This window comes from Sebastes fasciatus, chromosome 18 (genome assembly GCF_043250625.1).
Source record: "Sebastes fasciatus isolate fSebFas1 chromosome 18, fSebFas1.pri, whole genome shotgun sequence".
NCBI lineage: Eukaryota > Metazoa > Chordata > Actinopteri > Perciformes > Sebastidae > Sebastes > Sebastes fasciatus.
Window position 1 is genome coordinate 24,739,997 of NC_133812.1, and position 144,179 is coordinate 24,884,175.

General features: G+C 41.5%; 2 protein-coding genes across 3 annotated transcripts; one reads left to right on the top strand and one right to left on the bottom strand.

The window, feature by feature from the left end:
- Positions 1–241: 241 nt before the first annotated feature.
- slc24a4b (solute carrier family 24 member 4b) lies at positions 242–43,916 on the top strand. 2 transcript variants are annotated; one of them, XM_074615201.1, is made up of 18 exons: positions 243–455; positions 552–1,063; positions 10,212–10,319; positions 22,836–22,912; positions 26,463–26,537; positions 26,636–26,720; positions 26,840–26,943; positions 27,284–27,358; positions 27,450–27,475; positions 27,845–27,898; positions 30,878–30,975; positions 34,870–35,039; positions 36,058–36,199; positions 36,768–36,934; positions 37,416–37,530; positions 38,139–38,251; positions 38,393–38,458; positions 40,584–43,916. In XM_074615201.1, the coding sequence occupies exons 2-18, from the start codon at positions 907–909 to the stop codon at positions 40,731–40,733; spliced, it is 1,782 nt and encodes a 593-aa protein (XP_074471302.1). In that variant the 5' UTR covers positions 243–455; positions 552–906; the 3' UTR covers positions 40,734–43,916. The 2 variants fall into 2 exon arrangements, with proteins under 2 accessions (XP_074471303.1, XP_074471302.1); XM_074615202.1 differs by having other exon boundaries at positions 242–1,063; positions 36,064–36,199.
- A 12,040-nt stretch (positions 43,917–55,956) lies between these two features.
- On the bottom strand, positions 55,957–106,134 carry tmem121ab (transmembrane protein 121Ab). Its single transcript, XM_074616047.1, has 2 exons — positions 105,613–106,134; positions 55,957–59,426 (listed from the first exon to the last, which is right to left on the bottom strand). Exon 2 carries the CDS (start codon positions 58,568–58,570, stop codon positions 57,632–57,634), a length of 939 nt encoding a protein of 312 aa, XP_074472148.1. The 5' UTR covers positions 58,571–59,426; positions 105,613–106,134; the 3' UTR covers positions 55,957–57,631.
- Between the last annotated feature and the right edge of the window lie 38,045 nt (positions 106,135–144,179).

Genomic DNA, 144,179 nt, shown 5'->3' on the forward strand with positions numbered 1-144,179 from the left:
TTTTTTAAGGTGGTCAGTGGAGAGAGATAGCAGATTTTTTTAAGAAAGCAGATTTGTTTAAAGTGGACAGTGGAGAGATAGCAGATTTTTTTTAAGATAGCAGATTTGTTTAAGGTGGACAGTGGAGAGATAGCAGATTTTTCTAAAGTGGAATTTTTTTTAAGGTGGACAGTGGAGAGAGATTTTTTTTGTGCACATGCAGTCCTGCATGGAAAGTTAAAGGAGCCCTGTCTCGTATAGGTAGAGGAGGGCATGCTGGAAGCAAAAGGGAGCTCTCTCTCCTCTCCTCTCTCTCATCTCCTCTGCACTGAGCTGAGCTGAGCTGAGGAGGATCCATGTGAAGTGGGAGGCGCCCGAGCAGAGCTGAGCTGAGCTGAGCTGCTGCACGACTGCTGCCGGTCGAATCCAACAATTAACCTTGATGAGCACAGATTGTTTGCACTTAACAGTTGCAGGTGCGTGCAGAGCTGTTTCCACGGTTTTATATGGCTGACGCATTTTTATGCCAAACACAAAAACTACACGGATATTTTTTCTCTCTCTCGGGACAGGATTTTGCAATGGGAGGGTCTGATGTTCATCCTCTTGAATTCAGGAGCTGAATTGATTTGATTTGGAGACCCTTTATATGGGGATTTGACCACCTGCATCTCTACAAGAAGAGGGAGGGAGGAAAAAAACGGTTCCCTGCTTCATTACCACCACTCTCCAATCTGTGCACCCTGGAGGACGGCTGGCTTGACATGATGAGGAGCACATCATCCCGGCTGTGAAGAGGCTCAAGCAGCAGCAGCAGCAGCAGAAGGGTGCAGGTTGCAGGTGCAGTTTCTTCAGCTCTTCAAGGACGCAACATCACACCAAACCAAAAAGTGGCCGCCGAGCTGAGCTGAGCTGCGGAGGAGGAGCATGGAGCGGGACGACACCGACACCGTGTCCAAAAAGACAATAATGGACAAGATATTTAAAGTTCGCAAGAGGAGGGAGATGCTTTTCGTGCAGGTGTGCTTCATCTGCAGTGCCCTGTTCGTGGCGTGGAGCATGTCGGCGCTGCTGACCAAGACAGGTGAGTGAGAGGTGGTGGTGATATGGAGAGGCTGCAGGGAGCAGAGGATGGAGAGCAAATCTGCAGTGAAATCCTGCACAACACTTCTGCTTAATTGTTATAATAAAGCATCAAACAGAAACCGAGGATGTAGAGGAAATCTGCAGTGAAATCATGCACAATCATGCTTTATTGTTATAATAAAGCATCAAACAGAAACACTAAAACAGGCCTGTGCTTTAATGTCAAGGGCAGGAGATGTGAGCAGTATATTGGTGTGCATTCTCAAATAGGACCAGGTCCAAAAATGCGATTGCGATGCCTCTTGATCTTGATTGCATTTACATGGAAGTTTGTATTAAAACGCAGTAGCATCACTCTGAGAGGATAAAGTCAGCCGCACATGTTCTATTCTGAGGTGACAGTGTTTCTCTGGTGTCTCAGTCTGTTTGTCCGTGTATATGCCGCAGTGTGCGCGCCGTGGCAGCGAGCTGCACGTTTTTTTAATTTGAGAGGAAGGATCATCATCACATGCACACCTCCAATGCTCCACATGCACACAGAAAGAACCGATTCCAGAACCGAACGGCACCGTTCGGTTCTGGAATGTTTGCGCTTTTTTTTCTTTTTCCTTTTTTTTGTTTCGGTCACACTACACACCGGAGCTCAGGATGCTGGTTAATGCCGGCATCATCACACACCACCACACACACACACACACACCTCCATCACGCTCGAGCATCCTCATCATCATCATCATCATCATCACGCTTCCAGGTTCCGCATGGCCATCGAGGGATTGTGATTTTTACGCAGAGGCCACTGACGATCATTTAAAGGGGGGGATACACACATACACGCACACACAGACACACACACTGACACACAGACACACACACGCACACAGCCGTGTACTTCTATCTTTGTGAGGACCCTCATTGACATAATGCATTCCCTAGCCCCTTACCTTAACCTTAACCATCACAGATAAATCCCTTACACTAACACTAACCCTAACCTAAACCTAATTCTAACCTGGACCTTAAAACCAAGTTTGAACCCCCAAACAGGCCTTTGAAGGTCCGTCCCAAAGAGAGGACCGGCCAAAATGTCCTCACTTTTCCAAAAATGTCACTCTGAAGGTCTAAAACTCATATTGGTCCTCACAAAGATAGGTGTACAAGAACACACGCACGCACACACACACACACTGCTGGGATGCGCACTGAACGTTACAATATTCATAGATGCTCGAGGTGTGCAAACGGCTCAGATGCCTGATCATGCGTAATGATTCCCCCCCCTCATGCAGACACACACACACACACACACACACACTCCGAACAACATACTCCCTCCCCATGCACACATGTCAAAACTCTTCATACCTTCAGGCCCGTGCAAACACTGACACGCAGAGCATCCCACACACAGTTATGTAACGAGCAACCTTGACATTTTGCTGGTGATGGTGGTATCTTGACACTCCACTGGGATCAGAGGTTAACTAGACAAACAACACCCCTGGAGCAGTGATGTTCATGTTAAAGCAGCAGTAAGTGGAATTGGAGCAAATATGATTTTTAAAAAAAAGTTATTTTTTATAATATAAATATTCTGACTGTAGTGCATGAGACAGGTAATCTGGAAAAAAAAATCGTGTGTCCTCCGGTGCAAGATAAATCAACCAATCAGAGCCGAGCTGGAGCCTTGCTGTCTCTGAGCAGCTGTCAATCACTCGCAAACTCCGACCAAAACGGTCAAACTAGGCAGCGCTGATCAAATATGAATCAATATTCTGTTACGTTAATGCCTTTCTCTCCTCAAATGTTTTCAGAAACATCTTGTAGTGCACGGTTTAGCTGTAAAATGAGAAAGTTTGTGACCCGGCAGACATGTTGAGAAATACTAAGCACCAGCCGGAGCACAGCCAATAGGAATGCTTCTCTCTCTGAAATGACCTGTGATTGGTTAAAGTCTGCCGTCACGGAGCTAGATTATTTAAAGCCTGAAAACGGAGCCATGATGAGGTGCAGAAGTCTCTCTCAGAACACTTGAATATAATATTTTTGCCCAATGATGCCAAAAAATGTCTACCTTCTGAAGCTTTAAGGGAACAACTAAACTGCGCAGTGCCAACATAGTGTGTTTAAGTCATGAATTATTGCCTGTGGGCACGAAAGAAGAGGGTTCGGTGTGTTTTCTCCCCCGTCAAAGTGCTTCTAACCCTCAGCCCCTATCCTGTCGTGGTGATGTGTCCATCTGCAACCACTTAGGCCCCGGGAGCTGAAAGCAGCTGTAAAACTCACCACAAAACTACTGCCCGACTATCTCTAACTGATGTATCGGGAGTTTTATTAATTACATTAAAAACAACAAGAGGCTTAAAAGATTATTCTGGAATGATATCATACAGGCGAGTGCAAATCTCTTATCTCCAAAGGCAGGCACTGGGAGCCAAAGTAAGCCCCCCTCTGTCGCTAATGGCTCGCCTTTTATTTATTTATTTTTTTTCATTTTAATCAAGTTTGTCCGACCCACACGGTGATTGTCATGTGGGGGTATTTGACAGTGAATTTCAGCCTGCTTGACCAGCGGCGGCGGTGTTGGGATTTCAAGGTGACATGCAAGAGGAAGTGTTTCAGAGAGAGAGAGAAGAACAAATCCCCTCTGAACCCACCGAGACCCAAAAAGCTCACCATAATGAGATCTGTGTAATTGAATAGCTGTGGCCTTCTCATCTTTCATCCATCACAACAGGAGCACGCATTTGTCATGTCACAGTAAAACCTGTGCCATGTGTTTGCCACCCATTTGATTGATAGTAGTATAAAGGGGGGGGGGGGGGGGCAGTGTTGATGTGCTGAATGGTCCAGATGGATGGGATTTGATGTACTACTCCTGGGTTACATCTCCATAAAGAGGGGTGGGGCGCGACATGCTGTCGTGCATGCTGATGCTGTTGCTGCGTGTGATGGAGCTGCGTCTGCGTGTGGGAGAAACTAGAACAGGTGTTTTATGTGAGCAGCGGGGCCGGGCTCGGCTCTGACAGGTAGCCGCAGCAGACTGGTCGTCGGGGGCAACAGGAAGGTGAATACTCGTATAAGGAGAGTGTCTTTTTAGAGAGATTGATGGATGGGTGTCCTTGGTTTCAATCGCCCTGCTGAGCTGATTGGACAGAGCTGGATGATGACGACATTACTGCTGCTGTGCCATTGTTGCTCGAACACTCTTCGTCTCCCCTCTTGCGACTCAATATAGTCTGATAGAAGTGTGCTCGCAGCCTTTTTTTTTTTTTTTATCCCATTCTTGAGTTCATTTCTTTGTTTCCGCTCCAAAGTAGCGAGTAGATTTAGTGCCTCTTTAATGTGACTGTCAGAATTTCAGGTTGGCCTCATTGCCGTGTATGCCAAGCAGAGTAGCACGCATACGATGTGCTCATCTTTAAAGTCCCTTTCAGGCCGTTAACCTTCACCAACGCTGAGCAAGTTTAAAGGAACAGTGTGTTACATTTCAGGCTGTTCTCATACACTGCTCGTAGCTATACCTACTAAAAGTAATGCACTGTAATTTGTATATATTCCATGAAATCGTGAACCAGGAAGTAGCGACAAACGCCGCGTAGGGAGAAGGTCCAGTGTTCGTTTCAAATTTCAAACCAGAAGTCAACGTAGATTTGTCATATAACTTCCGTACTTAAGTAACGCCACTTCCAGAGTTATTTTAACCCAAACCACGATTTTTTCCCTAAACCTAACCAAGTTGTTTCCTGTGAAGAAGGAGCTTAGAATGAGTTGTTTATATCTACATACGGAGAAAGTTTCAGTTTGTTGCAATCTACAACTTCACCGCTAGATGTCGCCAGATCTGCAACTAATGATTTCCGTTATTGATTTAATCTGGCGATTCTGTTTTTAAAAACAGTGGAAAATGTTCATTGTGATGTCTTATGGTGTCTCTTATGGTGATATTTTCAAATGTTTTTGTCTCTTTTGGACCAACAGTCCAAAAGCCAAAGATAGAAGACTTAAGAAAAGAAGCAAATATTCACATTTAAGAGGCTAGAACGAGACAATATTTGGCATTTTCGCTTGGAAAATGGCTCAAATCAAAATAGTACACCTCTACTGTTGTACTCCATCAGCCACTAAAGATGCACTGACCTCTTGACCCCAGCAAACATAGAAAGATGTTAATTTACTGTAGCGCTAAAACTAACCACTATTTTCACCACTGATATTTTAAATTTACACTGTCAAAATGAACAGAGGTTTATCTCAACTTCTTAGACTCCAAAGTGACCTCCATTTATTTAAATTTATTAGTATGACCGGCAGCCAAAGTATTAAATGTATAAAACTAAAGATAGGGAGGGGTGTCTTTGTATTTTTTAAACTCAAGAGTCACTTTATTATCCCACAACTTTGGATTGGGCTTCCACCAATAATACTGCATCCATAAAACACATTCTACATAAAAGACCAGGGTAAAACAAGAACCATATCCAAGGACGTAGTAATAAAACATACACTGTCGCTAAAATACATAAAAGCGCTGCCACTGGAAAATAATCAATCAATAAATAAGTAAAAATAAAGTTCTGTGGGTTTCTATCTTGACTTCATCCTTATTTATTTGATCTGCGTCGTATTAAATGTTTTTATTGAAGTAGGGATAAAAGAGACAACGTGGTACCTCGTCCCAGGTGGTAGTATCTGGTACTTGGTGTGTTATTTTGCTGCTCGTAGGTCGACTGCAGGGATGAATGCCGTCTTACACCGTTTTATCTTCCATGCAGTTTTGCATTTGGTTTGTACTTGAATTGCACAGAGAGGTTACCAAAGCCTCGTCTGTACCTCCGCTACACCTGTAAACAAACTGAAAAGGATGTAGTAAACAGTTGACCTCTAGTTTAAAGGTGTTCTAAAACATTTCATAATTACAGAAACCAAAGCAGCTGGTCGATAGTTGTTATTTTCCTTACAAGATGCTTTTTTTTTGAGGAACAGGAATAATCACAATAAGAGAAACGGTATGCAGGTTCAAAGACTTCTGGTAGATTTCTGCCATCTCTTCACTGCATGAGTTCAGCAGGAGCCCAGAGACGCCGTCGGGTCCAGAGGCCTTCTCAGGGCAGCGCCATGAAAACAGTCTCTGTACTACATGATCAGTCAGAGAAATCAGCTGTTTCAAACGTTGCATAACGTTGCGGCCTTCTCATCCTTGTTTAGAACACTTAGAGACATTTTAGCTGATACCATGTTCATCATAAAATACCACAGTTTTTTGTTGTTCATCGATGAGCAGTGAGTTTCAAATGCCTCCTCCTCTTTCCTCCTGACCTTCTTTAAATGATTAAGTTCCACACTCTTAAATGCATTTTTTTCCCTTGAACTATACACTTTTTAATTTCTTTGGAAATAGTTATAATACAGGGTTTGTTGTTTGGGTACATGGTCATCTTCTTCTGAGTTAGCACATTACAGAATTTAATGTAGTCTGTGGTGGTGTCTGTTGCCACTTCTAAGTCCAAACTGTGAGCAGGTCTCTTTTAAAAACCACTATACTTGAGGCCTTTACACACCGGCAGCGTTTCATCATATTTTTTCGAACTACTTTCACTTTCACACCGAATGCAGGTGGAAAAAAGCAACATACAAGGTACATTTTTCAGAGCTTTCGCACCACGAATAAAGACATCGACCAATCACGCTGTGCGGAACCAGTTGAGATGCGCCAACAAACTTTATTACTCCTTTCAACCTTGACAAAGTTGGCACATTCCAGATCCACTCCTTCCGTTCTTACCTTTTACACAATAAAAGCCCTTTAGAAATATAATATTCACAGGCGAGTATTTCACATCTTTGTGTCATTTATTCTTCACGCCCCCGGTGCGTAAAGGCCTTTTATACTGGTCAAATCTGGACCAGATTATCCCAGCGAAGCCAGAGACTCTTTAAGACACGGTTTCAGATTTGTAAAGCCTTTATTCTATTTGAGAAAATGCAAAAACCAAAAGGGGAGATTTAACTTCTTATTTCACATCTGGACCACACAAGGTCTCTTTGAAAAAACACAATCCTTAGACTAGATTATCCCAGAGAGGCTAAAGATTCTTTAAAAAAGTTTGAGATTTGTGAAAATACAAAGAGGGTTTCAGACAGCATTACGGCTTTATCTTAAATGTCTAACACGCTTTCACAACAGCAAGTTCAATTTCCCTTAACGTTCCCCTTAACTGCTGAATCGGAAGCTAACTTCAGCGTTGTGAATGGAAGGTAGAGGTGGGCTGTTTGATCTTCGACGTAGTCGCTGTCCGTGGTTGTACCTGTTTGTCAGGTGTAGTTGGTGATCGGTTGGGGCGGAGCAGAAGGAGTTGGTTTCGGGTCTAGCGTAGAAGAAGTTCCCAACAGGCTGGAGTCAAGTGGCATTGTGTTTTAAGTTCCCAGACAATTAAGCTAAAACGGTACTTTTAAGAATCACGTCATCGGATAAACATCGAAGAATCTGTCTTTGTGTAGTTGTGGTCAAGTGATTCTGCAGATAACAGCCGGGAGAAATTGCATTTAGACGGACCGTCATGCAAAATTTCCCCCCAAAAATGAACAGTCCACCGTGTCCGGGTGTAAATGTGAAACAGCCCACGCTCTACACATAGCTCTTATTGTTATATGTGACAACGTGATCATCTCTTGGGACACATGTTCCCGTGCCCTCCCCCGGCCTTAACACTGGACAGGGTTTTATTGTGAGCGTTGCTAGAGACCAGAGAGGAGTGAAACTGAGCTGGTTGGTGAGGAGGAACAGGTTGGAGCGATGACTGGAGGGTTTTGGTCTTTTGGATTGGAGAGCTGTGGGAAGCAGCTGCAGTCGCCTCGTGTCCAGTCTGTTTGTCCAGCGCCTGCTGATTGTCAGGCTGTCCAACTGTACTGGATTGAAAGCCATTTAATGAAGACATTTCTGTGTCAGTGCACCAAACATACTATTGGGTCCAGGTAGATGACTTTAGAGAAACACTAGCTGGAAGGTTGGAGAGGAGAAAATGAGTAGCGGTGCCGAAAAATTTAATTTGAATTTGTCGGCAGATTCACCAACGTCTTTTAAAGGTGATAACATGTTGTTGTGTTTACAGCTTGTTTGCCGTCATCAAACAACAACAAAGATCAGTTTACAAAACTCTGTCATTTCAACTTTGAAAGATATGTACTGATACGGCACTAGGCATGTCAGGAGAACCGATATTTCGGGACCAAGTGGATGCCAAAATTCTCAAAAGGTGACGGTACTTGTTTTTCTACAGTACTGCAGGTACCATAAGTACCGTCAGGGCTCGAGGCAAACGGCGGCTAACATCCAAGATTGGCACTTTGCAGTTTCTAATTAACTTCAAACTAGGGCAGAAACTTAGTCAATTAATTGATAAGTTAATCAACCAAAAATTAATCTGCATTATTTTAATAATCTATTAATCGTTTAAGTCAGTTTTAAGCAGAAATTTAACACATTCTAGAGTTTAAACTTCTAAAATGTGAGGATTTTCTTTGTCTTCTGTGATATTAAACTGAATATCTTTTGTGTTTTGAACAAAGTTTATATCATAATTTTGTTATTACAACTCTGACAATCCACTGCACAAATATATTTGGACTGATAGATATCACAACCACCCCCTCACCCATGACAACACCCAGAGGGCACACAACTAAAACCACGCAAGGAAAACAAGTGTACAAAAATAATTAAAAAAATACATACAAACAAATATACAAATAAAAGAAAATAAACATAGTTAAAAGAAAGAAAATAAATAAATAATGATACATTGTTAGGGGTCTAGAACTCTTTTGTGTTTTGTACAGAAAAAACAAGCAATTTGATTACGTCACCTTTGGCCTTTTAATAAGTTGTCTTGGCATTTCTAACAATTTTCTGATAATTTCTAGACCATATGATTAATCAATGGATGTTCCTTTGTGTAAAATCACCATGAGTTCCACAGGCACAGTGCACCAGGGATAAACCTTTGTGTGTTCAGGAAAATAATTTTACGTACACATAGATGTTCAAAAGTAGGACATTGGAATATAAGGTATTAAGTAGATAGTAGGGCTGTCAATCATGTTAGTCGCATGGTTGTATAGGTAATCGTGATTAATCACACATTTTTTATCTGTTCAAAATCGACTTTTAAAGGGAGATTTGCCAAGTATTTAATATGTTTATGAACATGGGAGTGGGCAAATATGGTTGTTTAATACATTGTCAATGCATTGCTTTTATGTCTGTGTTCTTCAAATTTGTTACCCTTAAAATAGTCTCCTTTGTCTTAACCATGACTTCCAGGAAGTCAGTGCTAGAAGGGGAATTAGTGTGTGAGTGATCATACGGACACGTTCACATGGTCAGGGTGACAATTACAGACACCGATCATGTGAGTCCTCTGCTACAAAGTCTTTCCCCAGTCATTGTGTAACCTACAACGAAAAGCCAGACAGAGGTAGTCTGAACAAGTTGTACATGAATTAAACACAGACCATCTGTCCTCAGGGTGTTCCCTTGTTACCGTTTAATCATCCTGCAGTCAGTTACCGCTTTGTCAATTCAACATTGCGTTCGTGCGGTGACATTTTATGAAAATTTGCGACTTCAAAACGCCGCTCAGCTCACTGCGTATGATTTTTTTTTACATAATAGATTTGGGACAGCAGTTTTTTATGTCCTCATTACGGCGGCTTAAGAGCAGTTTAATGAAAAATGAAACTTGTACTTGCTCCTCCTCCCACTCTCCCACCCGAAAACCATAATGGCACAGCAGCTGCATGTTGATGTGTTATTGCTGCTGCCGCCGGATGAAAATGTCATATCTACATGAATGAAAACTTTTAAGGGATTAAAGAAAAAGCCACCTTGTTTGGATTAATGATCATGGATGTTTTAGGTCATGAAACATACTTTGTGTTAGAGCAGCCATGTTAGTTTTGCTGTTTGTTTTTTTACAATGTGCAAAATGGAGTTTCAAGGTTTCCCTGCAGCAAAAGAAAAAAGCTTTTAGAAGCGTTCCAATAGATCTTTAGCATCAGGGCTGGGAACTTGCATACTTGGCTACAAGCGTAGACACTTTTATTCATGTTGAATGTATAATAAGTTGTTTTTGTTTCTGTTGCAGGCCATGGGATGATCGTGGAGGGACATCCGGACATCGACCACTGGGGGAGACGGCTAATGGCGTCAGAACCGGACAACGAAACGGAGCAGAAGAACTGTTCAGCGCCAGGTATGCTGTGAGATTAAAGATGCACTAACCACCTTTTTATATTAACAATGGATTAAATGATGTGTAATGTGAAAGAGGACGCTCACAGTGATGGACCAACCAGAGAAATATCACAAAGCGTTTTAGTGTCCTTTAGTGCATTGTTTTGTTTCACGCCACACAACGTTTTCCCCAAAAACACCCTGAATAGCCCACTACGCTATACCTGCCCAGCACCAAACGGCAGACAGATCAAGTTAATGACTATCTGGTGAACGCAGCGGAGCATTTAGAAGCTAAAAAGACAGACGTTTGCCTCAGGATATACTCTATATGTCTTGTTAGGTGCCAGCCAGCAGCACTGCTGTCAGTCCGTCTTGTGTTTGTCAATTTTACTAGTCTCCCCAGGAAATCTGCCCTCCCATGCATGAACAAAACTTTGCACGTAGGTCCAGTCCTATGCCAAACTTCATCAACTGGCTTTGTGCTTTGCAACTTCCACCAAAATGTAGTTCAAATGTTCAGATGCTTCAACCTGGCAGGAATTACGAAGTCCATCACTCCTATTAAAACTTATTAAACCTATTTCCTCCCACATTTTTTGCTCAATTGACACCAAACTTGCTGCATCTTCAGTCTGTCCTCCATTAACCATTTAGACAGATTTTTGATTTATTTCAAATTGAGCCCACAGTGCATCAAAATGTTTTAGTGTAAACAGTACAATCTCCAATATTCATGTAAATAAATGAGAACATTGAGGTCATGTGAGATGTAATGTGGTACATTTCAGAATTTTTTTATTAAAAAACTGCATTTTTTACAGTATTTTGAATTCTACCCTCATGTAAACCATCGCAGTCAATGGAAATCAGGGATTTTTAAACATCAGTTTGTTTCACAATCAACCTTCATATAAAAATAAATGACAGACATCTCTGTGTTGTCTAGACGAAGTACGCAAATTCTCAGAATTTTGTCTCAAAAACAGAATTTGTGACGCACAGTCATATGGTGATGTCATCGTGTGAAGTAGTAGTTTCCGCTTGGCGCTCACCAAGATAGTGACCTGCCCTTGGTGTCTGAGGTTGTAAGTTTGAGTCCCGATTTAGGCAGGACGAACATGCTAATGATAATGGACCCTTCTGTATTTCTCATGGCCCCGACTCAAAGTTGCACGGCAGCTATAATATTCATACAAGTTTTGATGATGTTGATCTTTGTGCAGCATCTCAGGGCCTGACGAATACAGTCTTGAGATCATTAGAGACACAGAAAACTCTGGGTGAACTCTATTTAATGGGGTGTGTTGTTCCAATCCATCAATAAAATTGTAGGAAAAACTCATAATCGTTGTGGAGTTTTTGAGATGATGTGCTGCTTTAATTGAGCCTCTATTGTTCTGACTCAGTTTAGAATACTTGCGCTGCAATAAGCACTGAAAGGGCTATTAAAAGGGTCAGCTATTGATTATGTTACAGCATCGTTGGTACACTTAAAGGAAGCAGCATTCTCTATAATTAGTTCTACTGGACTCGATTGCTGACAGTTCCACTGACACTGCTGACATCTGCATCAGGCTACGAAAAACATTAAAGTTTCTCGTGGTTTTGTTGATTGAAATGCACCGGCAGGAACGACAAGATGTCATTTGAATTTGCCTTTTTGTGTTTTATATCAATGGTGCATTTGAGCTCTCTGTGATCCTGCATGACTCAGAGAGATATCATTAAATTAAAGCAGCGAGGGTTACAGGTTTAGTCTCATTAGTATCATCTCATGGAAAAATATCAGGTACTGTGATTTTAATTGGCTGTACAGGATGTAGGAACTACCTGCTCTTACTATTACAAAAACCTCCTAAATATAAGGTCATAAAGTGGAAATGTATATGTAAAGGAGACCTGTTGAAGGAGGATTATTAAAGGAGAACACCACCTAAATTGAGAAATCCAATATGTTATTTCCATAGCCTAGGAGAGTTCGATCAATATTTGTGAACCCAGGAACCTGAAGTAAAGGCTGTTACACACCGGCGGGTGCAGGATTAATTTGCACGTCAATATATTTTTTTGAACTGTCGCTTTCGTCATGAGTTCTTTTACACAGAACGTGAATATTGCGCGCCAAATAAGCAATGTACTTTTTGGCTGGACTGCAGAGGCCCAGCACTACGTACAAAAGTCTGTCACTGAGTGAGTGAAGTTACACGATTGGTCGGCCGAGGGGTGGAGTTTCCTCATTGGCTGTTGCTCTTTTATGCCCCCGGTGTGTAAAGTCTCAAACTTGAGTAAGTAGACGATGAATGGGAGACTGATTTTGTGGACCCACAGGATGTTTGTTTTCTATTTTATACCCATATAAACTTTATTTTATTGTATGGTGTCAGTTGTGAAACAGAAAATGTACTCATATACTCAGATCATTCCCCTGGGTGCTCTCGGTGTCATCTATAATATATCTTTCCCCATTCAGAGTCATCATCACAAATTTGAGTATTGGGGTCTAGTTTTTGGATTTAGGAGAGAGTTGTTCATGTTTACTAATATTTTTGGGACTTTCTTAGACTATAGGAATAACATGTATACATTTTGAAAACCGGCGTAGTTCCCCTTTAAGCCCTGAGAATAATTATTTTGGTGCAACTCAATATTGGGATTTGTGTTTAGAGAGGATGACACCAGGGCACAGACAATTTAGGAAGTAATTTAAAAATGTACAGGTTTTATTTGTGGCATCACAGAGTGACCCAGCGAGGACTAACTGGCTATTACTTCATTACTGGTCACAGCAGGCGGAACCCCTCAGGGATGAGTGAATCACTGGTGCTGTAATCTGCTATTTTTATATATATATATATATATATACATATATAAACAAGCACAACAAACATTTTTTACACCCCTGACTTTGAACTACTCAGTGTTGTGACCGTTTGAATGTGAATTTAGTCAGTCACAGTGGGGTCCTATTGAAATGAGCGCCAAATGACAAGATTATGTGCTTGAAGTTTTCCTCCTAATCCTCCAGGATTACCCTTTTTTTTTTTTCCATTCAAATGTCTCCCGCACCGGAGGCACCAGACTGTACTTCACATTCCACACATTTCTCATCGGCTCCTTCCTCCGATCCAACCGCCGCTCTGCCTCGTCACTGTGAGCTGATCATATGACTCTTTGTTCTCGGGTCTTGGGTCTTGGGTATCGTGAGTAATCCTGTCATGGATGCAGATCTCAGGCACCTCAGCTGACCGGTTGTTGCTCAGTTTTGGTCAGTTGAGGGCAGTTATGAGTTGATTGTAGCTGAATACTACCATGTACTGTAGATGCTACTTTGATGTTGCCTTTACAGTAGAGCTGCAAACATTAATCGATTAGTTGTCAACTATTAAATTAATCACCAACTCTTAAATTGATGATCAATTAATTGGTTTGAGGAGTTTTTTTAAGAAGAAAAACCCCTCAAAATTCTCTGAGTCCAGCTTCTTAAATGTGAATATTTTCTGGTTTCTTTACTCCTCTATGACAGTAAACTGAATATCTTTGAGTTGTGGACAAAACGAGACATTTGAGGACGTCATCTTTGGCTTTGGGAAACACTGATTGACGTTTTTCACCGTTTTCTGACATTTTATAGACAGAACAACTAATCGATTAGTTTCGCTTTCACTTTTACAACGTAGTAGGCGTAGTAGGCCCCTAATGACCCACATCTATGGTGCTTATAGTGACCGATAACGCCTGTTTAATGGCCTGATAACAGTCGAATCGGTCAGCTTTTCACTCACCAACTCCGTATGTAGAGATTCAGAAAACGCAACACAAACCTTTCTAAAGCTTTCAAAAGAAAAGTAATGTTACATAAATCATTTGAAACACTTGTCTCTCAGTCTGACTGACTACAATTAACTTATTGTTCATGTTGCACTTGTCACGACAAATTATTGCTCACGAAACATCAAGTCCCATCAGGGAAGACAAGGAAGCGTGAATCAGAATGGATGTTCATGCCCTGTCAAAAATCTTTCCAGCATGACAAACTTGTTTACCATCCACACAATTTCTAGGAACAGAATAGACGTCTTTTGGTTCCCAACTCTCACAATAGCTGAGGAAATTGTTTATGTATCACAGATTGTCCTGACTCCCCCATGCAGCAGTTGTTTGTCCAGAACTGATGATCCAGCAGCGGACCAGTGACGGCACTGGTGTGCACCCCTCCGGGGGGAGAGCAGCACTAACCGCGGATGGACTCCGGCTCGATTTGGATGAGAATTATTATTGGAGGCTTTTGGTTTTATGCTGAGTGTGTGCAACATCTGAAGCTCAGTTTAATTAAGCCGCTGTTTGTGGGCTGCATAGATTACACTCCGCCAGCTTTGGTCTCTCTGCCTTTTCCTCATCATTATTTCTGTGATCAGCGAGGGAGCCCTTTTTCTTGGTTCACGGGGTGCTAATGTTGTTTTGCTTGTCCTGAGACTTGTGCTGCTACAGGCAGCCATTCATCATAAGTCCCTGTTTTTATTGGCCGTTCAGTAATAACTCAAGGTGCTGTCCAAACAATTTTTTGCTCCCGCTTGATTGCAACGCATGCTTGTAATCTACAAAAGGCTAATTCACACAGCAAAGGGCTGATACAACCTCTGGTTACTCTTTATTTAACCGTCACATGCGGAGCTTGAGTCATACCAGCCCTTGAGATCCATTTCCTCTGTCCCATGACGAAGGGAACAAATGCACTTTTTAACAAGTTGCCATAACTGCTTGGAACAAAAGTAATTGCTGTTTTTATTTTTTTTAAGATTATATTTAGGACTTTTTCTGCCTTATTAGATACTGATGAATATAGGCAGGAAAGGGGGAGGGAGGGGACGACCTGCAGCAAAGGACCGCGGGTCGGATTAGAACCCGGGCCGCTACGGTAAGGACTCAGCCTAGGGATGCACCGATCCGACTTTTTCAGTCCCGATAGCGATACCTGGGCTTTGGGTATCAGCCGATACGAGTACCGATCCGATACCAGTGTAAAATTAATAAGCTGTGTGCCTCACTGTCTGGAAGTGACTGGGATCAACACCAGGCTTAACTCAAACATTATTTTCTTAACTTTGGGAAACAAAATGTAACAGATGAACACAGAGATATAAATGTACTGAATTGCATTTTCACAGACAAAACCAACAATACACCAACTCATAGTGACCACAAGAACTAAACATCAGACTTACTGTAGATCCCTGACACATGATATATATATAGCACATAATACACTCAAAGAGATGATTCTACACAACCACATAAATATGTAGTGGAAAATGTCATAGCATCTATTTATGTATACGGATAAGGAGGCGCTCAGTCCATTACAGCTGATTACAATCGACAGTGATGCAACATCAAAACATTTTATGAAAAAACTGAAAACAAAGCACAATAAATAAGTCAGTGAATAATTACCTCGCATTACAACCCAGAAATGTAACTGACAATTTTTATTTCAAAAATGTATTTCGAACATGTAAAATAAAAAATTTTAAAAAGAGAATGACAGGAATTAAAACTCCAGTATATAATATATATAGTATATAAACAAAGAATTGAATTGAATAGAGGCCGTATCGGCCCAATATCGCTATCGGTACATCCCTAACTCGACCTCAGTGCTGTACATGAGGCGCCCGCTCTCGAGGCTTATTGAATGAAGGCTGGGACGCGGTCTTCAGCTCTGGGGTATGACACATGCGTTGCTGTTTGCTCAATTTCAGCAAGTGCAGACCAGATTTTACTGCGCTTGTGTTGTACCCCAAAGTACGTTATGGCGCCGTGACATCTCCTCTTTCAACCGCTCTGTGAGCTACAAGGCGCCCAAATAATCGCCGTTTTTATTTCCGAATTCAAATGTTTTGATGGCTCTTCCCCGGCTGTGTGAGGAGCGTGATCAGAGATGTGTGTTTGCTGCTTGACTTGAGATTTACTCGGGGACAGAGAGTATTAGATTATATTCCCCCATGTGGGAACCGACTGACTGTGGAGCAAAGAAAATTGGAGAGGGGGCAGAGCACCGTGGCTAATGTTCTGTGGGAGGAATAATTTGCTTTTAATAAAGATGCTGCTAATGCCATATATTGAAAAACTCCCACTTGAGTGGCATAATTAGCCGGGTAGAAGTAGACGACGTGGCGCAACAACAAAGTAGAACTGAACAACAAAGCAAAGGTTTTAGTATGGGCTGGGTTTGTACTATGAATTAATCCGACGGGATTTGATTGTAGTGGTTTTAGATATGGCTCTAATCTGCTCACGGGCACACGGTGCACATGTTGCGTGTTAGGCTTGAAAAGTGGCGTGGGTGAGGTGGAAGTGTGGCCCAAAGCAGAAGCGTCATCACCTTGCAAAAGCTTGAAAGTGTTGAAATGTGTGTTGGTGAGTAGAGAGTGAGTTCTGCTGTTGGATTTGAGGCAAACATGGCCATGGAGTAGCCTATTCTGAGTTATTTTTGGGGGTGGAGGGTGGAGAGTAGGCAGGACATTTGGCGGCAGCACGAGGGGTAAATCTGCCAACGGGTGGCGGCCAGTCCACGTTGGAATGCAGGTTCGTCAACTCCAGGGAAACACCAGAAGGAGGCTTTTTAAAAGGGAATTACACAAGCGGGGATTATGCTGCTGTGCATAATGGAAACTGACCTCGCTCTGCTTCTCGCTCGCATGCCCACGGTGGTGGAACAATGCAGCGGACGGAGGGGGGAAGCGCAGGCACGAGCACCTGCACAAAGCGCGCTGCGCAGTTCAAACGCGCCTGACCTCTTTATGTATTCACTCATTCACAGTCTGTTCCGCTTCAGCCCGTTTGTTGCTCGTAAATTTCCATTCTGTTCTGCTTTTGGCGAGTACTTTTTAATTAAAAACTGAGGCGACATTTCACCAGGTTTTAACGGCGTGAAGTCACAGTAGCGAGGGAAGCTCTGCTCTCTCTTTGTTGTTGCGGATCCATACCTCACCCTGAGGGAGCTGTTTACCTATTTTCTCCTGAACACAGCTGAATGCATACGTCTCACAGCGGCGTCCCCCTTTAGGTTATTGAACCAGGAGTCTTCTGGTCCACCAGCTCGGCCTCTTTCAACAGCTCCCTCTCATACGCACACTCCTACGTAAAGGCTAAAAGTAGTCATAGGTATACGAGTGTGCTCATGCAGGTGAAATTGCATGTGTTTAAAGTGCTCACATGAGCATGTGAGAGCAGTTGTACATGTGATGTTCGAGCATGTGAGAGTATCGACCGAACAAAGAGGATAATCGTGTGTGTTTTGTGTGTGTTAACCAAAGCTCCTCTCAGAACTTTCTGTGTAACGTAGAGATCTTCCAGCGAGGCGACTCGCGATGTCGTCATGTTTACAAGAATGTCTGACGGCAGTCGAGTCATGATGTCTCGCTGATGTCTGCTGGAGCGAGCTAATTATCTGATAGACTAATAATGACCCAGAGGAGCCATTCTCCTCTGAAGAGTCTCTTGACTACTGTACTGGAGTGTCAACTGTATTCTGTTAATGACCTGGCTGGTGTGTGGGTCGGTGACAGAAGGTAGCGCCGGGCGCTCCGCCAGAACACCTTGCTCACATCATAATCATTTTATTCAGGTACTATGTGATGGAATTGTGTTTTTTACTCTAAAAAACAGACTCTTTCCATGTCCGTCTCTTTTTTGTGTGTTGGGTGGAGACTGTCCTGCCCGTCCTCCTGTCTCTGGGACAACAGACGGCACCCGATACTGATCTCCGTTATGTAACGGCACCATAATATCTAGAATATTACCAGATTATGGAATAATAATTGCACAAATGTAAAGAATGGCTGGCATGCTCTGGCTTTATAAATTAAGGTTATCTGAGCCGATTTTTTTCTACATTCAGAGAGACTTGTGTAGAGGCAATATATGCAAGACTTGACATTTTTTGATTTATTCAGTGTTTTAAATAACTGACCTTAGAATTAATTTGATTTTACTTATTGTGTAGCAGTGTCACAACAAATCCAAGGAAGTATACGTTTTTTTTATAGTACACAGGATAAAAGCAGGAATCTGATGAATTGGGTCTTAAGGACTGTGTGAAAATGATTTGGGTGGGGAACATTGAATTTGTGCAACTTATATTATCATTAGTAACTAAAAGAGTCAAAGCACATCAGCACAAATAATAAACTGTAATGTTTTAATGGAATAATTGTCACATTACTGCCAATCGTAGTAAGCAACTTGATTGGATGATGTCGGATTGGTTCAAACAAAGTGGATTAGGGAATTAAGTGTCGACTTGCTGGGAATGAATAGCGTTAATGTTAGTTGAATTATATTATGGGCTAACTTTACTTATGAAAATTTGCTCCTGTCCTGTGCATATGGCAAAGTGTTTCTTTATGACAATCTGTGCACATTAAAGCCACCATTATTAACTATTTGATCCTTTTTTATCTTGCAAGGGACGGCTGAAATAAAATAACACATCTGGGGTGAGAAAAAAAAAAAAAAAATGGCCTTCCCTGGTCTCCCAGAAAAAAAAGTCAGACCACTCTTTTCTGACCCCTAATAATTTTCATACTGTCCCTAACTGTCCACACTTACAGAAGTGATAGCAGCGCTGTATCTCATAAAACCCTCCGAATACTTGTTGTGAGGACTCAGTGTAGAGTTGTAATTACGTTCTGGGGTTGATAAGATGAGGAGGAGAGGTTGGGGGTTGGGGAGACAGATGAACAAATGTGTTGCCAGTAATTTCTTGCCCAAGCGCCACAGTCAGGTGTCCAAACAGAGAATCCAAACAGGGTTTATTTATAGATTTTTAGCTCGGCTTCTGAAGAGGCCTTGTTTTCTGCCTCCGTCACGATCCAGACGTCCCTCGTTCACACTCTCGCTCCCTTGGTGCCTCCAAAAAAAGACGGTTTAGTTGTTTTTTTCCAGATTTGTACTATCACAAAACCTTTTGTTCAGCAGAACACATTTTATTCTTACAGCAGCTTTTACTCTGCACCATCTTAAACATATTTACCTGATGATTTAGAATTTCTGGCATAATTCATAATAAACTGGCACATGTCTTTTGTTTCAAGATGCCAAATAGGCTATTTATATATTTATTATACAAGTCTGTACCTCAACGCTGTATTTTATGATAAATTTAGGCTGCAACTTATCCATTAAAAAAATGATGTACTCTTAAGTGTCAGAGTTATGTCTAAAGCAAAGCAATGTCTGACCAAGACACAACAATATAATTATATAAAATGGTGAAAAGCAAGCAAACTCTCTTTAGAGCTGAAACAATTGATTGATCAACCGACAGAAAATTAATCTACAATTATTTTTGCTAATCTTTTTTCTTTTTTTTTTTTTTTCTTTTTTGGTAAGGCAAAACAAGCAATTAAGTATGCCACTTTGAGCCTTAGGGAATTGGGAATGGCAATTTTCATTTTCTTTTTTTGACAGACCAAACAATCATCAATCAAGAATATAATCAACAGATTAAAGGAACAGTGTGTAGGATTTACCAGCATCTAGTGGAGTGGTTGCAGATTGCAACCAACTCAATACCCCACCGCTCACTCCTCCCTTTCCAAGACTGAGCTAACGTGAGCCGCCAAGTGCTAAACCGTGGTAACGCCGTTCTCCTCGCTCAGAGGTCATCCTTACCATAATAACACTACTTTTATCACAGTTTCACAAGCATGTCAGAACTACGGTGGCCTTCAGGTAACATAAAAACGTGAAAGTCTCTCACTAGAGCCAGTGTTTCGTTTGTCCGTTCTGGGCTACTGTAGAAACATGACGGACGCTCCCTATGTAGATATGAAGGGCTCATTCTAAGATGACGAAAATACGATTCTCAGGTGATAATACACTAATGAAAACATAGTTATGAATATTATATTCCATTTCTGCTAATAGATCCCCCGAAATGCTACACACTGGCCCTTTAAGTCGATAATGAAAATCATGAGTTGCAACCCTAAAGTCTTTGCATTCTGAAGATGTAACCTGCAAATATTTGGTCATTTTTGGTTGATAGATTATTTTAATTGATCATTTCTGCAACAACCTCCACAACGCATCATAACGATGCACCGTCACCAATTTTATTTCTTGAATTTCTGTGAAAAAATACATCTAATTCAAGTGAGCTACTTATTATTTATGGTTCTATATTTATGGGCCTCATTTGCGATGCATCACTTAACCAATGTGTCTGTTGTTGTCCCGCTCCTGGGTGAACGTCCTGTCCTGTCCTTGTGTGGGGAAACGGCTATGGAAGCATGTTCATGTCCGGTTTGACCTCTACAGCGAGGAGACACAGACGAACCCCGGCGTAGACGCTGTCTGCCTGAATGTTTACAGGGACTCGGAGGTGACCCCTGCCTGCCTGTCAGCTCTCTGCTGGCGCCCTTTAAACACCTTTTGTGATGCCCTATTTTTAACTCACTCTCAGCCAGACCTGATTGTATATGGGGGCCTGTAACCAAAGAACACGGATGGCAGTGGCATTTAATTATTGATTAATGGCGGTACCTGCAGGTTTGGCGGCTGAACATTGAAGCAGGAGGTGAAAAGGCTCGGACAGCAGGATACTTTTCCCATGGTTTCATGATTTTCAGACGCTTAACAGGCAACCTTCAGCAGCTAGAATAATGTATGGTTGTTGCTGTTTGTCTATGAGGTATCAGTAGGAGTTTAGCCTAATGTATTGGCATCAGTTTGTTTTCGGTCACCTCTGAGGGCACAGCTGACAAATCCTGTAATTGATTGCACCTTCGCTTGAGGCCGTCAGCTTTCCGACACGTTTCGTTCAGCACATAAACCTGTCAGAAATGCAACGAGATAAAGCCGCCACAGTCAGTGTTGCTGTAAGATTCCAATGTCAGCCAGGTGTTCTCCAGTTTTCTCATTATATTTAAAGCCATGAAGCCATTACTCATACTTTTTTTATTATTATTTTGTCCTCTAATCAGTTGCATTTACTGTCATGAAGGCAGTTAATGCTGCAGTGAGACACCAAACTCGTGCAAATCAAGGGCACGACAATGCTATTTCTGGCAAAGATAATGTGTTAGATGACATATGGAGATACAAAATGTACCACATTACCATATATGTGATGTAATTGAGTGAAATAAAGGAGGCACGCAGTTGATTAAGTGGGGCTTGGACTACATACGTGGAGTGTTTGATTTGCATGTGCACTGTTCCAAATGCTGCGCCGCTGATTCAGTCATGTGTGCACACGGCACGCTATCGAGTATCATGAAAACGGGCAACGGTGAGGTTGGGACAGATGCGGTGAGAAGTCTCAGGTGAGCACTGTTCCACTTCACGAGTCCATATGTGACAAGGGCCCAAATCTTTCCTTTGTTATTCTGCTGGCTCAGACTACAGCGTTTTGTTCTCACATCATTTATGTATTTGTATTTTTCAAACAGTACTATGCCTAGGTACAGCCCAGCCAACACGGTTATGTGGGCCCCACATGGGTTATGCTGGGGGTACTTGGGTACCAAGTGGGTATGGGCCCAAAATAGGCATCTTATCTGGGGCCCACTTGGGTCAACTAATGTGGGTTCTAGGTGGGTCACTAATGGGATGCTAGTTATGTTGTTGGATAGATTGTTGCCTGCAGCAATATGCTAGTTATGTTATTGGATAGATTGTTGCCTGCAGCAATATGCTAGTTGTGTTATTGGATAGATTATTGCCTGCAGCAATATGCTAGTTATGTTGCAGGCTTGTTACAAGGAGAGGCGAGGTGTGAGCCTGCAGCTCGGGCCCAACAGGAACAGGTCGGACACGAGGCCGTTCGCCACAGATGCCGGGTCCTGTCAGGGAGACGGCCAGCTTCTGTCTCCAGCCAGGTGCACCGTGGAGCGGTTGTGCTCCCAGAGATGTGGGCCGTATGGTGGTACCATGATCACACTGTGCTCCAGCTGGAGCTCTGGATGATGGATGATGAGTCCTCAGCATGGGAGTTGTTTTTTTTTCTCTGCCTGCTTGCTTTAATTCTGTATGACTTCAGGCTCTTAATATAGCCCAAGCTTTTACATCAGTCTTTGAGGAGGAGATGTGATGGTTGACTGTTCTCTTTTTCTTCTTCCATGAATAGGTATGAAGTCATTGGTTGCCGAGTGGTGTGACATATTGCAGGCTGCAAAAAGTCTTTAGAGCCATTTCAGTCCTTTGAAAATTCAAAGCCCTTGATGTTGTCTGAGTTTCCAGGTTTTTTTTTTGGATGATGATCACAGGCTGCTATCTAATTTGCATTTGACCCTTTCTGGCTGTGGTGCCTTGTTTTTCGGTATACAAGACATTTTTGCTCTATTAGATAATCCAGTAGGAAGAGAGAAAGAATGACACTCCGATAGGTACCATGACCAAACTAATGCCTTCTGAACCAACTGACTGACAGCCATCACGAACGGTCCTCTCTAGGTGGGTTGGTGGACGTGTATCTCGCTGTCATGCTGCTGATGTGTGGTGACTGTGACATTTCCTCTCTCCTCAGCAATACACGAGTTCCCCCATGACTTTTTCACCCCCAGTGAACGTAGGAGCGGCGCCGTTCTGCTCCACATTACGGCGGTAAGAGGACTTTTTTTTTTTTTTTTTTTTATACTTAAGCTGCTACACCTACATCTCCCATCACATCGGTCCCCAGTCAACACTCTCAGTAGAGCTCAGCTGGTTGCAGGTGGATTTAGAAGCTTTTCACTTAACAGCCTAACTGCTTGTTTTTGGCTTTTAAAGCCTGGAGGGTAAGGTTGGAGGCACAGCCACATTTAATATGGCTTATAATATAGTAAACAAAAAGCAGCCTAGTAGCAAATCAGTACCAAGAATGTAGCACTAGATTAAAACCAGCGGATCTAAGATAGGAGCCTTACAGACTTTTGAATGTGTTGAATGCACATCAGAACAGCTGGGAAACTATACGAGACGTCATTAATTTCATTTTACGGTTCTGAGTGTTGTAAAGCGATGATGTCTCTCAAAGGAGAGCTTCAACTCCGGTGTGTGTGTGTGTGTAGAAAGCTTCATGAATATGATAGTGCTACTCTGAGGTTGGAGTATTTTTAGTCGGAGTTTAAATTTAAGAATGATTCATTAGAACAATGCCAAGGCGCTTGATAAATACCATAGACTGTATCTATAGATGGACGACGCGTCTCCGCCTCCTCCCACTGTACAAAAGTGAAGCCAAAATATCCAGGATACGGGAACTGCCATCTTGAGATATTGACGTAATTTGGAGCCAGAGTCTACGCAGTAGTGAACGGGGGCTGGAGTCAAGGTCTCTCCCACACACCCGCCCGAGCCAATCACAAGCTGAGCACGGCCACAGCTTGCTAGCGCGAGCCACCTAGCTGCTACTTTAGCACCACGCGAGCTGTTTGGCTAGAAAGACAGAACAACTAACCGTAATATCTCTACATTTATGATCAAACTGACACGTTAAGTGGAAGTGCAACATCGAAAGTTAAAGTTACATCTCGTCTCTCGTACATTTCCTGAGCATCCGGCTCCACGACTACTTCACTCAGAGCACCTGTCAATCACAACTGTTAATCATGACTTGTCACCCCGTTTTTATAGCATCAAATAACTAATTAAAACCAAACTAACAGAAAAAAAATTAACCCTTGAACATACATCAGCGTGATAAGAACTACCTAAAATGACAGAAACCATCTTTGGGAAAAATGTATTCGACGTGTACTTTGGGTTTTTAGTTTGGCCCATGCCCCATCTACTAACATGGAGGAGGCGGGACTTATAACCTATACTGCAGCCAGCCACCAGGGGGCGATCCAGATGTTTTGGCTTCACTTTTGGAGAGCTGTCATGTCGTCCATCTTTATATACAGTCTATGATAAATACAGGTCCAGGACAGGAAATAAGGACAGGCAGATGTCCATTATTTATATTGTATGAGCTGCTTTTCCTCATGAAAAAACATTGTTTACATTCAATCATGCTAAACTCCACTGACTTGACATAAAGCCACTTGTGGAGTTCAGTGCAGTTCGTCAGTATTGTTCAGCAGCTCTTCATGCCGGATTCAACTGGCTTTAAAAAAGTTTTCTCTCAGTCAAATGCAACTCGGGGCTGTTGCCAGGATTATAGAAATACTGAGGTCATGAGGCACTAACACATTCCCCATCCCGCTCAGAAAATGTTGAACAACCTAAATGAATTGGACATGAATGGAAATTTGATTTTCAAGCATGAAATGTTGTTTCAAAGCGTTTTTCCACGCTGGGGTAGAAATGCTGAAACTTTTAATAATGTATTATTTTGCCGAATTAAAGGACAGGTTCACAAATCTCCAAGTCTGTCTTAAAGTGATTGTCTTTTTAGTCAATAATTCCCTTTTTTTGTTACTATGCCTCTGCTGCTGCTCAGCATGAGAACACAGGGAATTTTATACTAAAAAGACTGCAACAAGATTTGAAGATACTCACATGAGTTGTCTAACGCTGACTGCTGCATATTAGATATAGATGACATTTTGAATATACTTTTGGCTGTGGATTTAGTCCCCCATCATCTACATTGGAAGCACATTAGGAAAAAATTGGCATCCAATTTTTACAAGGACAAATAAATAAATCTACAGAGGATGTGACCTCATTGTCATCAATGGTAGCTCCGGCCCTGAACACACCCTGTGTCTTTTGACCTTTCTATTGACTCGACAAGTTTACCGACATGATGAATGAGAGCCAGTTTGAACAGAGGTGTGAGAACTGCAGTATTCTGCCTTCACGTTAGGGCTGCACAATTAATCGAATATTAATCGCGATCACGATTTTGGCTTCCCACAATTAAATGAACATGATCGCCTGAGATATTGACGTTTAAAATGTGCGTTCTGCTCACAGAAAACTCTGCAGCATATCAAATCAAGCGCTTCTTAAACTAACACCAGCCGGTGATCGAGTAGTTTTGGCTTCACTTTTGGGTATACAGTAGATATTATCTGTACAACCAGTGTGTTTATGATTAAATTAAGAGCATATAATTGTTTATCTAACTCTTATGTTGCTAATTTTGCTCTTGAATTGCACCAGATTGAAGCATTTAACTTTAAAATGTAGTTAACAAAGGGGTAGGGTGAATATTCCTGTATTTTTCATATTGCAATATATATATATAGCAGAAGAAAATATTGCAATGTCAGTTTTTTCCAACATCGTGCAGCCCTAATTTGTACATTAACAGGGATTTAGCACAGCATAGAAGTGAAAACAGTGCTCTGTTTATTTCAATATGAAAGTGCAGTAAAATACGTTGTCGCTAAAACCAGTGAATAATTGTGATAAATAATCGTGATTATCATTTTGACCATAATCATAAATGTTTAATGGTTAAACACTTCTCACCACAGAGATTACATCAGCACAGAGATCCCCAACCGGAGATACTTTAGAGAGAAGCAGCTCATATCTTATTCTTTCTAGACCTTAATGAAAGCTGAAATGCACCAACATTATATCATGGTTGGTCAAGTTCGGTTTAACTTGTACAGACGTGTAAAGAAATATTCATGATGAAGTCTTTTTTTTCAGATTATGATTTGTATACTGCGCTTACACTTTTAAGTGTCTCCGGCTTTTTGTTCCACACTGAAATAGGATTTATTATTCACTGCTGAGAGGAGTAAAAATCTAATCTGTGGGGGGGTCTGACCATACTGCAGTCCTGCACTGCCCCCTGTGGATAGCATAGAGCAGAGCACCGCTGCCGGGGCTGCCGGGCCATGATGATGTCACAGCTGATCTATAATTTATAGATCTTGCCTCAGCTACTGAAATAGGCTGCCTCCCACCCCTCACACCCCTCCTCTCTCACATCCATCCTGACAGATCCTGTAGATTTTTCCAAATTGTCAGAGAAAACTGCTTGTCGCTGAATTGACATTTGAATTTAATGCAGGTCCTATTTTAATTGAGTGCTGTGCTTTGCGATTCCCCTTCACCCGCCCTTTAGCAGGAGAATATTTTACTCTGCCAAGGCTCTATTAACTCAGCTAATTTCTGCTGATTAAGGATGTTTTTATACACACACACACACTCTATCTTGCCCTTGACACAAACTTCAAACTTCAAACTCTGCTGTTTCTGTCTCTAGGCGCTCTACATGTTTCTGGCCCTCGCCATAACGTGCGACGAATACTTTGTGACAGCGCTGGAGAAGATCTGTGAGGTACTTGGGTAGTTGTAGTCTTTCATCTTCAAGTGTTGACAGTCACACCATGTTGATTTTGTTTGTCTGAACCACACATCTTTGCTTTATTTCTGCAGAAACTAGATCTGAGTGAAGATGTTGCAGGAGCCACCTTCATGGCAGCTGGCAGCTCTGCACCAGAGCTTTTTGCATCCGTCATTGGTAGAGACACTTACACACACACACACACACATATATACATATACATGCATTATGTGCATACACTCCCAGATGGTTGGCGTCACCGCTTATTCTGATTGGCTGCCTCTCCCTGCTTGCAGGTGTCTTCATCACACACGGAGATGTGGGGGTGGGCACCATCGTTGGCTCAGCGGTCTTCAACATCCTTTGCATCATTGGTGTCTGCGGGATCTTCGCTGGACAGGTGTGTGTGTGTTAGAGGGAGTGACTTACTGCTCCGGCTGCATCATTCTGTTTATTTATAGACTGCAGAGCAGCACATGTGTGGCAGAAGTTTTTTTTTGCTGAGGGGAAACAAAGCCATCTGCCTCACTTAGCTTTCTCAGAACTGGTTTTAGTAGACATGGAGAACGTTAATGTATCATAAATCTGTGTTTCTTATCCAGGCTCTTTCTGTCAAATAAAGTTTACGTATTAAGTTTGATATTACCATATGTATGAACCACAATGCTTCACAGAACTCTAATACACATAGATGAAGATCTAAAATATGACTTTTGATCACTTTTTCCCTGTGAAATCAGGTGGTGATGTTGACCTGGTGGGCCGTTTTCAGGGATTCCTTCTACTACATCCTGTCTGTTTTGGCTTTAATTGCAGTAAGTTGGACCGCTTGCATTAACTGTATTAATCTTCTTTAAACGTTGTTTTTTTCTAATCTAAGAGAAAATGTTTCTCTTCATTTTTCAGTTCATCTACGACGGGAAGATTGTTTGGTAAGTTATTCTTCCAGTTAAACTGTAAATGAGTGAGACTATGTAACTTTTGGAAGAAGACATCATTTTTTTTCTCCCTCTTATGATTGAAAAGCTAAATTCATAAGCGATAGTGATTCTACAGTAGCTGGGAGTGGACAAACCAAACACCGGCTCCAGAGAGAGCCTTTCATGTTTTTTACGTCACCTGAAGGCCACCGTAGTTCTCCTACACGCTTGTGAGACACAGAGTGCAAAACCGTGGCAATGCCAGTCGACGTCTGAATTATGTTGCTCCTAAAGTAGGCGAGGCGAAGGTCCTGGAAGATACCACAGTCTTGCAATTCATCTGTCATTTTATAAATAATGCTGTATTTTTGTCCTCATCAGGTGGGAGAGTTTGATACTGGTGCTCATGTATGCTGGATACATCCTCGTCATGAAGTGAGTTCTGCACATTTTTAACTTGTTTCATGTTCGATTAGATTGATGACACATTCCCACCGCAACAACCTGAGTGAGTGTGTGCGTGGGCAGAGTTGCACTAATACCTGTGGGCTGATGAGTATGACCATGATGAGAGCACTCTGTAGTTTCACAGGAGAAGAGCTGGTTTCCAGCTGCAGGAGAGTGTCTCATTCATTCATGTCCCCCCGTTACCCAGATGTTAGCTGAAGACTCGGCTCAGGAGCCTTCTGGTGGAAAGAATTTTATGACGCTATTTCACACAGTTAGGGCAGAATTTTCTCATTTGTGGGTATTTGACAATTATGCTACATAAAAATAAATGTAAAATATAAATAAATAAATAAAAATAGAATTTATATAAATTTGAAACATCAATGATATATAGATTAAAAATAAAGCTAGATAAAAATAAATTAAAAATATAAATAAATACATTATTTATAAATAAATAAAATAAATAAAAATACAATTTATATTCATTTTAAATAACACTGATATATAGATTAAAAAAAATGCTGCACATAAAATCTTCCAGGTAATTCCAGAAAATTCTTTTTTCAGATGTATTTTATTTAATAAAACTACAGCCCCATGACTCATACTTAAATCTACTGTATTTCAGCCTTTCTTTTGAACCTCAGATTATTATAATTGGATCAGAGTTTCTTTGTAGTCATTTTGTCTGGAGGGTACGTATCATTTGATCACAATTTTCAGTTACAATCTGCCCCGCAATCAATTCCTGCCTCATTTAATCTGTCACCTTTCGGCTTTTACGTTCATACCGTTTGCATAAAATACAGACTCCGTCTATTACGCCATGTTTGTGTCTCTATAGTCCAATTTTCATAATGCCAACCCACGTCGTCTCTGTCCAGCTGGTAATCTGTGTTACAGTCCGCAGCAGCCTGCTCTCTCCCTGCCATAAGAGTTTAATCTTTCTCCCTCTGCAGTGGCTAAGAGCACAGGCTTAACCGGATCACTCCTCTCCTTTCTCATTTGGAGGAAAGAAGTGCTTACTGTAGGATGTGCTGTCATATGTCTCCCCTCTCCCAAAAATATCCGCTGACCATTTTGGGCCGTTCCAGTCAAAATGGAGTAGAGTGGGTTTTATATAGCACTGGTTATAGAGCCCCGAGGTCACCTTCCAGGGCTCAACGGTCCTCAAATAGCAACACATGCTGCCCATTGTTCAAACAAATAACAGCATTTGGAAAAAACGTACATGACACAAAATGTAAAAATAAAAATCGCTATAAATGCTTTTGAATCTTAAATAATTAGTTTTTTGATGCCATTAGTCAAATATAGGTGTGCCCAAAACTGACAAAAAGTAATTAGAAACAGACAACCTGCTTCTATTTTCACAACATTATTTCCATCTTGTCTGTGGTCTTAAAGTATCACGATGTAAATAACATACTCAAATCTCCAAAATAACATTGGCTTACTTTGTTGGCATTTGCTTGACAGTTAAATTGCTATAGCCACTGTTACAAAAGTTCTGATGCTATAGAACAGTATGAATTCTTAACATTACATGCAATGGCTGATGTAGATTTATGATGAAAGTTACAGCTTCAGCGAGGTAGCATGTATTTCAGGCGGAAAGAAACATTTCACACGAGTCACAGGATCTGTGATTGGCTGCAGGCCATCTCGGGAGCGACCACCGCAGTGCATAGACATTGCATGACAGCTTGTCACGTGTGAATTCGGCGTAACCAGTATACAACAGAACATTTTCAAATATGATTATGATTGTGCACCAGCTAGTGAGCCTTTCGGGAATTGCGAACCAGTGTTTTACCCCCATGAAATGACGTGATATAAAGCTGCGACATCTCCTCTTTCAACCGTCCTTGGTTTACTTCTAGGGTTTGTGGCCCACTGATTATGCGCAGTAGTGTTTCAGTAGGGATTTTTTAAATAGATTTTCTCAGCTTGAGGAAAGTTTTATAAATATAAAACCTCCATGGATCAAAGATTCATAATAGAAAGAGTCATAATCGACCTTGTTTGCAATTCAAGGTGTCCTGTCAAGTGGCCTTTGGGCAAATATAGAAGCAAGGCTGAGCAGCGGCGCCGTATCCAGGTCTTATTATACATCCATGGTGTGTTTTAGTAAAGTGTTTTTAGCTATTTAGCTTTTTTTCTCTTTATAACATGGAGTTTGAAGGAAAAACATGAAGCTCTGTATTTGATTTTAATCTCAATTTCACATATTTAACTAACCATATTATTTATCTTTTACAGCCTGTAGTCTGTTCTGGACTCTCTACTTTACAATCTGTACAAAATCTAACAACCACTGTTATTAAACCCTCAATTAAGATAAAGAAAAACTTAACATAATCTAAGATAAAATGTGGAATTAAGATGTTAAAATGATAGCACTGAATTATTTCTTGCAAACCGCTCTGCAAAGAGACATTTGTAGTTGTAACGTCAGCTTTTGATGGCGTAACCTCTGAAAGGAATAGAGCAGCTCTTGTGAAGTTGCCATTGGTGCTTTCAGATGCAGCAGCGGTGACTGTGTTCAGTATTTGTGATCCATTTTTATGTAATGGCACTCAAATGGTCTCATTGAAGGCCTGCGTGGCTTATAAAAGCCTTGTGATTGGCCTCTGGGAACACTTTTCGCCTTCATTTTCTGTAATGCAGAACAGCATAAATCAGCCATTTTTTATATAGTGTAACGCTGATGCTGGTTTTTAGAAAGTAGGCCACCTTAACTGTAAATTTATTGTATAGAAGTATGAGGAGTAAATAGATTATTTTGGCTAATTAAGACATACTATATTTCAAACAAGTTTGGAGCCTTTCATCTGTGTATTTGCAACTGTGAATCTTGACACCGAATGCCCCGTCTTGTTTATTTCTTTCCCGTTTGGACTCCGGGCTGAATAATTTCAGTATATCTAATTTGGGGATTATGTTCCATCTGGTTACTAGATTCAACTCCAGCATGCAGAGATTTTTCATGGGGTCCAAGTCGAAGAAGAAGAACGTGGCCAACGGTAACGCTGCGGCCAGCAGCGAGATGGAGGACGGTAATACTAGTTATCACTATGTTTGGGATGACGACCCGTCATTGCCTTTACTCCTACCAGGTAAGGTTAATCAGACAGGCTGGGTACCAAAGACTATTCTCTGCCAGGAAATGAATCCGATGTTGAAATAGATGATTTGACTTTGATTCTCTGGAAGACTGTGGTTGTTTCCTTCTGTTAAGAGGGTCTGTGGCTTCAACCTTTGCTCCTTTCTGCTGAACTAACTTTAAATTCTTCATCTTATACTGTATTCTGCTGAAATGTACTTAAAGCAATAGTTCGACATTTTGGGAAATATGCTAATTTAGTTCCTTGCTGACCGTTAGATGAGAAGATCAATACCACTCTCATATCTGCCTGATAAAAATGAAGCTGCAGACGGTTAGCTCGGTTAACATACAGACTGGAAATGGGGAAACACGGTAACAGAAAAAATATAACACAAGTTATCGCTGTGGTAGCGACCTGTCAATCACAAGGTAGCCCCGCCCTAAAGCATCCCCTGCTTTATGGTCTATTTGACTCTAAATGGGACCATCATTTACTAAATGAACATCATGCTGTATTGAAGAAGACTTGAAACTAGCGATTGAGACCATAAACTCATGTTTACAATGTTTACTGAGGTAATAAATCAAGAGAGAAGTAGGCTCATTTTCTCATAGATTTAGCCCATGGGTGGAAACCTGCCCAATCTGGCAACACTGATGCTAAGCTAACTGGCTGCAGGGTGTAGCTTTTTGTTTAGTGAAAGCAAATACTGTTCATGCATTTCCCGAAATGTCTAACTATTTCTTTTATATGATTCAGCACTTTGCTAAATTTTCCAAAGATCAAGAAAACTTCAGTCCTTTGACATCATGAACTGCACTACCTGAAGAGAGACGGTTTGTCAGATTCCCCCCTTTCACTTTTTTCTTTTTCCTGTGGAAAGCTCTGTATGTTCCTGCATTAATTTTCTCTCCCCGCTGAGTCCTTTTCCTGTGTGATAAGCAACTGAAGCTTATCTGAGGATACAGGGGGCACGAAATGAAATGCTCTTGTTTAAAAAATGGGAACAGCATAATAAAGATATTCTTTAATCTTCCTTCGGTAATGCAGTTTAATGTCGGGGGACTTTGTTGTCTTGGGTTTCAAACTTATTAAATTTTTTTTTTGCCTTTTCTAAATAACCTCTTTTTTAATGTTGTATTTGGGTGATATTTCCTCGTAGCCACAGTTCTCCACTTCTTCCTGTCCTGCCTTTTGACCTTTTGAGAAGCATCTAATCGGTGACATTTAACCCTTCCCACTTTGGCTGCATTAGTGTTAACATGCCTGTCTGTTTAGCCTTACTAAACTTATTCTTGCTTACTGTCAACAGTGTTGTGCTGCTGCTGTGTGCCAATTCTTTCTGCTTGCATACTACTTTTCCTCTGCCGGTCTCTGGGGCGTAGACCCACTCACTCCTGAAGTGGTAATGAATTTCACAAGAGGAAATGTTTATGCCGGCTCTGTTTACACAGCTAATTTATGTGCATTCTTGCATGCATAATAAGTCAAATTAAGGCTGAGTTAAACTAATAAGTGTACTGTAGAACTTTTTTTTTATTCCCCACACACGGCATCTTATAGCTGTAGTGAGCACAGAGCAAATGAGAAGTTATCGGGTGCCAATAAAACATTTAAAGATGTGCATTATTGTCAGCACAAATTGACTGACCATATGTTTAATGTGTCAGACACCTGCATAACAGTTTGATATCGTCAGCCCAAAGATGCCAGAGGTTACATCTTTCATGTCATTTTGAAATCAATCATAAATATTCACAACTGGTAGGAAAACTTCAAAGCTGCACCAGGCAATTTGGGGAAAGCTATTTGAAGTTCAGTACCCAGAAATCATGTTAACTCAGCTGCTCTGTGATGTTTTATACCAAAGGGATGTGAAGGGTTGAACGTTGGTGAGTCCAAGGGGGAATCCCAAAGATTTTAAACTCCTCTTTTTCTTCCATGATACGAGGATAGAGTGAAGCGAAAGAAGGAAGAACTCATTTGGGAGCGTTAATCTGCTCCTCTGTCATTTCTTATTAAATAGTCTCATCATAACTGAATTTGCTCAAACCCAAAAGATGTATTTTAGCCAAGAAAGCTTTTACTGCAGATCTGTGCGAGACTTATTCATATTTACATACGTACCTGTGCTAATATATGCAGGTTGATGTAGTCTTAAAATGTTCACGCGTGAATCTTTTTCCGCATGGCCACTGCAAAAAACGTGTAATATTTCATATCAACTGGATGTTTAAGTGCTCGTTTATGGTTTTGTTCTACATCTTAGCTCATTAAACTACTTGCAAACCCATTAGATTATCTAAAAGATGCATTGTCACAACCAACTCACCCATGAAAGTCAATGTTTTAGAGATGCATGGTTTTTACAAGACAGTGATATGTTCTTATGCATAGCATGAATAAACATACTGTAACACTGACTGATCTACGTAGGGGAAATAGTAAAGACGCATGGAAACGGCAACATCAACAAGCATGACGATGCCTGTGTCACTTATCGCATGATTTTATTTGACAAAACATAGTTTGGAGACATCATCCGGGATTTCTACCGGTGAAAGAACTTGTAGAGTTTGACGCCGGTCAATCACGGGGTGTGAAAACCACAACGACTTAAAAGGGAAAAACACCTAAATTATGAATTCTAATGTTATTTCCATGGTTTAGTAAAGGTAAATCAATATTTGTGAACATGAGCTCCTCTCTCTCAAAGCCAGTAACCAGAGAAGCAAGACTCAAACTTGTGATGGCATAGGATATAAAGTAATGTTTGTTTTCTTTTTATACCCAAATGAGTTTTATTCTATTGTAGTGTTGTCAGTTGTGAAACAGAAAATGTTCCCATATAGGCTACTATCATCTCATCTCTCCCCATTCATTGTCTGTGGAGCAGCTCCTGACTTTATACCCTATGACATCACAAGTTTCACTTTTAGCACTCTAGTTTTTGGATATGGGAGAGAGTTGCTCATGTTTACCAATATTTCTGGTCCGTCTTGGACCGTAGGAAGAACATAGATGAATTTTGGATGGGTGAAAGACAGCAAATTGTGTAGTGTGAACAGAGATCTGACGACTTTCAAAGTCTTGTAGTGTGAAATTGGCTGTAGTCGGCCGCCCGTTTAAAACAAATTTGACTGAACTCACTATTTTACGAGATGGAGTAGACTGGAATTATAATGATCCAAACCTACATTTAAATCACTTCCCTCATCTCTTTGACAACTAACAACATGAAGGCACTAACATTAATTTCCAGGTCACTTTGGAAATGATGAGGGAGTGGAGCGATGGGAGGAATGATTTTCAGAGCTTTGGAAAACACCCAAAACTTGTCCAGACGAGACGTTCACACCGTAGATTAGGGGACGTTGTTGCTCTGAAGCTTTGATTTGTGTCGGCACTGAACTGCCCACGTAGTGATTTAGGATAATGGGAATGGTGCGTGTTGACATAAAATCTTGCCTGGTGCAGCTTTAACTCTGACATGGTGACAAAGTAGCTCTGGTTGAGCGTCCATTAATATTCCTTAGTAACTTGGCCCGGGACACTGTAGTGCTACAGACAGAATGACACTACAGATGTTTATAGGACAGTACGTATCTCTTGATGGCTCTTAAGTTTTAATTAGTCTTAATTTGCACTTTAGGATGCTCCAATGGGGAGTAATATTTCAAAACTGTTAGGCATTAAGTGCATGCACTTGAATGAAATCTATAAAATGGATATAAATGAATGGAAACACAGTTCTATGTGTGTCTGATCTGGTTGGTTGATGCACAGTTAATTCATTCATTCATTATTTTATTTATATTTGTATCGTATCCCTGCACCTCTCAGTCAAGCCCACCAAGGCTTACCACCGTGGATCGGTAGTGATGGTGGACGAGATCATGAACGACAGCCCGTCAAAGTTCAGGTTTCCAGAAGCTGGCCTCCGTGTCATGGTCACCAGCCATTTTGGACCCAAGACCCGTCTGCGCATGGCCAGTCGCCTCATCATAACAGAGGTACAGCGGGGCGTTGTTGCCCCAGTGAGAGGATCTAGCTGCTACTGCCATATTTTAAAGGGATAGTTCGGGTGTTTTTGAAGTGAGGTTGTATGAGGTACTAATCCATAGTCGGTGTATTACCTACAGTAGATGAAAGTAGAGAGAAGCAGACAGGAGTTACCGGAACCAAAGTAATGTACTGCTGTGGACGGGGCCGGCAGCAAAACGTATTTTAGCCACCTTAAAGAAAGGCCCTATATGAGTTTAGGTGTACATTTGTTTAGAATATTTTCGCCCGTTTACCTTGCCGTGAGGCAGCTATACAGTCTATGTTTCCAACGGGGAACTGAAGCTGTTATTTATGCTCTCGCCAAAGCAACCAGACTCCATCGAAAAAAACCCTGTAATTTTACCTCGCAGAACACAGGCTGGTCTACCGCTGCCTCGATCGTTTAGTTTGTTTGTGTTATTGTGTGACTTTGGTTAGTTCAGATTCACCAAAGCCACACAATAACACACACAAACTAACTGATCGAAGCAGCGGTAGACCAGAAACCCTCTCGTGTTCTACGAAGTAAAATTACAGTTTTTTTTCAATGGAGTCTGGTGGCTTTGGCGAGAGCATGGATGGATACAACGGCTTCAGTTCCCTGTTGGAAAGGGCTGTCTGATGGCAAGGTAAAGCTAAAATAAACTTGTTTTACACTGCTTTGGTTCACTTAATTGTAGTTAATACACTGACTATGGATAAGTACCTCATACAACCCCACGTCAAAACACCCAAACTATCCCTTAAGAGGTTCTTTTGAGTGTATACTATTTTAAGCTTTGTGTTTCTGAGTTTAGTTCCAAAGCCATTTTTTATAAGCCCCAAAGAGTCTCCTTATCTCACTGGAACAGTATACATGTATTTATGTTTTTAATTTATGACTGCAGAAACAAAAAAATGTGTGAAAAATATGGCGGTAGCGCATCAGTACAACGTAGCAACCCGTCTGCTCATGTGCTCTTTGACTTAGTTTCTTTTTTCTGAAAGCGTCAGAAGTTGGTCCAAGCTGCTAACGGAGTGGAGACACAAGTGATTGACGGGAAGGTTGAAATCGAGAATGGAAACGTGCCGGAGGACAAACCCGCCGAGACGCAGGAGAACATAACCATCTCGCCGTTTCATATTCCAAGTATGTGATTCATGCATTTACTCCATGAATGTGGTGTAATCTGGCAGACATGGATGGATTCTTTTAAGGGGTGAAAATGATATAGGAATAATATAATTTTTTATAACATCTTTAACATTTATAAATCTATTTCATGTCCTCCTGTATTGCTAATTTAAGAACATGAAATAAGCAGAATATATCTTTCTGCTTCAGTAGCTATTGATGTCCTCGCTCAAATATCAGTGGCTTCATATCAAATAAATAAAATGTAAGAAAAATGCATATATTGTTGGCACTTAGAGGACAGTTTGCTTAGAATTACATTAGCAATCCAGTCGCTGGAAAGAAGGGGGAAACCAGATTTAATTATACATTTTAAAGTGAAAAGATTTGTGGGAAATTTGGTCTGAACAGTGCTACTGACATGAGAAAGAGGCTACAGGTCATCTTGATCATAATAACATTTAATTCTGAAAATAAATAGCATTTCATACTTGTCATTAGGGCAATAAACATTCTTTCCACCATATTACCATATTACTTTCCACCATATTACTAAAGAGGCTAATCTCTCTTCCTGTCGTAGGGGGTATTGGCAGCAAGTTTAAGTGGCTGATCTCGTGGCCTCTGCTCCTGTTGCTCTTCCTAACCGTCCCGAACTGTGCCAAACCTCGCTGGGAGAAATTCTTCATGGTCTCCTTCATCCTCTCCACCGTCTGGATCGCCATCTTCTCCTACTTTATGGTCTGGATGGTGAGTGTAACGTTTGTGTGGAAAATAGATATTCAGAGTGAGGCATTTGTAGTGCAGTGGTGCTGAAATTGGCATTTTTGCTTGAGAAATTACTCTCTGATTCCAGCTCTCTGTTTTATATTATTGTAAAATGAATATCTTTGGGAGATTGGTGTGTTGGTTGGACAAAACAAGAAATATAGAAACTTCATTAAGGGCTTCTGACAATTTATTCCAAAGGTTGACACTGTAAATGCCTTCTGTAAAATTGTATCAGTAAATAAATTCAATGCTAATAATTTAAAATCTACGGAAGCCCAGAGAGGCAAGTGAGAAATAAAAATATTCTGGTGATCCATTTTCTGGAACTGTGATGTTTAAAAGATTTGCAGCTAAGTAAGGGAGCGTTAATGGGTATTTGGTGTTAAAGGTCGAACTGCTTTTTCCTCATACAAACAGAGAATGCTATTTCTGAGCTCTGACACTGTACATTTTCTCTCAGGTGACTATAATCGGGTACACTCTGGGGATCCCTGATGTCATCATGGGCATCACTTTCCTGGCAGCAGGCACCAGCGTCCCAGACTGCATAGCCAGTCTCATTGTGGCTCGGCAAGGTATTCCTCTCCCTCTGAGACACTTTTAGATTGTAATATTGTTGATTTATTATACGATAAAGAGCCAGACGTTGATGTTGCGTGGTGGTGCACATTTTATATCATTAGTCCTCCAGGACCTTTGTGGTGAAAGTGCTTTCTGGGATGTTCCTTTTCTTAAGTGGATAGACGGAAGAATGTGGATAGAGAAATGTATCAAGATGTCTCAGTATACATTGTAAGCAACTTCCATGCAGATAGAGTTAACATGCATGTGTGCATTTTAGCTGTAATTGATAAAACTTGCAGACTTTTAGCATTTACAAATCTAGTGTAACATACTTAGAGTTGTGTCCAGAAATTAGTTCTCTGCTATGTGCATATAAGAGTTGAACAAGTAGGAATGAAGCACAGGAACAGGAGGAAATAGTGCAGAGCTGTTTATAGACATTACGTCGTAGCTCTGCGTCACTACCTGCAGCTGAATAAGGTTAGGGCCCTTGTGAATATCAGAAAGTACAGAACAGCAAAACTGGAAAATTGGAAATACGTTTATTTGACCTGAAAGTCTCGATGAAAAACGTTCACATCCTTGCTTAAAGCTATATTTGCTTTTGGTTTTCTTGCAGGTTTGGGAGACATGGCGGTGTCCAACACTATCGGCAGTAATGTGTTTGATATTCTCGTGGGACTCGGGGTTCCCTGGGCGATACAGACCATGTGTGTCAGCTATGGATCGGTGGTAAGCAGCTTGTTTACTTCACAAACACTCAGATCTTGTTGTTTCTGTGTTATTGTGAAGGTAGGAAATCCAGTTCCTCCTTATCTCTGATGTTTGAATGAAAAGTGAACTGTTGTTCTCTCTCCGTCTTGTGTGTTGCAGGTGATGATTAACAGTCGGGGTCTGGTGTACTCGGTGGTGCTGCTGCTGGGCTCTGTGGCCCTCACGGTGAGCAGTAGTTAATGATGTCACCAGTGGCGGCTGGTGGATTTTTTTTTGGGTAGGGCCAATCAATTTCAACAAACATCCTAGTACGATTCAATGCAAAAAAAGGTATCAAAAACGCATTACTACTTTGCAGTTACATTTTTATCATTTATTCCAACACTGACATAAAGACATCTTATTCATACAATTCAGTATGTTAATATAACATACGACAGATCATTTATAAAGGAAATGGGCTGTGAGAGAAGAGAAGTGGAGAGAAGCGAGAGACGAGAAGACAAGATCACGCGAGAACTGACATGAGCCCTGACGAGAACAGAGAGAGACACACGTGAACGTGCGCGCGCACACCATGGGCCAAATCAGTTTGGCCCTCCCGGAAGTCTTTTTTACGGCGCTGATTGGATGAATTGTATGTCATTCATGCTTGTAATCATATATCTTTAATCAGTGATTGGCTGTACTGCTTATTAGACCCGCCTTCCTTGGGCCAAATCCATTTGGCCCCAGAAAGTGCACGTGCAGCAGAGCAGCTGAGAGGTGCACTAGCAGAGAGTTCAAGGAGGAAAGCAGATATTTGGCGCAGTTATCCTATTTTACAAATATTACGGGTATATTCCATAGGTCAAAAACACACATATTGACAATTTTTAGAATTTTTATAATTTTTATAATTAATAATTTTATAATTTTTTTTTTTTTTTTTTGGTGGCTCAAGGTGGGTGGGGCCAGGCCCCGTGGCCCTCTATTGGCCGGCCGCCACTGGATGTCACACATGTTGACCACTTCCAGGAAGATAACCTGGTTACTGTATGTGTCTAAAGTCAAAATCCACAGGACTTTAATATAGATAAATAACATCCCCGTTTGGCTCCTCTCATCACTGACTGATGCACTGCTGTTATGCAATAGTGACTGAACGGAATTATGTAATTGGTTCATCAAAAATGTTAAAATTCAGTGTTGTAGTGTTGTCTTTCCTGTGAAAGATCCTCTGATGTGAAGGAGGTAATGCATTTTTCTTTTTGGAATAAACAGAACAAGATTCGGGTAGTTATACAGCATTCAATAATGAATAAGACCTTGGTGTCTCAAACTCACACAGATCAGTAATGTGGAAGCTACAGAAACTCTTAACTTCAACAGAAAGATGAACACACTGCTGGAGTGTAATCACTGATCAAAGAAGGACACAAAAATGCTTCTTTTGGATTACAGTTAGAATGAGATTTGCATATTATGTGTATACGCTTCGTTGTTTAAGTTACCGTAAAACTGCAATTAATATCCCAGACATTTACTATATTACTTGCATAAAAATTAGGCTGTCGTATAACATATCAATTATGAATCATTAATTTTGATCGAGCTCCGAGACAGTTAACAATGCTTATTTTATGACACCGGCATAGCAACACAATGCCTCTCTTTATCCTCGAGTGACGAGCCTATTTAGTATACCGAGAAGGAAAAGGGGTGAAAACTAGACAGAGAAAGGTGGGGATGCTTTTATATTGTAGCCAGCAAGGTAACAAAAACAAGCATACCCAACAACACAGTGCAGGAAGAAGAGAAAATATTGTCCATGTCAGTTAAAGTGCGGTCTTCGTTTGACGAATAAAGTTAGCAGACAGTGAGCAAAGGACTCCACATGACAATATTCACAACTTGGATTCATTTTTATGGAACATATTCCGACGTTATGACCGCTTCACTAGGGAGTCACCACTTTCTTTTTGTCTCTCTTGTTTACCATGCTGTTAAATCTGAATGAATTATACTTTGGTGCTCGTGGTTTCCATAAAATGAACTAAATGATTGAATTGTGGAAAATCCAACCGATCTAACGATGTGCAGCACATCCATAATGACTAAACTTACCCGGCGTCTACTTGAGACCTGCGTTTGTCAAAACGAGTAGCCACACCTGGGGAGTAAAAGGGACTCTGCGTCTAATTGAAGTTTTACGGTATGTGATATGTCAGTTCAGGGTGCAGCCTTTTAATTCTGCTTTGTTTTGGTACATTTTATCACCGTTTTTAACTCAAACCACTGCACATTAAGATTTAATTTTGGAGCATACCAGAGCCTGCCTAGCCACCCTGATGTTTTTGTATATGTACAGGTGCTGGGGATCCACCTGAATGGCTGGAGGCTGGACGTGAAGCTGGGCATTTACGTCCTGGTGTTGTACGCCATCTTCCTCTGCTTCTCCGTCATGATCGAGTACAACGTCTTCACATTCGTCAACCTGCCCATGTGCATGGATGATTAGAGCACAGCAGCATGCCTCGGATACCAAAACCTCAACGCTCCCATAGCAAACCCCCAAATCTTTTTCTTTTCTTTCAATAATACTGGACCTATCTGCAGACTTTTTTTCCCCCCTCTCTTGCGCTCTTTTCTTGTAATCCCTTTTTGTCCCAAATTATGAATCTCATTTTCCTCGAGAGGCAGTACACGCTGTGAGAGTGGACTCCATTCTATGTCTCTAATTTGTCCTCTTTGTCACACAGTGCCGGTCCTTAATGCCCATTATTTCGGGCATTGCCTGTTATTGCAGTGAAGTCTTTAGTTCCTCTGTGCGCCTGTTACCTTTCTAACCCATCTAGCATGCCTTTTAGATGTCGGGGACCTCCAGAATCATAAGTGCCCCTGTTGATTGTCGGTGTGTGTTTTCACTGTTTCCACATTGTAGATTTCCACACACCATTTCCAAAGCCTTTCCACAAACCAAACCAAGAGTCTGTGAAGAAGAAAAAAATCCCAACCAAAACCCCCACATAGAGATAACTCTCCTTCCTAAAAGAATTACCCTAGCACCCAAAGAAAAAAACTCCTTCTCCCCTGTCGACCCCCGTGGAGGAGGGCTTTGTCCTCGGCAGCTCCCCTCCTCCAGCCTGGACCCGACTCCCCTGGCATGGCCTTTGGCATCAGGGAGCAGATACTGTTAGCGCTTCTTCACCCTCCGCAACTCCTCCCAACCTTCATCTGCTTGATCAAATCTGCTTTTTCTTTAACAAAAAAAAAAAAAAAGACGTTTTGTCAGGACACTTGTGTGTCGAGATGTATCACAGTCCAGGATCAGACGACTGTGAGGGTGTTATGCATATGCAGCACTGCACAATGTAAACTTGTAAACACTTCTTTTTTTTTGTATTTATTTTTTCAAACCAAGGTTTTTTGTCTAGTATGAAATACGGAGGAGAGCTTGTTGCAAATATAGGACATTGCCTGTTTTTCACTGAAACAAAATTGCACATGGAAAATGCTTTTTTTTTGCTTTGTGCTGTAAGGAGATTTGACCACTCAGAGGGGGAATCTGGCATGTGGTGGTGGTAGCGGTGACTCCACTCCAGCGTCATTCAGCGATGGTCAGTCCACTTTTCCCTCTGCACAACTTCAGAAAACAAAGCTCCAGATCTGTGGGATGCAGCAGCCGATTTTTTGTCATCATCAGGTGACCTTTTGCAGAATGGAGGTCGTTGTTTTAAAGAAAATGCAAAAGAAACCAGACGGCTCTCAACACTTGACTGTCTGCTCTAACACCCTCTGGCCAGTAGGGGGTACCGCAGCCCCTCTACCCAGGGCGGGGGGGGTGCCAACCACAGCCGGCGGTTATCAGGGAAACTCGGAGATGGACAACTCCAGCAGATGGTGGTGGCGATGGTCTCTTGATTTTGAGTTACATGTAGATATTGCACTTTAACAGCCGTCCTCTCATTCTGAATCAACTAGTGCTTCCTTCTGTACGTTTGTATTTTCAGTGTATATGTGACTGTGTGTGTGTGTGAGGGAGAATAAGTGTGTGTGTGTGTGTGTGTGTGCGTGCGTGCGAGAGAGAATAAGTGTGTGTGTGTGTGTGTGTGCGTGCGTGCTCAGTATGGGCCCACGCTATGTTTTCCCACGCCGGGCTCTCAACTCTCGGAACAGACTGGAACCTCGTTAAACAACCATGAGCACACCCCGCCTCTGTCTGCAGTGCATGCTGGGACATTAAAAAAAACAACGCAGCTCCTCCACACACAGCACAGCAAAAACGGCTGAGGGGCTTCCGGGCGTCTCCATGGAAACCCACTTTACAAAAATCGGCAGCTACGAGCACTGCAATCCAGACATTTTGACATCATGCAAAAACGGCCCTGCGAGGAGTCCACTGAGTGGAGGTGCAGAGACTTTTAAAACAAAAGCGTGGTGGGGAAGTGTTTTGTGAGAATATTCCTGTTGTCCACGCCGTTGGCAGCAGGCTCTTGTATATGCAATCTCAATTTAAAGAATTCTATGTGACAGAAGGCCCCCCCCCCCTGCGAGGTTTGCCATATTACGACGGGGGACCCCGTGGAGATGTGACGTCGGTTTGTCTAGTAGTACTTGATGTGTGAGCTCACAGGTGTGTGTGTGTGTGTGTGTGTGTTAGTGAGGAATTGAAAAGGGTGGACGTTTTCTGGAACAGTGAGGGCAAGTCCTCCACACACTCTTCTTTTTTCCGTCCCCTCTTGCACAAGGGCATTAACTCTCCACCAACCCTGGCTGACGGAGCAGCAGGGGATGGATGAATGAATGGCTTTCCTCCACCGCCCTGGGGACGTTTTTCAAAAAGGACATGGATGAGAGTAGACTTTTAAGAATTTAAGAAAAAAAAAAAGAGAACAAGTTGGACCCCCTTAAGCTGCTACTCCATCAGGGTTCAAACTGGAAGGAGGTGACCACACAGGGCCTCCACACACCCACTGACATCCTTGTACACCTCCCCCTCAACCCTTTCAGTGGGTCTTCTGTACATACAGGACCTATTTTTGGATGCTTTTTTTGTGGGGGAAAGCACGTCTGTACTGTACTCGAGTTGATCCAGAATGTGCAGTGTTCATTTTTGTGTGTGTGTATTTTTTGCTCTGTGTGGTCATGTCCCGGGTTGCCAGGTTTGAGTGGTAACACACACACACAGCAGGGGGAAAAAAACTCTTCTTTTTGTCCTCATCTTGACACACAGCGTACGTTCTCACCGGTTGTCTGACTCGCATCTTTGTTACCACTTTTTTTGGAAGAGGAAGGAAAAAAAAAAAAACATCAGATGCCATACTTGTCATAGCTCTGCATAAATTAACAGATTGTATGGAGAATCCTGTGTACAAAATAAAGCGCACATTACTTTAGATAAACACACACACGTTAGAAATGGCAAGCGAACACACAAAGAGGACCGGTATGTATTTCTTGATTGAATGCGACCTGATGCACTGTGAGCTCAATGTGACGTGGGAGTTGTTTGTCAAGAATAATAAATGATTACAAAATATATTTAATGTAAAGTTAGTTACTATAAAAACATTACTGAGGACATCTGTATAACTTATATGAATGTATTGTCTTGCTATACTGGACATATCCAACCAATGCATTTTACTGTAAAGCAATAATGTGAAGAAAAAAAAATAAAATGGCAAAAATAATTCCTGTACATTTGTCTCATAAGTTCTTGGATTGTTTGTGAAACGCATAAATTAAATGAAGCCATTTGTACATGTATCTGCTGCTTGGGCTGTTTTGTTTTTCACAGCATGTACTGATGATTTTAAATGATTTAAAGGGCACTTTGACTCTTTTTACCTCATATTTTGGATAAAATAAATGGTGGAAGTGCAGTACTTGAGTATAATTTTAAAGTACTTAAGTGAGTATTTCCATTTGATGCTACTTTATACTATACACCATTACAACTCAGGAATATAATGTACTTTTTACTCCACTAAATGTATTTCACAGTTGAAATCACTAGTTACTTTTCAGATTAAGATTTCACATAAAAAAAAAACAAGATTCTTTTTGCAAAATTAATACTTTCACTTTTGATATTTAAAGTCTGCTGACAATACATCTAACCTTAAGAGACCCATATATACCAGTTTTTGTATTTTTTTTAGGGGGGTACAGGGACTTTAGGGGCAGATAGCAGGTCAACAGTAGATGTCACATAGAAGTGGTGTACATCATCTGAAAGCTGGAACCTGAAGATTAATTTGAGATGCAGCTCTGCACTGTGTCAAGTTGTTCTAGTCTTAAATCAGAAATAAACTTTAATTAATTAATTGAAATAAACTGTGTATAAGGGTTTAGAACATTATAATGTGAGGACCATTCCCCATGCTCTATTATGTCTCGTAAATTGTTGAAGCAAGTTTTAGGTTACTATTTCTTACACAGATTTTGGTGCTAAATTTAACCACTCAAATTGATAAAAATGATTAATAATCCCTCCAGAATATCACATTAAGACTCCAAGACCTTGAGGAACACCATAGAAAAAGCCATGCTGTGATTTGGTGTCAAAAACGTTTGACATTTTGAGATCGCTGCAAGAATTTTATTTATCTGCGATTAGATGGCGAGCGCTTCTGTTGTGTAAACCCCCTTATTGTCAATCTAGTTAGGAAAGCCATCCATCCTCTGAATGCTCTAGATCTGTAGTTTGTGGCTGTAAAGTTTCATGAGGCTGTGATTATCCTAGAGGTCACCACAGGTAATTTTATACAGTGAAGTCACGTTTAAAAAAAATGGTCTCAATAATACAATGAAATGGCTACTATGGGGACTAACATCATCACACATGAATACAGTTGGGCTCATTGGATCCACAAGAGTCTCAGCTTTACAGTGATACCCAATTTATGCAAATCCAAGACAGTTTAGGGACCCCAGTATGCAGAAATATTCAAACACATCATTTTTAGAATTGAATTAAAGCATAAAGTGGGCATGCCGGAAAAGGGGAGACTCGTCGGTACCCATAGAACCCCTTTTCATTCACATATCTTGAGGTCAGAGGTCAAGGGACTTGTGTGAATATGGCCATGCCAGTCCAACAACACTGGAGTCTGCACTTCCCATAATGCACCTTTCTAATTTAAGACTTTAGAAAGCTCCTTCCAGAGCCACAGAAGACCTCATATAACTGTTTGGACAGACTGTATAGTACTCCACATGACTTTTACATTGTTGTATTGGTAATGATCTTTCCTCTCACTGATTCCTGAAGATATACAGAACAATATGGTGCACAAAAAAATGGTCTTTTCTGTAATTTATTCTAATTCATGACTATAAGATTTAATTAACAGCAAGTAGCAACACTGGAGGAAAACTTTAAACTTGCTGACTCAAAAGTTTCCAGAAGCCAAATGACACGATGCAGCTTTCTCAGTTTTAAGATAATGTTTCTTGGTGAAAATGACCCGTAAGGTAAAGTTAATGAGTTCCATGTACTCGTTAAGGCTACTCCGTTGCAGCAGCAGCAGCAGCAAAGCACTTTTCAAGAAAAAAATAGTTTATGTCGCCTCAAAAACTATTTAATATATTCCGGCCATATCACCCCGGATTGATTGCATCCTTTCTTTTTTTCATCCTGCTGGCCGTGCAGCATAAATATTCACTGATTTTTAATTAAAGTCTTTTCCAATCACATCATCATCATCACGCTCAAAGTAATACAATGCAACAATACTTTTAATTTTTGGGAACATGTTTGAGATTAGATGACAAATAAATCACCAGCTATTGAGTTGAAGCATCCCTGAAAAGAATATCTAAATGAATGAGCCCCACTTTATGATTTAGACGTCGCTGCAACAGCTTGTATTTCCCCCTGAGTGAGTGAGTGATGAATGAATAATGATTTATTGGTCCTTACTGGAAACTTGTGCGATAATCAAGCTGAAGAGCACTGTGCTTAGCCAAGACACGGTGATTGCAAACAATTTGTTATTTATGGTGACAGGCTGGCAACATGTGAAGAGTCCGTTGAGAGGCGAGTGATGGGGAAAAATTCATGTTTTGATTGCATCTTGCCTGCATCAATCTGGATTTTATTTTTATTAAAGCACCAGTAGGGGGCAATGTTGCAACAGGATTCACAGTGTCACAGATTGTTGCAGCTAAAATGGAGCTCCTTTACACAAGTGAATAAGACTCTGGCAGTTTTGTGATAAAGTTTCAAATATCAAACTGTGACAAAGTCAAACCATGACTTGAATGCTTTCTATATGATTCCCCTTGCACATAAAAACATACTGCACATGATCTGTTAATGACGGATGTCCATATTCTCCATCAGCCAGCAGACAGGGAACCATCTGGTGAGACCAATGTGGCCCGTGCATGCTACTGGTGCTTTCCCCCTAATGAGCCACCCTCTTGGCTACAGTGCCGCAGCTAACAAGCTCCTCTGTCAGCCGTGATCTTGTGCACTGATGAGTTCCCTCTTTCTGCCCCCCTAACAAGCCCGTTTGGGCAGCTATACTGCGCGTCTCCCGTGAACGCCGGCTTAGCTCCCCTCCACCATTTGTTGTGCCACATTTAGAGAGACAAGTCCCACGCATCCTGGCCTCCACATATACAGCAGCACCGTAATCCTGCTTTGGAAAGTTGTTTATCTGTTCACCCACCGCCCCCGCTGTTACAGTTTGGGGACATTTTCTTTCCTTGTTTGTGCCTTGCCAGTATTTTTTTTGACTCCACTCTGCTGTTTGGGTAAATTGCTGCTGCAGTGATGGATGGTGAACAAACTGGGTTGCTGCTGCTTGCTGCAGTTCCTCATAAGGGCATCCTGTGCTGCTGAACACAAGGTGTTGTGGGTCGCCCCTGTTTTCTTTAACTGCTGTGTTGTTTTGCTGTCTCTGTAGTGTATAATAGCATTAGTTAGTGAACTCTGACTGTGCTTTTTTTTATTTAAAAGTTAGTTCAAATGACAAAACAAATCTACCTCTAGTGGTGGGCTATTTATCCACGTGGATAGTTTTGAGATATCATCTCATATATTTTCTGCCTCCCACACTCAACAGAAGTAAATTGAATTTTGTTGTGAAAAAAAAAAAACACATTGGAAAAATTTAACAGCAACATCTCATCCCAGAAACAATGTCCCGGTTACTCGAGATAATCCACAGACCTCGCTGTGAATAGTTTTCACTTGAACGACTTTTTACTAAAAAAAACTGTCCTGATAAAAACTGTTGACAGAAAGTAATTTGGATTTTCCAGAATAGCTCTAATCTCTCGTCTGAAGAAATGTGTTCTATCTCCCTTTTTGGCCTCAGTCTGTCGAGCTGGTGACATGCACTGCACCCTCCAAGGTCTGGGGCTTGTTGGAAATGGTCTGTGCGTTCCAATACTCATACTGCCATACTATTTACTATGTGCATACTAATGCAGTATGCCAAAAGTACCAGGATGTCCTAATACATCCGGTTGCATTTTGCAGTATACAAGCCAGCATGCTTTTCTGGCTATCCTGACCCACAATCCAATATGAGCAAGAGGGTCAAAGTTCAAGACACAATGTTATGACTAAGTAGTATGTCCCATTTGTATGCGTACTGCACGCAACAGTACGTACTTTGTAAGGGCAGCTGCAGTACGTACTAAAAGTAAAAAGAAAAAGCATGCGATTTGGAACGTAGACAATGTTTATTAAAGCAGTGGTTCTCAATGCTTTTTGGCTTGTAGCTCCTTTAAAAACAAAGCAATGTCTTCTTGTCACAGATCTTATCACAGATTGCAAATGTCACTGGGTGGTGGTCAGTTCAACCAAACAGTGATTTTGCCCGTTCAGATTGTTTTATTCAGAATTTATTTAGATAGAAAGTGTGTTCATTTCCTGAAACAACAAACATTAACGCTATTCATTCCCAGCAAGTCGACACTTATTTCCCTAGATCCACTTTGTTTGAACCAATCCGATAGCAATTTGCAGGAGAGAACCGTGAAGAGCGTTACATTACTGAGTGCCAGTTGGAAAAAATTCTGCTAAACATAATTTTGTTCACGTACAAAAACTATGCTGTGGTCAACAAATAACAAACTGCAGTATGCAAAACGTGCAGGTCAAAAATTACAGACTGAGAAGCAAATGGCATTACAGTTGGCGAAGAGTGCATTACGACTTGTTTAGAACTCAAAACTCAAAGTTTAGGACTTCACTTGGGACTTGTCAGTCTTGACTTGAGGCTTGACTTGGGACTTCATTTGGGACTTGTCAGTCTTGACTTGGGGCTGGACTCGGGATTTGTCAGTCTTGACTTGGGGCTGGACTCGGGATTTGTCAGTCTTGACTTGGGACTTGAGACTTGGTCCAACCTCTGGTATGTTGTGGGGCTGGATTTTTAGTAGTTTGTTACAAATGTCAATGTGATTTTGAATCAGGTAGTTCCTCTATAAGAGAACCTACAACTATAGAGGCTGAAGAGAAATCAGTTTTTCTTTTGAGATTGTTGTGAACTAAACCTTTAGTTCATGATGCTTTTCAAAGTATCGTACAGCATTCAAAGTGAAACATTTCAACACAGCATATAAACAACATTTTAAAAGCAATTTTGTGATCTTTACTCTCAACGCTGGTCTTGTCATGTTGCTTCTTTTTATTGAATTTCATAGCATCGACACCCAGGTACACTTTGTGAATCTGTGTCTCACCTGTCTTTTTAGATCAGCAGTCAAAAAAACACCGGCTGAGTCTATTTAAAGTCTGTAAGCTTTACAGTCCACAATCCTAAATGGTACATTGCTATTGTACTCCATTACCACCATGTGACCTTTCCCTGGTATTTAAACCCTCTGCAAACTTTATAACTAGATTAGAATTAAAATAACGTGAATAATGATGAGGACAGTGACATTATCAGAGCTGTAACCCCTGGTCGCCCGCTGCTTTAGGAATCTTTTTTTTTAGCAGCCATGGTGATGAAGACACTTTTAAAAATAGCACAGAAATCAAGTCATAAACTCAGAGGACAGTCAGCTGTTTTCTCAACTAACAGCAGGACTTTCTACCACGATGCACGCTCAGCTTTCATTTATGCTTATCTGTTTATGGCAGCCCCCACACTCTGTTCCCTCGTGCATTGTGGCTCAGTGATTAATCCATTCTGCACACGCTGTACAGTTCATGAAGGCAACACAATACCTTCTTATCTATGTATGTATGAATATTAAGCAGTCGGCCCTGTTGAAGGCAACAGTGTGCAATGGAGACTGATAGTTTTGATAAGACCATCTGGAAAAAAATCAACTAATGGTGAGTCATGCACCGGGCCCTTAAATCAAGGTTATAGTTATGGTGTAGTGTACCATAGATCAATAAGCACTGTGGGCTTTTGTTAGGCTAATCCACAGACATCCATCATTACAAGAACACATTAGTGTTGGACACAGTCCAAGGTTTGCATTTATTGTAGCCTGAAATATAGATTCACTACTAAATCTAATTTTAAATTAAAACAGTAAAAACTGACTCGGATACATTGCTTGGTTTTCTGGTCATAATTCAGTGTATTGTTATCCATAATTACTACCACTAATACTTCTAAAAACTGCACAGCTCTTTCATTTTTAATCCAGATATTGTACATATTTTATAGTGTTTGTTTTTTAATATTTTCATTGTATTTTTCCTCTATCCAGCTTTTGTTTGAAGTCAGATATACTGTACATATTTTTATAGTATCTTTTTGTATTTTTATTGTAATTTTCTTCAATTCCATATTTCTGTGTCTGGATTTTTTTGTGCTTACTTTTATTTTTATTTAAATTTTATCTTATTATGTTATGCACCAACACACCAGAGCACATTCCCTGCATGTGAAAACTACTTGGCAATAAACCGGATTCTGATTTTGATTAAAATGTGATGCTTCCTCCTCTATTAGTGAATTTCATTTTGTCAAAGTTGGAGAATATTTAAATATTAAATCATTACTATTTTCAGTATTTGTGTGTGTGTTTTTTTTCTTTATTTTTTTCTTTCTCGACATTAAAATTGTTGATAGCATTTCGATTTTTTGTGGTGACCATTGGAGTATTTCTGTGTGGCAAACAATCAGTATTTATTTAATTATATTTTCAAATTTTTGTTGTTTTTCTACTTTTTTCTTGAGTTTTTCTTTCACTGTTACATCTCTTACACATTTTATTTATTTATTTCATGTATGTGTGAACTAGTTTGCTTCAACTTTTACTTTAAAGGGGACATATCATGCTCATTTCCAGGTTCATACTTTTATTTGGGGTTTCTTCTAGAACATGTTTACATGCTTTAATGTTAAAAAAAACACTTCATTTTTCTCATACTGTCTGTCTGAATATACCTGTATTCACCCTCTGTCTGAAACGCTCCGTTTTAGCGCATTTCAATGGAATGGCAACGGAATTGCGTTGCTAGGCAACAGTTTGGGTCCATGTTTACTTCCTGTCAGCTGATGTCATTCACATCCACTGCAACAGGAAATAAACTGGGACACATTTAGAATGTTTACATTTAAAACTGTGTAATGGTATAAATATTGTATATTTGTGACATCACAAATGGACAGAAGTCCTAACAGCTTGTTTCAAACGCACAGTTTCTGAATACGGGCTGTGTGTATTTCTCCATGGATTGAGTGTTTTGATACTTTCACAGTATTTATACATCACTTAAACCTGCTTTATAATATAAAAGACATGGAAATAGAATTTGTTACAATATGGGACCTTTAAAGTAAGAAAGATACATGACTAGTAGTGTTACACACAGAAAATGTAATTATAAAGGTCTATAAACCTGCTTGGAAATCATAAAAAGACGCTCCTATAGTAGCCTGAGAATCATGACGTTTTTAAGTTTTCTTCAGTGTCAAACTAATCCAGTGATAGTTGTCCGTACATGCATGGAACATTGCAATCAGAAAGTGCTAATAACTAATTCGGCATACTTTTAATGACGCCTATTCGACCAAATGTAAACAAATTATACTGCTCAAGTTGTTGCCAGCTAACTCACTGACTCTAATGGCATCATTATACTTCCTGTTTGATGTTGGGTCTTCTTGACCCACAGTATCAGACTTTGAAAAATCCCCGGTCTCCGGAGTAAAAACTCCACTAATTGTCATGGTGAGCTGTGAATATGCAAATATATCTGGCTGCAGAAATGTCATCATCCAAAACACTCTTTTGTCTCACTAACTTTTGGCAAGAAGGTTATTGTTTGTTGATCAAGCATCCAATGGACAATAAATGTGTTGCAGATTTATGATAGAAGACTGATTTCCATATAGATGACTGTGCACAGTGGGTAGTACAGCTGAAGGCGTGTGTAGCTAATAAACTGATTATGGCGTGAAAACAGAGACATTTAGAAAGAAACCGATGAAGCAGCTGAATGGTCAAGTCAGCAAATCCAAATGTGGTCAAGAGAGAGTCTGTAATACTGGAGACGGCACCCTCTTCTGATTGTTTCTGATTTAATTTAGCTGAGACTAAGTGCTACAGGAAGTCATGGATGCACAGTAAATCAGAGGCAGAGAGAGAGAAAGCCTTTACCGAGTTATTACATATGGAGAGAGCACAATTACATTCCTGATGTGCATTGCCTGGTGATTTATGGATGAATCCCTCGCTCAGAGGGTCTCGGATAAAAGGTGATCTGTTGCAGAAGCAGCCACAGGTAATTTATTCTATTTCCCAAGTTTGCCATTTACTTTCTCCCCTCCAACCACTTGCGCTGACAAGATTTATTCAAACAATAGCGGCGTTATGCTACAAGCCTGACAATGAGCTGTGATCCGGACCACAGTAAAGATTTGGTCACAGACATAAAGGTTCTAAATAGTACCACGGACTGGTTCTGTGGCTCTTATTCATACTGGGAGACATTTTAATTAAATGCTGGATCTCCATTTCCATTCTCTGAAGAAACATTTTTGCTGAGTCTACTGTTTAGACGGCATAAGAGAGATTTAATAATGCCAGTTGCAGCAGGGAGCCAACCAGGCCATCACCTGCCCACTTAGGCTCCACAATCTCATGACATTTTTGTCACCTCACAATGCAGCATCTTTAGCTCTGTGACCGTTAAAAGATAATACCGCTGTCATTTCAACATTTAGACTTATAGCCTGTTTACATTTAACAAATCACTTTGTGGTGCACGAGGTGTGTAATTAGATTTTTTTTCACGTGTTTATGTTGCACAGTGTCAAAACGAGATTAACTTGCTGTCCTCGCTAACAAGGCTGCTCTAAATATAGAGACCTGCGTATGACAATAAGGTGTGCAAGCCAAGGTGACAAGAATTTGAGGGATTATTTATTGGGGTAGAGTTGATAATATCTCTTCCTGCATGGATGACGGATGATTGACAGTAAACAGTGTAATGCAATATCAATGTTTATTAATATGAAAACAGCGAAGTTAAGCACAATGAAAAGACATTAACCGGAACTGATTGCACCCTTTTGCTTATATTATATTAGCATATTATGTAATGATGCAACAGCGGTGTCCTCGGTTTGAGTCTGACCGATCTTATTTTGTAGTTTCGTCCATTGCTTCTCTCGGTTATAACAAATAATCACTTAAATAATTCCTGGTATCTGGTAACATTTCTACAACAAAAGAAAACATAGACCTTCAGATGATCAAACCTGTTGTATCTGAACCACTTTATTTAGAGGTAAAACTGAAAAGGGAGTGCAACCAAAATGTCAGAAATAATCCCTCATTGCACAGGAAAACCATGCACCTGTGCTGAGGTTAATATGGTTGGTCAAGGTTGAACCAGTGGTCTGTAAACTGTGATGGATGTTTACTTCAATGGGCTGTTTGGTTTTGGGCAATGCTGGTTTCACATTAAATGTGCAACAGGGCAATAGTTTGCATGAGATATATAGAATGAAGTGCAGCACATAATCCTATAAAGCTGCTTTAGCATGCTACAGACTACAGCAGAATGTAAACAATCATAATATTACATTTTTTTTCAGGTATCCCCTAGCCTTGCACGGCAGCTGGATTCCCACAATGTCATGAGAATCGCGGGATCAAATGTTGAACGAAAATCCATCTCGTCAGGCTTCAAGTGATGCGTTTGTGTCCGGCTCGCCAGACGACGGACCAAACAGTGTCCTGTGAGGAGATACTGGAGCTACGGCCGTGGCCTTGGTGTGTGTTAGGTGACAGGGAGAGGCGACTGTTCGCTTTAAACAACAATGGCAGCTACTGAAAAGGTTAGTGTTGATGCCCAGAACTGGAGAGTGTTATTTGACAGATGGTTCATCCAATCACCTGCCAAGTATTTTTTGAAAGTGCCTGCCCTTTTCCAAAGAGTTTCCAATGACGGCTTCTCAGATGGTTCTGTGTAACAAACCACCTAACAGGGTCAGGTTTGGTATCCCCAACCTTTGTAAGATCAGAGAGTTGAGTTAAATTACTGTTAATGTTCAATTCTTCTCTACAGTAAAATGATTACTGTCATAACTTCCATAAATGAATTTCACAGGACACGCAGGTCAGCGCATTTGAGGTAAAAGTTTAATTAAGTTGAACTTTTGCCTCAAAACCTGGCACAAACTCAGGGCAGTACAAGCTTAGAAATAATGTCAGTACTCTGCTCATTGTTTCACTTCTGGCAACACATAATCATTTTACTGCTCATCCTTGTTTTCTCTTCCAAATAAGCTTGTCTGTGGCTTTTGTCTGTGAATTGGTTTGAAACCTGTATGATTGTCTGACTACTTGTTTTTTGCTCTGATCTCTTTTTAGTGATGTGGCCATGTTTCCAGATCTCAGCAATTCACTTGGTGAGTACAATCTTATATATCTGATAAGAATCATGGCCAAAACTATGAACTGATATGATCCAGAATAACCAGAATTCAGGAATTATCAGGAATTAATGCTCTAAATCGTAATCTTTTTTATTATGTTGTGATGTCACTTTCAATTTTTTACTTAACAGTAATGGCAGCCAATGTACTAATGAATAAATAAAGTAAAATAAAATATAGATGAGGTATAACATATACAACACGCCATATAAACAACTTCCCAAAGCCATGAAAAATTCAACAGTAGGAAATCCCCTGCAAATAGAATCAAAGCTTCTCTGTCAAAGTAACTTCATATTTTTGTGTTTCATATGTCAGTCATTAGGCGTCATGGTGCAGAGTTACTGTAAGACAGGAGCTGGACTGAAAACAGACAACCAGAATGAACTGGATGTGTCCGGAGAGATATGCTTCAGAAATACTTAATACTCCAGCAGCAAGAACGATCAATATCTCTCTACAATAGATATTCCAAGAGAAGAGACTGGCAGTTTGTACAGATACTGTAAGCCCCCCACACGGATCCCGATGCTGCCACACCAGTTAAACGATCGCTTGTTTGATGAGCTTGAAGCAACAATATGGTGGGCGTGAGGAATGAAAGCACCACTTCATTGTGCATACTTAGTTGTAACTTCGTAAACAAGGAGTTATTCTCTCTGTGTATTTTGCATATTTTGCAAAAAAACTTCCTAGTTTGTGAGCAAGCAGATATACTGTAACTTGGGTCTTGTAGCAATTTGCCAACCAAGCACAATTTTACCTGAATATAGCTAAATATATAATTAAGCTGTTGCAATAGCTGTCTTTGCTTTGCAGAGGATATTTGGCAGGAGACTGAGCAAACCTAATTACGTCATTCCTCTGTAATGTAGTTTTACCCCTGCAAAACGAGGAGACGAGAGAGATTAATAATAGCTTACCTTTGTAAATTATAATAACTTTTGTTCTAGTTTTTGCAGTCCAGTCGTTCTGGTTTAGCTCCAGTGGTTCAAATAAACAGCTTAGAACTATTTTGAGAGCCTTGAATGAAATCAGAATAATCTTTTTTATAAATGTCCTACATTATGCTTAAAAAGGGAAAAAAAACCCTTACTCATCCAGTCTCTTTGTCGCTGTGCAGGGGACCGTTATCGCTAATGGAGTGTGTCTCTGTGAGCTGAGTTAACCTTAGTTAACCTGACGACAATTAAGAGACTGTTCTCATGTGGCTGACCTCTCCATCTCCCTCCACAAACACTTAGTCAGTTACGGTCAGTTAATAAAATCCTCTATGGAGATATGGAGGCAATTCACCAGCTGTAAAAGTTCTATTTGATAACTGATAACGGGTCGGTGCAGAGAAGATTCGTGTTAACGGAACAAAAAAAGCAAATGAAAAGGTGATAAAGAGAACTGTGAGGAAACAATTTGAGAAAAGTTTTCATACATTTTTATCACATTTCAAAGATAAATTCAGTGCTTCTTTCCCCAAACGTGGTAGCCTGAGGAGGAGAATATTAATGCCAAGAGGAGGCTGCTCAGCCTAAATATTTATGTGCCAAGTGTGGCTTTTCCTGTTATGTAGCTGCTCCTTTCAAGTACAACAAGAGCACCAAATACGCTTTAAAGGTGCTAAATTCGAAACTCAAAGCATATTTAGTGCCTCCACACCAGTGTTGGGCAGTAACTCAGTAATATTACTGTAATTTTATTACCCTCCCCAGTAACGAGTACTGTAAGGGATTACAATTTCCAAAACAGTAATTATATTACAGTTATTCCAAGTAATGCTGCGTTACTTTGTTACCCGAACACAATCTGTTTTTTTGTGCTAGGTAGGACTTGAACATGTGGCAGATCAATGTGAATCTTCACATCGCGTTGTGTTTTTTAGACCAATATCGCCTCGGGCGCATATGTGACTGTGTCCTGAGGAAGAGAAAGTGACAGTTCCGGTTCTACGAGGGTGCACAAGCATGTATTGCACCCTCAGTTTAATATTCAGTTGAAATTTTAATAATAAATGCAAAGCGCAAGGTGGTAGGTTTTGTAGGCTTACATGTGTGGGCGTCTCCATGCACACCTTCTAATTTGGTTCATATCTGCAGCAGCGCAATGTGCAAAACGGCTGGGTGAATATAGATCAGCAGGTGTGGTGATCATTACTCTCAGCCAGTCACATCACTGGTTTCATAGTGGCTTCATTCTCTGCTCAGGTAGACATTACTCCTCCATATCTTTACATTGCAAATATTTGTTTGATGATTTATTGATGCTCTGCATATCGTAATGTGAACCTTTAATTTAGCTAAAGCTAATATATATTTAATCATAATGATCTATTTGGAAAAATAAACCATGCTCTCATTGTTATTCTTTTATTCATACTTTTATTAAAACATCATTGGCCTCCAACAAGTAAAGAATATACATAATAATAATAATAATAATAATCATAATAATAATAATAATAAACTGAAGAACATCAGAAAAAAAGTATTTTCTGTTTGTATGTTTTAGTATTTATGCTTTATCTTTTGTCAATTCTTCAGTGAGGCGCTCTCTGGACTCTGTGTTCTGTGACTTCAAGGCTTCAGCTAGTTTTCGAGGAATGTACAGTACAGGAAACAAAAAGCATCTTACCCCCATCGTATTAGTTTTTTTTTTTTCTGACATCACTACATATTTTGTCTCATTTGCAATTCATCACACACATCAACCACTCACATCTGTTCCAAAACAATTTGAAGTAACCCAAACCTCCTGTGGTGATCACGTATACGCTTGCAGGCACACATACTCTACAGACTAGTGTGCGTGCACATAGACACACGCACACACACACAGTAAAACACACGCTTGGATGCCTGCAGTGGATGGTATAGTGCTGAGCTCCGGTGCTTTAATCAGACCTTTGGTCGTAAAGCGTCACACTGACCGAGGCAGCAGCTTCCACAGAGCTCATTTCTCAGCAGAACCAAACAGAAGGAAAAGCATTCGTCTGCCACCAACCTTGCTCTAGCACAGCACAGATAGCCCCCCATGACTGACCCTTGTCGCTCTCCGCTCCTCCTCTCCTCCTCTCCTGTCAGTGCTTCACGCTGAGTGGTACGTCCTTTGGTGCTGGATTTCACAGGAAATGCCACAAATGCACTGTTGAAAAAGTGACCTTTAAAAAACACAAGATACTCACCGAGCGGGGACCAACTGTCCATTTTACACAACATAATGTCACTGGGCTGCGCGTTGTGGAGATTGTCTCTAATAAAAGTTTGAACTTTTAAAACATTTGAAACAATTAAAAACACAATAGCACGATAAAAACCTTTGATTTCAAAGTCTGCACGCTGCACTCAGAGTCAAGTGTAGGTTTACAATATGTTCTGACAGGCAGGTGATGCTGAAAATCTCTTTTATGGTTTCACAGCAGTTCGTGTGGGCTTGACAAGAGCAGAATATTATCCTGTCATGCAGCTGATTTCTCTATCTACCTCCACTCCCGGAGCTTTCATAAAAAGCAGTCAGTTTCTAATGGTGCTCAGTCCGTCGCTGGCGGTCATGTGTCGATGACGTCCTGCGCCGGCGAAGGTTCATGTGGCAAACTGGTGGCGTTGGGCAGCGGCTGCGTGTGGCTGTTCTGCTGCAGCTCCAGTGCCATGGCGTTCTGCGGGTGGGGGAACTCCTTCACCTGTCTGCGGTACTCCAGGAAAGTGGACGCCTTCGTGGCGATGGCCACCACGTTCTTTCCGACAAAGATGGTGGAAACGCGGCTGTCCTGAAACAGAACCATGTTCACGCCTCGTATGAGGATGGTGACCACGTTTATGGTGACCAGGCTCAGAACCGGGTACAGCATCATCTTCTGGGGCGACATGTGCTCGCCCTGCATGCTGATTTCGCTGAGCGACACGCAGGGCAGGATGAGCAGCAGGATGTAGCAGTAGAAGAACATCAGGCCCTCGGCCCAGATGGGCAGGCCTGTCCGCTGGGGCTCCCACAGGTTGGCTTGGATATCCAGCAGGTCCAGCAGGTCCAGAGCCACCCAGAATAGACGACTCCTCATGTCCTCCTTCTTCCGGAAAGTTCTCACATATTCCATACTATCCAGAGCCACTAGAACCAAGTACAAACCCGGCACACAGACGGATAATAATAACGTCAAAGCCTTCCGGGCCACCGTCTCCAAACTCTTTTTGTCTGCCTTGCAATTCTGGAAGACAAAGTAGAGTTTTATCTCCAGGACAAAGATGTACAGAAACCAGAGGATCATGGCGTATCCTCGCCGGGCGGTGCGCACCTCGGCACCGACCCACACCGCCACGTATCGCAGCACTATGAGGAAGCAAACGTCCCCCACCAGCACTATAATACACACCCCAATCTTCCTGGGACCCTGGTTCTGCTCCACCAGGTAGGCGTCCATGAAGGCCATGCTGGTCATGATGACGATGGTGGTCAGGCACACGTGACGTTTGTCTGGGGGCGGCAACACCATGGCGAGGGCACCTGCAGGCTCTCACTCTCAGTCCCCAGCTTTCAGAAGCAAAAAATAGTCCAGAAGGTAAACACGGCACTGTGTCCACTCCAAACCTTTACGGTCGGAGAGAGAAAAATAGTATTTAAGGTGCTCTGACAGCTGTGGCGTGCACAGGAGCAAATGTCCAGCTAGTGTGTCTAATATTAGAATAATACTATAAGTCACTGCATTAATAGTCCGTAGAGGAGGACGGTTATTGCAATGTAGAAGCAGAGCAGTGCGTGGAGGCTGCTGATTGCTCTCAGACCATGTGAAAACAGGAACATCACCTCGTTACTCAACGCACTTCCATTGATCCGCCTCTGCCCCTGAGCAGCAGCTACAACCAACGGCTTTACAGCTGACACACCATGACTGATAGTAATCCACACACAGTCAAACGGAGGATACTGTGAGAGCAGGCTCCGTCTATTGAACATGTGATGGGATTGCGGGACACGGTGCTGCAGTGAACCAATGTTTATGGAGGTGTTTATTTTTGTATGATGCCGTGTAGGAAGCAGGAGTTGTATGCGTGCCCGTGCCGCAGCTCAGCATGCGCGAGGAATTCCTCTTTGGATACTCCTGCAGACGGTGGTGCAGTGTGTGTGGCTCCTTGCAATCCTGCAGTGTGTGTGAAGGGAAACGGAGGAGAGAGAGGAGAGGAGTCTGCAGTGGCCAGAGGCCCCCAGCCGCCATAAATCACAGAGACAGCAGGTCAACGGCCCATGAGGCCTTGCGTCCGACGCCGGCTTCCCTGGGGGGAGGCTCTTACACCGGGCTGAAGATCCATCCTTCCCCCCCGCCTCTTGCCACGTGCCAGCCTCTCCACAGCCTGGAAGAGAGAAGAGGGGGAGGGCAGAAGAGAAGGAGAAAGAAACCTGTCAGCACTACTGGGCCATATAACACAGTTTTCATTGCCAACGGCTCTCCACATATGAGGAGCCAAGCAATGTGTCAGCTTGTCAAATAAGGCCTGTTTTACTATTGATAGCGTAGATCATTTTGCACATGTTACAGTGAGATCGCTTCAGGATGTCATTACCTCTCTATTGTCTGTGATGTGTCACAAGACATCTGGATGCATAGCTTAATATGCTTCGATGGTAATGTTATTATAGTCAGCATATTTGGGGGCATAATACCCGGTAGTTTAATTTTGGGAGTTGATTTAATAGAGGATTTATTACCAGAATTTCTAGAAACCAATTTGAAAGTCTCATATAGTAGCTTTCTTTTTTCTCCATTAGTAGGCACTACATTTTCTTCTTAGGAGGAGGTAAATGGGAAAAACAATGGCAAAGAGTTCATTTCCTGCACGTTTTGAGTCAGTCTGGTGTACCGTAGTTTAGGGATGTAAGAAAATATCAAAAGATGAGTATTGCAATATTATCTTTTGCGATACTGTGTCTCCAAAAAACTGCATTGATATGTAATTAACCTCTTAAAAACGGCGACGGACATGGCCGCTATTCTGTCTTTTGGAGGTTGTAGCGGGCTCACTTTTAAAGCTAGAGTGAAGGTACTGGCATCAAATGAAACTAGATAACCTAAGGAAACCACGTGATACTTGCATGTCGCGAAGGATGCTAAACAACGCTCCAAATTTATGCTATATTATTTTGTTGAGGAAAAGCTGGCATGGCCATTTTCAAAAGGGTACCTTGACCTCTGACCTCAACATACGTGAATGACAATGGGTTCAATATGGGTAGTCACGAGTCTCCCCTTGGCAAAAACCATGCAGTTGTTTGCATGCAGTACAAAAGTGTTATTTTCACCTATTCTAAAATGGTGTATTTGAATATTTCTTCACACAGAGGTCCCTAAACAGATTTGGAATTGCATGAATTGGGTATGACTGGAAAGCTGAGACTCTTGTGGATCCAATGAGCCCAACTGTATTCATGTGTAATGATGTTAGTCCCCATAGTGGTCGTTTCAGATAGACTTTTTGTACCCAGATTTTATGCATGTAGTGGTGTGTCTTTATGCTATAAGATTGAAACAAATTGCAATATATCAGAATATATTGAATCATTACCCCTGTATAAATTATATGTATTGTATCGCCAATACACAGCCCTACTGTATTATCTAAACTGAATGACATTATGATTGCAGTATAATTTTTACTGGAGGATTAGTGTTTTTCATGGAGTGTCAGAATTCATCACACAGAAAACAAACCCCCATTTCAACTGTCTCCTTCGTGCGTGCTCAGTGTCTAAAACGTGTCAAACTGCATATTGATAATAACACTTCTCGCCTTTTTATTTTACCTTCAGTTCAAGTACCATTTACACTCTCCATTTACAGTCTATTTTTGTTGGATGGTGTTTCAAGGTGTTTCTTTTTTGACCTGCTTAATATTCCAGCTGATGTGTGTGTTGAAGCGTGTGACGGGTTGGGTCGGGGAGGGCCTCTCATCAACAGTCCAGTCGGACGTTTACAGCTCTTTCTAAAAAAGAAACTGTACAGATGCCGAGCGCTTAACTCGCCAGCAGGAGCCCACCTTGTGCACTGGCCTCGTCCATAAATAACACAGCGTGTCTGATATATTAGCATAGCGAGTGAACAAGGCTGAGTAAAAGAAAGTGAGATGTGTTAATTGAGCAGAAACGTCTCCCTCGGTTTGTGTTTGGTGAGCTTCAGGAGAAATTAGAATTTATCTGTTCGTCTGCTCCTCCTGTCACTGGATCGTTGAGGCAGAACACAAATAAATCACAGTAGTGTTTCTGTCAGCTCAGGTACCTTTCAAATCAAGATATGACTCTAATAACCAAACTTGTTTGGCAAAAGCAAGTGACCATGAAACTTCTGTCTCTTAGGGCTGTACCGTAATTTTTTTGACATTCAAAGTTTCTATTGAGGTTTTCAAGTGAAGCTTGATTATTACCCTAAATAAAATTGTTATTGTGGTTATATAAATGTAATTTATGGTGCTTTTAGATTGCTGCTACAAGTGCGTGCTTCCCTTTGTGTGCAGCAAGCGGGAAGGCAATTTTTTGACTCCAGTGAAAATGTTGTTTTTGAAAGGCTAAACGCCAACAAATATAGTTTGAGATTATTTTGTGAGATAAAAACATTTTTGGAAATGATAACATCTATCTTTTTTCAATAAGTTCTGTCTTTTGGACTTTACAACGCTCTGGAGTTATTGGAAGTGTTTTGATCACACGAGCCGGTAACAATCCTAGGCAGCCACCACTGAGATCTAATTCTACAAACAGTATGATACTAATAACATTAGTGTAGCCTGATCTTTATCTGCAGAAAATGCAGAAATACCAGGTTTAAACAGAATAATAGACATGCAGAAAAAAGGAGAAATGCTGTCCAGCATTTGAATGTTGATTTAGAATTTGAATATCAACATTATTAGGGCTGCAGGATATGAGGAAAGTATGAAATAACATTGTTGAATATTGTAAAAACGATATTACTTGTGATAGATAAACAGATATTAAAGTGTACTCAGTTCTGCCTTTCTGCTGCTTTCAGTATTCTGTTAAAATACAATAAATTGCTTGTTGAATTAAAAAAGTGAGAAGAAATTATTTCCAATATTCTTTTATTGAACAAACAAGTGCAATGTCATATCTTTCGCAAAAAAACCCAATATATTGTGCAGCCCTAAACGTGAATGAAGCTTCGAACTATTCGGTACAGCCCTCGTCTCTATAGTATGCGCCCAAAATATTCCACCATTCTCACAAAAAGTGCATTGAGGGTAGTTTTAGATGGCATACAGACCCAGATATTGATAATGTTTACTCTAACGCTCTGCAAAGCAAAGAACAGGTTAACCCTGACCTGTTGGTTTGCCACAGATTAGTTCAGTATTTCTCACCATATCTCAATGTGATAAAAAAACTGACAATTTCAAAAGCCTTCAGTGTGTATAAACATTAAATATTGATCTTAAAAGAGGTGCTCCAGCATTGCTTTTCCATAAAGATAGGAGACAGACTTAAAGAAGGTCAAAGTCAAAGCAACAGGGAGCTCCCCAGCGCTATCAACTACAACATACCTGTTTTGATTCTGGCTCTGGTCAGTTGATTCATGTTATTTCTTATCTCTCTCCCTCTCCCTCGTCTCTTTTCTATCGCTATCTAATAAAGGTATAAGATAATGATTATCAGGGGGTATTTATCCTTTCTATTTGGTAATAAGGCAGTTCTAAATGTTAATAATCCATTGATGCTCATCGGTTTCACTCTAATAAGCCATCAAGCAGTTGTAAATGTCAATGTGGTATCGACCTGTCAATCACAAGGTAGCCACGCCCTAAAGCATCCCCTGCTTTATGGTCTATTTGACTCTAAATGGGACCATAATTCACTAAATGAACATCATGCTGTATTGAAGAAGACTTGAAACTAGTGATTGAGACCATAAACTCATGTTTACAATGTTTACTGAGTTAACAAATCAAGTGAGAAGTAGGCTCATTCTCTCATAGACTTCTATACAATCAGACTTCTTTTTGCAACCAGAGGAGTCGCCCCCTGCTGGCTATTAGAAAGAATGCAAGATTAATGCACTTCAGCATTGGCTGGAAACAAGGGGAAAACATCTAGCCTGGCTCTGTCCAAAGATATATGGAAATATGGCATATTTCCCAAAATGTTAAACTATTCCTTCAAAATCAATAAAATACGAAATGCTACGACCTTAATTAAATGTGTCGTCAACAGTATTTCTAACAGAAGCTGAAGGCCAAAGCTTAAACTTGCGCTCTTGCCATTTACAGATCAGCTTAGAAAAACAATTGCTAACCTTTTAGTGATATTGATCGGATTCATTTTCAAAAGCCAATTCAGAAATGCATTACAAATTGTTCCACCACTGTGTTTACTTTTCTAAATCAAAGGCTTCTATTTCACTCCCCCTTTTTTTGACTAACTGAGCTCTCGATATGAGAGATTTAAGTATGCGATAAATAAACATGAGTTGGTTTTCAGCTGTGCTGTCTGTGGGAAATCACCAAAGCAAACTGGGCGTTTGAGGTTTTTCAATGAGACCCAGAGATTGTGGAGAGGTTATTTCTCATCATAAAATACCCCCCTTGAAGAACGTGAACTCTATGCACACCCATAAAGGATATACAGGAAAAACAACCATAGAGCTTTAATAGATCCTTGTCGAAATTTCAATTGATGCATTGTGCTGTGTCACTGCGACATAACCTTGTGTGCTGAAGAAGAAAAATGACACGATACATCTAATAACATCTAAAATCAAAGTCTGTCAGGCCCAGCTTAAGAAGAGCATGACACCAGAACGAGCCTCATTTGTAATCCGAGCATGAATTTGAATGTTTAAAACCCATTATGTAGAACATTGCCTAAGTAAGAGATTAAATTCATAGGATGGTGATTAATTGACTGATTAGCAGAATGCTGTGGATCATTAACATGCTATAAGGAAGGCTGCTCCCACATATACGGAACATCACATCATCATTTAAATGCCATTAATTATCAAAAAATTACTTTAAGATTGTTTCCCTAATGAACGGATTACAGCCGGCGCGATAATATGAGAGTGCTAAATTGGATGGTTTGAACCTCCCAGGAGTTATGACTCCAGCTGCGAAACATGGCTCCCGAGATGTCACCGGCGTGATTCGGCGCTACATGCGCGCCCTACGAAACAGGAAGCTGATGAACTTTGGCAGTAATAGATGATTATTAATCCTCTTCTGTCATATACTGTAGAAGAGCGCCTTTGTCTTTTGTGAGATGATGACAGAAAAAGAGCTCTGCTGTGTTTAGCATATTCTGTCCAGCATTTATAATGCAAAACTTGTGTCGGAAGATTAGAATAGAATAAAGACGGAAATAATGTGCGTTGATATGTGATTTGACAGCTGTGACGACTATCATTTCACATCTTTGCTTGATTTTTTTCCCCCAGTGAGAGCAAGAGGTCTCTGTGTATCGCCCGCTGTACATTTCAGCTTTGCTTATATGCTTCAATTACAGCGTATTAATTATGGTGTACTATAAAAAGGCAACATGGAGGGCTGTGAACTGGCAGCGCAACATTTCTTCGCAGAGGGAAGGCTATTACTGTGTCCGTGGTCAAGGCCATTATCTCTCTAAACAGCCCGAGTTTCCTTGTCAGGCAGTTATATTAACAGTTAGCCTCCCTGACTGGCCGCAGGCTTCCACACGGATCACAACAAGAACAAAGGTTGGGGCAGCAAGTGGCATTGCTGCTACTTTTTTTTGGGTTTCTTTTCCGGTTGTTATAAAAAACATGGAGGAGGTCTGTTTGGGTCAAAGAACAAGACAGTCAGTAGAGCTGGAAGAACAGTATTTTGGCACAGGATATATCCACTCTACCATGTGGAAAAGAAATCAAATCAGAAGCGGTATAGGTTGTTTAAACGGCGCCGTTTCCAGGTGCTGCTTTTGAATATGCTCGAAAACAGTTTCCTTTCAAGCTCTGACTTATCTTAATTACCTGTGTTCTCGCTATTGATGTTTGTCTTTTCTGACACGGGCTCGGAGCCTAAGGATAGTAAAGTCTTCCAAGCTTCAAGAAGCTTTTCTTCCAGCGCTGACACTTCATACACCTTGTGAGGGCTGTGAGCTTGTTTACAGCAGCAAAATCATTTCATCCTGCAACTGCGGATGGTATGCTGTGTTACCTGTGAGCTTCAAAGAAGACGGAGATGTTTATGCTTTTGGGAAAGCCGCATTGTTATGCATTAAATGTATCGTATTACATCCCCCCCAACTCTGCTTTCACTCCGCGCTTCCCGCTCTCCTTTCTAATACCTCGACACCCCACGGATGATCAAATGTTTGAGTCAATGTCAGCAACACTGTGGTGGGACAGCTCAGGTCTCAAGAGCGGTCCGTTTTGTTCGATATTTATGTCAGGTTGTCTTCATTAGGGCCGAAATGAGACCCATATGTCGTCTTGGCTGCCAGCCATCTACATCATCTCAGCAGGTGTTCCGCGCCGTCCTTTGTGTTACAGTCGGCGCTCGGCTAGTTTTGGGAGAGGTGGCAGATTGCTTTGAATTCGCCCAGTACACAGAGTACAGCTCAGCACAGCTCAGCTGAACAAACGCCTGTTTACACACAGAAACAGTATAGACACATGGACGCACATGTGCATGTCTGAAGGCTCGTACACACGCACACTTTCCCTGCCTGAAAGGTTGCTGACAGGATAACGTAAGGGCTGCACGATTATGGTCAAAATGACGATCACGATTATTTGGATCAATATCAAAGAACGTATATTGATAAGAGGTGAAAGACAATTGGTTGTACCATTGCAACATCAGCGCCAGCAGCAGTATGCTTCTGCCATTTTGGACTGAAAATGACTACCGCATGCCAGGAAAACCTCCGCCTACAAAGTGACGTACAAAAAAAACTTAAATTATTTTATTCTATTGTCATATATTTAATGTCTCTCTCAAATAGCCTACAACTACATTAAATTCTGTTTATGTCATGCTAGTAGTGCTACTAGCTACTGGCCGATAGCCGGTTGTTTGGGAACAGAGACGTTAATACATCCACCACGGTACAGGCTTACAGCATACAGCCCATGGATGTATTATAAGATAATAAAAGTGATGAATTACAGCCAATATATCCATTATTACAGCCACATACAGCTAGCAGGAAGCCGGCAGAACCGGCTATATCATATGAGCGTGCAGGGCGGTTCAGTCCCGTGGGTCTGATGTACGTAAATTATGCAGAGGAAAAGAACTCTGGACTTGGTTATTAGTTAATTTTAAAACTTTTAGGACATAATGATTTAAATGAGGGATCAAAAATCAATTAACAACACAAAATAATGACAAATATTGTCCAGAAACCCAAACAGGAACTGCATTTAGCATAAAAAATATGATCAAATCAAAACTGCAGACAAATGGGCAACAACAGCTGTCAGTGTGCCAGTTTGCTGACTTGACTATGACTTGCCCCAAACTGCATGTGATTATCATAAAGTGGGCATGTCTGTAAAGGGGAGACTCGTGGGTACCCATAGAACCCATTTACATTCACATATCTTGAGGTCAGAGGTCATGAAAATGACCATGCCAGCTTTTCCTCGCCAAAATTTTGCGTACTTTTGGAGCTTTATTTAGCCTCCTTTACAACAAGCTAGTATGACATAGTTAGTACCAATGGATTCCTCAGGTTTTTTAGTTTCATTGATACCAGTATCTACACTCTAGCTTTAAAACTGAGCCTGCTACTACCTAAAATTGCAAGTTGCTTTAATGCATTAAAGAAATCAGTGGCGTTAAAACAAATTATTTATTTTAATTATCACCTTAACTTTGACAGCCCTAATTTTAAATGTCAATATTGGAGTCAATCCAAGTTCATTTATTTATGGAAAGCCTTAATTGCGATTAATAAATTATTTGATTTATTGTGCAGCCTTAGGTCACGTCTTTATCCCATCTTTTACATCCTGACTCTGTAACCACACACTGATTGCTTACATCCCGTACTGGTATTATATCCCCAAATCCCTGAATACATGTTAAGACGTGTCTCCGATAACCGATGTCAGCCTGATTCCCCCAGTCGCACTGACGAATGTGTGTGACATCTCTCAGGCGCTCAGCACATTTCCTTAACGTAATAAAAGCACCAAACTCAGCTGCCCTTATAGGGCTTAGCCTCGTCTGTGATGCATTATTCACAGAGTGTATCTACTGCATCTAATGGATCAGTCTGCTGCTCTGTTGGAATTCTAAACACGCCTGTTTTGCATTTTGTTGTCAATATTTTTGGCAGTCCTTTCCACCTATTTTGTGCACACCTCACTTAATCAAAACACAATACACACGTTTTGTATGTTGCTTGCTGCTCTTAGATTCCCATTCTCTTGTTTTCTTGTTTTCCCTGCATAATATGCTTGTAATTGCTTATGAGGTTGCACTGGGTTAGAATACCGAGGAGGATCTGAAACGAAGAAGAGGGCCGTGTTTTGTAGCAGTGGCTAAGCTCACTTTATCACCCATTATGCTTGATTAAGGCTGATCCTCACTCTACTTTGCCATGTCACATTGTGTGTGTGTGATAAGCACTGAACGTTCATTTCAGCACATAACTGCAACTAACTCAATCTGTATTCGGGCTGTCGGTGCTTTTAAATAGCCGTGGGTGTTGATCAAACGCTGCCGAAATCAAACACGCTGCACATGACAAAGGATAGATAGCTGCTGTGCAGGGTAGGCTCCCATAATAGGCTTTGTATATAGGTTTAGACGTAAAAAAAGCAGCTCAAAAGTGCTTTCCTCCAACTTGGCCCAGAGCGGCGTAGACGGGGCTTTTCAACATGACAGACGTGTCTTTTTCTCCCCTGCCAACTCTCAAACGGTCATAATGTGCGCAGCGTCAATCAAAGTGTATTCTTTATTCACAAAGCTGCGGAGAGGATCAAAGGCACCGTGCCACAGTGAGTCACCATCAAAGTGAAGAGCAGCCCTCTGACATCCCACCCAGCAGTTAGTCACTGACACGAGGGGCAAAGATGACTAGTTGCTCCAACGTATACACGAGACAAGAGGCGCTCCAAAAAGGATGCTGCTTAAGTGGCTGCGGCTGTGAAATGTTTAACCTTTTTGTTTAAAGTTTCAATCTTGAAGATCTCCGTTTTGTTCTCTTTGGCGGCACCTATGGCGATAAGCGGTAATTGTAGTTTTTAGATCTCACTTCCCAGAGCAACGTATCCTCAAACAATGCTTTGTATGATAGTTTACGATAAGTTAGTCCTCATTTTCCTGTGTTTTCCTACGAATGTCCAGCAACACGTGTCATTTTCCGCTCGTTACATAACATACATAAACTTCCGTCTTCACAGGAAACAACTTGGTTAGGTTTAGGCAACAAAACTACTTAGTTAGGTTTAGGTAAAGATCGTGGTTTGGGTTAAAATAACTCCGGAAGAAGCATAACTTAAGTACGGTAGTTACGTGACAAATAAATCAACATTGACCTCTGGTTTCACTCGGGATACGAACACCGGTCTCCTGGGCCAAAGTCTGGTGTTTCTTGATCCACACTAGGCTCAATCACCATTGTGTTACCTCATTCAGAATCAGATTTATTTTCCAAGTACATGTGCACATACAAGGAATTTGACTCTGTTTTTAATGTACTTGCACACAAATAGAAATGACAGATATGTGATGATAGATAGTGACTCAACAGACATTTATTTAAATAAAAATCTTTGAGATTATAACTTTTAGAAGCAACAAGCAGTTTAAATTAAGAAATACATAAATAAATACATACAATTTATTAATGAATAAAAACATTTAGAAATATATTTAAAATGAATGCAAAAATAAATAAATAAAAAACTTAATGAAATAAATAAATGGGGAAATTAAATAGAAGAGTAGATAGGGGAATTAATACAAAGATAAATAAATGAAGTAAATTAAAACAGAAATATCAATTTTTGTCACATTTATCAATTAATTAATTAATGCCTACATTTATTTGAAATATTATGTATTTATATTTTATATATTTATTATGTAATATATATATATGTATTATTATTATAATAATAATATTATATATTTTAATATTATTTTATTTATAGTAATTTATTCATTGATTTTTCTCATTTTTGATTTTGGCACATTCCGTCCTCCATTATTTGGAATATCAAAAGTTTCAAGCTTATTTATTGCCTTACTGTATAGTACAGAAAGTCCTGATGCCACTGAAAGCCCCTTACAACTGTTCCAGCTTCTGTAACTTCTGTAAATGTAATCTCTCATTGAATCTTGGGGCTTACCACCCATGTTCTTCGATCAATGAGTGTGTTCTACAGCAGGGTTTATCAATCTGAGACTGTGGGCCTCCCCTCAGACAAAGCTTGGAAGAAGGCACCCCCTCACCCCCCTTTAGTTGACTTGCTCAGTTTCGCTCGATGCCCGGATGCCTATGGGATCATGATTATGTTATTTGAATCCATAGACACTCAACAACTGAGCCAAGCTTGCTTTATATCGCTGTTATATATGTTATATAACTTCAGACTACAGTAAATACATAAAGGGTCTGTCCTGAGGCATTTATTAGTTTCTGACTCTGGGAAAGTGGGACAGTAAAATCCCCCAAAACTACTGAACTCTTTAAATCACACACATTTAGGCTATTCTATGTGATCTCCTCTTGATATCTAATATAATGTAATAGCCTCCCCTGGAACTGTTGAAGCCCCCCTGGAGAGGCCCGCCTCCCACTTTCAAAACTTCTGTTCTACAGAACTCGCTATTAGATTTTGAACATTTTATGATTTTATCAAAGTTGAACTATGATTTATTTGTTAGTATTCATAAACTATAGTCCCCATTAGAGTTCCACCCACTTCTCTCTAACTTTAAAGCTGTGTTAGGCCATTCCTGTCAAAATATTCCATTACTTTCTAGACAAACAGAGTGAATCGCACGACATAAACTCCCTTTACACCTGGCATTAAAATGCATCTCGTATCCAGATTGTATCCAGACATGATTTAACCTGATTACATTTGCACCTGGTATTAATATGTGTCTCCAGTGTCCACATTGAGATCTGATTGAGATCTGATTGCTCCGTCTGAAAGGGCTGAGAGGAAGCCTCCGGAGGCTGCACTACGCACAGGCTTGCAGCCGGGCACTGCCGGAGAGGCGGTGTGTAATGTGTGGACACATCAGCCTCAAACGCCGCCGTTTAGGGGGAGAGAGGGCCTTCAAATGTGACTTTGAGGTACGTCTGTGCACACACAGAGGGATAAGGAGAGGAGACGCTGAGCTGAGCCCAAAACATGGTAATCGGTAGTCGGGACTACCCTAGCATTACGTATTTCCGCCCACGTAGTTGTTGTATGTGAATTGAAAACGCAATTGCATTTACACTTGTGTTCAATGTGGTCACAAAGCATCGCTGACAGGGTGGTTTGGCCGATTGGATCACAATCCGTCCTCAATGCGTTTTGGGTGAATTTAAACCTTTACTTTCATGAGGTCAGGCACTATCCGACTGCAATCCGATCTCCCAAAATGCATTTGCGGCCAAGTGTGGCTCGCCGCAATAATACAATTTTTCTGTGGCCGAGAGGTGTGTTCATGTGTTTCAGGCGGGTAGAGATTCTTTGTAATATAGGTCAACATGTCACTGCAGTCACAGGACTTGTTTTACTGATCTGGCCACACTTCGCCGCAGAATCTTAATGCCCGCAGCTCACACATTGCATGGCATCTCGCCTCAGGCCGCACTTCGCCGCTGCTCTGGTGTGTTTTCAGCGATAAGGAAGGTTACATTGCCGGGCTGGATTTATTGTTAATTTGTGTTATTACAACTGTCAGTGTGATTTTGAATGAGGTTTTTATTCTTCAAAAATCTGAAAGTTGTGGTTTCACATCAGCTCTCTGTATAGCACTGTGTGTCTGTAAATATAAATAATCATTTGAAAGCATCAATCAAAGCTTAGTGTTATTACAAAACAAAAGTATAGGGACAAGAAATGAAGGGAAGAAGTTCGCCTGAAAAGAATAAAACTATAAATTGTTTCTGAAGACTTAAAAACAGCAATTACAGTTTTTTTTTGCCACATGTAGGCGGCAGAACAAGCTGTAAACACAACACTGACATATTGTGACATTTTAACGTTGATATGACAAAAGTGCCATTTTCCACATCCAGCAGACGCCAGCGAGCAACATTAGCATTCATTTTAAAATTGTTTCTGGCCACCTGCAAAATTGAAGTCCAATATTCTCTCTCCTTTTACCTCTTTTTGTTTTGGTTTCCACCAACTCCAGAGGGAAATATCTGGCTCTTCAGCAGCTACAGTGAATACTCCACTATGTTCTAGTTGCTAACTGTGTGTGTCTGCTGTTGGGTGTTGGACAATTAGCATACATTGGGCTTTTCTTGTTAAAATCATCTGCCTGCTGAGGCTGGAAACAAGGTTGAGGTGACTGGTGAGAGTGAACAAAAACCAGTAAAGTCGCAGGTCATAAAACTAAAACAATGAGCTGAAATCGGCTAAAACGCTAGAGCTGAGGGGAACTGCAGAGTTGCTGATATTCCTCTGTGGATTTCACATTATATTTGAGCCATTGTTCTATAAAAGTATTGATTAGCTTTAAGGATAAAAAACATAATGTTCTGCCAATACTACATGTCGTTTAATTTGATTGATGCTTCAGCAAAAAGCCTATGAAGATCCCTTTTGTCATTGTTTAAGAGGACTAAATGAAATAAACCCAGTGAGAAATGGGGGAAACGCTACCACTACTGCTATCAGTGTAAACCCGATACTATAAAAGGGAAACCCCACTCAGTCTAAGAATTATTACAGGTTACACCTCTGGTCTTGGACATTTCCGCTGACCTATAAATACACTTTAATACCCAAAAGTGCTTTAGCCTCTAATGCTTCTGTCAGCTCTGATCAACGAAGCAACCCTGGAAATAACCTCTCATTTTCTCTCACTTTTATCAAAATTCCCAGATTGCAGTCAGTGAAGCGGGACCACATATAAATCCCAGCTGCTTTGTCCCCGGCTCTTGGTTTTGCGACTTAAACTCAAGTAATAACAATTAGGAATTGGCTGAATAATTAAGTCTAGCTTCCTTTTAATCCCTTCTGTTGAAAAAAAAACAACACACCTTCAAGCGCGTACATACTGTAACTACCCCTCGCACTGATAATTGGATTGTCCCTTCAAGTGATTGTTGGACACCCCTTTTAATTTTTTAAATTGAAGGGCCACAAAAAGAGCATAAAGTGCCGCAGTGATTACCATTAGCCCTCATCTTCACACACACACACACACATGCTCTGACAAATATCTCTGGCATGGCTCTACCGTGGTAACACACTATTACGCACTCCTCTAGCTTTTAATTCACCCATGCAAGAGTTTAACAAGCATATTGATTTTTCCATGCGATACCAGCTCTCATATTCATTTCTCTAATGATAATTTGGGTGTGTGATCACCCAGGGACAGAAGTGATTTTTATCCAGCGGTTTTACAGGGAGATCCATTTAATCTTTGTGTCAATAGTCTCCCCCCCTCCGCCCATCCTCCCCCGCTTTCTCCTCTCCAAAGCCTGCTCTTTTGCCATGCCTTGCAATTCCTCCTCCAGTGTTCACTGTCGCCATTTCTAATCTGGCCCCCCTAAGGGAGGAGGCATCCGTACCTCATTCCGGTCACGCTTCCTTTCTGTTTGCTTTCCATCCCACTTGAGGGCAAAATGACTTCCCAAAGACATCAAAACCTCACCGGTCCTATTCAGTATTTTTCATTTCTGTGTTGGATTAATGCAGCAAAATAGCATCTGAAAATGCAGAGTTGCAGAGAAGAATCCTGCAGTTCTATTGGGTGGTGTTTAAAGCTTCAGTAGGCAGAAAGGTTTTTGGCATCATTGAGCAATCAATCCATAATAACCTTTCAGCATATTATAATTCAAGTGTTCTGAGAGAAAACGAGACTTCTGCACCTCCTCTTGGCTCTGTTTTCAGGCTTTTAAAAAATCTAGCCTGTGACGGGAGACTTTGACCAATCACAGGTCATTTCAGAGAGAGAGAGAGCGTTCCTATTGGCTGTGCTCTGGCTGGTGGGCGGTGCTTGGTATTTCCTCAACAGATCTCTGCCGGGTCACAAACTTTCTCATTTTACAGCTAAACAGTACACTACAAGATGTTTCTGAAAACATTTGACGCAAGAAATATGCATTACAGTAACATAATAATTATTCATATTTGATCAGCGCTGCCTAGTTTGACCGTTTGGTAGGAGTTCCCGAGTGACTGACAGCTGCTCAGAGACGGCAGACTCCAACTCGGCTCTGATTGGTTGTTTTCCTCCGGTCGGTGAAATCTTGCAGATGCCATGAAGACACCAGAGGACACAGAGGCACAAGATTTTTTTTTCAGATTACCTATCTCATGCACTACGGTTTTCTAAGAATAACTTTTTTTAAATTATACTTTCTCCATTTCTACCCATTGCTGTTTTAACCACTAAAACTCACTGTTGTTTTCTATCTCAATGAAACACCCACTCTCCCCGCTGCTGCTCCCACAGGTTTGCATGAAACAGATGTGCACTAAAGGGCAACACCAGTCACCTTCATACTCCGTCCTCAGAGGGAAAAGTAACCAGAGGAAAAGAGGAAGGAGATGAGATGGAGGGAGAGGGATTTGATGCAAGAGAGCAAGGGGTTGCTGTTCCACGTGATTGAATAAAAGGCAGAAGAGATGCGATGCAGGGAGGCTTTGAAGTGCTGCTAATGAGCTGGGAGTTAAAATGGATAGCTTTGCAGAGGAAACAGATTTAAATATTACTAGTCAGGGACTCGGGGATGAGAGTGAAAACCAGGCAGAAAGAAGCAAAAAAAATTGTCCCTTTCAACAAGCCATTTAATCTTACATTCAGTCTTAAAAAGGTAGCTTTCCATGAGAAAGGGGAGAGAAATGTTCCCCATTTCAAGGATGATGGGTTTTAAAGACCAAATTTAAGATCATTTACCTCGAGTGGAGATGTTTGGCAGCGAACTAGGATTATTATAATTTCTTTTAAAGATGATTTTTTTATTTGATTTTGAGAGAGAGACAGGAAAGGCAGGGGAGAGAGGGGACGACATGCAGCAAGGTGGTGCACGCTCTACCCAGCGAGCTTATAGGGCGACCCTCAAAATGAGCATTCACAGATTACTGTGAAGTGAGACCAGTTATTGGACAAAACGTTGCAAAACTTTGAATGTGTCTCACAGGCATGGTGTTTGCTGAAGGCGACACCTGCTTTGTATGATAATGAAATGGAAAACAATTTTATTCTCAGGATTAGACAATTGTTTGCCGTGCGACTCGCCGAGGGGTGTCGAATTTTCTTGGCAACTGCTTCCGCTGAGGTGTGTTTGAGTACGACTCTAAAGTTTAGAAGTGCTGTTGAAGGAGTCATGCAATTTATATTCACTCAGTGGAACCAAATCCGAGATAATTGTACAACTGTGATAATTTTTACTACTGTTGTCAACTGGATGTGGCTCATACTTCGCATACGACCAGTCATTTCCCTCAGGCCTCATTATAAATGTTGTCTACGTACAAGCAAATATGGCCTGCCTCGTTGTGAACAGACTGTGGTAGTTTTTTGGCATGTGGTGGATCTGCTCAGCGGTGTGCAGTTCTTGATGGTTAATTGATATTGATGGCATAATTTGGCTGTATGTTTCAATTGTGAGGCAGTAGCTGTTCTGCTCTTACACATGCAGTAGTGGAGTTACAGCAGTGTTGGGCAAGTTAATTGAAAAATCAAATATTGATTACTTATTACTCCCATGTGACTGCACAAAGCACTCCAATGTAAACCTTGGAGTTACCCATAGACTGTATATAAGAAGTGGACATTGTCACTGTGATGTGACCCATTGGTTTGTGAACTGCTGTTTTGAATTCTCAAGTTCGGCATTTTCTCATAGACTTCTATACAATCAGACTTATTATTGCAACCAGAGGAGTAGCCCCCTGCTGGCTATTAGAAAGGCACTTCTGCATTGGCTTCACTTTTCAGACCCGGAAGTTGCTCACTGGAGTTACCAAAAGATATATTCCTCCTCTTTTGGTGGACGTTAACTGCCTCCCTCCATCTCCAGCTCCCACACCCCGTTAACATGCACCAGACCTGTCACCACTGAACCCACAGAGAGGAAACTGATAACAACTCTCCCATGAAATTCAGACAGCAAACAAACCAACCTCCCTAAAGTGTAAAGACGTATTTCTGTGATTAGTAGCTGTAATGTAACTAGTGATTTAAGTCCTGTTTTTCAGTAAAGCACAGTGTTACTGCCCAACACTGATCTATAGACAAACATGACACATACTGTGTGAGTAAGGCCTAAAGCCCCTACACACCTATTATACACCCACACAGGTGTTCTTACTTCTTCTTAGAACTGTGTGGGCACATATAAACTGTGTGTGATTGACATCTCTGATAGTTTTGTTGCAGCTGTGAGGGAGGGACAACATGTGCAGTTCATTAGGATATGGACTGTGTCACAAATCACTTCCTATTTACTACAGTGCACTGTGCAAGTGGGACATTTGTGAACTATATAGTGAAATCAATGGAACGAAAAAGCAGCGTTCATGGGATGGACTTTGCTAACAATCCCACAATGCAATGCATCACATTTTATATATGCAAAGTGTTGCAGTGATGCAGCACTTAGTAGTGATGACACGTAACGATGATGAAACGATTATACGCCATAGCAGTGGTATGTGTTTATTACATCACGGCTATGAACCAGTCAGATTACTTGATTTGAGCTACCTCAAGTTACTATTAAGAACTAAACCAATTAAGAAATTAAATTAAATGAAAAAAAATAGTGCACGCTAGCAAGCAAACATCTATTATTTTACATCTACTTAGCTCATGCCATCCATGATAACTGAGTGTTACCCTTTGTCTCTGAACATCAGCAGAACTTTGTGCAACATACCGAACCAAAAGCCAAAAAGCAAAAAGGTGACTCAAGAATTTGGCAGACTTGTAATCTTTGATACTTCAGTAGGTTTCCTGGCAGCAGTCCTGCAAGATAGTTGTCAGTGATGGAGGTACTCAAAGTATTAGCATCAAAAGTAAAAGTGCTCTTTATGCAGAATGACCCATTTCAGAATAATGTATATTATATTATTGGATTATAGTTATTGATGCATTAATGTGTACATCACTTTAATGTTACAGCTGGTAAAGGTGGGGCTAATTTTAATTACTTTATATATAATTGATATGCTGGGTAGTTTGTGAATTTCCCACCAGGGATCAATGAAGTCAAATTTTAATCTATACCATTATATCATAATTTATTTGTTGATTATATTTTGGATTATTAATCTGAACATGCAAATAACTAAATTATCAAATAAATGTAGTGGAGGAAAAAATGCAATATTTGCCTCTGAAATGTAGTGTGTCAAGATCCATAATATGCATTTAGTCTCAATTATAGGTCATCAGTTAGTTCATTATGTGCACATGAAAGAAAATAATCACGTCACATCTAAAATGGATTAATTATGGAACTATTATGGACTTTATAGAATCAATAAAATAGCTTACTTGCACATGAATTCATTATCATGGTGCAAGTAATTCATTAAACAATTTGCACCGTTAGACCTTTCTACACAGTGGGCTTTGTCAAGTACATCAAGCACTATTGACGTCCACTTAAAACTAATGGCATATTCTGTTGTCGTCCCATCAATTAGGGAGATCTGAAACCACGCATCAAACAATGACACGAACATCAGGTTGTCTGACGTAAACAGCCCTAAAGAGGCCCCCAAGCAGATGGGGCACACTAATAAACTTCTGGTATGTCATGCTCTTCAAACAATGCTAGGCACTAATTTACAAACAACAATGCAGCCGAGCCATTAAGACAAGCAATTAAAATCTGAGGTATTAATTATGTTACTGTCAACACTTGAACAGTGAAATACAGCTTTCATGAAAGCCTGTCGAATGAAATGTATGTTACATGTCAACAGTTTATAGGGATGTGCTGGTGTGTGTTTATTCAATCAAGGGGCTGAAAAACACCCAGCAGTACCTAAAGGGTAGCTTATTGCACCTTGTTGTGTAGTAAAGTAGTAGTGTGATAGAATAATCATAAACAACCAGTAGCTACGCCTACGCCTCCACCACCCTTGTTGACACAGTTTGCAGCATCGGGAGCAATCAACAGGCCACCCAGTTTATCTGTTTAAATCATGAATGCATCCAGCTCCCAGGTTACATTACAGTCAGATGACTAAAACACAGAGCTCTAGTTTCTATAGGAGTAACCGGTAAACAAACGTGCACGTGCATAGCACTGGCGGGCAAAAGCATCATTCTTGTCACACAAAATGTAGCGTTAGCAAAGCTGGTCATGGCGAGCTGCCATGCTCCACAGATTGATAAAAATGAACTGATCAACAACAAGGTGATCGACCCACACTTCAAGTAAATATGTATTTATATTTAGCAACTATGCCTTAAAACTAAATTGTGGTACGAGACAATGGCGTGGGGAAAAGCTCACTCGAGTATGCCGTACATTTTGAAGGGAAAGCATCTGGTAGCCGAACGGGGTGCGTTCGTTTAAATTTGAATCAGACATATCTGCAATATTGTATTGACCTTTGGCGTTACGTTTCAGACTGAGGGCTATGCGATGTTAGCGTGTTGCTTGTTGCTAGCTAACTATTTAATGGAGAGTTGTCAGGGGACTAATGTTAACCTGCCCGACATACAAAAAGCTGCTTTGTGACTGCTTGTCCTAATAACAACACCAAAAAATCCAAAAGTCTCCAGTTTTATATTATAACAAATGAGGTATTGCAAAGGAAAAAGTGTCTGGTGTTGGCGATCAAGAGGGCTCATGTAACTTATACTCAGACGGGAGTGTTAACCAAAACAGACCGTGGTCAAATCACACTTATGTCTGATCTACCCATTTTATTACAGGTGACAATCTCACAGTAATAAGTAATATATAAATGGTATCTGGTGGTCTGACTCTGTGGGGGTCTTGTATGAGGATTCAAGACCGATCAGAGCGAGTTTTCAAAACAACTATGTGCCGCTTGGTTACTCCTATTTTACTGCTAGCCAGCTGACAATCTCTTCAGCTGCACCAAAATTAAAAACTGTCAATTGGTCTGTCACTGTTGCTTATTGATATGCAGGTTGAGGTGTGCAGGTACAGTTGTGTGTTGACATCTGCAGAGGTTAAAGTTCATGAGGTCTAGTACCAAAAAGGCCCACAATCTTCCCTGCATAAAGGCAGATCATTTATTTATGTATGAAAACTGTAAACTGTAAAATGTATTCATTTTTCAAAATAAAATATGACACCTGGCATCCACAAGAGGGTTAGTCAGCATAAAGGGGTCGACTACCGTGACATGATGCTACAGTAACTAGGCCAGAAACGATCTAGTCACAGCAATAATGTGACATAAAGTGGGTCTGATTCTTACTTTGAAACTCTATATCCAAACTGCTGATCGAGGATGCTCAAACTACTTTGGGTTTCCTGTGAGATTTTAATGAATGAGTTATATTTTATGCTGTGTAAATATATATTAAAGGGAAATACTGTGAAGGAAGTTGGAATATTTTTAATCAACTATGATAAATTTTTGTGATATGTTGAGTCAAATTTGCATGACTGCGATTTGACAGATTTCTTGCGGCATCGACCTGCACCAATATTTCAAGACAATATTTATTCTAAATTCTGCTGTTATATAATGTCACCAACCTTTCATAAGAAAAGTGTTTATTCACTGTAAAAAGAACAGAATTAGATTGTTCTTCAATGTACCCTTTGTTTGAAAACGAAAGCTGAGAATCAAAAGTTTTATTTTTGTTATATCTGACGGTGCTTGAGAGTCGTATTGCGAGCACTGTGTCGTGAATTGATTTGAACAGTGAGAGAAAATATTGTCCCATCCTTTACTCAAGGTCTCAAGATGAAGCTTGAGGGGTTGTTCCGAGCTAAAAAGTCAATTTGATCAATCAGCCATCCGCTTTTTTCAAATGAGAACAGCCTCCATCTGTGGAAGTGCTACGCTGATGTATACCACACACACACACACACACACACACACACACACACACACACACACACACACACAGACTCCCGTACCTTGGGCTAGCCTGCACCTTCACAGGCAACAGAGTGTATAAAGGAAGAATTAAAAAACGGCAATTTGCTGTCTTTTCTGTAGAATGTGCTCTGTGTTTTCAAATGTGATTCTGCCTTTGGGCTGCGCTGTCGCCTTTATTAACAGATTAAAAGCCAAAAAGTAATTGAGAATTAGCAATTCATCAAAAAGTTATTGGCGGTTTGGTCTCGCCAAACTGCGTCTTAAATCATTCACGCCATGGGCCCCCATTCCAGCTCAGAGAGGAAACACACTGTGGCCTGCTACTGTAGTTCTTTTTGAGGTCTCTAATGTCCTTTGACAGAGGCGGAGCCCCATTTAACTGCCTCCTACATTGACACGCAATTTAGTTTTTGCTAATTATAGGGTACAGTGGTCATAAATTATTCCCTGCTCCTTAGCTCTCCCTCACCCCCTCTCTTTCACCAGAAACACACACTCCCCACACTAACCATACAAACAAAATTACCCATCTGCTGATTTTCACACTGAGGCTGAATGTCACACACAATGGGATGCCACACACTCACTTGGGGTGGGGGATGAACAGCCGAGAGAAAGAGAGAAAAGGGAGAGCAGGCGATGAAACGAGAGCAGGGAAAATCCAGCAGTTCATCTCTCCCCTGCTGTTAAAAGCCATTCATAAATACTCAGCCTTCACTCTGCCTCACAGATTCTATGAGACTCCAGCGCCTCGGCATATCACAAGCAACACTTTAAATTATCGCAACACCCAAAAAGATGGAAACTTAAAATTAATCTTGACAAGAGATGAAGAGTTGGAGTGAGAAAAAAGGCGGAACAAAAGTAGCCTGCTAACAGCAGAACATGCTAGTTCCCCAATTATAATAATGAGACATTCACAGAGATGCTATATTTAGTTTGCAATGCAGCAGGAAGTCCATATAGTGTTTCTCTCTGGCACAAAAGCGCCAGCAGGGTGCTGGGGAAACCAGAAAGTTCAGAGAGTTTTAACTAGAAGCGCTCGGAGCGGCTGCACAAAAAACGTTGCAGCGCGGGAGCAGCGCTATTTCTCTATAGGCCAGTTATTCCCAACCTTCTTCCCTAAGGGACCCCTTTTCTATCACTCAGTAATCTTACGACCCCTTTCCATGTGATGTATTTTATGTATATTTCATATTATATTCAATGCATAACAATAACAGTACAGAACAACTGATGAACTGTACAATTAACCCAAATAGTGAGCGCAATAACTGCAAGAATTGAGCGATTAGGATGAATTTTGAGCAGATTATTTACCGTGAATATTGCGTCAGAGATGAGTTTTCCTGTTATTTTTAGGAACCTTTAATACAATTCTCTGTATTATGTATTTTTAAAATGTTTTTAACAATCATACATATACTGTATAGGCTAAGTTTATGTCTTTATATAATATTCCAAACTTTAAAAATAACAATTTCATTTAGCTTTCTTCATAGAACTGAATGAAATGCTGAGATATAGGCCAACTGCATATTTTTATGTTCTTACACCCCTTACAATCAAGAATGTCTCGCATTCCCCAGATCGGGAACCAGCCCTCTAGGCGGACACATGTGGCCGCATACGCTCTCTTCTCATTGGGAACAATTTAAAAACGACGCTGGCGCTCAGAGGAAAACAATACATGGACACTCTAATAGCCTAATAGTGCAGCAAGTGCTGAAACTTCTATTAAACTGTCTTTTTGCTGTAGCCTACTTGTGTGAGACTGTATATGTGTCACTATGTCTTGGAGTTAATAAGGTCAACAAAGAAGGGCAAACACACAGAGAGGCTTTGAATGAATGAGAAAAATAAGGCGGCTAAAATAGTGGGGACTTCCACAACATATATTTTATAGCAGAATTTATATTTTCTATGTAGTTAACCTATGAAATAAAAATGACTAATTAAATTATTACTTATTAAATGAGTGAAACACTGGAATCACCCATGGGTCCACTGTAGATTAATGGCTCTTAACCTCCATGTGTTCACTTAATCAAACTGCTATCTCAGCTGTTAGAATATTAACACTTGTAACATCCTGTACACACTCTTCCGGATTCAGCTGCCTACATTATAATTTATGATTTGCTGAATGGAAATAAATGTTTAGAATATAACGTTTTGTTCTGGGCTACTGTAGAAACACGACGGCCGGCTCCGTGAAGAGGACCCGCTCCGTATGTAGATATAAACGGCTTGTTCTAAAGGCCTTCACACACCGGGGGCTAATAAACGTGATGAAAATGCAAAATACTCGCCTGCAAATATTATATGTCTAGGGCTTTTATTGTGAAAGATAAGAACAGAAGGATTGGATGTGATCTGCGCTGCCTTCGTCAAGGTTGAAAGGAGTAATAAAGTTTGCTGTCTCAGTTTGGACTACGGAGCCTCCGTGTTGTTGTTTCATAGGTGCAACTCAACCGGTTCTGCACAACTTGATTGTTTGATGCCTTTATTTGTGGTGTGAAAGCTCGGAAAAATTTACCTCGTTCCAAAGAAAAGTATTGTGTCAGTGTTCTGTGTGAAAGTATTCATGACAATTGCTCAAAACGAATACACAATTATTCTTATTTTCAGGTGATTATACACTAAAGAAAATGTATTATTATTATATTCCATTTCTGCCAGTAGATCCCTCTAAACGCTACACACTGGTCCTTTAAGTTACTGTAGTTGACGTGTCCATATTTACGAAGAACGATTTAAAAGATGTTGGCATTGGAAATAGAAAAAAATTCTCATTCAACGTAATCCAAGGTTCAGAGTCGTTCAATATCGACGTCCTTGTCTGGCAATAGAGCTCCAAGCATTTACCTTGTAGACAAATACCCAGTATGATGTGCCACTTTTCAAAAAGACAGAAATAATGCTTTATTGTGTGCGATTTTGTGATTTGTGATTTTGAGTTTGGTGGCAGTAATTGCAAGCTATGTTCCCGGATGGTTGGTCTGGATCTGTGGTAGTGTGTTAATATTTATTTATCCCTCGCCTGGACTAAGATCACTTGTAGAGGAAAGATTTTGTTGCTAAAATGCTAAAGAGAGGTTCCTAACTGTAAAGCTGCTCTGTGTAATGTGAGTGACAAACACAAACATAAAGAATACACATCCTCTGCCTCCTTTCTATCTCTCTGTCTGGTCATAAATGTTGAGTATCCACGAGGGGGAAATGCTCCAATTCTCTCATTTCTCTCCTTGAGTGAGCTCACAGATCCCCCCCCCCTCTCCTCCTCCTCCTCCTCTTCCTCCTCTTCCTCCTCCTTACCGCTCTGCTCATGTCTCCCTCTCTTGCCTCCACGTCTTTGCTGTCCTGATTTCCTTCCTTCTTTCACAGAGCGTGTTTGACCTGCGCTAAGGGGATACGACTCTGCCCTCCTCACCCCGCACAGAGCTAACAATCTCCTCCTGCTCCCTATTATGCTGAGCATTCACGACGCACACCTCGCTTCAAGGTCACTCATTCAAGGCTAAGCTCACGCTGTTCCTGTTTACAAAGCAAGAGAGAAAGAAAGGAATCAAAAATTCAACCTCCACAGCATGCAATTTTCCTTTTAACATGGCTTAAAACAGTAAGGACGCCGAGGAGCCGACCAGCATATATGTTTAACAGAAGCCAAATTCCTCGGATCGGTCTCCTGACAGAGACTGGGGGTGTGATATTGAAGAACAGGGGCTATAATGAAGACCTGGCTCCCCGGAGAGAAAACACTCGTGGCCAGTTTCACAGACATGGATTAGGCCTGGTCCTAGACTAATTTGCCTTTTCAGCAGATGTCTCTGTTGAGAAATCTCTTTAGTTGGACACTATGCGTAACCGGCCCCCCTGTGTCTCACTTCCTGAACTTCCTTTCGGTTCAACTGTCTGGCTTTTCTCTCTTTCTGAAAGGACCAACATGGACTCGTTCCATCCACTCACACCTCTACCCCTGGCGAAGAATCTAGATTTAAGACTTTAGCAGATAGCACAAGTTGTACAGCTCTCTGGCTTATTCATCATGTTAAATATCCCTTAGCCTTCCGCTCCCTCGGTGTAGATTATTCAAATGACGGCTCCCTCATATTTGGAATTAGGCCGCCGACATATCGGCTCATAAATTGGCTCGATCCGACAACACACTCCAGCTGCAAAGGGCTCCCGTGATGTATGCCCTTGTGTGTCATAATGTACTATTATTCCATTTTGAACATGCTAGTGGATGCTAGCCTGTGTCGGCCACCCAGATTAGAGTAATAAAACTTGGTGCCGAGATGATGTGACATTTCGCCGGAGCTGTAAAATCTCAGCAGGCTGATTATACTTTCACACTGTAAATTCAAAGCCCGCAGTAAGAGCACTGAGTCAGGCTTGTGCATGCTAATGATATGTTCATCATGTGCATATACAGTAGGAGAGGGTGTGCCTATTCTGGTCTTGTATGTGCATTCATCCCATTTATTCGATGCCTGCATGTGTGTGTTAATTTGTACATGCACCATTGTACAGGAGCTAACACGATGCATTTGGGTTAAGTCGCTCATGAGTGTACTCAGCCATGACTGAGCATGTGTGCACACTATTTGCATGACCGTGTATTTGCCTCTCTGTCCTGCATGCGTGCTAAAAACTTTGTTTGAATATTCATCACGCTCTCTTGTGTGTGTTTGTGTCTGCGCGGCACTCTCAGTATCTCCCCAATCCATCGGGCGGGGTGGCAGCGGGTTGTACAAGTGGAAGGGAAAAGGGACAATGAATGACATTGACAGGCAACGTGCTGCAGAACGTCTCCCCGTTCCAGGGACACTGAGCTGATCGCTGATAGCAGATGTGTGTCTAATTGCGTTGGGGTTGGGCGCCCTGGATACGTCTCTGTCTCCTCTGTCTCTGCCTGCCAGGAAGCTAAGTCCCCTCCAGAGCCCCCAATCACTGCTTCTAATTAGAGGCCTTATCTCTGTCAATCTGCCTTTCGCTCTCCTCTGCGGCCCCGTCGCACGGATAACAGGGTAACAGGCCTGGCCACGATGGCGCGGTGGTCACAGAGGACGACAAAACCGAGATAGACAGGGAGGAGAGGGAGAAACGCTAAAGGGAGCTGACGGAGGGAGATTTGCAGAGGGAGGATCAAAGAGGTCTGTGTTTGTAGTCTCTGCTTGCTGAAGTGTGAATGGACTGTGCTCGTATAGGTTGTGTAAAAGTGGAGTAAAAGAAAACATGTCTACTTCTGATCCATCCTTTTGATTCACTAAGCTACTCCTCTATAGAGCAGTTGGAGGTTAAGTGTTTTGCTCAACTCAACAGTAGCTATTGAGTGAGAGGAGAATAATATGCATTTACCTTTCACTCCTACATTTCATCTCGATGCTTCAATTGATGGTTTTCAGTCATGACAGCATTTATCTACCCTTGAGGTGACTGCCATGCTCAAAAATAAAATGATAACATCAGGGCTGCAGCTAACCGCAGGGAACCGTCCCCAAAATAAATTCAACCGTCCCAAAGTCAGTGTAACCTGTCAACAATTTGTCATCTATAGTGGTTATTATAAAAACACACTATTCAAATGATTAGTAAATATATTATTGTAGTTTTATTTAAATATTTGCTTTGATTAAAAAAAGTCTTGGCATTAGTAGTTTTAATGATGTATTATAAGCTGCTTAGAGCTCGTGTTAGGAAGTCAAACAGGCCATAATTCCCCCTCTAATATCTATTTTATATTGCTGTGAAAACATCTCCTTCAAACAACTGGATTTATTCATTTATTTTCTCGCCAAAAACTACATTTTACAAGATTACATTTGAACACATCATGTTGTAATTTACCTTCGCCCAATACTCAATAGAGCTTGAACACATCATAATGTAACTCAGTGGTCTACCTCCGGTTCTGAAAAGTGAAGCTTTAATTTAATTAAGGTCGTAGCATTTCGTATTTTATTGATGTTGAAGGAATAGTTCAACATTTTGGGAAATATGCCATATGTCCATATATATTTGGACAGAGCCAGGCTAGATGTTTCCCCTTGTTTCCTGTCTTTATGCTAAGAAAAGTGAAGCCAATGATCAAGTGCCTTAAACCTGCATTCTTTCTAACAGCCAGCAGGGGGCGACTCCTCTGGTTGAAAAAGAAGTCTGATTGTATAGAATTCTGTGAGAAAATGAGCCTACTTCTCACTTGATTTGTTACCTCAGTAAACATTATAAACATGAGTTTATGGTCTCAATCGCTAGTTTCAAGTCTTCTTCAATACAGCATGATGTTCATTTAGTAAATTATGGTCCCATTTAGAGTCAAATAGACCATAAAGCAGGGGATGCTTTAGGGCGTGGCTACCTTGTGATTGACAGGTCGCTACCACGGTGTTGTCCGGTCTGGGAGTTGTCAGTGTTTTCGTTTTGCAACTTTTAACCCTTTCACATCTGTGTTTTCAGTTCTTGAAAGTTAATTATAGCCTTTTTGATCACCTAAAAATGTCTTATTCAGCGTTCGGTTATACTTAGCTCCACCTTCTCCTGTCACTTCTGGTTGCAAAAACCCAAGATGGTTACGACCAAATTTGTACCTACTTGTCCAGTAATAAGAATACTTAAAAAAAAAAAAAAAGATGATAAAAGCATCGCTGTCTTTGGTTTTTAATGGACATTATAAAGAATTTATAAATACAAAAACTAATTGTCTTTGAAAAAAAATTGTTATACCTAATGGTTATAAATGTGTTATACATTTTCATGTTTATTTGTTTAAAGGAATAGTTCAAAGTTTTTCAAAGATTGCTTGCTTTCCGAGAGTGAGATGAGATGACTGGTGCCAAACTCATGTCTGTACGTTAAACATTGAACTGGAGCTTGGATATGGTTAGCTTAGCTTAGTTTAGCATAAAGACTGGAGGCATCACTACAGATTTGTCCTTGGTTTTAATCCATTGCCCATCAGATGTCATCTCCCATGTCCTTATAACTGAACTATGTTCATGCTCCTTTTCTGCAGTTGGCTCCATTTATTACATATTCAGTCTGAATAAACCACCTTGCAGATCACCTCACTTGAAGTTTTATGTCCTGTATACTTACGCCAGAGTAAAATGAGATAATAGTTAATGAGACAATCGTATCGTAGGAGTATGTGAACCGAAAACGTGGGCAGAAGTAGGAAGTGAGAAGTCGAGGTTAAGTATTAGAGATTGAAACAAAAGGACAGACGTGTGGCGATGAAGCTTAAGTGTGGGATAAAAAGGAAGATTAGGCCAGAGGTGAAAAGGGCTGGAACGTGTCCAGGGAGAGAGAGTGAAAGAGAGAAGAGAGAGGAAGAGGAATCCTCTCCCTCTCTCCTCATCTCGATGTCTCTCCACATGCCGGTTCTGTCTGGGCACCTCTTCAAAATCAATTTAAGAAATTACCATTCAGCCAGTGTTCCGTCATTAGGATTTTATAATTTCATCTTCCTCCTCCAGTGCCTTTATCCCAGAGCCCCTCAGTTCATCTCTGCAGCACAACCCCGGTGAATAATTAACCGCGGCCGTGAGCAGAAAGACGATGAGCGACACAAGCGTTCTATCATTCACACACAGCCGCACACCTTCGGCGGCGGCGTGCTTTTAAGTCTCTTCCTCTGCTTCTATCTCTCCCCGGTTTTACTTAAATCTGACAAACCGTGTCTCTCGCTCGTGTGCTAACATGCCGTGCGCTCTGAGACGCAAACACAAGTTCTCGCACACGGCGAAGATGTCTCGCACATGCACTCGCATCCACCTTATCATCTGCACACACACACTCGCTTACTGCCTGTCTCCTCTGCCCTTCCTCTATTCCCTCAAGGCGTTTTAGCTGAGGAGGTAGGTGGGGCAGGAGAGTTTTGGGGATGGGGGTGTAAGAGCAGCACCTCAACCTCTAAGATCCATATGTGACACAGCAAGTTTGCAAGCCTATCCATCAATGTGGGTTGAGGTAAATATGCTAGGAGGTGGAGGAGGCAGAGCCCTCATCTGACCTCTCTAGTCTGCAGTGGAGAGCTCAATAAACCACGGTGGGGTGGGAGAGGAAAGGGTGTGGGAGGTGTTGGAGGTGGTTGCTGGTTAGAGGTACACAAAGTGTGGGTCTTAGCCGGAGCTTAACTTTAAGACCACATATGGGCGAATGTATTTCTCGACAATCAATAGGAAGGCTCAATCGGATCCTCCGCAGTCCAGCCATTTCCAGTCCTCCGAGGCCAACTGATGAACATTTACTCCGGTGTGATTTGGTTGCTGGGCCTGTGGTGTGTAATATTCTGCTATAATATTCTCAGCTAATGTTTTACCGAAGAATACAGTACTTAAATTAAACTGGCAGACTCATGTCACATTTCCTCCTTGTTGCAAGCTTGTTATTTAACTCCGGCTGCTCCTTTTCTTTATGTCTTGAGGTTATCATTTTAATTTGTTTCTGTCTTTCTCCTTTCTTCTATTATAATTGGTTCTTGTAAAGGCATGACATTTGTGTGTGTTTTTTTTAAAATGCACTGTTGCAAACTTAATTGTTTTTCCTTCTTCTTAAAGCATAGACTACTACTTTGATTGTCTTAGCCACACTAGCAGCTAATGGCTCAAGGGATGGCAATGTTGGTTGCATAGAATAGCAGTAGAACAGACATTGAACTGTTCTATGGACTGACAGAGGACTGACAGACAGGGACTGACAGACGCAGTGCTGCCGTTGGCCACCAGCCCACTGTTTGACTTTTTTCTGTAACCAGTGTAGTGTTAAGTAAGGGATAATTTGCAACGAGCCGGTCTTTATTGTGAAATAAACCTTGTGGACTTGGTCTTGCATCGCCCTAAAGGGGTTTATTTCACAACAATGACCCGCTAGCTGTACATTATCCCGCTTATTACACAGCTACTTACTTAGAAATCAATAATTTGACACAAAAACGGTCCGCCAGAGTCCAACATCAGAACTGTGTCAATATCAACGATCTGTTATACATAGCGACGCTCTGCCATAAAGAAATAACAGAATTGGCAAACCAGCTAACTAGCCAGCTGTCCGCAAGTTAGTTAGTTAGCTAGCTAATTCCACCATGCTTTAATGCTACACTGTTTACAGAACATGAGCTGAACAAAGTTGTCACTCATCCGGCAATAGCAATGTGCTTTCCTACGCTGTGACAAGAGTGGGGATGAAACATTACATTGTTAGATTTGACTCATTTACTCTGGCTCTTCGTAACGTTACTGCTCTACCGCTCATTTCAGTCGTTAGTGCAAAACCTCAACTCAGTGAGTCCGTGACTTAAGTCGGTTTAGTTGGAAGTTAGCCCACTACAACGGTCACAATGGCCACGGTGCATATAAAAATAGCCGCCATTCTGACCATCCTGCTACATTGATTGGAAAGGGAATGTCCGTTCTACTCCTATTCTATTTCTATGGTTGGTTACTTATAGGGCTGTAACGGTATGGATTTTTTTCATACTGCGGTGAAAAAGCATATATCATATCAAACATATCCCCGTGGTTTGGCGGCTTACCTAGCGCCATTATGAGGTTGACATTGGTGGTTCAAAAGGAAATGTGCTGACAACTGTTGGATGGATTGGTATGCAATTTAGTGCTGACATTGATGTCTTTGTGAACTTTGGTCATCACTCAACTTTTAATCTAGTGCCATTAAAAAGGGCAAAATTTCAATTTGTCCAATACGTTTGGCTGGCTGATTGGTTACTGTCTCTGTCTGGAGTCAGAACATTGCACAGAAATGAGACGGTGCCAAAAGAATAACGTCCCAAAGGATGTAATCTGGGAACAAATCAGTCAGGAGCTGCTGGCAGATGTGCATTCATATCCCAACTCTCTGTTCTGATTGCAAGTTGGAGGAAACCAAAAGTAATAAAAAGTTAAAGGGTGGAATAGTCACTATCCAGTTGACATGATTTCTGAGAGTTGGTTTACTAATGGGCAACACTTAGGAGGAAAGTTGCAGACAGAACAGAGAAAATATGTTTGCCTAAAATATAGATTTGTCTGGATATTTGTCTGGCATGAAAACAGGATGAGCCTTAGTGATGTTGGCATGCGGAGATGTGTGTGTGGGTTTAGGGTGTCGATGTCAGTCTGACTGAATACCCTGCTCTCGTATCATAGTATACTTAATCAACACTATTTACAGTAGCGTTAGGCCTGTAGGACATGTGTAAAAACTGCTGGACGCATTCATTTTGACTGCTGCAAACTAGGTGGAATTTACGGATTGGAAGTGGCACGCTATCGTTCTTAATAATGCACATTCCCCAAAGTGTTGACTAATTGGAGCCATTAAAATCTTGACACCGGTGGTTAATTTGTTTCCTTGTGTTTTATAGCGATCATTTGTCCCATCGGAAAGCTCTGATGAAACATGAGGTGATTACGGCAGCAAGTGAGTCTGATGGAGGCGCGGACCAGCGACACACGCTTCCCCAAAAAAAACCTTAATGTCATCAGTTGCTAACATTTTTGCCACGTGGAAATACCGGGCACCGAGGTCGTCATTGCGAACAAGACCTTTTTGAACGCTCTGAGACCTAAATTGGAGAATAGTCAGCTTGACCTTTTCCGTGAAATCCTTGAGGAGAACACAGTGAAATATCTTAATTAGAAAGAGATGGAGTTGCTAAGAACACACATTGATCAGGCAGAAAGCACAGCTGTGGAGACGGGTTGGAAGGAGGGAGGCGAACATAATGCAGCGCTGTTGTCGGACAATAACCATGAATCATGTTAGTCCGCTCTGGGATGAAGAATGGGATGGTTATATGTGCAAACTAGTTTTTAATACATAGGCAGAACACTCCAAGGCCACAAGATGAGAAACACTCGCCTTTTACATAACGGAATGTAATTTGATTCAATTAATTCTTATTTATATTCAGTACAAACTTCAGACACAAAGTTTCACGCATACATTCAGTGGCCTCTTCAGCAGCTATACACCTGTAAAATCTAATGCAATCCAATACAACAGCTCAGCCATGAATTCAACATTTACAAAGATAATAATGTTCACTTTTGATTGACACTGTTGGAGAGGTATTAGTTTAACTTTACGTTTATTATATTGAGGTTGTAGATTGCATTGGTGTTAAACTGGACTGCTTTATATTGAGATATTGAGTGTTTTTAATGTTTTGTCCACCCCATTTCCTCAATTTCTTTCACCTTTGACATGAGCTGACGTGGAATCATGAGGAGGAAATGTTAAAAAAATTAGTGTCCCCTAAAATCAGTAAATAATCGTGATCTCAATATTGATCAAAATTAATCATGATTATCATTTTGGCCATAATCGTGCAGCTCTAATTTCTGGACATTTTCAGGAAATACTGCTGTTTTATTCTTTCCAGGATGTAAAAATGATGAATCATATTGTGTGGGCTTCAGTTGACATTAGTAAAATCCTATTTGATGCGTGTTTTTATCATTTTTGGCATGCCTATCAGCTTCTAGTTTGTTTATCTAAAGTTGTTTCTTACTGTTGCTGAGCCTTATTAGTGCATTTTCTCTTCTACCTGCATTTTATTACCTTTTTTTTTTCACTTCGTAATGTGCAAATACATAATGTAAACTCCCCCTGGAGACCCTCTAGGAATTGTTAGTGCTCTACCCGCAGAGCTTCAGTATACAGACCCACAGGTTCCCCGGTGCAGTCAAGAGTGCAGAAATGTCGCTTGTAGCTTGTCACGGTTATTGACAAAGACCTTGTAAAACTCACTGAGTCCAATGAAGCAAGGCACCAGTCAACCTCCGATTCACCTCCTTGACTCCCGCTGACCGGCTCCGACGTAAACAGAAGTGCCAGAGCAGAGCGCTTGTTTGACCGATACAATATGCTGTCTGTCTGCTGCTTGTGATGCAACTCGGGCCCCTCAACCGACTCCTAGCCTGCGCTTTGGATTTCCGTCAACTTGCATCACTGTGAGTGACTGCTGTGATGGGAATGCGAGCAATCCATTTGTGTTACACTTCAATTATTGGCGAGAGATTAAGAGCTATACGAGAGATATTATTTGGCCTGACAGCATTCAGAAGAAAAAACCGGAGGACACAGATGCTTGCTGGTTTCATCAGAAAACTCCAGAGAGTTTTTGAGGTTAAAAAAAAATAAAAAATCATTCATCACTACAAAGTTTGAGCAGTTGCGAACAGGCGGACGGGGAACGTGGTTGATATTGATCTGCCGAGGCTAAGAGTAATGTTCAAAGGCACCGGGCTTCAGGGAGTAGGCTGGTCGGGTTTCATTAAGTGTAAACATTTTCAAAAAAAAACCAGCCTGAAATGAGAGAAATCGAGGGAATGGGAGATGAGGGAGAGATAGAAAGCCAATGAGAAAAGAGAGAGAGAACAATTCATGTGCTTTTTTAAATTCCTGGAGCCGTCTCTTTTACTCCGCCGCCAACTCAGGATAGATGAGCGTGTTTGCTGGATAATGGAGCTTTTCAGCCCCGGTGGTGGCTGCAGTCCCCCCCGTCTCTGGCTCTGACATGAAACCATGGGCAGCGGCCCCGGGCCCACGCTGCCAGAGCACTGTGTGGACAAGGATGAAGCACCAACCACCGCTTTAGCTCCGGTTCCAGTAACAACACCCACATAAACGGCCTATATAGGCTTTTAATAAGTGTTTGAACAAACAGACACTTGCATTTGCTTTCGTTTGATGCGTTTCAAGGGCATAGTAGTGCCTGTTTGGCAGAGCGGGCTTCCACCTGCCGAAAATGCATCGCCGGGATGATAATAGCATTTGACTCCGATTGAGGGCTTTGCGATGGGCAAGGCGTGAATTGTTTCATCTTTGTTTATCAATGTTTTTCCCGTGGTTTTCGGCTAATTGCAGAGCAGAGTGGCTTGCAGAATGCCTATTAGTGCCGTGCTGAGTTGAGAGACAGGCCAGTGCGAAAAAACCCTGCTCATCACTGAAAACAAGAAAAACCCACAGCACTTGCACACATTTTGGTACAATTCTACTTTCTTTTCAGCGTGCACAAGCTGGTGTGTATCCACACACACACAATAAAGACAGCCAAAGATAAGAAGGACTAGCCTTTTGTATTCAAGCCCACACACAGAAAGCGAAGCGGTACACGTGAGCTACATCACTGCCGGGTGTGTGTGTGTCCTTGCATTATCTTCTGCCTGTTGGTGCTGGTGTTTAAGTGCTGCTGAGGAAGAGAGGGAGGCGAGGTGAGGAGAGATAGAGGAAAGGAGTAATAGAAGAGGGGGGGGAGGAAAGAGGGCCCTCTATCTCCAGAGTGCCCCCCCACCCAACAGCCCAGGGGCAGTGACACAGCAGCAGCTGCTCCTGCCTTTCAGAGCCACAGTCACAGTCATACGAACGTTTATCCCCCCAGCAACAACCAGCAGCAGCCGCTGTGGACTAATCAGTCCACCAGTCCTGGCTTCAGCCCGGCCGAGGCACTCTGACTTTTCCCCTCGTCAGGTTTGATCCGTATCGATGCTGATATACACGAGAGTAACCGCGGTTGCTGGGCCGAAACGTACAACACACAGGCAATATTGTCCTACAGAACGGTCAGGTGGCCCCATATAGCGGGGGTTAATTCCCTGCCACGGTGGCCACCTCACAGAGCCAGTGAGTTTGTGAAGGGCCGGCAAAGGCCGACAAGTGACAAGCGAGAGGGGAATATAGGGAGCTGTACAAGAGAGCATGAGATATGGTCCGTTGGTTCTCCTTGTGTCTGTGTGTTTGTGAGGTAATTAAATCATGAGAGCCTCTGTTTTGGAGCACTGCACATGGAGCCTATAGAGGAGCTCGGGTGCTGACTCCGTGGGCTCTGACTTAATTACAAGCAAACACACACACACATACTGTAATTACACACAAGCACACCTGCTGCTCAGCACATTCTGTCAAAGGTTGTCCAAACAGTATTTTCTACAGGAAACATTTTCAACTTGCTCTAATAAGCATGCTCAGAGGACGACCCAATGACGTTCCCTTATTATCTATACCGCATGCATTTAGCTCGGACAGTGCTTCGGCTGATATAACCTTCGCTCTGGCTGTTTTTGTCCATTAGTGAAAAGATAAACAGTACAGCAGGACACTGTCGGCGCAACGTGTTGTGGACATTATGGAAATATTTTTATGTCCTCCAGCTGGGTGAAATCTGCCACATACTGTACGTGCACATACTGTTCTGCAGCTTACTGGACCACACCGTAATCTGACATGTGGTGACACATCAATGCACATCTGCACAGATTGAGGACCTCTACACACTCACACAAAACACCAGTGTTTTATACTCATATAACACAAAAAGCGAAGCTTGTACCCGTGTATCGATACTGTGGAAAATTAGTATTGAAACTGTTTCTAATATTCAATATCGATAGGTATCGATTAGGGCTGTCAAAGTTCACGCAAATTTGTTTTAACGCCACTAATTTCTTTAACGCATTAATGCAATCGATCTTCTGGAGGTTGTACCGGACTGAGTTTTAAAGCTAGGGTGAAGATACTGGTATCATATGAAACTAGAAAACCTAAAGAATCCATTGATACCAACCGTGTCATACTAGCTTGTTGTGAAGGAGGCTTTTCATGCTTTTGTTTTTGCTAAATGCAGTACCTGTGAGGGCTTCTGGACAATATTTGTCATTGTTTTGTGTTGTTAAATGATTTCCAATAATAAATATATACATAGAGTTGCATAAAACAAGCATATATGTTCAGTCCCATGTTGATAAGAGTATTAAATACTTGACAAATCTCCCTTTTAGGTACATTTGAACAGATTAAAAAGTGTGATTAATTTGCCATTAATCGCGATTAAATATTTTAATCGATTGACAACCCTAATATCAATTCTTCAATATTTTTGACATCACAAATAGACAAACATAACCAGGCCCTTGATTTACATGGAGCATGAAACCGTGTCTGGCTGGTTTTCAGATCAGCTTGTGTTTCCAGATGCTCTCCATCCGTCTTGCTTCTTAACCAGCGTGGCAGCGTGCAGACGGGGCCACCAGAGGGCTGAGCCTTCTTGTCACCCTTGAGACCCTGATCTGAACCTAGCTGTCACTTGCATGCTAACAGAACGCCAAGACAAAAGAAAAAGTGTCATGACTCACTATAATGTGAATTGTGATGTCTTTATCCCTGCAATTGTGGCCTGTGATTCCCAAAAACGTTGAACCTACAGATGGATGAAAAATTACAGGAAAAACCCTCATAACATATCTTCGTAAGGTGTTTGTCTACCAAGAGCCTCCAGAACATATTTAATGCTGTTAGTTTCTATAAGTCACTGGAACTCTACTGCAGTTTTATTATCATGAACTAAAACTGAAACTAAAATGAAAATAATTTTAGTAAACAAACTAAATAAAAACTATATCCTTTTAAAAAGAACTAAACTAATAAAAATGAAATAAAAATGAACAAATTCATTGCAGTTTTATTTAACTAAATATATAAAAACTAAACTAGCAAATGCTCTCTGAAAACAAACTAAAACTAAACTAAAATGAAATACAAATTAGTGGAAATTCAAAACTATTAAAATATTGCTCTGCTGGAGGGATGAATACCATTCTTCAAAATATATTCCCTCATTAATGGTTTTAATGATAGTAATAGAAAGCACTGTCAAATATGTCGCTCCAAAATCTCTCCTAAATGCTCAATTGGGTTGTCATCTTGTGACTTTAAAATCCGTATAGCATATAATCACCGTCCAATGGAAACCATTTCAGTTAAATCACACGGAATAGGTTATCAATTAATGTAGAATACGTACATCGTAAATGTTTGATACCTCGGCTCTACTTATGGCTCCCTACTGAGCTCCACACAGCAGGGAGCGAGGAGAATAACAGCACCTCCTCCCCTCTAAGGGAAGGTAGTCTTAGACCCTACAGGTGACTGCTCTCTCGGTGATGATGGGGCTTTTGAAATGCAATGTGAACAGAAGTAGTGGCAGCAACAGTAGCAGCAAGTGACAGCGCGTAGCTGTGTGGCGGCAGGCATGGCAGCAAAGAGTGAGCAGAGCGCTGTCAGCTCGAGTACAACGCCGTGGTTGAAAGGGTGGATTGGATATATGCGGCAGCGAGAGGAGCGTAGCGGCAGGCTCGATTCGGCTGCCTCAACTAGCTCACAGGTTTTTGCTCCATGTAGCTCCAATTTCAGTGATTTTGGAATTTTTACAGATGAATTAAAAAGTGTTCCTTTATCTGAAAAAATGCATCGTCATAAAGCTGAAAACAAGACTTGTTTTCTTAACTACTGAAAAGGTGATGTTTTGGATAAACATGATTAGTGTTGTCCCAAACTACCTGCTAAAGGAGAGGTTTTTTTCTTGCCACTCTTGCATAACAATGCATGCTCATGGGGGATCTCTTGTTGGGTCTTTACAGTCCAGACATGCTCTTTATGAAAAGCATCTTGAGATAACTTCTGCTATGATTTGACGCTATATAAAAATTAATTGAATTGAATTGAAATATCATTGTTTTGGGCTTTAAAGCTTCGGTGAGAGATATTCAAAGGTATTCGAAGCTTCGGGACACTGCTGCTGCTGCTGCTGCTGCACTACTGTACATTCACACACCTCTACACATAACAAACAGCGATATCCGTCTGAGAATAACTAATAATAATGAATGTTGAATATTAATAATCAATAATGTTGTTATGTCATGGGCTATTTTGGGGTTTATATCATTACATACTTCTATATATAAAAAACAAAACAAAACAAAGCATTCGAATAATGATTTTGAGGTCGATTACCCCGGCAACGGTCGAAGCTTTGACGCATTTGGGTCAGTCCTACACATGATTCACATCATTTTCATCAACCCATTCAGTGACCCCTCGTGCTCGGCATGGAAGCGTCTGCATTTGTTATGTTTCATCCACTCACTTATTTGTGTTTTCCCTTTTAATTAGTCACCCATCTGTAGCTTTCAGTAGAGGACCAACAGAACTCCAGAGCCAAATAAGTGGAAAATATCATAAAACTTTTCACTGTGAAATGCTCAGTTGACTTCCCTCGCCATTAGTGATGTTGAATTAAAACTTATTTACTGCACTAAGTGATTCAGCGTTCTCAGAATCTGGAATCGTTTAATGCCTTGTTGACACCTCATTGTCACTGGTGGGGTGCTTCCTACCCACTTGCAAATGCACAAACACCCACTGTTAAACACAAAACCTAGACACACACATATGCTCATATACGGGAAGAAATACACTCGTACAGAGAGCACACAAATGCAGACACACACTTACCATCTGGTAGGTGCAGTAATGATACTAGAGGATGGAAATGAGAAGGGAACGCATGCAAACCGGAGCAAAATATCCGATTTTAATATCTGGCCGTATTCGAAACGGCCAGAAATGGTAGCGCTACCGCGACACTGTCCCCTATGCATTGAAGCATGTATGTGCATATATGAATTCACAGCCAAACACACACACACATACACGCTGATAGATTAATGTGGATGCTTGTCATGCTGACAGCAGCCGTTTAAGCCGGTAAGGTTACGCTTGTTGTAAGCTGTTTCCTGTATGAGCTTCTGTAAAAATGTGAAAATATAAATGGAGCATACACTTCCTGTCCCTGCCTCCCGTCACGATGAAGGCATTGAGAACTCTTGCATGGAAATGGGTTTACATTCCCACTTGAAATCATTATAAAGGAAACCGTCTCTGTGGGATAATATGGCAATCTGATGTTTATGGACACTTAAAATCCTCTACAGCATTTTTCTGTGTGATTTCGGCGTTGGCCAGAGCTGCAACCGCTGCACCTCATACACACAACTGCAGAGCGACAATAAAATGCATGAATAAGATATGAAGTCGACATAGAGATGTAACAGATCTGTTTTCTGTTTGCCTTCACACAGCATCGCCCGCTTCACACCAAGCTGAGCAAACACTAACGTAGGTAGGTAGATAGATAGATAGATAGATAGATAGATAGATAGATAGATAGATAGATAGATAGATAGATAAAAACTATTTGTATGAATGTTTTGGTGTGGGAATCACCAGAGGCCCCACAATGCAATTATTGTGATTTTAAACATTTTGCGATACACTGAGTATTGTGATAAGATATATTGTGATATACTGTGATTTATTACCTTTTTTCAACTGCAAATTATGCAGTTTGTCAACAACTGTTTTATCTAATACCTCTGTTCATTCACATATCTTGAGGTCAGAGGTCAAGGCACCGCTTTGAAAATGGTAATGCCAGTTTTTCCTCACCAAAATTTAGCTTAACTTTGGAGTGTTATTTAGTGTTCTTCCCGACAATCTAAAATGACATGGTTGGTAGCAATCGATTTTCTAGTTTCATATGACATCATTACCTTCACTCTAGACTTAAAGACGGAGCCCGCAACAACTTCTGAAAGACAGAATAGAGGCAGTCGGATTGTTTCGAGGTTAATAGTTTATAATAAAAGATCGATATTTGACGTCCATGTATTGATACAATATTGCCACAAACAATATCGCGATACTGTGCTGTATCGATTTTTTCCCCCACCCCTAGAATGATTTATGATCTGCGACTGCTATGGTTAAGATTTGGTTGAGATTAGGCACTTAAAAATGCTTTGGAAAGATTGTCAGGGCCGTAGCCACCAATTAGCACACTGAGGTCATGTCCTTGGTATTTTTTCTGTGTTTTTAAACAACCTTGGTGGAGTTAGTAAAATCCTGGCTATAGCCCTGTGGCAATGTTCAAGTTAGAGAAATATTGTGGTAATGGTTAAAACCAACCATCGTCGACGGCTGGTAGGAGATGGCATGCAAACGGCAATTTCTGGACACTTTGCATGTCCCAACATCATCACAAGAGAGGACAGACATTCTTAGCATGACCACAAGAAGATGCTTGTTCGGAAAACATACACATACAGTTTGTCATTTTAAAGGACCAGTGTGTAACATTTAGGGGGATCTATTGTCAGAAATGGAATTTAATATTAATAGGTATGTTTTCTTGAGTGTATAATCACCTGAAAATAAGAATGGTGTTTTCATTACCTTAGAATGAGCCGTTTATATCTACATAGGGAGCGTGTCCTCTCTTTACGGAGACGCCTGCCATGTTTCTACGGTAACTACGAGTTAACCAACGTCACTCCACTCTGCCACCAGGAAACAAGAAACTCTGTTGGTCTGAAGGAGCTGCAGCATTTATTTCTGCACAAACTGCAGCTTTCACTGAACATTCACTTGATATTCTCAGAGCTAAAACTAACTGTCTTCTGCTCCATTGCTCTCTTATTCTCTCACACACATTTGCCAGCACTGTCTTCTACACCACTCACTTCCCACGTAGGCCTGCAAACACACACACACACTTTACGCACTGACTCTGCTATTCTCTTAATGACCTACGCCACTCTTACATCAACTGGCTCTAGATGGGGCCATTCACATTTTCACGCCAGCCACGGTAGCTCTCCTACACGCTTGGCACACAGGAGAGGTTGCAATATGCAATCTCCCCGCTAGATGCCGCCAGATGTTACACACTGGACCTTTAAGCATTTGAACGAATGTCCATCTTTTTTCAGCTGAGGACAGTCTCAGTCAAATCTCCCAATTCAACACTGCACAACAATGCCAAAATGTATAGCTGATGCAGGAAGCAGTGTGCCATTTATGTAGCAAAGTGGAAAGCAAGTATGGGCTAGTCTGGGTGGTGTACAGGCATGTGAAGTATGTCACTGCCATGTGCAGATATTGTAGAAAGTGGGACTGGATGGAGTACATATGTGCATACATGCATGCAGACAGTAAATGCATGAACGTTTTGGTTCAGTGGTTAGAACAGTGAGCTGCAGACATGAAGGCATGCATCTGGAAAAGACAAGACTCCTCTCTTCACCACAGGCCAGGCCACTCCACTTGAGCTGATTGATTTCCCATCAGTTCTGTATCCCTGATAACTGCATGCCTGGAGGGCTGCAATGGCTCCAATATTTCACCGCTATGTACCCGCACAGCCACGCTCTGTTTAAAGCCTGCTTCACAATGTCTGCAAGTGTGTGTGTGTGTGGGCATATATGGGTGGACCGGCACCAGCAGCAATAGCTATATGAGGATGTGTGGTAGTGACAGGCCAAACATTTCTGCATGTATACAAGACAAGAAGAAGCTTTGCATTCTGCTCCTGCTACACAGCCTCTTTATTTTCTTGTCAACAATCCTCCACTGAAGCAAATTAGCTGAGCTTGTAGCAAGAGAATGCCCACAGTCAAAACAGTGATAAGGAAAAAATCTTTAATCACCATGCAGATGGTGCGGTTTGTTATGATACCACAACACCTACTCGTCTAACTCCACACTGGCAGCGATTGCTCAAAATCAACAAATTAGTTTTCTCCTGTAGCAACACTCTCAGGTTTGAAGTTTCTGATTTATAAGTGTCCAGTGTTGCTATTGTAACTCTGCTTTATGAGATGCTGAGCAGTTTGCCAAATTGCCCTCCAACAGAAAAACTGCCATCTGAGGTGGTAGTGATTTTTTTTTTTTTTTATAGCTGGAGCTAATCATACATCAGTTCTTACCGTGTTAAAGTGTGGTACAGACAGAAAGATAAACGTCTTATCTTCCACTCAGGGCAATTTGCTTCTCTGTTGGAATAGCAGCAGTGACTGAGCTCTTGCTGTGACCCTTACCTAGTTACCTTTCCAATTTGTATTCCAGCCAAAGACATTATGCTTTTTTCCCGTGCATAATATTATCTTAGGATGCTGCAGACATTTCAAACAGCTGGCTAATTTAAGTGGCTTTATTCCAGATGTGAAACACTCTGGCTGTTATCTCTCAGATAAAATGTTGTCGCCGCTGCCTTGTTACATATAAAATGACCTTTTTTTTCTTGGAGCTCTTTTAGATAAGCTCGGGTAAAACGCTTGATTAACACTTAGAAAGCCAATGAATTTTCTGGCTCCTCAGGGGAAACTAACAAACCGTTAATTGAACAGGTTAGATGTGTGAACACTATTTTCTTGCCTGATTTTGAAATGTTCTGGGTTGTGTAAGAAATAAGGAGAAGTGAATGAGGGGGTATTTTAACATATTTAAAATGTTATGATTAGGGCTGTCTAAGTTAACGCGATAATAATGTGTGAACGCCAATTCGTTTTAGCGCCTCTAATTTCTTTAACGCATTAAAGCAACTTGCGATTTTTAATTACCTCTTAAAAATCAGGCGGGCCGCCATCTAGTATTAAAGCCAGAGTGAAGATACTGGCATCATATGAAACTAGAAAACCTAAAGAATCCATTGGTACCAATCATGTCATACTAGCTTGTCACGAAGGAGGTCAAATAACGCTCCCAACTTGCGCTAAATTTTGGCGAGGAAAAACTAGCATGACCATTTTCAAAGGGGTCCCTTGACCTCTGACCTCAAGATATGTGGATGAAAATGGGTTCTTTGGGTACCCACGAGTCTCCCCTTTACAGACATGCCCACTTTATGATAATCACATGCAGTTTGGGGCAAGTCATAGTCACGTCAGCACACTGACACACTGACAGCTGTTGTTGCCTGTTGGGCTGCAGTTTGCCATGTTATGATTTGAGCATATTGTTTTATGCTAAATGCAGTACCTGTGAGGGTTTCTGGACAATATTTGTCATTGTTTTGTGTTGTTAATTGATTTCCAATAATAAATATATACATACATTTGCATAAAGCAAGCATATTTGTCCACTCCCATGTTGATAAGAGTATTAAATACTTGACAAATCTCCCATTAAGGTACATTTTGAACAGATACAAAATTTGCAATTAATTTGTGATTAAGCACGATTAACTATCGACAATCATGATTAATTGCGATTAAATATTTTAATCGATTGACTTCCCTAGTAGTGATAAGGGATCCACCAATACCGATACTGAAATCGGATATCGGGCCGATACTGAATCAAATAGCTGGACAGTGGGGCCGATCTACAGGCGATACCCAAAGCCCAGGTATTGCTATCGGGACTGAAAAAGTGGGATCGGTGGATCCTTAGTTATGATAAATGTAATGCATCTAGAAAGACTGAAACTGTTCTTTGACCAATCAGGGATACACGACTAAATATGCAAAGTTTCATATCTCAGCTTTGGCTTTACTTTTAAGCTTCTGGGTGCGTATACTCGTGTGTTTGTGTATGTATTTGCATGTGTAGTGATTAGAGAGAGAGGCAAGCAAGCAAAGTGATGCCAGTTTTTCCCCCCCGACTGCTGTGCTTACATTAGCATAGATCATGCAGCAATCCATAATACATGGCTCGTTAACAAGGTTGGTATTTTTGATCCATAATTAAGGAGTATATTTTCAAAGAGTTTCCAGAGTTAAACATGTGATGGCTGCAAGCTGCTCTCTCTCCCCTCTCTGCCACTCCCAGGCCACGTTATTGTACAGTACGGTTGCTATTGATTCGCCGTGCCGTTTGGCTATTGATTGGAGTGGACGCCATTATGTCAGTGAGATTATAGCCCTCCGAAGCACAGTGACTCTGAAGTGGAAAAACCAGTGGCTGAGAACCGATGAGATGAGCCGAATGCTTACTGCATCAGACGCAACAGCAGCTGTGTTTCAGCTAATGACACAGAGCGGAGCACGGCACAGGACCGCACAGCTTAGCTTAGCGTAGCATGGCACAACCTTGCCCAGAGTAGGAGCCTATAGCACAGCAAAGACAGAGCACTCTCATTTCTATCTGTGCCAATGGGAGCGACAGACACACACAGGGGAGTGAAAAATCCCATTCACTATTCCAGACACACATATTTCTTTTATTGGTGCCGTTCATTGTGGCCTAATATTCTCTCTGACAGCCATTGCCTCCCACATTGTCTTCGTTTGATCATTCAAATTGACCACAATTCACTCTGCGGTGGCGTGAGGGGGGGGAGGGTTTTTTAAAGACCTGGGATGATTGGGAAAGGGGGTTGTGGAGCGAGGAGGGCGAGTGGGTGTTCACCGCCTCGGCCTGCTCTCTGGCTCTCAGACCAGCCGGTCATGTATTCATAGCAATATTGAATTTAATTGCCTGAATTTTAAGAGGCCCATAAATGGAATTCCAAGCATGCAAGAACATGAACCGCCGTGCCACGAGCATGTAAAGTGCACACTCATGAAAAGCAACTCTGCAATCTGTGTAATGCAGAAAATCTAAAGCAGAACCTGCTGTGTCCTGGATGCCAATGAGGGCTCGTATCTGCTGACCCCAAGGTTGCACGATGTGCCGTGCTTTCCAATGAGGCACAGTTTGAGACGAGTTAAGAGGTAACCCCTCTGGGTGGCAAACGACTATTAAAAGTGGCCTTGCTTTTATGGTATGAGAAGCACCTGCAGATAAATGCCTTGAATTCAGTCTCTTATCCTGGGAGCTTCATTTCAAACGAGACAAAAAAGGCGGTTTAGAGAGAGGTAACAGGCAATTGTGTGGCCTGCCCTCTGTAGGGCCACTTTTCAAATTCAAATTCATGGTCTGTTTATTGGATAATAAATTGAGCATGAAAGATTAATTTGCATTTAGTTCATCATCCCCAAGATATAGAGCAGCAATTTCTATAGCGTCCAGAGCTTAATAACCCAGAGGCCAAACTGGCATATTAAAAAATCTCTCTTTTGGGGAGTCAAGCCCCGTGGCGACATCCCCGCTGATTCACACTTTCTCGCTTCCTTCCACTCAATTCTTGTCACTCACAGCCTGAGCCGACATATCAGACACAGTTAACGCCGAGCCCCGAGTTATCACACATTCAGTGTAATCAAAATCCTAATGAACATCATTAAAATCAAGGCTTTAAAAAAAAGCGAGGCTTACATCTCTGTGGGTTTACACAGTCAGGGTGTGTGTGTGAGTGTTGAGGGCTATCAGAGCCTGTTAATGCGCCGCAGGCAAAAAGCACAGGGGTCACCTCTTATTCAAAGCAGGCCTGACATGGGCATTTCTCTCCCTTTACATTCTGAGAATTAATTTCTTCGCGCCGCAGCAGACAGTTCAAGTGATGCATGGGAGCGAGCGAGCAAACGGAAGCCGGGTGGCCACATCAATTTCAAGCGCCCAGTCTGGCAACCAAAAGGTCACATGTTTAATCCCAGCAACAGCTCATGTGCAGCCGGGATTAAAAGGGTGTAGAATAAATAAATCCTTGAATGTGACAGTGTTTGCCAACACTTGAGACATTAGGGATTTGACTAGTACGGCGCCAACCAGTGATTATTTTCATTATCGATTAACATGCTGCTTTGTTTTTATTTATTTATTTGACAGGAACAATACATGGAGGTATTGTTACACTTAATTAAAGTGAAACCGATGCATATAGGACTTCTAGCTAATAGCTAATTTGCAGACCTTGTCCCTGGTTTGGCTTTTAAGAAAACATAAAAATACATAATACCACATCATACATTACAATCAATATACGTATATATATGTATGTTCCCAATCAGTAAGCAGTGATCATGGGTTTATTTTCTTGATTAATCAATTAAAGCTGCAGTGGGTGAAATGGAGCAAATATGATTAAAAAAAGTTATTTTTATAAAACAGTCGCTATATCCTGACAGTAGTGCAACATGAAACGGTCAAACTAGGCAGTGCTGATCAAATATGAATCAATATTCTGTTACTGTAATGCCTATTTCTCGCCTCAAATGTTTTCAGAATCATATTGTAGTGTACTGTTTAGCTGTAAAATGAAAAAGTTTGTGACCCGGCAGCCATGTTGAGATCAAGTTGAGGAAATACCAAGCACCGCCCACCAGTTGGAGCACAGCCAATTGGAACACTCTCTCTCTCTCTGAAATGACCTGTGATTGGCCAAAGTCTCCCATCACAGGCTAGATTTCTTAAAGCCTGAAAACAGAGCCGTGAGGAGGTGCAGAAGTCTAGTTTTCTCTCAGAACACTTGAATTACAATATGCTAAAAGGTTATTATGGAATTTTTGCCCAATGATGCCAAAAACTTTCTGCCTACTGAAGCTTTAATATGCTGCTTATTTTCTTGATTAATCGGTTATGAAATATCAGGAAATTGTGAAAAATGGCCTATGCAATTTCCAGTCCAACAACTGTCAAATAAGACAAAGAAAAGCAGCAAGTATCCAAAATTGATAAGGTAGAAAAATTACGTAAATGATGATTCGATTGGCAGAATAGCTGCCTAATCATTTTCTAACAACTACTGATTAATTGATTAATCATCTGAGCTCTTAGTTATGACTGATGGTTGCCACGATGGTTGATCAAATATCTTGTCAAATACCTATATAGATATTTGTCAAGCCTATATGCTTCTATACATTATAGGCATTATAATAGATAAACTTGTAAGATCATCTTCTGGTGAAACACAAAATCCCATAAAGAGGATCCATGCAGCCTTCATGTTTCCTGTTGAAGTGACATTGAGCAAAAAAAAAAAAAAAAAACCTGAACCCACAGGCTGCCCACTCATAAATCACGCTGGATTAAAAGCTAATGAAAGAAAAAATGTTATATAATATAATATGAATGTATAGGTTAAAAGGGAGGAAGCGCCTGTATGGAGCTCATTATCACAGAGTCTGAGTTATTATCAGTGTGGTGAGGAAAGAAGCACGAGGGGGGTTGCGAGGGTTATATATTTTCTTAGTGACTCCAAGCTGCTGGCCGCGTGCCGTGGGGGTGGTGTATGTGTGTGTTTGTGTGTGTGTGTGTGTGTGTGTGTGTGTGTGTCCTCACAACATGGATGGGCTGATTTTTTCCGCGCAGACCTGAGGCACGAGCTGACTCTTCAAAATAAAAACAGCTGCCTTTAAATAAAAACTGACGAGAGGGAACAACAGCTGGCTTTATAGGCTACAACTATAACCATAATGATAATGACATTAATAATAATGATAATAAGCATCACATCACAGCACATGAATTCACTATCAGGAGGTTGCAAAGCGCTAAAAAAAAAAAATTTTGCTGGTTTTAACATGGAGAAGAGTCACAAACTAGACTGGTAGAAAGTGGCAGCATTCATGAAATTTTTTCCTTTAAACTCACAGGTTAATAAACTACTGAACTGCTTTATTTTAATGAATTCCCTTAGATTTAGTCCTATTTGTAACGCCTGGCGTGCAGCTCTATAATGTCTCTCTCCGAAGCAGCGTCGAGACAAGTCATGACACGTTCAACAAATTGTGTAAGAGTGATTTTCTTTCTTTTTTTTCTCGACTAACATGATGAGACACAAGCAGAAAAAGAAGCAGCTGTTTAAACTCTGACTGGCTCACCTCCAGTGGACGCTCAGTCAGTCGCTGTCCAGGGTGCTGAAACGCTCAGTCGCTGTCCATGGTGCTGAAACGCTCAATCGCTATCCGGGGTGCTGAAACCAGTCAGTCGCTGTCCAGGGTGCTGAAACACTCAGCCGCTGTCCAGGGTGCTGAATCTCATCGCTGTCTCTCGTTGTAAATCCGCTGCGAGGAGCTGCCGAAAAACGCCGGTTAAGTTAAAGAAAATCCCATTTTCCCAGCTGCATGTCCAACCCAACACAACACAGACAGCTGAGACTGTCCCTCAAAATGAATGAATTCAAATAGAAACTGGTGGATGTTAAAAGTGCAGCCTGCTTGCTGGCTGCGTGGAGCCGCTTTGGCAAGTGTAACTGCTGAGGCTTCTTCGCTAGTTCCTCCGGATAGACTCGACCACCTCTCTCTCTCTCTCTCTCTCTCTCTCTCTCTCTGTCTCTCTCTCCCTCCCCTATTCTCCTCGCTCAATCAATCACTGTTCAATTCAAATATGTTGGAGTGACAAAGAAGGAAAACCAACAGCCTCCAGTATCCTGTAACAGTAAGACATGAGCTAATGACTGCCAAACACAAATCAGCTTTATTGGCAGTGATGTGATGAAGAAACATTCAATTTAACATTAAAGCTGCAGTGGGTAGAATTGGAGCAAATAAAAAAAAAAAAGTTATTCGGTAACACTTCATTTTACGGGTCTGCAAATGTCATGGTATTTAGGTGATGATTAACAAATAACCTATTTGAAATTACTGCCAAATTACCCCAATATTTACCTCAAAATCCATCGAAAATTACTTTATTATAAACATTATTTAAAAATTATATTCTGGTTATTTAATTTAATACATTTCCAGGAAAAGAATACAATGTTAATTGATATGCTTTATTTCCCTGAATCATTACATTAGCATCAATAAGTCACACTATGGTGAGATTTGTGCCTGATCAGAAGTGTCTTCTATTAGTTTTGGTTTTCCACATCCGATGAAGAGCAGCCGCTTCTCAAGCCTAAGGGCCCTATTTTAACCATTATATGCTACTTTAGCATATAGTTATTAAATAATGTTTATAATAAAGTCATTTTCGATACATTTTGGGGTAAATATTGGGATAATTTGTCTGTAATTCCAAAGAAATTTCAAATAGGTTACTTGCTAATCATCACCTGATTACCATGAAATTTGCAAACCTGTAAAATGAAGTGTTACCAGTGTACTGACAGTAGTGCATGAGACAGGTAATCTGAAAAAAAACATGTTCCTCTGTGTCCTCTGTGTCTTCTGGTGCTCCTAATGGCATCTGCAAGATTTCACAGACCGGAGGAAAACAACCAATCAGAGCTGATCTGGAGCCTCGCCGTCTCTGAGCAGCTGTCAATCACTCGCAAACTCCGATCAAACGGTCAAACTAGGCAGCGCTGATCAAATTTCAATCAATATACTGTTACTGTAATGCCTATTTCTCTCCTCAAATGTTTTCAGAAACATCTTGTAGTTTACTGTTTAGCTGTAAAATGAGAAAGTTTGCGACCTGGTAGCCATGTTGAGAACAGTTCAGGAAATACTAAGCACCACCCACCAGCCGGAGCACAGCCAATAGGAACGCTCTCTCTCTCTGAAATGACCTGTGATTGGTCAAAGTCTCCCGTCACGGGCTAGATTTTTTAAAGCCTGAAAACAGGGCCATGAGGAGGTGAAGAAGTCTAGTTTTCTCTCAGAACACTTGAATTAGAATATGCTGAAAGGTTATTATGAAATTTTTGCCCAACGATGCCAAAAACATTCTTCTTACTGAAGCTTTAATTCAATTCGAATGTGCCAAAAACAATTATGACCCTGCTGCATAATAAGCTATAAGATGAACACAGAGGTACATGTTCTCTCAAATTCAAATTCAAATAAGCTTTATTGGCATGAATGTTGAGGTTACATTATTGTCTCTCTCTCTTACTCTCTTTCTCGCACAAACACACACACTGAGGGACTGAATTAAATTTATAGTCAATTTACTTACATAGAGGGAACAGCCATCTGTTTCAGGCACCTCCTGCCCCGTCATTTTGTCTTTTGTTTTTAACAGAGCAACAGTTTTCCACATAATATCCAGTGATTAATTATCGTCAACAACACCGGTGGAAGGATTAGTCACGAAAATAAAATAACTGTCTCATAATTAATTTGGGACTTTATGACAGCCGTATAGCCCGCATAGCAATATTATAAGAATTAGTGATGTCATAGGAGATAAAAATACCTTAATTTACACTACAAATATAAACTCACACAGTATGTGGGAGTAGCAGTACTAAAGTGGTTGTGTAGCAGATCAAAATGATGTAAGTATAAAAGTCAGTGTATGTTATTAAATGCAACATAAAACCCAGTGTTGAAGATCGGAATCAAAACACAAGACACTAAGAATATTATCTATATTACATGATACCATAAAAACAACTATTAAAATGCCACCATGCAAGCAGAGTTCATAAGATCAGAATGGAGTACCATGGGAACATTATACAGTAAGTGGCTGTCCTTTAGCTATATTACAGAAATATAAGATGAAACTGTAAACAAAACAAAGTGTCTTGCGAAACAAAACACCGTTCTCGAACACCGGCCTCCTGGTTAAAAGTTGTACGTTTGTTGGACCCATCTACCTCCCCTCCCGACGCCATAAGTGGTCTCTTTTATTTTATTCTACGTCACTAGCTCTGAGCGTGGCATATTTACCCAGATGCGTTTACATTGGACAGTACAAATACAAGATTCAAGATTCAAGATTCAAGCACTTTATTGTCATTGTGTAGTACGACGAAATTAGATTATGACAAGCCCATAGGTGCTATTGAAAAGATAATACAATAAAAAAAGAGATAATACAATATAAATATAAAAAATATAAAAGATAATGCAATATAAAAATACAATATGTATATTGGTGAGATGACAGATTTGCCAGATTATTGCACAATGTGTCTGTCAGATAATTATATAATTATTGCACAGCATCAGATAATTATTGCACAGAGTGATCAGCATATGTTATTGCACATATCCGTAACAGTAGATTTACAGTATTTACATTGCACAAAAGTGACCAACGTGTTATTGCACATGTCCGCCAAATGACACGCCAAAAGCATGAGAGGCGTTTGTATTGCACACTAAATGCCTTGCACATTATCGTAGCATTTATATGACTTTTCGTGCAAACAGGCTGGTTTTTGAAGGTATTTGGTCATAAACAGAAGTGGTCAAATTGAAATTCTGACCTGATCATGGCGCTAGATGAAAAGTCAGGAGATCATCACAGTTATTAGGCCTCATCCTCTGGAGATCTTGAATGTCTGTACAACAGTTCATAGTAATCCATCCAATAGTTGTTGACATATTTCAGTCTAGACCAAAGTGGTGGGCCAACTGACTGACCGACTTTTCCATCCGTAGAGCCATGCCGCTGGGGTGGCTAAAAATATTAAGCATGATTACCTAAACCCTCTACTGCAGAGTAGAGTTTCCCAAACTTTTTTTCTGGGGACCCACTTTTTAGAAAAGACAAACCATGGCGACCCAATTCACAAAGGCCTTATCTATAAATCATGAGAAGAGGAAATTTGTGTGCAAATGAACACTATCCTGACTATCTTTACTGCCTTTTCTGCATCACCTTATATTATCTTGAATAGGTGAACCAGCCATTTCGAAGAGATATACATTTGATGTATATCAACTTCATTTTAAGCATGTGTTGACAACATATATAAATACTTTATAAATGAGACCAAATGAATGCATGTAGGCAGAGTTAACAGGCTCTCGTTTTTTTCCTCTCATCCGTAAAACAAACAGAAAGTACGATAGCCTTTCGCATTAGATAATATGTTATAACTAAGCTACATTCGATTCAAATATGACCATTCAGGCTCCCTCATGTGGCTCAAAGGTGTACTGCAGATATAAATATTAAAAAAAAAGACTATGGAAGAGATTCTGCAAATTTATTTGGCGACCCCAAAGAACGTATATTGCCAAGAAGTAAAAGTCAGTTGTTGGTTCCATTGCAACATCAGCGCCCAGCAGCAAAGCTACGCTTCCGCGCCATTTTGGACTGAAAGCGACTACCGGAAAACGTGCCGTACAAAAGTAAAACAAAATAATTTTTCTTCTATTGTCATGGTCTACCGAAATGGCCTGTGTTGAACAATCAAATATTATAAATATCAGCGGTTTCAGTCCAAAATGGCGGCTGTTGTAAAGTAAAAAAAACACCAGAGTTTTGCCTCTTAGCTTCTTCAGTATACTCTTTAATAATAAAATCTCCTGCGACCCACCTGTGGGTCCCGACCCAGTCTCTGGGAATGACTGCGCTATTAAATAGCAGAATTATATAATCTATATTACATGCTACCATAAGACATTAAAATACCATCACGTAAGATAAAGTCATAAATTCAAGGTTGAGTGCATGGACGCATTATAAGTGGTTATCTTATAGTGATATTATAGGAATAGGAGATGAAAATGAAAGAGGATAAGGTTACTTGCTCACTATCAACTAAGACAGACACAGTATGAATCTGTGTTAAGAATAACATGATTCCATAGAAGATAAAAAACACTCAAGCACACTGTAAAGACACGGTTGAAGTACCGTACACAGTCTATATGCTAGCTATGTCCCTGTAGGGTTGTAATGGGACTATTGTGGTGTGTTTGCGTTGGGGACTTGGCAGCCCCCGTCCCCGTAGAGGAGAGGAGTCTGCTCTGTCTCATTAGCTTTCACAACCACATCTATATAGAGTGACTGCGCATAGCTACTTCAAATCAAGTAGGCACAGAAAAACCCTCCTGCACTTGCTCGTCAGTTTAAAGTAATTCAGAACCCACACATACCGGCATCACATTAAAAGCAATTTTCAATGATTAGGGTTTTCATAAGCCAATCAGTGGCGATTAGACTCGGAGATAGAGGGAGATGTGAGGTGACTGTCGGAGTGAGCTTTGATGGGGCAGATCAGAAGGTTATTCCTCGGTCTGAGTCAAAGTGAATGTAGGATGAGAGGTGTTAAATATTGAGGGTTCCCCCCTCCTCCCCTGTTAGATCCGCAGCTCCAGCTCTCATGTTTTTGGGGTGTGAGAGAGATTGTCCTCGGGCTGCCAAGGAGGGGAAGTTGACTGCGTGATGCATGCTTTCATCATACAGGGGTGAGGCTCTACAGTCCACTGTAGCTACCTGTGTGACCCTAGCAGAATATAAAGTGGTGGAGAGCATTCAATAAAAGAAAGCAGCGGTTGTATCGCAGAACAAAATCTTACTTTCAAAATCCATATATTCACACAACTCCTTCTTGTGTGCAAATCAATTCACAATATAACATGGTGGAAGATCCTATTAGGGAACTTATCTCCGGGTTCCTCATCAGTCTCAATTAGGCAGCACGGACTGATACAGAGTTATTATGGCAACATACAGTACAGTACACCCAAATACATCTTTTTTTTTATCATTCTAAAACATTATCTGGTATGTTTTACAAAAACATAAGCAAGTAACCAATGAAGTAAGAGATAGAGTTAGATAGAGATTAGCTACAGACTTTGTCACACATCAGTTTCACAATCACTGCAACAGGATTAAGATTACAACATCTGTGCCGTTATGTTAATGCCTAATCTCGGGGCCAGACTTTGTGTAACAGAAATACAAGTGGATCAGCACAACCTGATCTCACAGGGAGGCGTATAAATTACACGATATTACAACGACATTCTGCGTGTCATGATGACACATTTCAGGCTGTTTGTGTGGCATTTGTACGGCACGCAAAAAAACTATGGTAATGGCCGCAGTTATGTTTAGGCATAGACTGTATATAAGAAGTGGACGTAGTCATCGTGACGTCACCCACTGGTTTGTGGACTGCTGTTTTGAAGCCTTGAGTTCATCTTCTTGGTATATGGCCATCGCTATCTTGGTTTTTTGCAACCAGAAGTGACTCTAGCGGGTGGGGCTACGTACAACTCTGAATAACATTTTCAGGCTACCAAAATGTGGGTTAGGGTTAGGGTTAGGGTTAGGGTTGGGTTAGGGTTAGGGTTAGGGGTTGGGTTAGGGTTAGGGTTAGGGTTAGGGTTAGGGGTTAGGTGTTAGGGTTAGGGTTAGGGTTAGGGGTTAGGGGTTAGGGTTAGGGTTAGGGGTTATGGTTAGGGTTAAGGTTAGGGGTTGGGTTAGGGTTAGGGTTAGGGGGTTAGGGTTAGGGTTAGGTTTGGGTTATGGTTGGGGTTGATAGATCCGGTGGAGGTTTGTTTGCACTGGCCTAAAGATCTGTATGTAAGTGTGTGTGGCTGTATGATGCTTTATGTGTGAACCGGTTCCTGTTCCTGTCGGGATGGATGGGTGAGGTGGCCGGAGCAGCTCTTCGCCCCGGGAGGCCAGGGTTCGACTCCCAGACGAGGTGGAGGACCAGGACACGGTCCCCTAGCCGACGGGGAGCTGATGTTTTTTTGGTGGGACAAGGAGGGAAGGTAAGGAGACAACTGCACAGGTCCTGGAAGGCCAATAATAAGGATAAGTAAAACAATAAAAGAGAATAAATAGAAGGACAGTGCTTTAGAGGGCTCTATGGTGGATAAGTAAAATATATGTGGAAAGTCAAGGTAAGAAGTGCTCACAATTCCAACATGCAAACAAAATTCATATAGATATTAAGGACATTTAAGGTGGGAAGGAGGCATGCAGAATGGTTGGTGTGGGCAAGCCAATAAATATCTAAACAAATGCAAATAGGAAGAGAAAATAGTGAAAACAAAGACCCAAACAAGCAAAACATATATAAAAAAAATGAATGTATATAAAATATATATAATCACAAACATAGAGTATCTTAATTTAGAATAAAAGCACTAAAAGGAATAAGAAGGAATAAAGAGGACCTGTGCAGTGTCAAGATAGAAGTGTATTTTTTTATTGTTTGATTTGTAATCTTCTCTGGAGGAGGGTCCCAGGTAACACTGTTGGGAAGGAAAATGGGTGAAACAGATGAGGTTGGAGAGGGAAGGATTAGGTTTGGGGAAGGAAAGGAGATGGAGGGTGAGGGGTGGAGAGGGGAAAGGGAAGGAGGTAGAACCGTAGGATTCGGGTTGAGGGGGTCAGGGAAGGAAGGAGAGGGTCAGAAGGGTTGGGGTTAGGGTAAGGGGGAGTGGGGGTCAGGGATTGGAGGTAAGCGGGGAGGGGGCAGATGGGTTAGGGTAAGGAATGAGGTTGAGGGGAAGGGATCGGGTTAGGGTTAGGGTCAGGGTAAGGTATGGGGTTCAGGATTAGGGGTTAGGGTTAGGGTAAGGTTGGGGGTTAGGGTTAGGGTTAGGGTTAGGGGTTGGGGTTAGGGTTAGGGTAAGAGGGTGGGTTAGGGTTAGGGTTAGGGGGTTAGGGTTAGGGGTTAGGGTTAGGGTTAGGGTTAGGGGTTAGGGTTAGGGTTAGGGTTAGGGGTTAGGGATTAGGGGGTTAGGTTAGGGTTAGGGTTAGGGGTTAGGGTTAGGGTTAGGGTTAGGGTGGGTTAGGGTTAGGGTTAGGGTTAGGGTAGGGTTAGGGTTAGGGTTAGGTTTAGGGTCAGGGGTTAGGGTTAGGGTTAGGGTTAGGGGGTTAGGGTTAGGGTGGGTTAGGGTTAGGGTTAGGGTTAGGGTTAGGGTTAGGGGTTAGGGTTAGGGGGTTAGGGTTAGGGTTAGGGTTAGGGGTTAGGGGTTAGGGGTTAGGGTTAGGGGTTAGGTGTTAGGGTTAGGGTTAGGGTTAGGGGTTAGGGGTTAGGGTTAGGGTTAGGGTTAGGTTTGGGGTTATGGTTAGGGTTAGGTGATCCTGTTTTTGGTTTGGTTGCACTGGCCTAAAGATCTGTTTGTAAAAATGATAAAACCAATAAAAGAAAAAGGTAAAAGAATGTATGAGTGTGAAGAATGTGTATATGTGTTGTGTCAGTATGCTTCGTGAAACGGTGGATGAGAGGCAAAGGACAGCTCCCTGTCCCGGGAGACCCGGGTTCGAATCCCAGCTCAGTCGACCCTGGGGCTACGATGATGGAGGGACCGGATGAGGACCAGTGAGCAGGTAAGCTGCTACCTGGGCCGGAACTTATTCATTTCTAGTAGGGTAAGACACCGGTTCTGGTAAAAGGAAAAGTCCAGATAAAACAAGGGGGGCCCAGGCTTGTGGCACACCCAGGAGGGAGCACCACTGTGCGACCACGAGCAGCGATAAATAACGCATGATAAGAGAGAAAAATTGTAATAAATATAATAATAAAAAATAATATAATAATAAAAGGACATGCAAAAGTGCTGGGGTGGGAAGTGCTAAGAACTAATCAAAATCATGCAAAAAAAAGTACAGTCGTGGTCACACTAGCGCTCCCCCATGTGCGCGCACAAAAGCATAGGCCCCCAAAATATAAATAAAATGGACTGGTTAAAAGAAGTTTGGGAATAAATTGAAACATTAAGATGAATATGAAGGGATATAAGATTAAGAAAGATGAACTGGGAGTTCAAGGAGGGGATTCAGGATAAGACACAAGGGTAAACAAACTAGGTGAAGGAAACCATGCAGAAGGTTATGAATAATAAACATATAATGAGTAAATTAGGGTAGACGAACTAGGTGTGATGGGACATGCAGAATATTATGAATAAATACACATAATTTAAATAAGTTAGAGTAATAAGAAATAGGTAAATAATAAATAGAGCATATAATTTGGGAATGGGAAAAGGATGAGATGAGCAAAGACAAATAACGTATAAGGCAATAAATAAAAGAATAAAGAAAGTTTAAATCATGACCAGGAAGGTTTAATGAAGGAAAGGGGGGGACCTATGCAGTGTGTGACACAATTAGGTTTATGAAAAAGCCATTTTGGAATGAATGGAAAATGAATAGCACTGGAGTGGTTGAAAGTTTTAATTGTGATGTCCTGTTTTTCCTCCAGGGGGTCCCAGGTAGCAGCGCAGAGGAGTGTTGTAATTGTATGTTAATGGGGTTTGGGGTCCGGGTTAGGGGAAGGCGTAGGGTAGAGGGTTGTGTTTGAGGATAGGGGTCAGGGTCAGGGTTAGGGGGAGGGTTGGGGTTAGAATTAGGGTTGGGGTTAGGGTTAGGGTTGGAGGGTGGAGGTCAAGGTTAGGGTCTGGGTCAGGGTTAGGGTTGGGGTAAGGGTCAAGGTCAGGGTCAGGGGTTGGGGTTAGGGTTAGGGTTTGGGGTTAAGGTTAGGGTTAGGGTTTAGGGTTAAGGTTAGGGGTTAAGGGTTAGGGTTGGGGTTGGGGTCGGGTAGGAGGGGGGGGGAAAAAAGGTGATGGGGGAAAGAAAAAAGAGAGGAAGGGGGTGAAGGTCAAGGAGTAGGGGATGCTGTGGGGAGAAGGTGAGGTTATTCGGCATTGAGACCTCTGGGTGTGGTAGTGGTGAGTTTGTTGATCCATATTTTCTCTGCTCTTTTCCTCTGCCCACTGGTCCATCGGTCATTGGCTTCAAGGCCGGAGATGATGAGATGGTTGGGTGAGTGTTGTTGAAAGTGTTGGACCAGAGGAGTTGTAAGCTTACCTTCCCCAATGGTGTACAGGTGTTGTTTCAGTCTGGTGAGTATGGTGTGTTGTGTTTCGCCGATGTAGTGTTTATGGCAAAGGGTGCACGTGATGATGTATACGGTGTTGGTAGTCTTGAGGGAAAAGGAACCAAGGGAGGGATAGGCTGTTCTACTGTGGGGATTGTGAATGAATTTTCTGTTTTTGTAGTATGTGCTGTGTTGTGTATGAGGTGGGGGTCTATGGTTGGAGTATTTGGATCTGATGAGGATGTCCTGTAAGCTTTTGTTTTTGCGGTATGCGGAAATGGTACTGTGATGTTGAAGTGTTGGATGGTGTGTCTGGTAGTCTGTAAAGTTGTGTTTGATGATGCGGTGGAGTGTGGTGATTCTATGGGAAAAGGTGGAAACAAAGGGTAAGATATGTGGGGGTGCGGAGGTCGGGGGGTGGGGGTCTGGTGGTGGTGGCGGGTGACTGTCGGGTGGTATGGTGACCTGGGGTGGAGCAGGAGTGGGGGTGGAGCGGGTGGGAGCGAGAGAGGCCAAGGTGCTGTTTTTGATCGTACGGAGGAAGCGTTTGGAGTAACCTCTGGTTCTGAGGCTATTGAAGAGAATATTGGTGGAGTGTTGGAAGTCTGAGGGTAGGGAGGAAATGCGGTGAAACCGGATGAGTTGGGATTTGATGATGCCCTTGAAGGTGTGTTTTGGATGATAACTGGATTTATGGAGAAGTGCGTGAGTGTCGGTGGCTTTGAAGAAGACTTTAGTGACTATGTGTTTGTGTGTTGAGTTATGTGGCCGGAAAGAAACTGTGGTGTCTAGAAAATTGACCTGTTGTGAGTCTATTGTGTGTTTAAGAGTGATGGATGGGTGGTGGCTGTTAAGGGTATGGATGAAGGCTGGGAAGAGTGTTATGTCGTGTGGCCAGATTCCAAAGATGTCGTCGAGATAGCGGAGGTAGAGTGAGGGTGTGTGGGTACAGTTTGCCAAGGCTTCTCGCTCCCACTCGCTCATATAAATGTTGGCATAGGAGGGGGCGAATCGCTGACCCATGGCTGTTCCGTGGACCTGAAGGAAGTGGCGGTTGTTAAAAGTGAAGTCGTTGTTATTGAGGCAGATGTTTAATAATTGGATGATTTCCTTGTCTGGTCTATTGCTGTTGGGGTGTTTTTGAAAAATTGAGGTGACTGCTTGAAGACCGGATTCTGTAGGGATATTTGTGTATAAACTGTCTATGTCAAGAGTGAAAAGATGTGATTGGTTGGGAACAGCCATGGGTCGGATGATATCCAGGAAATGGTAGGTGTCCTTAATGTAACTGGGGTGTTTTATAGAAAGGGGGCCTAAGAAGTGGTCAAGGTATTGGGAAAGGTTGTAAGAGGTGCTGTTGCAATCGGAAACTATGGGTCTACCGGGAGGAACCTCAAAGGGAATTGTCCAGGTGGATGGGTCTTTATGGATTTTTGGTAATAAGTAAAGGTGTCTAGGGCGGGGGTTATCTGGTCCATAGAGAAAATCTCTCTGTTTGGCTGTGATGAATTTGTTGTGGTAGAGTGACTGTATGATGGTACGGAGAGTTGATTGTGTTTGTATTTGAATGCTGTCTGGGATGGGTCTGTAATACTGTGTGTTTGAAATTTGCCTGTTTGCTTCCAAAAGATATTGTTGACGGTCCATAATGACTATTTTTGATCCTTTATCTGCCGGTTTGATAATGATGTTGGGATTATGTGTGAGTTGTGTGAGGGCTATGTGTTCGACCTCCGACAGATTGTCTGGGACATCTGTCGGAGGCCGATATTTATGTAAGGCCTGTCTATTGAGGTGAAGGAGGTGGCGGGTTTGTCTGGTCAACTGGGAAGTGGCTGGTTCCCAGTTGGAGGGGTGTGTGAATGGAGTGAATTTGTAGGTGCTTCCGGATTTGAAGTATGTTGTGATTTTGATCCGTCTATGATATTGGTGGAGATCCCTTTGAAGTTCCTCCCAGTCAAATGATGATGGGCGGGGGACGAAGGAGAGTCCCTTCTCTAAGAGGCTGAGCTGTGCTGGGGAGGGGGTGAATAGTTTGGAGAGGTTGAGTGTGTTAGTGGGTGAGCTCCATCCCAGGTCAGGGTTGGGTGTTGATGCAGGGTTCAAGGGGTCAGTTGTATGTTGTTTGGTGTTGTGTGTGTATGTGTTGTGTACCGGGTTGGTTTCAGGAGAATTTATAAATTTAGCTGACGGCACCAGAAGTTGAAAATGAGTGTGGCTGTAGTCGGTGTCCAGTGGATGTTGTCTTTGTCAGTGATGAATTGGTCGTGGGGGATGTCCCAAAGGAAGTTGAAGGTAGTAAATTGTTTGTTAATGAGTTTGAGGTTGTCCTGTTGCAGAGGGGTGAGGTTAGTGGAGAAGTTCACTAGGGGGTAGTGGATGGATGCGTTGGGGAAGGTAAGCGTTGCCAGTTTATGCATGTTGTTCAATTGTTTAATTGAGGTGGCCTTGACTGATTGATCCTTATTGTTGATGCCCAGGGAGATGATGACGATTTTGGTGGTAGTGTTGGGTATGGTTTTTTGAAGGATCTGAGTGAAGTGGTAGAAATTAGCCCCAGGGTAACTGTCCAGTTGTATGTTTTGGTAGGTGTGAGCCGGGATCCTGTTGATGTTGGAGTCCCCTAGTACCACTACCGGCTTCCGGGGTCTGAAGTGCCAGTCTTGTAGTTTACGTGCTGGTCGTGCGATGTGGTAGTTGGGTAGAAATGTAGTTGGGGGGGTGGGTGTGAGGAATGGTGTGAAAAGAGGGGAGGGGGGGGAGGAGGAGGGTCCTGGGTTATTGTGGTACAGATGTGGGGGTGCGCCGGTTACCGGAGCGGCCGGGACCGGCGGCACGACCCCAAAAGAGCGTCGAGGGGAGGGCTCAGATCGGGCTTTCGTGTGGCCGACGTTGGCCTTTGCAATCCTCGTCATCACATGTATGCCCTCCTCTGTCTGCTCGATTGGGGCCCGCCGTCCGGACAGGCCGGTCCGGGAACCAGCGCCATCTGTTGGGTTGGAAGAGAGGGGAGAAAGTGAATCCTGAGAATTGTTGGAGGTATGGGTGCTGAGGCAAATGGTGTCCAGGGAAGTGTTATGACGGTGTTCAGGTGACTGGTGGATCTGGGCTTGAACTTGTAGGAGATTGCCTGCGGTGCTGGGTGGGATGTGATGGGGCTTGGTGCAGGAGGGCCCGGTGGGAGAGGTGGGATGTGGGAGAAGGGATGTATGTGACTGTAGTAAAGCTGGGGTTTTCTGGTGAGGGATGGGTAGGATAGGTGAAAGCTGGGGGTTAGGGTAGGCAGAGGGGGTCCCCCGGGTGGCTTGTTTGGGTCCCCGGGAGATCCCCCTGGCTCTTTGGGTGAGTGGGGAGGATGTGGCTGGTAATAATTTCCTTCTGGGAGACCTCCGTGGCTGCGGAGGTTCCCGGGTGTAGGTTGGCAAGGCGGGGGGCTGGCTGTGGGGTCCATACTGTGGTAAGAGGGGGGGTGGGGGAGGCCTGGGAGCCTGGCTGGGTGTGGGGCGAGGTGGGGCTGGGGCTAATATTGGAGTGGGGAGTAAAGGTGGACGGTAGACATTCTGTGAGTTGTGCCTGGTGATGTACTCGAAGAGGGAGGTGCGGGGTCCTAGGGAAAGGGAGGATTTGTGTGGAGCCGGCAGTGGTGGGAACTCCTCTTCATCCGATAACTCCGGGATGGGGGACAGCGAGCTGTCCAACCTGGGTGTGTTACGGTGTGTGGATAAAACAGTGGTGGAGTGGCTGGTTGTGTTGTGTTGTTTGTGTATGTTAAGTGTATGTTCTGCTATGTGTATTGTGTCTGGTCTAAGGCGTTGTCCGTACCGTTTTCTGGCCCAATTGGTAGCAATTTGTAGGGCCAGAGGGTTGCGGGTGGTGTTATTAAGGGTGTGTATGGTGGAATGATAATGGTCCTGGAGTATTGTCATGTTTTGTTGCATCCAATGTGTAGTGTTAGCTTGTATTTTAATGCGTGTGCTGTCTGTAGGTGTGGATGGTTTGATGAAATTTTTTAGGACAGTTAGGACCTAAAGCACCCCTAACTTAGGGTTAGGGGTTAGGGTTAGGGTTAGGGTAGGGTTAGGGTTAGGGTTAGGGGTTAGGGTTAGGGTTAGGTTTAGGGTCAGGGGTTAGGGTTAGGGTTAGGGTTAGGGGGTTAGGGTTAGGGTGGGTTAGGGTTAGGGTTAGGGTTAGGGTTAGGGTTAGGGGTTAGGGTTAGGGGGTTAGGGTTAGGGTTAGGGGTTAGGGGTTAGGGGTTAGGGGTTAGGGTTAGGGGTTAGGTGTTAGGGTTAGGGTTAGGGTTAGGGGTTAGGGGTTAGGGTTAGGGTTAGGGTTAGGGTTAGGGTTAGGGTTGTGAAACTGTGAAAGGGTTAAAGCGCTAAGACGAAAACATTGACAACACCCAGACCGGACAACGCCGTGGTAGCGACCTGTCAATCACAAGGTAGTCATGCCCTAAACTTTAGGGCATGACTACCTTAAAGCAGGGGATGCTTTAGGACCTAAAGCATCCCCTGCTTTATGGTCTATTTGACTCTAAATGGAACCATAATTTACTAAATGAACATCATGCTGTATTGAAGAAGACTTGAAACTAGCGATTGAGACCATAAACTCATGTTTACAATGTTTACTGAGGTAATAAACCAAGTGAGAAGTAGACTCATTTTCTCATAAACTTCTATACAATCAGACTTCTTTCTGCAACCAGAGGAGTCGCCCCCTGCTGGCTGTTAGAAAGAATGACAGTTTAAGGCACTTCAGAATTGGATTCACTTTTCAGACCCGGAGGTTGTCCATTGGGTTTAGGCAACAAAACCACTTAGTTAGGTTTATGATCCTCAAAGCTGCAAAGCTGTCATTTTAGCCCACAATGTTGGTAGCTCTCTGTTCCCATAGCAATGGGTTTCTTCCTCAGATTACATCTATGATGTATCTGTTGACCAGTGATTAGCTACTTGAACTTGTAACTCTCGCTGTAAAACGAATGCAGTGATTAAAAAAGACTATTTTATCAAATTGAAACACTTAAGTAAAAGTGACTCATAATTGTACATAATTGAGTAATTATACTGTGTTACATTCCACCAACACAACTAAGGAGCTACGTGGACTAAAAAATATTCACACAATGATGTTTCGAGGAAAACATAATTGTAAAATGTCCTCATCATTTATCATCAAAAAGGATTGCAGTGTTGGACTAAATGAAAATCCTAATGTATTTCAGTGTAGAAGGTTGGCAGTGGTCCCACTGAGTTTAACATATTGGTGGGTGCAGTTTCACTTTCTTCTTCCAAACAACAGAAAACAACATCTCAAAGTAAAAGTATCACTAGTTGAATAGTGTTTTTGTTATGTTCGCTCCCTTACCTTGCACTTTGGAACATCAAGTAATTATAAAACAGCCAGGAATTTTGCAACAATAAGTTTTATGAAGTGATGAACTACAGAGTACAGAACTAATGTCTTAATTTCGATGATTCAAACCCAAGTCATCAGAAGCTCTTTGTCTGAAAAACCCACAATCAATTTTGTCTTTACCGTAATTCAAGATTACGAGACTCAAAGTTGAGCCCGGTCATGCGGACTCACTTTTTAAACACATCTATTGATTTCAATCATCGATTTATTTTGTGGCTAAATTGGTCCTTTATTAATTCTAACCAGCACATGAAAGTATTTAACATCAACTAAATGAAACAGAACTGAAATGAATAGGTATGTTTACTGTGCGCTTCTTTGAAATAATGACTAAAGTGCTTTTGAATTTCTTTGGCAGCAAATGTGAATTTTTTTTCCATCGAATCAAAGTCAGTTTAGTGAAACTTCTTCACAGTTTGCAAAACTTGAGAAGGCAAGTTTCTCCTGAGAATGTCTGTTTTTACAGAGCAGTTGTCTTCTTCTGAAAATGTCACATTTTCAGACTCCAGTCCGACAGGCAACAACAGCTGTCAGTGTGTCAGTGTGCTGACTTGACTATGACTTGCCCCAAACTGCATGTGATTGTCATAAAGTGGGCATGTCTGTAAAGGGGAGACTTGTGGGTACCCATAGAACCCATTTTCATTCACATATCTGGAGGTCAGAGGTCAAGGGACCCCTTTGAAAATGGCCACGACAGTTTTTCCTCGCCAAAATGAAGCGTAAATTTGGAGCGTTATTTAACCTCTTTCGCAATGTGCTAGTATGACATGGTTGGTACCAATTGATTCATTAGGTTTTCTAGTTTCATATGACACCAGTATATTCACTCTAGCTTGAAATGAGACAAAAACAACCTAAAAATCACAACAAAATGTCACATTTTTGTGACTCTTTACAGCTTGCCTGCAATTTTTTTCTGTCAAAGTAATCGCCACTTATTCAGAAAGAAATGAGGGAAGTATGTTGGTGCTTAAAGAATTGGCAAAGTACTGAAAATATTACGATAACTCCAGTAGAAGGACAGCACAGGCCTTTTTCCCCTCAGGTTGTTTTCTTTGCCTCCAGTTCTTTCTCTGCACCAAAAAAACTAGGCCCTGCTTTTCTTCCACTTACATTCTTCCTTTTGAGTTCTGCAGCATTTCTACATTTTTAACGCTTGATGCGCACACTGCGACAGCTGCGAGCGACCCCCCAGTGACCAGAGGCGTTGAAGCCATGGTCTCCCCTGGCCTGGCCTAAATTTACTTGGGTTCAGAACTTAGGTTGAGCCCTCGGGAGCCAAACAGAAACTGGTGTAAATGAGGTTAGCGCTTCAGTCACTGTGTTTGTGTGGCCAGCAGCGGCAGTTCCACAGTTCCAGTCTCTACACCCATCTGCCACTGACCCTTGTTTTGCCAAAAGACCAATTGCGGTTTGTGGCTGCCAGATTAGTCTGCGGTGACATAATGATTTTGTCCCACATAAGGGTGATTTGACATGCTCTGCTTGCCTGTCTGTCTGTTGCTCGCAGGCTCTGCTCCTCAAATCCGGCACTCTGCCTCTGCCTCATTACTGTCAAACACATCAGGAGATGGTTCCTCCGTTTGGTGCACATTAACGCGCGTGCACGTACGGCGTGCCACGGCATCCGCAAACATCTTATATGTGCCATATTGTCTGTTTTCATGCAGCTCTTAGTGGGAGTCTGCTATTTGTTCTCATCTGCATGATTTCTACTTGCTATCCATTATTCATGTTTTCTCCACACACAACTCGCTTCTTCTCGCTTTAAGGCTTTTTCTCATGTTAAGCTTTTATTTTCCTGCAGCTTCCCTTCTGTGTTTGCTCTGAGCGGCGCTTTGATGTCACGCTGCTGGCCCAGCCCAGCTGTCTGGACCAGGTGAGTTGGGATTTATTCTTAATAACAGTTTAAAGTACTTAAATTCAGTCAAACTTAAATACTTTTGGTGGCCCAAACTCTGCATACATATAGGGGTGTGAATCTTTTGCTATCTCATGATTTGATCCAATTTCAATTCTCGGGGTCACAATTCCTGATTCAGAATCGTTTCTCAATTCAGTACATGGGGGTACTCATTTCAGGATCTACTCCAGTCTGCTGTATGCTTCTTTTTGGAGCTCCCCGACAAAAGCCTCAGGTCAGAGTCAAATCGGCGTTGGCTTGGCGCTTGCACATAGGTGCTCGAGCGTCATGTCTGAACTGCTCAAAGACAACTTGCCGAGAGGCTCCCCGATGCCTCGCAGACACATCCAAGATATCTAGCACGATAAACATCTGGACCTGTCGGGGACTCCGGCCACGAGCTACAGCCAATGAGAGCGCGTGACACGGGTTTGAGGGGAAACCTTGGGGAGGGGGGGTTGCCTGTGACATTAGGAACTTACTGAATGTGTTGCATTTGTAACTTGGAGCAAAGTTCTTGTTGCATCTGGAGGAATAAATAGCAAAAAAGAGTGTGGAAACCGGTGGAAACAGGCTATTTTGTAAACACTTGCCAATAACAACATCAGCAATTTGTCCTGCGTACGGAATCACGTCATTAACCGTGTATTTCTTGCGTGTTTTCGTGACAAAATATAGTTCATAGAACTCAACGGGGATTCCTCCTGGGGAAAGATCTTGTAGTGTGTGATCGCCTGTCGCCGGTCAGTCATGTAGTGTGAAAACGACTTCAAGACTCCTGATTACAAGACAGCAAGTTGCGTAGAGTGAACAGCACAGAGATCTGACGAAGTCGTGTAGTGTGAACTTGGCTTTAGAAGAAGAGGATCTCGATGAACCATTTTTTTCCCCACCACTACATACATGCACAACGTAAATTCTTTAAGTTGCACATGGGAACTTTTTAATCAGATCAGAAAAGCGTAAAATAATTATTTAATAAAAAAAAAAAATGCCCGAAAGGAATGAAAAGAAACCTTGAAATCCCCCTTCAAGTGTCCTGATACTTTACTTTTTGTCTCATTAAAATCAATATAAACCAAACATCACTATGGAGTGATGCTTCTACGGCGCTCCTCCTGTAATTGAGGATACCTAATAAGGTACAGTAAGAGGAAACTTTAATGATCCCCATGGGGGAATTGGGCAGTGCAGTGTAACAAGATGTAGCAATGCGGTGTAAGTAAAGGGAAGGAGGCTATATAGCGCTCTGCTTCTTGCTTCTCACAGATATATAAGTATACACACTCTCATGCATAATGATGATGGAGGGATAAAATGTGGAGAATATAGATTTGTGCTGAACATTACAGATTGCTGTTTGGGTGTCCTTGCATTTTGTACGTCTCATTTTCACCTCAGCGTGAACCTGTTTCATATTTCTTATCCTTTTATCGAAGGAGTGATATAGAAAGAGAGATAAGAAGAAGAAGAAGAAGGAGGCAAACAGATCCTTCCAGGTAACAGTAGCAGTAGTGGAGGTGAAGAAGCCCGCTCCCCTCTTATCCCCCCTTTCCCCTTCTATATACACCTCCTCCTGCCGCCCACTCGGCCTTGTGCAACTCCTCCCGGCTCACTTTCATCTGTGCTGCACTATAAACAGAGCTTCTTACCATTTCAAAGCTCATACCTGTTATGTCTCCTCTCTCTCGCCTCCCATCTGCGGCGGCGTTGGGCCAGGCAGCGCTGCTACAGTGGGGACTGCACATGAGCTCACAGGTGGTGGGATTTGACCGGGGGGGGGGAAAGAGTGTATGAGGGATGATAAAGAGCCAGGGTGAAAGCACAGGGGACATCCAAAAAGTAAAAGAGTATAAAGGATTATACTCCATACAGCACTAAAAGATAAACAATGAGGTGGATTTGAGCGAGCGCGCAGCCCGACACGTGTATCCTTGGCTTGTTCTCAACGTACGTGTAAATGTGGGAGGATTCCAGGGAAAGACGCGCGGAAAGTGGCAGCATGTCATTATGTGTGTGTTAATGCATTTGTGTTTGCATTTATTAGGCAGGCATTTGGCATTTGGAAGCCAGCTTGGGGGGCTTTGAAGCATATTGTGTGTGTTTGTGCGCACACTGTTATGTGTGTGTGTGTAGGTGGTGGAGTGCATTAAAAGCCTGCCTGGCACTCTCTGCGGAGAGAGTTCCAAGATAAAACTAGACTTAGATCAGCATGTTGAGTTTTTGGCAGAATTAGCTTCCTGAAATATAATTTGCATATTGATTGTGTATCTGATAGAGCTTAATGTAAGAAGTAGCATTGTTTATTCCTGCCAAGGGACTAATATCCAGCTCTCGTGGAACATATGGCTTCATGAATATGAATCCTTTGTTGCAAAAACTTGCTTTGGCTGCGAGTGAATGTGACGGCTTACCAATATTAATCCTTATTCATATTTATGGCCTGTTGTTTTATGTTTTTTCCATTTATTTTTGTATATACATGCTCTGGCTAGATAAGCATTTCTTGTCTTGTGCTAATAAAGCAAATGAAATTGAATTGCAGGGATGCAATTGAATGGATGAGAGTGAGGAAAAAGGATGGAGGGAGTGAGATTAGAGCGAGTGAATGTAGAGGGTGGAGAGAGGGATTAGTGGAGGGCAGAGTGAAAGAGAAAGAGTATTGCTCTGCCAGGTGAGCCGTGAGGTGAGCCAAGGCTTTCAGAGACTATAACAGGCTGGTCACAGGTCAATCAGTGGGACACGTTGTTAGAAACCGTGAGGCTTTTTTTCCCGCCTCCTACAGCTCGATCACCATAGTGACCCATTGTCAGTTTGTGCCTCATTACCTGTCCTTGGATCAGCATGTTCTGAAACAAGTTGCTGAGGAGAGAACGGAGCAGCTGATTGCGGCGATGCTGATGGATGTTGATGGATTGGTGTGGAACAGGATTGGGGAGGTGTGGTTGATGAAATGAGAGGGGCTGGGCTCTAATCTTGTGTAGTACTAGCACAAAAGATGGAGGGTTGGAGGAGTTCTGGTGAGGAAATGTGAGGTTACAAAGGAGCACCTCTGTGTTTAAAAACAGATTTGTCACAAAACCTCTTATCTGTTTTCTGTCTGCATAGAGCAAATCACACACAGTATGTAATTAACTAATTTAAGCTATTGTATTATAGTGTTAGTGGACAAAAAAGGGATTTCATGGATAATGCTGGGGATATGATATATGTATCCTAAAACAAACAATGTGTTAGTCCATCTCTTAATACTTCTCTGACTCTGTCCTGCCTGTGGCACGCAGCCCAAACAACCATTCATTCCTGCTGAACAAGTGAATCTCTAAAGATCCCCTCCAGACTTGTTTTGAGACATATCGGTTCCAACTACTCTCTTGGAATAATCATTTGGATCTGGTATGGCTTTTCCCAGAAAAAGTTGGCGTAAGATAGACAGATACTTTATTTACCCCAGCGGGGAATTTCACTGTCACAGCTGCTTAGCCAAAAACATAAATAAATAAATAAATAAATATAAAAATAAATAAATAAATATATATAAATAAATATAAATAAATAAATAAATAAATATATATATATATATATATATATATATATATATATTAAAACATATATGTATATATATATATATATATATATAATAGTCTGCAAAAAGCTGTACAATACTTATCAATACAATAACCAATATACAATAATTGTCAACAATAGTTTAAATAAAAGAGCATTTTTACTGTACATATATGTGTAATGTTGTGAGGTGGACATAGAACAAGGTCTTGTATATAGACATTTTATTTAGATTTGTATTTTTGTATTGTTATTTAATCGTTGGTCATTATTGTTCCTCACTGTTCTTGGAAAAATAAACCTGATTCTGAAGTAGTGCAAAAATCAATGTTGAATTTTATTAGTGCAGTTATGGGTCATTTCATTTATAATTATTTTTTTTCAATTAAATTAATCTACTTTAATTTAAAAGGGGGTGAAAAGGTGCATGAGTCCAGGAGCTACTTTCTCTCTACCGAACCACCCACGCCAACTGAAAGGAAGTAGTTCCTACGTGAAGCTGCTCACAACAAGGTCTGTGGATTATCTTGAGTAACCGGGTCTGATTTCTGGAAAGAGACATCGTGGTTCAGTTTTTTAAATGTATTTTTATTTTGCGCTTTAAACATCACAAACCGAGAGAAAGCAGACATCACACGGCCGTAATCCCCAACACTCAGCAACTCACACCAAAACAATCCAGATTGATAAATCAGGATCAGAATGATCTTTATTGTCATTATACTCAGATACAATGGAATTTCGCGGGCTTCCCTTGTTGTAGTTAAGATTCAAAAACAAATAAATAAATAAAAGCAGTGATAAAAACAGTAATAGCACTGCAGGTCCAGTTCTGAGGTCTCTACACTGGCTCCCTGTCTCTCAGAGAATTGATTTCAAAATACTCCTGCTGGTTTACAAATCACTCAACATACATACATTACTGATATTCTGCTATGTTATGAACCATCCAGACCTCTCAGGTCGTCTGGATCAGGTCTGCTTAGTGTCCCCAGAGTCAGAACTAAACATGCAGAAGCAGCGTTCAGTTTTTTATGCACCAAATATCTGGAACAAGCTCCCAGAAAACAGCAGGACTGCTCCAACTCTTAGTTCTTCTAAATCAAAGCTTAAAACTTTCATGTCTGCTGCCTTTTATCAAACCAAATAATTATCTTATACTGCACTATAATTGTTCTCTTGTGTGTTATATTCTATTCTAGCTTCTATCCTAGCTTTTATTTTTAGCTCGTGTTTATTTTCTAATCTTTAAGTCTTTAAATCTTTAGTTTTTATGACTGTTTTAATTATGTCTTAATGTTCTTTTGCACTTTGTCGCAATGTTCTTGATTGTTTGTATGAAGCACTTTGAATTGCCCTGTTGTGGAAATGTGCTCTACAAATAAAGCTGCCTTACCTTGCAGGGAAGAGGAGAAATATGTATTTTTGATTTGGGGGGTGAACTGTCCCTTTAACATCTGTTCTTTCTCCCACACTGAAAAACCCAGAATCTTTGCAAATACTGCTCATTTCAAAAGTTGAACTACTGGCCAGAAGAAGTGTCCTACTTCACTTGAAAAGTCCACAGCTGTCTCACTCATGCAAACTGCATATTGGACCGGCGACCACGATTGGTTTCCAAACTGGTTGTAATGTCCCCAAATCCTGCGTCCTAAACTCAGATTTAATCAGACTGTATGTACGTTTTTACACCTATAAAATTAGCTTTATAATTTTTTATTGCCAGTGTGTGAACTGGTTGTAACCTAATCTAAAAAATTAGACTTTCCAAGACTTTGAGTTTCCTTTTTCAGCCTGTAGATTGCTTTAATATGAAGAATGTGTGCTGTTTTTCTTCGGGAAAATCCAACGAATGTGACGTCATGCACACTCGCGAGTGCCTTTATTTTCAGCTCCGCTACAGGGCTGTGCAACCATAGCTAATGTTCGGTTAGAAATGGAGTCCGCTAACGCCAACGAACGACCGGCCCCCACCACAACTCAGACTCCAACACAAACTCCACAGAAGCACAAAAAAAACAAAGTTATATCTAGTGAAGCCTGTCTTGCAAAACAGGAATGTGAGCGACGTCGCGGAAAAACTGGGATCAACATCGGCCGGGCCTTTCGGTTCTTCCGGTTCGGGCCTTTGGTTTTGAGTATCAAAATGAACCCTGAGCTGGCAAAAGTCCTACTGGACAGTTAAGCTATCATCACTGCCAAGCACGTGAAACATATAGTGATATTGTGGTTTTAGCTGTCAATCACGTTCAGTCTTGTGTGTGTCGCCTCACCGTTTTGACCGATGCTCTCTTGCATCTACATAGTCGGAGCACAAGCGCGAGCAACAGGACTGTTGTTGACTTAACGGCCACAGGTGTCGCTGTTAACAAGCAGTTTCTGATTCTTACATAGAGTCCCTTTAAGGTGAGCACAGAAAAACCTTCAGCAGATGATTATGAAAACAGCCTTCAAGTGTGAAACTCTTCACGTACCTCGTTCTGCACAGTGAAGCTCAAACATCCAAGTGAAGGAAGCAAAATAAATTTTTGAGTGGAGGGGGGATTTAGAGATGGGTTGTGAATATATATTTTTGTTTTTAAAAACGGGGCATCGCAATTTTTAGCAAACATTACTCAAGCAGGAGTAAATACGGTTTTATTTGGGACTATTTTCAGCCTCAGATTTAAATGCTTTGGCACCAGGACGGTGTATGTGGGTTTGACTTAAAATAAACTGCATGTTCATGGTAATGATGGAACGTGTCGCCCAGTGCAACGTTGTGGCTTGTTTTTGGACAACAAATGGAGCTCTATGGCACAGAGGAATAAATGATATCAGGGTTTGGCTGTAAAGATAGTTCTTGTTAGTAGAAACTATCGTTGGGTTTTCAAATTTGTTGACGGTAACAAGAATGTAGAAATATCGCCACATTTATCCTTTAAGCTCTGGAGGAACTTAATCACTATTGCAAACACAGCTACGGAGGTGGGTGATGATATGCTGCGTGCCAATTAGCAGTGACAACCCCATACTGTTTATTTTCTATCCTATCCCTGGAGGTTAGTTTGATCCTGTGACCACTGTGCCTGTTTGGGCAGTAAGTGCAGTTAATCTGTCTTTGGCGTTTGTTGTCATGGTAGCTGAGATATATTATTTATATCTTTCATATTATTGTAGCTTTTTGGCAATTTGAAGGCTGCGGAAAGTTTTTGTAATTGCTAAACTTTAGACCTTTTTAGATAGACAGAAGCTGCTGGGATTCAAGCTGATTTTACATTTTGTTCACTGTATGTTTTTATATCTATAAGCCCAAACTGATGGATGAAATGTCAGTTTTCACAGCGAAGTCTCTTCACTAGATCCATATACGACTCGGCCTTGACTGCTATGAGTGCTGCCTTCGCTCTCTATGTGGCTTCAAATACAAGCAAGGACACCTGCTAAGAAAGTCTTAAACACACCTATTATACATTATTTATACCAGTGAACAACAATGTGCTTTCATGTTCTCTTTGTTTAGAGTTATGTTGGAGCAGAAACAACACATTAATGCCAGCCACATACTGAGAGCTATCTCTCTCTCTCTTTAATAGGGTTCCTTTACTTCTTATAGTCTCTGGAGCTTCGCGCACAGTCCCAGACCACCTGTTTGATGGCGTGAAGGTGCAGTCAGCTAAAACCAGACCCTGAGCAGAAGGCAAGCAGAGGCCTGATATGATTGTCCCCTTTCTGAACAGACCACGATCTCTGTGCAGTGATGAAATCTCATGTAAGACATCTCAAACCACACAGTTCCCTCATCATTACTAAGACTAATTAGCTTTTCCAACGGGCTTTCATCTCACTCGGATTGATGCTGTTTCTTTAGATTGACACTGCCGGATTGCAGGTTCGCCTGGAGGTAGAAAGGCTGATTAATATAACTTGGGCCTGGATGTAATTAGTGTGGTCTCTGTTATGACTGCTGAGGGGCTGTCGAGCACAGCACTCAACTCCAAGTCGTTTAACGTGTACAAGAGGTGATTCTCCAGGCTCAAGAAAATTGGGCTTGGATGGCAATGTGTATGTAGCTGGGTATAATTTGTGAAAAGACATATTTCAGCTGCCTATTTCAATGCATATATAGCAATGATATTTGTAACAAGACTTTGGGCTCTGTTTAAATTATCTAAAGTGCATGGCGTAAAGGCATTTAGGTCCAACTCCACTTTTTCCAGTTAAACGATGCATCATCTGGGTAGAGTAAGGGGCAAAGGGGTTGTATCTAGTCTCTTAATTAATCATATCAGATTGTCATCTCCCATTCCCTTTAAAAGGCAGGTGCGCCTGCATCTAGCGCAAATGCCTTTTAAATGGCGGATTCTGCAAATTGGTGAAGCGAGCGGCTTTCTGCTGAGGACACGGATCTGCTCTTACGCAAAGTGAAAGCAAGCGAGTTGACCATCTACGGGAGCATCTCTGCCTCCGCCGTCTCCCTCCTAATCCTCTGTCCTATCAACAACATAATTTGACTGCATATGAGCAAATACATGATAACCTGTTTAACTGAAGAGGAGGAGCGCTGCTGGGCATCCCTGTGTGTGTGAATACCACTGAAAAATACTGCTTCATTGACATTAGACCTGGGGCAGCTGTTGCTCAGAGGTAGAACGGGTTCACCACCAATCGGAAGTTTGGTGGTTCGATCGCCGGCTTCTCCAGTCACATGTCGAAGTGTCCTTGGGCAAGATACTAAACCCCACATTGCTCCTTAAGGCTGTACCATTGGTGTGTGAATGAGTATTTAGATTAGATCCTGATGGGCCGGTTGGTAACTTGTATAGCAGCCTCGGCCATCAGTGTATGAATGTGTGTGTGAATGCTGACATGTAGTGAATCGTGTAGTGGTCGGAAGACAAGAAAGGCAATATATAGATGCCATGCCAAGTCCATTTACCAATTACCATTGATGGGTGTTAGTTGGTCAATAACGCAATGGCTTTCTCCTGCCTCAAGATAGCAATGCACCAACAATGCGCCTGACCACACTTCATTTTAAGACCAAAATGCCCATGGGCACACAGATGAGTGCAAATACATTTGCTACTTACAAAACCTGGGAAAATGGCAACAGCGTCAATCTGAAACTAGCAATGACCGTGGCGCTGCGCTCGCAATAACAATGGTGTAATGTTTACTTATGTTCACCATCATAGTTTAGTGTGTTAGCATGCTGACATTTGCTAATTAGCATAAAACACAGTATAGCTGAGGCCGATGGTAATATCAGTAGTTTTGCAGGTATTTGGTCATAAACCAAAGTAATGGACAGATTGAAATTTTGACGTGATGATGGCGCTATATGGAAAGTTAAAGAATCACCTAATACAATTATTACAAATCATCCTCTGGGCACCATGAATGTCTGTGCAAAGTTTCACTGCAATTCATTCATTAGTTGTTGAGACATTTCAGTGAAATTCACAACTATCACCCTAATGGTGATACAGGAAAAGTCAGGGGACCAAAGTCAGTAGGCGTCATGCTCTGGAGACCATGAATGTCCGTAGCAGATGTCATCGCAACCCATTCAACAGTAAATGAGATATTTGGTGGTGGATATTTTGGTGGCCGACTAACCGACTGACGTGACTAAAAACCACACACACACAGCGCCGTAGTTCTATCTCAGCCCTCTCCTCAACAGTTAAAATGAATGTAAGCATCATTTTCAAGTAGAATAAAAGAGCCATCAAATACCCCCAAACAGCTTGAGCAGCAAAAGCGTAGCATTTTGAAGAAAAAGCTGTGCTGCTGCTGCTGTAGTGCGAAACTGACTATTATCAGAGAGTAAAGCATAGAGGCGAGCGAGGTTAATAGTGGACTTTTGAGTCCACAGTGAACAGTCCTTTTCCTGCAAAACACTCAAATTATACTCGGGGAGGTATCAGCACTGACACTGGAGGTGAGCACATAATGACAGAAAATTGTTTTGGGGTGAATTAAAACCATAGATCCTCAGGTGACAGGTCGGCTCTCATTTGTGTCACCGCCGTCGCTTCCCCGAGCTCTTCTGAAGTGAAGTGAATTTATAATTTATTAATATTCTTGTCTTAAATTTAAAAATGTATTACAACGGCTATATGCTTTAATAATAAATACTTTCTGTGGGGAGTTACATTTAAAATGACATCCAGTTACGATGCTCCCCCAGTATTAAAAGTTAATTTTACAGACCCATAAATTAGGAAAGTAAATCAACAGAAACTAATTGTATATTCTAGTGGGGTTACAACCTAATAACTATATATATTTCATTGGATTCCTCCCTTCATTTGTGACTTTTATAAACTAAGGGCCTCTTAAGTTTGACAGCCGCTTTTGACTTTAGACACAAAGTCGATTCATGTCCAGAAGTCTCGCGTTAATGAATTTTATTGACTATGCAGCTCACATTTGCTTGGCTCATCATAAATCATACAGTTTGGTAGCGGCAAAAGAACCTTAAATGCCTCTATAAACCCATAAACCTTAAAGTAACGTTAACACCCAGTATAATAAAAAGCTTCTTCTTGCAGCAGAGCCTCAGACATCTCAGTGATTTGGGCTATTTGGAATAATTAAATGTTTAGGAAATTGTAGCTTCTCGGCCCCAATTAAAGTATGAAACTTACACGCTTTAGGAATTGTTTGTGCTCAATCTAATTTGTGGTGTAAAATTCATTTAATTGCGTTTGTAAACCACAACAGCTAATCAGAGCAATATGTTTTCTGCTGCTCGACATTTTTTTACTCATTATGCAAATTCAATAACCGAACAGAAGCTCAGACAAGTTCTGCGTAATTAATTCTACCTCTAAAAGCATCGCTAGAGTGTGAAAGGTCCGAGGGACGGATGAGCAGATGATGGAAAGTGTTGCAGGAGGACGTGCAGGTGAAATAATTAGACACTAAGAATGGGAGCAGAGATGTGACGGTGAGATAAAGGACAGAAGATAAGATACAGAAATGAGCAAATGAGAGATGCAGAACATTGATGTGGAAGTAAAAGAGTTTCTTGTCATATTTGCTTCATCATTGGTTTGAATCAAGGTTTTGACCTTTTATGTCATGTCTCTCTTTTCGCAGTGAGTCGCTCTGGGTAACAGAGCAATTATACCTAAAATTCAAAAGTTAAAAGCTTTGTGTTCCAACATTATATATCCACCATTTGTGACGTGTTAAAGTGGTGATGCGGATAATGTCTTTATCAGCTGCAGTGGTATTTTTCCACTGCTCCTCTCAGAAACCACTTGTCAGTGTGTCCACTGCACTGATGTCTTTTCTTTCTTCCTTTTTTTCTATTGATGAAGTTAGAATTTCTGTAGGCGGTGCTGTTTTGTTGGTCTGTTTATCCAAGGTGGCTATTACTGTTACATGGTGTGCCTGCTCTGCTGGAAACACAAAATGCATCACTCTTTTATGTGGCAGTGAAAGACCAACCAGACACTCAACAAATAACATGCTTTCAGAAAAAAGGCTAAAGGTTTAACCCCGTTTGTTATAACTGGCAACTATTTTAATTAGCAATTAGTTGTTAAAGTTCAACAATGTCAGCTTGTCAACTGTGAGAATGAGCTGCTTTCCTTGGTTTTATGCATAGACGGTAATAAGAAGTGGACGTAGTCACCGTGACGTCACCCATTGGTCTGTGGACAATGGTTTTGAAGCCTTGATTTTGCAACCAGAAGTGACTCGAGAAGGTGGAACAAAAGTACAATCAAACACTGAATTAGACATTGTTAGGCGACCAAAATGTTGAACTGTAAACACACTCTGAAAGGGATAAAGATCTAAGAGGAAAATGTGGACAACTCCCAGACCAGACAACGGCGTGGTAGCGACCTGTCAATCACAAAGTAGCCCCGCCCTAAAGCATACCCTGCTTTATGGTCTATCTGACTCTAAATGGGACCATAATTTACTAAATGAACATCATGCTGTATTGAAGAAGACTTGAAACTAGCTGATTGAGACTATAAACTCATGTTTACAATGTTTACTGAGGTAATAAATCAAGTGAGATGTAGGCTCATTTTCTCATAGACTTCTATACAATCAGAATTCTTTTTGCAACCAGAGGAGTCGCCCCCTGCTGGCTGATAGAAAGAATGCAGGTTTAAGGCACTTCAGCGTTGACTTCACTTCTCTGCTTCTCCCTCTGGTGTTATGTGATATTAAACTGAATAGTTTTTGGGTTTTTCAGACAAAACAAAGATATTGATAACATGACTTTGGGTTTTAGGAAATGAACAATGGGCATTTTCCACATTGTAATTGGACGTTTTATACACCAACCAATCAATAATGAAAATGCATCATTAGTTGCAGCCCTGTATTGAATGATAAACTCAGAATTCAATGATACATATCAGTTTTTCTTCAATTTGGATAAAATGGAGCTAATGTTTGTCATGTTAAGAAATACGAGCACTTAAAAAAATTTAATTCCACCACCTAACTTTTTTCATTGTTCTACAAAACAAAAATGGACCCCTGGCTAAAGTTTCTTACTAATAAATACTCCGTTGTCCATATGACAACATTAACTCATTGCAGATACAATACATTGGTATCATTGTCAGCGGAGAAGTAACAAGTTATTGCAGTGCAGAGATGCCAAAATGTGTCTAAGGTAATTAAGTATCACCGTTACAGTGTGTCCACCAGAGAGACCTGTTTATGACTCAGCTGTAAAATGTTCCACGTAAGGGATTCCTTCCAAAATGTCTGTTTGTGTTTGTGAAAATATGACTGATATATTGGATTTTTTCAACTCCTGACCTCAGAAATCCAGTCTCTCTCTCTGGCTGTATTTCTTACATTCTATATATATTCCACTAAACATCAATCATTGGGTTTAATAATTTGTATTCTGGGTCATACTGGACTGTAGCCTCGTATTCAACCCAACGCATTCACGCCTGTCGGCAATTTAGAGATTCAAATTCATCCGACCCCCATACTTTCCGACCTTGAGACCTTAGAAATAGGGAGGGATTTCAAAACCGAAGTGGGAGGTCTGAGAGTCGTCCCCCAGAAAAATTTGAGTTTCAGAGACTTTGTTTCTTGCAAATAATGAAAATAACAAAATAATAAATCCACTGCAAAATCATTTTTATGTTCAACTTTAGATTTTACCTTTAACTCCCAGGAAGGAAAGCTGAATAATTCGCCACTCTGGTGTGAACTTGGCGTTGAATCTCTGGCATAAACTCATCTGTTTTTATTTATTTTTGCTCCTGCTTGAGTATTTTTTTCTCTTAGTTCTCTCCATTTCTCTTTCCGTCTCTCACTCACTGAAGGTCTTTTCAGACACAACGCGACAACGGCGTTATTTCCAACGACTTGCGCTGTATTGCGCCGCATAGACTGATCTCTTCCGCCTGGAAACGACAGTTGGTGTATCTCTATTGTCGTCCAGGTGGAAACAGTAGGGATTATACTCAATGTTCAGTTCCAGAAGCAGGCTAAGATAACGAAAAGGAAAAAAAGGTGAAAGTTTGCCATAAATCGTGAGAAAAACGTGAGTCTCCCGGGAAAATGGTGAGGGTTGCCGACCCTTAGACTTTGAAAAGCAGCTGATGCAGCTAAAGATAAATTACGCAAATCTAGACAAAAGATGCAAATTCAACACAAGGGGATATTTATGTCTGCGGTATATCTTCATAAACTTAAAAAAGAGACAGTTGACCTGGTCGGGCTGGAGTAGGAGACAAGACGAGGAGCAGCAGGGTGGCAGCCAGCGCTGCGTGTATTAGCCCTCCGGCGTTGTAGTGATAGATTTACACAATACTCAATCTCTGACCTTTCAGTCTTGCTAAAGCAGCAGAGGACGCCCACATTTCTCTCTCTGTCTCCCTCCATCTCTACCTCAGTCTTCTCAGCCTCTTGGGCCTCCTCTTAGAACCTTGAAGAATCTCCTTCTTTCTTCCCCCGACCGCTCCTCTGCACCTCTTTGTTTGCATTAAAGGAGAGTTTGATCTGATTTAACCGCTGAGCTCTACTGGAAGAAGAACAGACGATGAGTAAGAGTTTGCTCGGCCACTTTTTTTTTGCAAATATAGGCAGCAGTGCAGGCTGAGATCCATTCACACTCACACAGGACAAAAAAGGAAAAATCATGGCTGCCTGTAATCACGGCAGCTTTTCTAGGGAGGTATCAAAAAAACAAAATAGCAGCTTATTTCTCGCCAACTGTGCTTCTGCTGCCTGTTTTTTATTGCTCCCATTTTTTTCTGCTCCTGCTTTCCTCTGCCTCGTCTCTTTCACACAGACCACATTCTCATTATTTATCACTCTCCCTACCTCGCTGCTTATCCTCCCTCTCTTCTCCTTTCTCCTCACCTTCTGTGCCACTCTCTCACTTAAAAGCATGGCTGGGTGGAAACTCTCATCCCAGTACCAGTGACCCAATTACTCTAAGTTGTCCCTCCCTGGTAGGATGTAGCTGTGTCCCTCCCCGGAGACTCAGCCTGCAGCACACAGACGATCCATCACTCTCCTCTGCCACCTCCCTCCCGCCACATTTATTACTGTCACACACAAAAACACAGTCCCCCACATGCATCGATGCCCTCAAATGCTCCCCAAAGCAGACACACGCATCAATAAAACACAAATGCACGCATAGGTAGTCATATGCATGAATTTCATTTACATGCATTTATATGTGCACATACACTATTGTTGCGTAATTACCGGTGGGCGTCTGACACATGCTGACAATTATTTCTCTTTGCTCAGACACCTCATCACACCTCCACTCTTTGTTTGTGTAATCCCGTCTGGGCTTTTCACAGTCCTGTCATCAGAATTTCATGAAGGGGGCAGGCGTCATGGCGGCAGCGTGCAACCATTAATTTGCTGGAATCAGCCTCTGCTGCTGCTGCTGCTGCTGGGAGGAAAAAATTCTGTTCAAAATAGGTGTTGGCAGGTAGGGCTGCACGCTAAAGGTTTTCATTAATCTGCTCACAAGCAAGCTGCTAACTACGATCCATTACAGTTAGTGTAAAAACAGATTTCAGCCCTCTACTTTAACAACATTTCTCTGCAGTATATTAAAGGAAAATTAGAGCTGCAGCGAGTAATCGTTTGGTTGTCAACTAAATTCTCTGATTCGAGCTTCATAAAATGTGATTATTACACTGCTTTGTTGAATACTCAATTCTGATTGGTCAGTTGGTCTGTTATTTCTGTATAACAGACCGTTGCTATGGGCACAGTTCTGATGTCAGACACTGGAAGACTGTTTTAGTGTCAAATTATTGATTTCTTAAGTAAGTGGCTGTGTAATAAACAGGATTATGTACAGCTAGCGGGTCATTGTTGTGAAATAAACCCCTTAAGGGCGATGTTGTAGCGGGCTCACATCATGTGAAACTAGAAAACCTAAAGAATCCATTGGTACCAACCATGTCATACTAGCTTGTTGCGAAGGAGGTTAAATAACGCTCCAAATTTATGCAAAATTTTGGTGAGGAAAAACTGGCATGGCCATTTTCAAAGGGGTCCCTTGACCTCTGACCTCAAGATATGTGAATAGAAATGGGTTCTATGGGTACCCACGAGTCTCCCCTTTACAGACATGCCCACTTTATGATAATCACATGCAGTTTGGGGCAAGTCATAGTCAAGTCAGCACACTGACACACTGACAGCTGTTGTTGCCTGTTGGGCTGCAGTTTGCCATGTTATGATTGGAGCATATTGTTTTATGCTAAATGCAGTACCTCTGAGGGTTTCTGGACAATATTTGTCATTGTTTTGTGTTGTTAATTGATTCATATTAATAAATATATACATACATTTGCATAAAGCAGCATATTTCCCCACTCCCATGTTGATAAGAGTATTAAATCTCCCTTTAAGGTTCATTTTTAACAGATAAAAAATGCTTGATTAATTTGCGATTAATCGCGATTAAATATTTTAATCGATTGACAGCCCTAGTATAAATGAAATTGATCAAATTATCCAATTGACATTATTAATTAGGCCTACCGTTTAAAGCACATTAATTTAACATTAAATCAACATTGAGCATTTAACGAAGTCAAAGTAAGTCACTGATAAGAAAGGCATGTTTTTTTTTTAGAAGAAATACATCTTTTCTGCTTTGTTTAATTGTATCCTGATAACCTATTGATCTGTTTTCAGTATAAACCACTGTATGGGTTGAATCTGTTTTGCTAAGCAGCTTAGACAGGCCTCAGTACACACTCTCATCAACAGTATTAGAGGACACAGACCCGGGCCCAGCAGAGTATAAACACACAGTGACAGTTTGGGGATGTTAGTCTTTCTCAGCAACCAGCAACTCTGTCAAATCAGCAAAGGAAGGAAGAGTAAATAGGGTGTGTTGGTGAAACATGATTATCTCCGAGCAAGGAACTAGGCCAGTCAATAAACACTAATAGATTAATGGAGACACCCGGGGATGGAGTCCCATCTCTAACTCTGGGCATTAGTTTAATGATCAGAAATGCTGAAACAGGCTTCGCTTGAGTTCAGCCAATACACCGCCTGCTGGACCTCTAATGGGTCCAAAGTAGGTTTCAACTTCTGCCTCTCAGTGTGTGTGTTGTTGTCTCTAATTCTTTCTGTGTGTGTCACTCTTCCCTCCTGGCTGTGTAGCTCCTTATGCTCCTCGTGGCTCCCAGGCTCCGCGGTGATTGACAGATGCTGGGAAGGGAGGCAGAAGGGTTATCAGCCCATCTGACAATCAAAGCCTGCTTAGAGGAGCAGCGCGCCGCCCGGCGCAGGAAATAGGCCCAGGAGTCGGGAGGAAAGAGGTACTGAGGTTTAATAGTTTTTAACCCTTTTTATTCAAGAAGGCTGATAACAAACATCACACGTCTCCCCGCCTGCACACACGGCGAATAACATGCGTTAGATCCAGTGTTGGATGTGTCATGGCCAAGTGGCTCAGAGATGACTGGGGGGGGACAACCCACGGAGGGCTCAGTATGGGACCTCGACTGATGTTGCGGCCCCTGGGAGAGACAAACTCGCTGCTTCATGTACTCCCAGCGTGGCAGCTGTCCAAGCAGGTGGGTTGGCTGAAGCTTGGAGAGTTGCCCCGCTGAGCATAAACAGGGCCAAGCAGGGGGGGTGGTGGCCAAGAAATCTGGTTATCTCCCTGGAAATCACCTCGATAAAATCCTTGCAAAATTGGTGCTTTGATGCTGGAACCTGCTGCAACTCCTTCTCTTTTGTCTTCCGTCATTGTCTACCTTACCTGTCACGGTTGCCCACGGCTGAACAATGGGTTTGGCAAATTCCTCCTGTTGTGTGTGGATGCTTTTGCTGGACAAAGTGTGCTCTGTTGCAAACTTAGCCAAGCATCCAGGTACAGGACCAGTGGTTGAAACTGCATGTGACGTGGTTGGGCCCTGAAGACATTCTCATATGTGACAGTGGCTATATAGTGTGCCATATACGTATATCCAGTAGTATAGGCTTGTTAGCTCACACTCTGTCAGGAGGTAAATGTCGCTGGTAGCTGTATAACTTTGACTTATTGAAATGCTACTACTGTAACAAGTGGATGTAATGCATTTTGCAGTGCTAAATTGGTCATGTAATATGAAATAGAAGATCTTGTTGTTGACCTTTTACTGTGTTTGATTTGAAGCGACTGTGGCGAGTCAATATATGAGGGTATGAGGGACCAGTACTTATATGCTTTCCCTGTTCTGATAATAACTGGTAGCACAAAAATAGATGCAGCCCTCCAATCCAGTATTCCTCCATATAACACAATGCAATGTTAACTACACAATTCATACAACACACAATACATAAACTCCCCAAATGTGGTGCTAACGCTAGCTGTTGTGGATAGCCCTGTTCTGTGACCAACGTATAACGTTAGAAAGTGCATATCAGCTACATAACCATCTTCATCTTATCCCAGCTGCTGGGTGATCTCAAGCCATATGTTGTCTTTTGTTTGGTTGTTGAGGTAGTTGTGTTTGTCGCACATTATTGTGTGTTGAAAAAGGAGCGGTTCGTTGTTATTCCAAAACACCAATAGTCTGAAAAACGTAACGTTGGACCGAAAAAAGCCCATTTGTCGGACAGTCCTTTACCCCGAAAACAAATGACCATTGTTTCAAGGCCCTAAAATACAAACTCTCCCTGCAACAAACAGAAGCACATGGCTAATTATTATGCAGAATAAGTGATCAGTTGGAACAAAGGATTTCATTGGTCAAACATATATTTCCACAGGTGGAAATCCGTCCAAATAATATAAAATAAAATATTATTTCCCCCGCATGAATGTTCCACACAGGTGTGCAAGCGTTCATAAGAACCCACAAAATCATTTTTTTATAAATTTCCGTGCAAATTTTCAAATGAAAATCCGTGCTTGCTGTGAACGGCTTTAGAAAAAAAATATAATATAATATATACATATTTTTTTTCTTTTACGTTTTAGTACGTTTTTATGGAAATAATATTGCACTGTTGTCCCTAGTTGGGAGCAGAATTGATGTATTTGTACTCACATTGTCAGAACAAATATATGGAACAACTAAGGGTTCATTTGCAGGTATAAATCATGAATAATAATAATCACACAACAGTCATATTTTGTATGAATAGTCATTTATTACTAAAGAAAAAAACACTAGAAATTGTATTTACGAATTTCGTCTCTGATGTTCATTTGCAGTGATAGTCTCAAAGACAGCTCTTTTCCTCTGAGAAGCAAAGACGAGCATTACACTTGCTGCATAGTGTGTTGGTGTATGATTTATTGCAGTGTCTGCAGCGTCTTCACTGGGAAATGTGCGATTAGTATCCTTGCATACATCCAGTGGGGGGTGTACAGATGACCTCTTGGCTGGGACCCCGTTTGGTGGACTCCCATCGCCTCAGGATGGTCTCTTCTGAGTATTCAAAGGGCTGCTTGCTTCACCGTCTGTCACTGGGCTCCTATCGCCTGAAGATGGTCGTCCTCTCTTTGGTGGGAGACTTGTGTTCACCTGAATTGGATTCGAACAGAAATAATTAAGTTATATGTCAAAAATACATTAAAATACAAGTGAAAAATATTATGAACAGTTAAATATTAAATATATTACAGATTAAAAAGACCTTTACTCTTCTCAAAATGTTTCCATTAGATGCAAGAAACTAAAACTAAAAACCCCGTTAGAATAATATTCTCTGCATTGGTGTTTCAGCCAGAGAAGGATACTAATGTGCATTTACTATGGGCCCAAAAACACAGAAGTCTTAAGACTCTCTTGGCGCTCAGTATGCCGCCAGTAAACAACTTTCATTGGAAGGAATGGGACAAGATTTGGAACGCAGCGCACAGATTAGCATCTCCAAATGCTCTCGTCATGCAAACAAACAAAACAAATTGTGATTGAGCCTGTTGGCCATAAGTTCCACTTCCTCTCAGCCACAGACTTTAGCGCCCAGCTTACCATTCCGTTAGTTAGTCTAAGTGGTAGAAAGCTTTTCAGACAGTTGAGGAGAAGCTACAGAGATGAACTTTTCTGTTTTTTTAAAAAATTGTTGCAGGAATTTTTTATAAATAAAATGAATTAATCATCACCGCCGTCACTAAAACAGTCACCCTTGAACCGTTACATCAAGGTGTAAAGGAATGTACTAATGGAAAATAATCACACAAGTGGGTTCAACATGTTGCCCTTTTTCATGTATGTGTAGACCAAACAGGTTAAACTTTGATGAGTACATTCAACACCAGGCTGTTTATCCTTGCATCAGCAGCTCTGTCTATCAGTCTGAAGGTGAGAAAATGTTCTTAGCCCAAGAATATAAAAACATTTGAAAGCAGTGGCGTGAAAAGAAACATGATATATCAGTAATCCAGTTGGGATAAAAGACTCTCACTGGGGCCACCAATGCTAAAAATACTGGAGGGTGTTTTTCGAACAAAGTCACCCACCATGAGGTCACAGTCTGACGGTAGATCTGACGTTAATCCTCTGGGCAGCTTTTCAAAAGCCTGAAACATCATATTACATTTCCAAACATTTTGTGTAGTGGGTCCCTCGGGGCGCAAATTATGTCTCCTAAGCACAGAGGACTGTTTTGGGTGCACACTGTGCTGTCTGTAGATTCTAACAACATGGGAGTGATGGCGACTGCTGGGTGGCTGCACCACAAATTCTCTCTCTAAAAGACTCTCTGTGGCAGTCCTCTTTACCTTCCTGTTCTTCCACGCCGTCCTCCGTAAAGCCACAGCCTCATTTGTAAAAGACGAAAGACTTCCTCTCTTAGCACGCTGCGCCCGTCTGTACGAAGGGAAAGAGAGATTATGTGAGCTGGGTTAATTTGATGTTGGGAGGAAGCTGTGCATAATATGGTTCATATACTCAAAGTATTGTGCGGTACATTTACGTGGGTGTGCTCCCTAAAAGTCTTTTTGTGTGTGAGTCACTGTGTGTGTATGTGTGTGTGTGTGTGTGTGTGTGTGTGTGTGTGTGTGTGTGTGTGTGTGTACACGCCAGCACTGATTTCCAGAGTGGAAATGAAAGCTTTGCATGTTCCCATGTGTGTGTCTATCTGTCTAAACGTCAGCGTTTCAATGTGTGTGTGTGTGTGTGTGTGTGTGTCGTTGTGCTCCTGTATGGGAGCTCAGCAAGACAAAGAACCCATTGAGTCATTGCGTGAGACTCCCATTACGAGCAATAGCTCCTATTTTCAGAGCTCCCTCGCTCTCATTACGAACTCACACTGCAGACAGAATCTGGATGACATTTAAGCCATTATGCTCTGCTGCCGTGCTAGCCTGTCCTAGCTCTTCTGTGCTAATCGACTGCGTTAACGAGCGGGTTAAAGACCACGGTTAGACGGCGTTAATGACAGGCCTGTGAATACAGTGAAGGAAAGGAAGGCGTTTGCATAAATGGAGCGGGGCTAAGGGCCAGCTCAGAATCAGTGAGTGGGTTTTAGCCAGGAAACTCAACTCTCTGAGGAGATAGAGCTGTGCTGGTCGTGGTCTCAGGAGATTTCAAAAGGGGGTATGCTGCACCATCTGAGAGTCACAAAGTCCACGGCGAAGCAATTAACCCTCTGAGACCCACTATAGACCCGTTTCTGTCTTTTTTAGGGGGCTACAGGGGGTCTTTAGGGGGAGATAGCAGGTCAACAATAGATGTCACATAGAAGTGGTGTACATCATCTGAAAGCTGGGAACCTGAAGATTAATTTGAAATGCAGCTCAGCACTGTGTCAAATTGTTCTAGTCATAAATCTGTAATAAACATGAATGAATGAATTATTTAAAATTCATTATGAAAGTGTGTAAGGGTTTAGAACATGTTGATAGAAGTATATGATGGTCATTTCCATGCTCTATTATGTCTCATAAGTTGTTGCTGCAGTTTTTGGGTTTGTGTTGCACAGATTTGGTGCTAAATTTAACGTTTTTTTACCACTCGAGAATTGATAAAAACGATCAATAATCCCTTTAAAATACCAAGACCTTGAGGAACACCATAGAAAAAAGCCATGCTGTGATTTGGGATCAAAAACGTTTGACATTTGCAGATTTCTGCAAGAATTGCATTTTTCGGCGATTGGATGTCAAGCACTTCTGTTCTGGAAACTGCTCAGAAACCCCCTTATTGTCAATCTAGCTAGGAAAGCCATCCATCCTCTGAATGCCCTATACAGTAGGTCTTTAGTTTGTGGTTGTAAAGTTTCATGAGGCTGTGATTATCCTAGAGGTCACCACAGGTCATTTTATACAGTGAGGTCAAGTTTAGAAATACAATGAAATGGCTACTGTTGGGATTAACATCATCACACATGAATACAGTTGGGTTTGTTGGATCCACCAGAGTCTCAGCTTTACAGTGGTACCCAATTCATGTAATTCCAAGACTGTTTAGGGACCCCAGTATGCAGAAATATCTCAGAGGGTTAACACAGAGGCACTTGACGACCTCAGCACGCGAGGCGGGCGTGCAGAAAGCAGAGTGACATTTGTGTCTGAGACACGCAACTGCGCTGCTCTGCTACTGAACATGATAATTTCTCTTGTCAGGATGTGATTATCAGCTCTGGGCTCGCTCTGG

What these genes read in the sequence shown, in the direction of transcription:
- slc24a4b (XM_074615201.1), top strand. Translation starts at nt 907, where the DNA reads ATGGAGCGGGACGACACCGACACCGTGTCCAAAAAGACAATAATGGAC. An exon ending in TTCTGCTCCACATTACGGCG is followed by an intron (nt 22,913 to 26,462) that starts GTAAGAGGACTT and finishes TTCTGTCTCTAG; the next exon opens with GCGCTCTACATGTTTCTGGC. An exon ending in TACGACGGGAAGATTGTTTG is followed by an intron (nt 27,476 to 27,844) that starts GTAAGTTATTCT and finishes TGTCCTCATCAG; the next exon opens with GTGGGAGAGTTTGATACTGG.
- tmem121ab (XM_074616047.1), bottom strand. Translation starts at nt 58,570, where the DNA reads ATGGTGTTGCCGCCCCCAGACAAACGTCACGTGTGCCTGACCACCATC.